General features: G+C 40.2%; 1 protein-coding gene across 7 annotated transcripts; it reads left to right on the top strand.

Moving 5' to 3' along the window:
* The first annotated feature begins 328 nt into the window (after positions 1–328).
* On the top strand, positions 329–86,918 carry ARHGEF28 (Rho guanine nucleotide exchange factor 28). 7 transcript variants are annotated; one of them, XM_039729870.1, is made up of 32 exons: positions 329–512; positions 1,773–1,953; positions 5,197–5,269; positions 9,114–9,160; positions 14,965–15,049; positions 30,912–31,042; positions 33,464–33,765; positions 36,860–37,004; positions 38,285–38,396; positions 42,903–42,942; positions 43,465–43,588; positions 44,950–45,082; positions 45,446–45,501; positions 47,601–47,652; positions 48,192–48,339; positions 48,441–48,562; positions 49,437–49,577; positions 50,043–50,293; positions 51,219–51,341; positions 51,733–51,850; positions 52,720–52,974; positions 53,828–53,904; positions 54,568–54,746; positions 55,411–55,502; positions 56,393–56,575; positions 59,181–59,315; positions 59,965–60,050; positions 63,309–63,347; positions 63,436–63,483; positions 65,272–65,751; positions 69,002–69,125; positions 85,791–86,918. In XM_039729870.1, the coding sequence occupies exons 1-32, from the start codon at positions 364–366 to the stop codon at positions 85,946–85,948; spliced, it is 4,389 nt and encodes a 1,462-aa protein (XP_039585804.1). In that variant the 5' UTR covers positions 329–363; the 3' UTR covers positions 85,949–86,918. The 7 variants fall into 7 exon arrangements, with proteins under 7 accessions (XP_039585804.1, XP_039585805.1, XP_039585803.1 ...); XM_039729873.1 differs by lacking the exon at positions 329–512 and adding an exon at positions 1,459–1,587 and having other exon boundaries at positions 69,002–69,302; XM_039729871.1 differs by lacking the exons at positions 14,965–15,049; positions 30,912–31,042 and having other exon boundaries at positions 69,002–69,302.
* The last annotated feature ends 57,261 nt before the right edge of the window (positions 86,919–144,179 follow it).

Here is a 144,179-nt window from a genome sequence, read left to right on the forward strand (position 1 = left end):
TTACTGGTGCTGAATGCTATATTACATACAAAAAAAAGAAAAATAATAATTAATTAACAGCTGGAATGATCTTAATTTCAGCTGTTTTCTTTTATGGAAGACATTAGATAGCATTTAGCTATTCTTTAGCTCTACATATGCAATTAAGTATGTAACTGCTGTTTTCAGTGAAAGACCTAACGTCTTCTGCCAAAACAATTTTGTAGGTCTGAACCTGAGTTATTTCTGCAGATGATAGATAATAAGTGTCTTTTGGTGCTTACCAGCAAGTAGAATGCTGGGGGTTGTTACTGATGATTTTGATCTGCTTGCTGTGTTTTTTTTTAAGGGCCTGAAAAAAGAGAAACTCTTCTCCACCTTGTGATGAAGCTGGGCTTGGTTAAGTTTTCCCTGCTCTTGGCAGCCCAGCCTGGAGGGTCATCAGCATTAGCATTACCTAATGGGGATGGAGCAACACAGTTAGATTTGGCTTTACAGAATGGACACTCCAAACTTGTTGAGATCTTTACAAAGTGTGTATAATGGTTTGCTCTTTTCTGTGGAAATGTCTTGTCATTTAAGGGATGTGGGGAGTACTGTTGTTTATCTGGAGAGAATTGCCTATTTTATGCTGGTTTCTGCTGATTTTTGTCAGTATTATGATTTTAAATGGCAAATTCACATTTACAATTGTAGAAAGCTTATTATTTGTGGCCTTCATTATATTTGAAGTAAATTAATAATCAGTTAAATGATAGAGGACCAGATGCACCATCAGGTACCTTTCTCAGCACTGTATCAGCTGCATCCTGATGCACTAAAAACAAGTGAAGACATTCCTTAAAATATATATAGAGAGATATTTATATATGAACAGAGCCATAGGACTTCTGACTTCCACAAAACCTCAGCAGACTTTGTGACCCCTCTAAAGCTCAAGTTTGAACAAACAAATAAGGGAGAATCAGCAACAAAGACGGTGCTGCAGTTATGATTCTGTTTTGCTGGAGATCTGCCACACTGACAAATTACTTAAAGGACACGTGCTTTGTGGCACCTTTCAGCTGTCTGGAGCTCAGTCTGTACAGTCCTGAGGAGCTGCATGGGTGTAAGTATGTGTCTGGGGATACCAAATGGTAAGCTTCAGACACCCCTTCTTACTCTTGGCTTTTCTTTGCAGATAGAAATACACAAGAATTGGGATACATTTTTATTTTGGTATGTGGTTCTTTGAGTTTTGGTTCTATGCAGCCTGTAGTTTATGTGAGACTTATCTGTACGTCAGCTTAAAAAAAAATACAGCATGGGTACAGCACGTTATGTTATGACTGCTATGTCCAAACAATACTGTATTCCCTTGAGATACTTTCTGTTTTTCACTCTTGTGGGATAACAAATCTGCTAGCTGCCAGTTGTGTCCTACTGCTATATATGGCAACATTGACAGGAAAAGGTAGTATTGCTCAGCAGTAAGGAGAAATATGTATTGTCACAGCTTGTTCACTCTGGCTTCCTTAAGTACTGAGTAACTGTCTAGAGGCAACGTTGTTTTTTCCCAGTTGATAGCTAGAAGCAGCTCTGTGTTGTTAGGGCTGAAAAGAGTCATTGGTACGTTTTTGTTTGCCCAGCTGTGTTTTCAGTGGATGTTTCAGGTTTTCTGCCTGGTTTTTGTGGCGGGTGTGTTGGGCCCTGACGGGTTGTGCTGAAGGCGAGCCGTAAGCTCACTGTGGCAGAGCTTTCATTCTCCCTGTGCAGAGAGCATCTGCTGTGGCTAAAAGAGTGTGTCATTTCAGCTTCCAGGGCAGTCAGTCGCTTGACGTTTCAAGAGCAGAGATCAGCGAGGGTGCCTGCATACAGTTTGTTCATTCATCTGGAGCTCTGGCACTGACATTCAGTCACACTGCACAGCGCTTGCTGGAGTCAGACATTAAGCTCTTCAGAAAATACTTCTGGGACAGACCTCTTCTTTACCAGGTACCACAGATTTTCTTCACGATTTCCAGCTGTAGACTTTTCAGGCTGGATTTGTTTTCATTGAGTAGCCTTTTAATTTAAGCTGCTATGTCACTGACCACCAGTGTAATTTCGTGGTTTCTGTTGCAGGTTTCTACTTTGTGTAGGTGTACCACATTGTATGTCTGAAGCTGGAGCATAAGAGGTGTTGAGAACTTTGTAAAAGCCTCTTTTGCCTCCCAAGTTGTTCTTTAATCATGGTAGACTCTAAAGGGAGTATCTTTCCCTGAAATCTCTGTGTCTTCAATTGCATTGCCATTGTATTCATGTTTGTACTTTGAAGTATATAATGTAATTCCATTCTTTTGGTAGTGTAATGCCTGGGAGCCTTTATCAAGAACCAGCCTTGGTCTATTATTTACAGCAGAAATACAGAGTACAGACTTTTGCCACAGAGCTTAGTTTAGTTTTTCTTATTTTAATGTAAAATGTCTGAAGCACCATTGTCATATCCTTCAGGACATCTCTTGATTCAATGAAATAAAGAGAATGCTTGAATGTATAAGTTCTTTAATAGCAATGCAGATGGTTACCTGTATTTTTAGATTGAGGCTGCACAGCATACATAAAACTAGTGAGCTAAAAACACACTAAAAGTTGGCTTTTTTCCTGGTCTTGAAATTAATATTTTCTTTTCCATTCTTAGCTTTGGGTTTCCTCATTTGTGCACTGATTTTTCATGTGTTGCCTTTATTTCATACTGCATTTTTTTAAACTTAGAAAATTATTTTTATGTTGTGTTTAATATAGAAACTTAAGGTGCAACATACTGTATAGTCCTTATGCATAATCTTACCTAACTACATTCTTGAGATTTTAATTTGTTTCAATACAAAAAAGTTACTCTCTGTAGTTTGCAGAATCCCTGCAATTTGTGTGTGGCTTTTCCATTAACAATAATGAACTCAAAAGGAAAACCAAGAATATAATCAAGAATGCATTGTTATTTATATGATTGCCTTTTTCTTGCACTCACAAAGTCCTTGCTTTTCATTCAGTCTTTGAAATGGAAAAAGAAAGTGTGGCATGTTAGGTATTCTCAAACACAAAGACTCTGAAAAGCTAGAAAATTCTGCACTTGATATTTTCAGGAAAAAGCCTACTGCCCTGGATTTGTTGGTTCCCCTTTTGCCATTCCTCTAGTTGCAGCAGTCTAGGTTCTGTTGTGGGGACCTTATTCCCCTCCTGCTCAGCATCAGTGTTGCAGCACTTTCAGTCAAGCAGGAATAGACCAGAATAATTGGGAAGATCACATCGTTTATTTAGTTAATTTCCTATACACAAGCTGTTGTTTTTAGACTATGTATTATATCCAAAAGGAAAGGTAAAATTAATTTTCCTTCTGTTGCAAACAAGAATTTTGAGTTCTTCAGTTGTATCCAAAGCACTGGGAGGCAATTATAAATTTTTGGTAGATATTAGAGATTTCACAGTACGTAGTCTTTTTAAAATAGAAGTAGAATTTACTGCTGTCCTGCAGTATTAATTTCATCTACAGAAGACTGAGGCTGTACCTCTGATATCTTGAGACTGTATAAATGACCACATTGCTACTTCATGCTTGAGTCAGAAAGCAATGAACTGAAGAAAGGGAGCTTTGTCTCAGTTATGGTGGCAGTAGTTTTGGATTTGTGTGAGATGATTGCCTCAGACAGCAGCACATCTATTCATGCAAGAAAAGCACGAATTTTTCCGAAGTATATTCTTCACTCTCTGCTGTGTCCGTTCTTTTAGTTCCTGTTCAATTCCTTAGAAGCCTGAGGAAGTAATGGAAAAGTTAAAACAAGCTGTCAGGAAGCTCAAGTCACTTGTATGGGAGCCATGCCTTCATCCAGCAGTACAAAAAGTGGGAACCCTGTGGCCACTCTAGGCAACGGAGATGGGGGAGATAGTTGAAATTGGTGAAAAAGAATGTGGGGTTGCTTAAATTCTGTGTGACCTTCTTGGGGCAGAGATTGCTATGTGGTAATGGTGTCCACCAGTGGGATGATGTTGTTGGTTCATTGTGCTCCTCCAGTGGAGACCTAGACAGCAGGAGGAGGTGATCCACAAGGCAGCCTGAGCTGCTGCAGGCAGCACAGCCACTGCAGGACAGAGGTCCTCTGTGAGACGAAGAGAGATCTGGGGACTGATGGACACATTTGAAATGTGTCAGAGTAATGAAAGAAACAGAAAGAGCAAGCCAGGATAATCATCCAAAATGACTAAGATAGTTTATGCTAATTTAAGTAATTTTTTTTGCCTGGTGGTGGACAGATTTAATAGTTTCCTGACTTTCTTTTGACTTTTTCTACCTGACAGGTGTTCAAGTGGGGAACTGCCAAACACAGCAAGAGATGAGCAGAGAAAAATACAACTTGCCCCACTGAGGTGGGGCTTCATGGCTTTCAAATTAGAAATTAGTTTGGCTGCAGTATTCAGTCCAGGGTCATCCCTGGCTTTTTCTTTTGTGTTCAGGTTACCATGTTTTTTCTCTGTTTGCAGCTCTTGGTAGTTGGCAAATACACAGGCAGTCTACTAGAGGGAAAGATTAGAAGCAAGCAGAGTAGTAGATGAAAGGACGCAAAAGAATCCATTCTTTCTTCCTCCCACTTTGTTTTTCATTTCAGAGAGTAATTTCTAAAATAGGAGACTGTATCCCAGCCCCCTCTTCCTTTTGAGCAGGAGTGATGTAGTTGGTGTGTATCTGAGTGAGGGAGCAGCCTGTCCAGGGGCTACAGACATGGGGAGTGGAGTGTCTCCTAGCTTCCAGACTGGACCTATCACATAGTTAGTGTTTAGTCCTAGTTTATTCTCTTTGTATTTCCTATCCATCAAAATTGTTTGCTTTACAGGGGCACTTTTAATGTAAACTAGAATTCTGAATGGGGCTGTTGTGTAAAGCTGTTGTGCTGCTTTTCTCATAGACAAGAAGGCTGTAAGCAGTGAAGTGCAAATGGTAAATATGTTCCTTCAGATCTTCCATGTATTGTAAGCAGGAGGTGATTTCTCTCTGTAGTTAAAATATTTTATTGGTTTTCCTCTTAAAGGATTGCTGTCAGTTTCCTCTGGAAGGTAGCCAATAAAATATTCTTTGTGGAATTTCTCTCAGTCATTTTAGTATTGCTCATAACATAAGTGATTGTCAGTCTTCAATATTGTTCTTGAGTTTTCAGATAAATGGGCATCAAATACAGTTACTGTAATTTTGATTTTTTTTTATAGAGTATTAATTCAAATGAAGTTGAGACAGTGGAAGGTCCAAAAATGCCCGGCGGTGCAATACACTCTATAGAAGGTACAGTGTTTTTATTCCATAATGTTGCAATCTTTCAAAGTGCTAGAAAGTTGGCACATTCATACAGTATTTATTTATTCAGAAAGATCATGTTTCATATGGTTTTAGAGACGTGTTAGTACAGAACAGTGGAATAGGCAAGTCATACATTACAAGAGTTTTATAAATCATGATACTCCCTACAGAGCATTGGTTTTCCAATGTCAGACTGCAACTGTTCACAAAATATTATGACATTTATAGTGACTGGAAAAGCCTTAACTGATTCAATTTTAGGAGCTAGAAAAATGTCAGGTGGTTCCAGAAGAGGGCGGTGTTTAACTGAATGAATTCTCCTGCAAATTCCAGTAAAGCCTAATAAGTTAATAAACATAGGAGCAAAGTAATGATTTGTACGGATAGTTCTGGGATCCAGCCTAAACTTCTTAATGTGGCAAAATCCTCATTTGTTTCCGTTAGATGTTCACTATTTTGGTGAGCAGTTTACCTCTGCAAGGATTGTGGGACCACGCTTGCGGGTGAGAATGGTCTTTCATTACCAAAATGCTTCCCTGTGTACGTCAGAGCAAGCATGTCTCAGAGCTGAAGAGAAAATCACAAAAAAGGATCATTCTTCAGCATCAGAAGTATGAGGCTTGGAGACTTATATGTGATTCTTAGGAATGAATCAAAACTTTTTATCAGTTGTCCATTTGTTTATGTGGCTGGCGTTGTATGTTTGGATAAAGCAGCAAGCTGCAAACTGAGAGCTCTGTGAGAGGCTCAGTCTTGCTCTTCAGCATCTGCTGGAGGCAACCTTACTTGAGGGCAGTAGAAATCTGAACACCTGCATGAACTGTGTACAGGACCAGGACCTGATGCAGGGAAAGAAAGGATGGGGACTAGTTTGAGGGGCATCAGCTTGTAACTTCAAGTGAATGGGTAAGATAGAGACACAGTCATGAATTTAAATGTGTGTGCTGCCATTGCTAGTGCTGAAAAAATACCTTTATACCCAGCTTTTCTGTTCGTCTTCAGGCAACAAATATTCTGCCATTAGAAGTTAAATTTGCAGAGAAATAATAAGCAGTTGTTAGCAGTTACAAGCTACATTTCTGTTATTGTAAATGCAAGTGAGAATTCATTACACAGGTTTTGTGAAGGACCTTGGTGATACAGTGTGAAAATGTGTTTACTCTGGGTGTTCACCTGAGTACTATACTCTGATCAGGGTGGTCTTTATGCTGCTCCTTGGGGATAGAAAGTGAATGGCCTTCATTGGCAGTACTATATGTGGCAGTCACTTGGCCACTGTGTCTTGTAGGTGATGATTACCTCCATATTTTTCACAAAAGCAGCTTTAACTTGGTCTGACTTGCACAAGCAGAATGCAAACATCAGTAGGTATTCATAGCCCAGAGAGAGAACGAGAGAGTCTCAGGACATCTACTCTCATTTTGGATTCTGGTAAGCAGCAGAGATTTTTAGCATAGGCACACCTAGCTATATGTGTTTTCAGTGGAAGCTGTATACTTTCATGCCTTCATGCATCAGAGTTACTTTGCACATGTTTTTTTAAAAAAATGAATTCATTTCAGCACCTGGAAAAGCAGGTTTGTAAGTATTGTAAGTACATTTTGTAAGTTTTCAGGACCAACACAAACAGATTGTAGTAAACGTGTTGCATGTTTTATGCTCTGTGATATCTACTTGTAGACATGAGAAGTCTGTAGCCACTGTTTGTACAGTGTTAGTCAAAAATGCTTTTTCATCTTCTGATATTTTAATATTTAATCGGTTACCATATGTCTGCAAGGCAGACTGTTTTCTAGCCACCAAGTAAAAAAAATTAAAAATCACTGAATAGTGGTTACTGGTGACTAGTGGCTTATTTTAAAATTTCCATTTGCCAGCATTCAGGAGATCAGAAGAACTTTGTTCCAGATTGAGTTAAAATTGTTGCTGCTGGAAGCAAAAATTATATGAAATTATTGTGGTTTTTTACTACATTCTGAGTTGCATTCACTGAACGCCTTTATAAACTGTCTACTAAGTTCGGGACTTTATTTTGGCACACTCATATCATGAAAGCATCCCACTCAGATTTTAAAACTGCTACCATTCCCAGAAGTAGTAGCTACTCACTCCTGAAGTCAAGATCAACAGGCCTTTAAAACCCCATGCTATCAGAACCCATGAGTTGTCAATGAGAGCAGGCTGGTATAGCCAACCTCCTCCATTTCTTGTGAAATGCCATCATATGAAAGCAGTGGGTCAGTGTAAGGTGGTGCTGCTAGCTTGATCTCCTATAGCAACTTAAATTCAAATATATGGAGTGATACATTATCCTGACAGGATGCAGAACAAAAAGTGAAATAGGTGGTATTTTAGCTAATTTTGTAGTTTGTGCTTTTCTTTCTCTTTTCTGACTTTGAAATTCTGTGTCCATGAGTTTACTGAACACTGTTACCTGGAAAATAAGCCAGTTGTTGCTACAGTATATATTGTCTAGAGAAAATGGCTTTTTATAACTCACAATTGTTAAACTGAATAATAATAATGACAAGTGCATTATTGTAAAAAAATCTTTTCATGGAAGCTTTAAAGGAGGTGTCTGTACTTACAGAAATAGTCTGTTCCTACTAGCTGAAAGGGGGTGTCTGGAATATTTAGTTTGACAGCACCAGGGCTTGTGTACTCTGTGGTTGTGCTGTATTAGAATGCTGCAGGAGTTTAATTAAAGAGGGTGGATTAATTAAAAAATGAATGAATGCTTGTGGTACTGATCAGCATGGACCCAGTCCTAACTCCTGCCAGAGTCCAGGGGCCCTGCTGAGATCAGGGACAACAGGTTGCAAGGGGCACATAACTGCATCCCAGAACTTCATGTCCAAGAGAACTGCTGGTCAGTTTGTGTGATTTAGGTGACGGGCAGCTGTCTTCGAATTGTTTTTCCTAAGATGTATGGATAGAACTATTTGGTTTTTTTTAAAATCTTGAGTGTATCCTTTGTTCAGTGCCAGTAAAGGTCCCCAAACTCCATATACAAGGCAACCTATGCTGCCTGCTGAAGCATACTTAGTTTAACTGTTTACTGGAGCTGGAGAAATATAGAGGCTATCTGAGAACAGATATGAACCTAGAACTGAAAGATTCAGTATAGAATGAAGCATATTTACCATGATGACTGTCTATATGATTTCAGTTTCATTTTATTTTAAAATATGTTTGCTAAACAATAATGTTACTGGAAGCATGAATGATGCTTGTGTTAATTTACATTCCTGTATCCAAATTATTCTTCTTTGCTGTTTCACAATAGTCCTTCAGGCAGCATTTGGGCAAAACTTGAAAAACGTGGGAGGTGGTTTTTTTTTGGTGTTGCTGTCTCCTTCTCCACTTTGGAGGAAATATAATCCCTTAGAAGAAAATATAAACCAAAACCCAAACAAACGAAAAAAAGAGTGACAGTGAAGTGATTTTTTTACTTTTTGGGTTAAAACCACAAAGTCTAATTTCAGAAAATGCATGACATCCCTGCAGAAGAAAAGCGGAGTTCAGCTGCTCTGTGGCATTGGTGTGAGGCATAGTCCTTGAGCTGTTGCTTTTCTGAGTGTGTGGGGGTTAATCAGCCCAAACATAATTGTGACAATAACATAGCACTTGTTGTGCATCCAGCTTGCATGCTGCCCACGGGATCACTGCTGCGGGGAGATGCATGGGCTGCCCATGTCCATTGTTCTGGCTTGCCTGCATGCTTCTTGTGTCCCCTTTCCTATCTGAAAAAGGAGAGGGACCAGCAGCAGAAAACAAAGCACACCCAGAATTTCCTTCTTATTAAAGGCAGCAGTCTTTGCTCTTGCAGGTCCTGTGAGCTTGGCTTCTGATGAGTTGTCCCAGGATGATATGAAGGTACAGATTTCTCTTTTTATCAATAGCTTTATTTAGACTAAGAAGCAGCAACCTCTGCATGCCTCTCTGAGCTAAGAAATAAATTCTAGCCTGCCAGGCAACACTTCCTGCTATTTCTATGCTGCAGGAATAGTTATGTGTGTAGATGATAATTATTTGAAAGAATCTGTTGTGTAGCTGTGGGTTGGAAAGCCGAGTTGCAGAAGCAAGCTCTGCTTTTGGACCAGAAAACTCCTGTATTTATGGTGAAGCTTAGTGCCTTTAGGGAGCTTGCAGCTGCTAGTTTGGAGTCAGCACCAGACCTACGTCTAGCATAAGTTTCATCCTTTAGACAGCATAGTTCATTACATCTGAGGAGTTAGTCTCTGAAGGAGACCTTGCAGGTAGCTGTGAGTCCTTAAAAGGATGTAAATGGGAATAATACTTGATGCAAAAAAATACTGCAAGTTCTCATTATCATCTACTTGGAGGTATCTAAACAGCTTTGGGGAGAGACCAAAATATGTGAGAAGTGTCATTACAACTGTATTTCTATCAGTTGTATTTGATCTCTAGTCTTATATTCTGCTTTTTATTTATATGTATTTGTTTACAAAACTGGAAAAATCTTTGTCTTGGTATTTATTAAAAACCTTTAAAACAGGAGCTTGATTAGTGGGTATGAAGCTAAAATAGTAATTTAGATTGAGAGAAACAAAATCTGGTCAAACCAGCTAAATCTGCGATATCAATACCAGTGATTACTGTTTGCTTTGGGTTCTTTTAATAATACTTAACTGCAGTGGAATATTCCTGAGCTGACATGTTAGGTAATTTTTATAAATCTGGCTTTAGGCTTTTTTTGTTTGGTTGCTTGGGGGTTTTAATTTTTATTGCCACCTGTGAGGAAGATTGACCATTTGTTTGGAACTCACATGTTGGTATTGTAATCTGTGACATTTCAGAAAGAAATCTGCAGTATACACACATTTTAGAGTCTATGCTAAAAGTGTCTGTAGGAGCAGAGTGTTGCAGCTCACAAGTCTTGCTGGGGGCAAAAGATTCTGGTCCCATACTGATTGTCTCTTGTTTTGATCTAGCAGAAAGTCTATAATGAATCTATAATGAATGAACTGATATGTGACATTTCTGCAGGTGTGAAGAGCTCAGACATTAGAAATATTTCTAATCTTAGAAAATATTTCTGTTTTCTCCATAGCACTGTATATTGGCTTGTCAGAGCAAAATTAAACATTGTAAGAGGCTGAAAATCGAAGTTGGCATGGGAAGTAATATAAGATTTGGTCTCTTTGATTATGGTTAGGATTTGAGTCTGTAGAGTTCATTTGCATATGCAGGTAGCATGCTGTATCAATTGCATTTATGAGAATGGCTAAAATGAAGTGGCTGCTGCTTGATAGTGTTTGAAATTAATTCTGAAAGCATATAGCACAGTTTGCAACTAAGCGTAAATACAGTACAGTGTTTGTCTTCAGAGATATAGCTCAATTTTTCTGTTTCTGGCCTTTCCGAGACTCTGGGGTTCCTTCTAAAGAAAATGAAGATCGTGTCTTGTTGGCCGTAGGTAAGAAAGAATTAAAAATTTTTATTTCCCAAGAGCTGCTGTTTTTGTCTTGTCAGGTACTCACAAGACAGTTTCTTTTAAAGAGGTGAAGAGTAACTTGCTGAAAGATCAGCCAGTTGTATCTGTGTCAAAGAGGGAACCTCTTTTGTCTCAGGCATACATAGATGGTGTATCAAACAGTACTGTGATTTTTTTTCAGTAATTTGTTAGGTGTTGTAGGAACAACCACCTTGAAAATAATATCTGATAGAGCAAACATATGTGACTGAAGCTATATATGTGACTGAAGGTGAAATAAAGTCTGTAGAAATGTTTAAATGACACAGTGAGTTGTGGGCCTGGTAAGATAATATAGCCAGCTGTGCTAGAAAGCACATTTAGAGACTGAAACTCCACTGGAAAGGTGTTTTGAAGCTTTGTGGAAAGCTACAAGAGCAATATACAAATGTGGGCTTGTGGAAAGCACAGCAAGTTGGAAAATATAATGTTTAACTAAGCTCTGCAAGTGGGAGCTTCTATGCCAGTCAGAGACTGCCAATCTGACATCACTGGCCTGTGGTCCAGTGCTGAACTCAGAAAGAGCAGCCCAAATGGAGGCATTCTGTATGCAGATTTTGGTGCTGCAAAGTGAAGATCCACTTTGTGTGTGCAGAAAGGAAGGGGATAGTTGTGCATACATAGGGGGGACATATGTTAGAGGGAAATAAGCTGACATAAACTCAGAGACAGTTCTAAGATAAGAAGCTGGCAGGTTATTTTATTACCTCTCAATAAATCAGCATCTAGTTATCTATTGTTATAGTTACTGTTATGCCAAATACCTGTATTTCAACTATTTGATGATGATTTTCTCACTGTCCCATACAGGGAATATGAGAGCATCAAGAGGTACTTGGGACTAGTAGCAAAAAGTCTAATATTCACAGTCATTCTAGCTTTAATGCTTTTGAGAATAGGACACTGTACCACTCTTTGCCTTGCTCAAAAATGCAAGGTATGTGCAATGTTAGTGCCCATGTGTTCAAATCTGTTTTGTCAAGCAAGACCAAAGTATTGGACTGTGTCTGAGTGTAGGAGTGTGTGGAGCCACTGGGGAGTGATTATGGTTTGTTAATATGAAAGCCACATTTGCTCTGGTCTTTGCTCCAGTTACACCATCTGGACAGAACATAAAGTATTTTAGAAGCTGACAAAGTATAAGTTCTCCACCCTGAAATGATAGCTGATATTTCTTTTTCTTACTCCTGAAATGCTTTTTCCTTCTAAGGCATCATTGGCACAGAATTGCTTGTGACAGCTGAAACAGAGGCCAGGCCCTCTGGCTTCAGACCTGCTCATTTTCTGATGCTTGGCTGGGCAGATGCATCAGATCCTGAGTCCTCTTGGAGGAACAAGCAAGTGACTTTGGCCGTGGTTCGTACTTTTAGGAGTGGTAGTGCAGATTTTTAGAGGAGCTAAGAGGGTAAAAAGAGTGGTGAATTTGAGTATGATTTGGACAAGTTTTAGGTGCTTAAATTTGATTTAAATAAATTTTCTTAGGCATCTTATTTGCATATAAAGTAAAATTATAATGTGTAGATATACATATATGTGTTCATACCTGTGTGTATGTGAAGTGTGTCCTGAGCACAGGATTATCATGTATTAAACTAAGAAGAATTCCTTGTTGTAACACCGATATGAGAAAGAAGCAATCCTCTATCGCCCCCTATATCTTAATTACTTTTGAGTACGTTTAAGAAGTTGACTTGTTTGTGTAAAAACTGCAGTGAAATCAGGTCTACTCATTTTAGAAGTCTCTATAACTGAGAGTTTGACTGCCCTGTGTAAGGACTGGAGCATGGACTTGCTGCTGGCCATACTGTAGGCTGTCCTTGCCCATCTCTGGGGTGTGCTCTCAAGCTGGCCAAAGAACTCATCACATAGACATCCAATAGGATTGTGCCATTGACCTCAGCAGGGCCTGAAAGGCTTCCAGTGACCAACGTGTGTGAGATCTGATGTGGCTGAATTGCAGGCTAGGGAATGAGTGGGCTGTTGGGTGTGCAATAAAAAGTGAAGTGGAAAGGCATGAAGAAGGATGGAAATTAGTGACAGACAGAAATTTTTAAGTTTACCGAAGCTGTGTTTACTGGTTTATTTAAATGTAAAAATCAGCATATGTTCTAACCTGACTCATTTAACCATATTGCTAAATATCATAGTTTTCTTAGCCTGAATTGTTTCAAACTATTCTGAAAACAAAAAAAAAAGTTTGCTTGGCAGTGCTGTTAAATGGCAGTGGTTTTGGCAGGAAAAGCACACAGTGGGGGATAAGAAGAGAAATTCAAATAGTGTCAGTGGGGGAGAGGGAAACAGCTAAAGAGAATTGAATGAAAAAGAATGAATAGAAACAAGCAAACTCCGGAATCTCACTAGTAGCTGGATGTGCAAATCAAAGAGTACTTGTAAGAGTGAGAATGTGAGTGCTCTTTGAATGGGGGTACAAAGTCCCCCACTTCTGTTTATCACTTCTTTTCCTGTGTGGTTCTTGCTTTAGAATCTCCACAAAAAATAAATGTTGTCATGGAATGGTTTTCATTGGAAGTGACCTTGGAAGTAGCAGTGGTACTGGAAGGGGTCTCCTGTTCCTGCTCTCTCTCAGACATCCCTTTCAAGCATGTTGATCATTATGGCTCTTTCTCCACAAAGTCTGGGAAATGACTTTGCAGAAGTGCATTCAACATTTGGTAGGATGCTAAAAGGGCACCAACTCTCCTTGATCCCTGTTTTCTTCATCTTTGGATTGGGACCTGGCTGCCTTAGGCACCAGGTCTAGTACCGAGTCTTGTAGTTTGGTTTTGAGAGTTTAATTATTTTTTGTGCAAAATGTTTCTCATCCTCCAGCATCTCTGAAGAGCCCCAAGGATATCAGTCCTGGGTGTGTGATGGGTCAATAAGAAGCCAAGAAGATGATGAGTTTTGGGTTTGCACTGTTTAAGAATGGAAGGAATAGGAGTAGGGCACAACAGGATGCTAGACCATGCTTAAAAGGAAGCTGTAGGGAGACACTCCAGTGCTAGTTGCTCCTGCTGGTGTTCTTTTCCTTTTTTCTGTGTCCTTTTGAAATTGTTAGAGATCTGTTTTATGTCTACAAGAGAAAAAACTGCTAAACAAAACCCAAAACCAACCAACCAATCCTCACTCCCCCATGGACTTTCTTCCTTTTTATCATTTGAGGTAAACATGCTGGAAATACTGAGAGAAAACCAATATCTGTTGAGAAGAATAAGAAAGAAATAAATGGAAAGCAACAAAAAAAGGATTTTCCCCCCTTTCAGCATTATGCATGTGTTTCATTGCCAGGCATTGTCATCCCCAGAATCAGCAGCCCTGTACATTTTGGGAAAAGTCTAGGAGGTGACAGCTGTATGCTGTTACTGCTGGGCATGTAACACTGTGAGCAGGGCACACTGTGAGTGGGATTTTAAACATTTTTAATTCCTTCCTGTTCTTCATAGCTGGTTGGGAAAGAAAATGTTCACAGGGCCATTTATAAAGTTGCAAAAGTTTCTCTTTTCATTAAGAAAAGTGACCCAAACACCCAGTTTTGCTTCGAAGGAAACACAGCTTTTCCCCCCCATCCCCCTAAACTTCAGGAAGGGATGATGATGATAATTTTTCAAAATAATTTCCATAATCTCCACATTACATTGCCAGCAACCTAGTGGTGTCTGTCTCTTCTATTCTGTTTGCTCTGCCAGTGATGAAAAACTCCTGGAAGCCATGTTTTGCCAGAGATAAAATTACTGATGCCACATTTTTGACAGTTCACTGTGTGACCAGGCAACTACAAAATATTTTTAGTAGAGTCTGCCCTTTGATTTTCATGGTTCCACAGAAATCCCCATTTAACCACAGATCAGTTTAAGGAACAAAACATAATTGCCATAATGATCTCCTTTTCTCTATTGCAGTGCTGAAATATGCAGAAAAATCTGATTTCAATGTTGCTGTTTTGTTCTTTTTATTGATTAGATTTCCTCACCATGGTGGGTAAGACTTCAAAGTGTTAATTATTTTTTTCTTTCAAGATAGAAAAGAGCATGGTCCTGCAGTCTGGAGTTCTACCTTTGTGCAGTTTTTGTTATGTCTGTAAAATTATTATATTTTGTATATTTTGTACTTACTGCGGTCATATATTTTCCTCCTTTTTTGTGTTGTGTGGTTTTTTTTTTTTTTTCTGTGATTTTCAGAGCAGAATCTTCGCATTTGGAAGTGTTTGGAGTCAAGAGTGAATGTTTTGACATTGGAACTACAGGAAATAATTTTATGGTTACTGATAGGTAAGAGTGAAAGTTAGTGTGTTAAGTGCTGCCTATTTGAGACAGTTACAGGAGTCCTCTGATTCAGGCTGTGCAGATCTTTTCTGTTTGCGGTCATTTTTATAGAATTCTGGCAGCTTTCCATCCTGTCTTTGCTTTATGTATGCTTTGAGAGAGGCGGAGTGATCCAGAATAGCATTTCTAGTCCAGGACCTGCAGACTTCTGCTTCAGTTTCTCTCCTTAACAGATTCTAACAAGACTTTGGGCATACCACTTACATTTTGCACTTCTCTCTGCAGCTTATTTTTTCCTGAAAGAAAGAGGACTGTAGAGAGCAAGGAGATAAAGAGGCACTACAATACTTGGATGATTTGAGATATGCAAATACTCAGACTAGTTATGCCAAAGAAGTCCACTTTGTGGTAAAGGAAGATTTAAACCCCCTATTTTTTAGTCAAAAGGTAGATGATTTGAAAGTTGCGGAGAGAAACAACAACTGAAGAAAATTGCACAGTTATCACTGCAGCTAATTATAGTGACAATTGCACTCTGGGATTTTGGGCTGCAACTTTGACCTCTTTGTGCTGCTTCTTCCACTTTGCAAAATCTTTGCACGGCTCCTTGCACTAGAGACGTACCTTGGGGTTGGTCTGTCACAGTGCTGCCAGCATCAACTTATAAACAACTTTTAAGCATGACAGCAACTTATTTCTGTAGAGAAAAAGATTCACATTTGTTTGGAGTGTCTATAAACAATGCAATATTGAAAACTGTAGAATAATTAAGAGCTGCAGAAGATACAGGAAGTCACAGTTTCCTGGGAAAATGTTCCACAGTTCAGGCTCACAGCCTGAACTGAGTTTAATTAAAAAGCTAGGGAGAAATCTGGAAGAAGCAGCATTAAGCATTGAAACAAGCTTGTTGCTTGGAGTTTCCTCCACTCTTGATTTTCTGAGGCATTATAATTCAAGTTAACGTCAAAAGGAAGAAAGGAAGAAAGAAAGAAAAATCAACAAGCTACAAGCATATGGTTTCTGGCTTCCCAGAAGTTGTTCTATTCCTCTGCCTAAAATCCCAAACAAATTTGCTCAACAAAATAACCCTCCACAAAGGCACTTTTTAAAAATTGGTGTTTAAATTACCTTTTTTTCGACCTACCTTCTGCCCAATTTCATTTCATGCTAAAATAAATGAGCAATCTGGGATGTATCTAATGTCATGTTATTCTGTAAAAGTGAATTATAACCCAGAAATATATTGTGAAGTGAACAGTTGTAGTCTTGAGAGTGCGCACAAGAAAAACTTTCTCACCTTTCTTCCTCCTCAAGAGACAGCCTTCTCTTGAAGTCTTCCCTGAAACATAAAAAATGGGATTTTTAGTGAGGTGGGTCTTTGGTGAATGTTTTAGCACCACAGTCTGCCAGTGTGAGTGTAGACTCAATAACCAATCATTGGCACAGCTTCAGTAGTAAGTGAAGTCCAAGTCAGACTTTGGTTTGCTTTCACATGCACGCTCCCTGTTCCTACTCTCACAGGCCTCCACGGAGCTGAAACAAGGAAGACTAATCCCTTAGTCCTCATGCTTTTTTTTGCAAATAATCTCTTATTTTCATCAGGGAGCTTTTCATCATGATACTGAACAGAAGTGACGAGCTTTCCGCCCACATTTGTTCTGTGTTTCCCAGCTAGTCTTTTGATCTGAATAGATACTGAACAAGGAGATCATTTAGGCAAATTATCTCTATATGTGCTTTGCTTACTGGTTGTTTCAAGAATCAGGGCATACTGACCACTGCCACATGAAACTAGTATTAATGAGCTTCTTATCCCAAACCGAGCTTGCTTGCTACCTTAGAGTGATCTTGGTGTTTTACAAAAAGGATAAAAAAGGAAATATCTGCCATCAGCCATGAACCAGACATCAGAAAGGTCTGGGCTGGAGGAATGCTGTGAAATTCTAACAGCATGTGAGTGAACTGCGCAACACAAAGAGTTTGAGACAAAACCCAAGATGATGCAGTGTGTGTGCCCATGGGCTCTTTGGAGCTATGTTGACTCAGTATTAGGCACAGGTCATGTTCTTTCCTTAAGTTTTGTAAAAATATTGAGCCCTTCTCTATCCCAGTCTGGTCAGTGTTTTCCAATGATCTTGGAGTACTAGTACAGTTTTTGCAAAGCTGTTTCTTTTAAATTTGTGGAGGTACATTGCTTTTTAGTTTACCAAAGAAACAAGCCTGAAGTACCACCACTTACAAACAGCTGCTTTTCAAAAGAGGTACCTATGGCTAAAACCTCTTTGTAGGAGAATGCATCATTCATTGAATATCACAAACATAATATTTTTATCACTTATAACAGTCTAATTCTTATTATAGGTGTTCTAAGGGTAGTTGTCACCCTACTTTCAAAGAAAGCGTTAAAAAAATATCCTCAACAATTAATTTAGTAATTCACATTACAATTAGAAATGTGTCTGCTAGGGAATAGTAAGGAAGTCAATAGAAATTTAGACAGCATGGTCTTCTCTCAGTCTGGATGGTTTGCTGCAACACAGTGATTCCATATGCCTTGTCTGGGAATGATAAAAAGACAGATCCATTTGGAAGTAAATGCAATTAAGGATAAAAACTCTTGGACTGGCAGTCCGGCTTAAAGCAATCCAGAAGTCAGTGTGCACAAATTGTCTCTGCTTTTCCTGCAGCCTACCTATGATTTCAGAGTGTTTCAGTAAACTTTGTGTGTCTTAGAACTGTGCTTTTGGAGATGGATAGGGTGCTCTGCTGCTCTCATCAGAGTGTCTGTGAAGGCAGCAGCTGTTCTGTGTTCTTTTCCAGGCTAGTGTCCAAAAACTGCACAAATAAGTAAATGAAGAATTGACCCAAATTTCTAGTACTGTATTATTATCTTATATTTTTCATTATTATTTCTGTTATCTGTCTACACAAGAGCTACAGAAGATCTGCTTGTTGCAGTAAGAGAGGTCCCAAACGTGAATAGGTTTTTTCATCAGCTGTTTGAATGGAAGAGTGAAGAACAGAGAAGGAGGGGGACATGTGAACAGGAGGTTGGTGGGCTGACGGTCAGGGCCATTTAATCTCCTGTCAGAATGTGGCTGGCTTTGAGTCACCCAGGACTGTGCTTTTCTGGGAGTGCAGATTCTGCTGCTTTAAACTTGTAGTGGGAGGAAGAGAGTCTGTGATGCTGAATGGTTATAACCCTCTACCCTGTGGCTTTATCAGGGTTGAAAGCATGGAAAACAAGCATAGACCTCATTAATGTGTATAAATTATGAAAGGGTGGGTGTCAAGAGGATGGGCCAGGCTCTTCTCAGAGGGACAGGCAAGAGGACAAGAGGCAGTGGGCAGAAACAGATGCAGAGGAAGTTCTACCTGAATTTGAGGAAGGACTTCTTTACTGTGTGGGTGACCATGCACTGGAACTCAGTGGAACTCAGATTGCCCGGTGTAGTCTCCCTCACTGCAGATACTCAAGAACCATCTGTGCTCAATCCTGTGCCGTGTGCTCTGGAATGACTCTGACTGAGCAGGGAGATTGGACCAGGTGACCATTGTGGTCCCTCCCATCCTGGGGTTCTGTAATTCTGTTTGCAAGGAATGCATGCAGTGCAAGAAACTGTGTGCTCTTCCTTCCCCTGCCCTTCCCATCTCTGATCCTCTCTGGATGGTACAGTGTGGGTAGGTTGCCACAGGGTGCTGGAGAGGGAGGGGGAGATGGGATCCACCAAATACTGCCATAACATTGGGTACTGATGATGGACAGGGACTGCCTGCTTGGACCATTTGAAATCCACTGCTGAACAGTTTAAATCCCAAACTGCTGTGTTACTTGTGGGAGACTTTTGCTTGCAAAATAAGAAAATAATGGGCCAGTTCCTTAAACAAAATGCCTGAATCTCCCATCAGAAACTTAGCAATAAGAAGGATCATAAGAACAGGTGAAGGAGGTTATCAACTAAGATCTCAAGGATCTGGACTTAGTCCTTTGTTCTTTAGTGGTTGGTTCATCAATGATATGGGAAAAGGAGAGGGAGGGAATAGTGATGTGGCAAAGGTTTTCTAACTATTCCTGCATAGACTTCTGTAAGAAAGAACCTGGTCTTTACTAGAGCAAAGAGAAATGGTAAAACTATGTCTGTGACAAGCTATTTTCAGGACCTATAAGGATGTTGATAGCCACAGTCTGCATAGCCATTGCATCATTGTCGTGGGCAAACAGAGTGTTACAGTTGGAGGTTGCTTGGTGCCTGGCAGCTGGTTGGTAGAGTGTTCCTTTTAGTTGCCTTTAATTCGTATTTGCTGAGTCTTTTTAAGTCTAATGTAGGGTAAAGCAGATACTTTGTGTAGGTACATTGTCTGATCCTCTCTGTGGGAAGATACGCTCTAATTAGTAAGAACAATGGAGTGAAGAAGGTAGGGAAGCAATGTGTGCCTGTGGATCACAGAGACCAGTGGTGAAGATCATGTAACCCTTTCTACTCCATTTTTTCTTGTCAGATGCTTTGATGTACTTTGGGAAAGGATTGCAGGCTCTGCTGGGCCTGGGACAGAATCAAGCTGGGGGAAATAAATTTCATTGCTGATACCAGGGGAGACTCTCCCCAGAGCAAAGTGAACAGGGTGTTTTTGGCAGAGCTTTTGTTCAGGTGGCTCTCATTCTACCTGTGTCCAAAAGTGACCTCTCCAGCTCTGTTTTTTGCGGTCGTTAACCACATTTCCCATCCTGTATATGTCCCTTCTACATCTGGGGAGGGGGTGGTGGCTCAGGGTTGTCCCCTTCTGCTCTGCCTGAGAGAGAGAACTGCCAGCTGTGGTTTAGCAGTGGTTGGGGACAGGCAGCCCACCCACTTAGTACCATAGTGCTGTTCACTGCGCGTGCGGAAATGCAACAGTGCTCTTACATGGAATCTGCGGATGTGGTGACATTCCTTTGCTTCCTTCCGTCTTGCCATGAACCACAGGAATGGTCTGACAAGAGACAATACACAGTACTATCTCTGAAAAACATTTAGATTTTATGAATGTATTTAGGTAAGCATTGGTTGAAAGAATTTCAGGCATTACATTATTTATCAAAAGTGTTAGCCTTAGATAATACACATAAACCCCCATAGTTGTTCTTTATCTTCCCATCTGTACCTTGGTGTATAATGAAAAACATTTTGTCAGTAGAAAGAGAGGTTAATATTTTCCAGCTAAAAGCACCTTTTATCTCATAAGTGGTCAGATCCCTGCAGTAGCTGCCTACAAATGCCACTACTTTGGAAGGAAGGAGTAGCAGGTGAAAAGTGGGTTGGATCACCCTACAAAGTGCAAGAAACAAAATATTTTTAGTCAAAGACTGCAGGGCAAAGCCCTTCTTTGTGGCAAAGAACAGCATGACATCTTTCATGGCTGCATAAAAGACTTTTACAAATAAGAAAAAAGACGCCTTTCACAAGGCCCAAACACAGCAAGTAATGTGAGTGATATTCTATTAACCCTTGAAAAGTAGGGGTTAAGGTTGAGAATTTATCTGCACTTTCAGACTGGCATTGACAAATTCCTGTGCAAGATCCTATTCAGGGGAGGTTGCAGTGTGCAGGTGAAAAGCCTAAGAACTTGGACAAAAAGGAGATGATAAACAGCAGGAGTGCATGATCAGGCAGAAATTTAGTTGTTGGATTCTCTGACAATTATGTAATAGGTCTGCTGTTGAAAAATTATTTAGCAATCTTAATTACTCGTTTGCGTTAGAATGTTAAATGAACATGTCTTGTTTAAGGAAGGGAGGACAGGCAATAGCTGAGCAATCAGTGCAAACATTTATGCAGTGTACAGAGGTCATTCAGGAAAGTAAATGTCTCGGCATGTAAAATATTTTAATGCCATTAAATACATTGGCTGCATTTCCTCATGGTGAGTGCTTTGCTCAGCTCTAGTCACCCCTCCCAAAACTAAACATAAATCCAGAAAGACCAATGAGAGTGAGTTCTTTTAGCTGAATCTGTAAGTGAAAAAAAGCCAGATTTACAGAAAATATTTGCAAATGGAGGTATCACAGAAGTAAGCAAATTTTACCATTTCTCATAAAAGAGAACAAAAGAATAATTGATGAAATTGAAAGGTGAGAAATTCTACAACAGCTCTCTACATTTAAACTGCCCTTTGTCCATGGAACACTGCCATTTGTGCTTGTCTGAAAAGAAAAATTTTATTCTGGTTGGTGTTAAATATATCCAATGACCCAGACAGGACACTTAGGTAGGGACACTTACTGTGTAGAGGGGAAATCATCTCTGTTGGAGCAGTTGGGAAGGCTTTCCTTGATAGGTCTGTCCTATCCATTTCTCAAACCGTGGTCATGGTGGGAGGCAGGCGAGTGCCCTGGGTGGTGTGCAGGTGGGAAGGACTGCGTCAGTGCCTGCGTTCCTGTACACCCAGGGGATTTATCAGTGCAATTTGAACCTGACATTCCAGAGAGTGGAGATATTTTGAAGTGGATGCTTAAAGCATGGATTTATATCCTCCCTGTATTTTCCATTGTCTGTTGTAATTCCCTGGGGCTGTTAATTATACATATAAATCAAACAAAGTCTCTGAGAGTGTCTAATATTTAAAGTGAAAGTCTAAGGCTTCCAGTGTCTGGGGTGAATTATTCTTTTCAGGCCTAACAAAGCTGGCAGAACTTCAGTTAAGGGAAGGGCAGAACAATGATGTGTTTCAACTGTGTTTTATGTAATTTGTCCACTTTATGAAGGGCTTGTATAATTATTTTATCCCTGAAAATATGATGGATATTTTTCTAATGGGTTTTGAATTAAATTTGGATTTGAATTGCATTATTTTCTTCAACAAATACATTGTTATCTCTGACTGAAATGTGGATCAAAGAATCACTTGAAACATAATACAGAAGTAGTGCTGCAGACCCTAGTAGCCTGAAAAATAATTGAAGTGAAGTAAGGAATGTTAACAAGCTCAAATGTCATCATCTTCCAAAACCTGACATTTAAGCTGATCCACATTCCCTCTCCTTCTTTATGTGGAATACAAAACCACATACATTGTGGGGTAACTAAAAGAAATGTTTGCTGGAGTTGGTTAAGAAACAGTGGACATGTTATTTTTGTATTAGCTCTTGTGTAGCCACATGTAAGCCTGTTTGAAAAAAAAATGTAGTTTGTGTAGGGTAAAGATGTTGGGGGAAGGGATAATGAGTTCCTACTGAATACTAATTGCCTATGAGTTGTTCAGGGAGACTGTATAAGAATGGAAGATTTGTTGTAAATTAGTCACTAGCTGTATTGTGCATTGCAGTGAGGTTAGACCAGAGCTGTAAAGGTGCCAGCTCTACAAAGTCCTGATGATTCACTGTCTAACTTGGTGACTGTGTGAAGGAGAAATTACTGTGCAGACTAAATATTATTGGAAAAAATGCTCCTCTAATGGCAGTGTAATCTTTCTTCATGACACTTAAGTTTTAAGCTCATTTGAGCTAGAAAGATGGGAGTGACAGATTTTGAGTGAGTTATCACTGCTTTTCCAGCTGCAACATCCCAAGGTTTGCCAAAATTATAAACGCTGAGAGGAGGGGTATTGCTCTGGAGTGATATAGAGCTCAGCAGATTGATTAGTCCTCATAGCTTGCTGTTCATCTTTGGCTTCCTTAGTTCCAGCATTTTGTTCCATCTCTTAATTTGAGATCTTCTAACCCCCACTTTTAACATGGAAACAAAGCTTTGCAATAGTTTATTTGCTTTTGAGAAGTATTTTCTCATTCCTTACCCGGCTCCTATTGTTTTCATTTGCATCAAAATGAAAAGGTGAGTTAATGATTCATTGGCACACAGTGACCTTTCAAATAGCTCTGGACCACGATGCAGCAGCTCAGCCCGAAGCTCTCATACTTCAACCTTCTTGTTTCTGCTTTAATATTTGCAGCCCAATCTGTCTACATGCCTGGACGCCTGAAGAGAGCAAACATTTACAGCTTCTCCCTCCCCTGTGTTTAGTGGGCAATTTGATCCTTCTTTGTCCATTCGTTTATTCCGCATTACTCTTAGGCTTGACTTGCTATTGAGAACAACAAAGTGCAGCTTTGGGAATCTGCTCTCTGTTTATTTAGCACAAAAATGGACTCAGACTCTGATTCACCTTTTAATTACTCTTGGCCTTCCTTACCTAAAATGAGGATTCGAAGAAGGGCATCCAAACCAGGTAGAAAAAGCTATCTTATTTTAAATGACTCTTGCTTTACAGCTCTGCCTCCTTTTCATTTTCTGCTTCTGTGAAGGTGGCTCTATAAACAGCTTGAGTGAGGTGGCTTTTTTTCTATCAAATGTGCATCTCACTGTTTTTAATGCCTTTTCAGATAATGGAGTTGGAATTTTTAAGTAAAAAGAAAATATTTTTTCTCCAGATTATGTACTGTTCTTTACAATTGTTTTTATTTCTTTACTCTCTTAAAGCTTTTTTTCCCCTTCTTGATGTATGGGTAGCTCCAGCTGAACAATTCAGACACCCTGGAGTTGCATGGGATGGCAGCAGCTGAAAAAGTTCTGCTGGTTGCAGTTATTTTCATTTAGGGAAAAATTGGTAATTCAATTATGCCTCAACAGCTAACAGGTTTTTTTTTGGTTTTTTTTTTGTTGGTTTTTTTTTTTAATTATGAGAAAAAGCATGCCAGAATGAAGAGGAAAATTAAGTAGGTCAGTTACTGTCTTTGCACAGTTAGACATTATCCTTCTTTGTGGAGAAATCTTTGGGAGGTAGGGATTATAAATGCTGTCAGTATGAGAAAGGGGGATTTCAAGGAAGCTCAAAGACACTGACGGGTAAGTTTAAGTAAGGAAAAATTATGACTGGAAGTTTTAATGAGGAAATAAAGATTTTTACTACATATAAAAGGAAAAGAATGAAGAAAATAATGGGAAAAAAAAAGATTTCTGCTTTTTTTCCTTTCATAGAATTGGGAGTTTTTTTGTGTTTCAGAAAGGGAAAAAACCCCAAATCTGGGAAGTAAGATGCATCAGTGTCATTAAATACAGTAAGCCAAGAGACTAATTTTTACACAGACTGAGACTTTGACCTAGTTTAGAGAGGAAAATGTGTACAGAATGCATGTTTTAATGTGCGAGGCACTTCCTCAACTTTTTCCTTCTCTTCATGAGGAAATCCAGTATTTCCCAACTGCATAGGAGTTTCTGCAGTGTGTATGAATGCACATGCAATTTGCAGAGATTAAATGAGTTTCAAGTTGCACAGTTGGAGTATGTGTTTACTCCATCTCAAAGAAGGACTCATTTTATCTGTAAATGCTGTAGGTGTGCACTTATCTTTCATTCACCTTTGTTTAGACAGATCTTTTTAAAATACTCATCCAGTTGTAAAGCACTGGATACAGATGTGGTGTTTGTATGTTACAGTATTGCACCTTATTTTCCATCCCTGTTAATAGTATACCAACACATGCAGCTTGTACACACAGCTGACCTTATATGTGGGGTTGTTGGAGAAAGAAGGTGCTTTTGGGTGCCTGTGCATATTTCAGTGGTAAAGTTCAAGGGTTCGTTTGTGCTTGGAGGATTGAAATCCTGTGTGTTGATGTGGTGGGAGAAGTGCCTTTGCAAGGGGAGAGGAGGCTCATGATCTAAGCTCATGATCTGTGTCTTTTTCTGCAAGTGTTTGAACATGACCAGTTGATCCTGGCATGCAGGTGTGGGGCACCTAGCTCATGGCTGCATTTCATTCCTGCAGGGATTCAGGTCTCAGTGAACAAGAGACTTGCAATGGCTGGCAGGAAAGAGTGCAGGGCTCTTCCAGCCACTCCACAAATCATGGAATCATGTATCTATGCTGGTGCTCCAGCTGTTCTGGACCATGAAATTTCAACTGCCACCCTTCCCCTCTGGAACATCAGGCTGTTGGTATCCTGACCTAGGGTTGCTCCTCTTGGGAGGCCAGGGAGCTGTGCAGACTGTCCCACTCTTTGGAATGGAAAGTCAAAGTTATCACACACCACTTCCCATCAGTGCTTTCACATTTCAAGGCTCAGAGTTTCATTGCTGCTCAGGAACCTTTCAGACTGCATGTGCAACCCCTGCCCTTCCCCTGAACTCCTGGAGTCTGTCAGGAGCCAAGTGCAGACTTCTCTCCTTTGGGACATGCATTGCAGATTGGCCCCTCCTGCTGAAGCTACTGGGCATGGAATATTTAAAGGGTAATTAGGCTATACAGAGAATGTGAACATGACTCTGTCTTAGTGATTGGACTAGGGAGAGGATCTAGGACTTTCTCCTTGTTACAAGACACAAAAGGTGTTTATTTTGTGATTTTATGTGAAATTGTCACCAGGCATAGTCTTTACTCTGCACAGTCCTACCTACTCAGAGACAGTGACTCTCTCAGCCTTTTTGTGAGCTTTAAAAACCTTCAAGGATGCTGAGAATATCTGTCTCTGATAAGTCTGTCCTACTGCACTGGGAGGTGGGAGTTACACACTGAGTCCACTTGTGCAGAGGTGTGAAGTGAAACCAAACATCCCATATAATATTTTTTTTTAATACTGTTCTATAAAATGAGACATCAACTTGTTTCTGTTTGCATATTCATTTGTGTAGTAGGTAAGGTGCCTTCTTCAGGGAGGGAGTCAGGACCATGAATCCCAAATTGAAAACAGATGCTTTCTTACAGCCCACATTTAGGTGAGCAAGACCGAAGTCAGATTGACAAGGGATTTTATGCTTAGTGCCTACTTTAGGACTACATCTTGAACCTATTGGCATTATTTTCCAGCATCTATATGCCTGATCCCCCTGTTTAGTATATAGGTAACACAGTACTTTAGTTTCCACTTTGCAGATTTGAGACAGTTCATCCGTGACAACAGCACTCCAAAGCTTACATAATTTACCCTCCATGTAGGCTTATTCTCGAGTACTTGCTTAATTTGGCTGTCAGGAGAAGTTGTGCTGTCTGAATGAAGGCCTAAGAAACTTCAATTAAGGGTGCAGTTCTCTCCCTGAAACTGATTGTATGGTTCATATCTGTAGATGTGCATGTCATTTCAGTTGGACACATGCTAGGAATTTCTTTCTAAAAATTCAGGTGACCTGTGTTTAGAGCAGTATATCTGCAGTCCTGCATGACCCATGCACTTAGCTGTCTGTATTTTTCACTGACTTTCAATTATACATTAACCTTGCTCAGATTGCTGGGGGTAAATGTGATGAGCTGTCTGAAACTGTTCATTGAATCTAGAGAAGGGAATTTGTAATTTCTTTCCTGGCTCTTGGCTTGGTCATGTTGATGTATTTAACTGCTCTTTTGCTGTGTGTTCTCCCATGAAACAAAAGTTGAGTTTTGATTTTTGTGAAAAAAGTCAGTGTTGTATTCTTGCTATTTTCCAACACAGGCCATTCAAGGCTATACATTTTCTTTCACCAACATGAAACATGTTTTTAATTGCTGCTATGATGATAATGTGTTTCTTTAAAGTTATAGTATTTGTATAAGCTTTGTGGCTGGCAAAATACACAGGCCTTGCTGTATTACTCTACAATATTAGAGAAGATGTAGAGAACTTGTGCCTAATTAGTCTTTGATCCAGGTCTTTTATTTTGCGCATGTTTGGAGATTATTCTTTCCAGCATGACATTTAAATAACACGTACATTTCTCTTGACTGTTTGTCAGGCAGATGGTCTTCTAAAGGAAGCATGTCTTTATTCTTTTTCAGTGATCACAGTGTAGAGCCAGAGGGTGTTCAGTTCTGGCAGAAGGATTAGCTTGTTGAGCTGTGCTTGCTAGGTTGTTTCAGTAGCAAAGGTAGTTCTCCTTTGTTCTATTCAGGTCATTCTTACTTTAGTAAGCATCTTGAAATCCATTTCCAATACTTTACAGAACCTAAACCCTTCTGGGAACAGCTTTTTTTTGCCACTTTGCTCTGGCAGTCCAGTCTTTTCACAAACTATGCTGAATTTTTGCATCTGCACTGTGAATAACATTTTTGAATGCCCAGGGGAGATTTTTGAGACATTTTATTTGAAAATGGATTTTGTTGATATTCTTCATCTTTGAGGCAAGTGCAGCCTTGCTGCATATTATTGCTGGTGCCCAGTACACTGAGCTGTTACCTGCTGCCATGTTAACCTGGAGGGAAAGGTCTGCTGATGGTCTCTGTAAGATCTAGAGCACTTGCAGCCAGCAAGGCAGGCCAGAGGCAGTTAGTGAAGCTGTAGGAATGCAGTGTGTGATTTGCACATTAGCAATGATTTTGTCACTTTTTAAACTATGTGGGCCTTTCCAGTGGAAATAAGTTACTAGCACAGTCAATGTGTAATTAATATTGCTCTCCCCCACATTCAGCAAGGCTTTAAACTTCTCATGTTACAAAGTTAGTTTGATGTTGTCATTTCTTCATGTTTGAAATTGAGGGGGCAAGGGAGCAGAGTGGGAGTAAAGAGGTACAATGGGATCATACTGCCATTGCACTCAATGATCTTGAAGGTCTTTTCCAACATACATAACTCTCTGATTCTATGAAGCCTGAAATAATTTGTTACCATTTAAAACCCCAATGAGTATTTATTTAGTCATCTCACATTTAACCACAGGCTAACTGGAGCATCTCCAGGAAAACATATGGCATTTAATGCGGGTAATTAATAAGGGTTTACAGACTGAAGATACTGCAGGTAACATATTGTGCTATTGCTTGTACTTGCAGCATCTTTCTCCAGAATTTGTTACTTAGGTTTATACTCTTGTACAGGATTTTAAAATAATGTAACATGTTATTAGAAAGGGGATTTGGTCTCTTTCTGGCTTGGGATGTTGCAGTCCACTAAGTGACTGTGAAGACCCCATGTGACATCCCACCCTGAAGGGGAAGAGATCACCCAAGATGTTCATAGATGTTCATGGTCAAAATGAATGGCAAAAGTCAGAAAGCCCACAAAAGCTTACAAAATTTTAGCAATAAATTTCAACGTGGCATGGAAATTGTTAATAAGGTAGTTCCTGATGTCCTCCTGTAAGCACACAGCAGTGGGTTTTTGGCAAAGAGGTGGGTTGAAAGGGAGGAGAGAGAGAGGGAGATGTACTAAAGAGGAGGAGAGAGAAAGAAAGGGAGATCACCAGTCCTGGCTTGAATGTCAATCCAGCTAGGGTCCAGAGTCCTGGGGCTCATGTACAGCCCAGCCTTTGAGGAGTATGTTTATTTAGATTGTTTTATCACACCTAGGAGCTAAGTTTCTTGCTTTCTATACAAAAGAGTTATCATTTGTATAGATAGCACAGTCCATTTTTCTAGATCTTTCTTGAAATGGGTAAGAGGGCTTTGGGAGTCTTGGATTGTCTTGACCCCTCCCCTACAGTCCATGCCTACTTCTCTACCTCCTTCCTGCACTCGAGCTCTATTGTGCTGTGCTTATCTCCAGGATCCAGAAGAAGGATATTTGTCTCCGAAAAGTGTTGCCTACCTCTTGAGCCACATCCCGTTCCTTCTCACAGCATGTCATTACAGACAGTCCTTGGCTGGCTCCGCAGCTGTCTGCCTATTGCTGTGTATTGGACATACACATCAGCCCCCTTATCTTTGAGGTTTCTGCACCCCGCCAGTTCGGACTATTGCAGAAGTCAAGAAACTGACTTCTTAGGCTCAGGTTTACACTGTGATGTGGGAATCCGTAATGCCTGAGCTGTTTTTTGGGGGTATGTGTTGAACCTTTGTCAGCCTAACACTGGAGATGTACACCCCCCTTGCCTGCTGTACCCAGTGGTTTATATACGAGAGGGAGAGCAGGCTGAGGAAGACATTAAGCATACAAGAAGCAATGGAGACTCTGACACATTTTTCCCTGGTTGTTGGTTTAAGACCAACCCTTGGAAAGCTTTATTTGCCACAAGAAAGTACTGTCAATTTTGCCAAATCACATTTCCATATGATGTGAGCTGTCAGAATTTGATGAGTTGCTGTAGAAAACAATGCTTTTATATTATTTATAAACAAAGGGTTTGGGATCTTGTCAGACATTAGGAATGGTTTGCAGCTTTAACAGTTCTCAATATGAGAGTCACTAAAATCATTAAAATTCTTGCATTGATGGAGAAACAAAATGACATGCATGAAGATGTTTTAATGGTATGAGATTCCACAGGGCCTTCCAGGACTCAAAACCAAATATTCATACTGTGCCATATCTAAATGGGAACTTCCACCTTTCTCTAAGTGTAGAGGTTACTGTTCTTAGGCTTTATGAAATGGAATCTTAAAATTAAATAAAAGCTGTAGTGTATCATTACAGATTTGGCAGTGGTCTGGGACTTCTGCACCAGACCTTAATAAGTGTTGTTTCTAATCCAGTTGCATTTTTTCATAATTTTCTTGCAATCTTATTTCTATAAGCATCTTGGATGGACTTTGAGCAAACTGATCTAATGAAAGATGTCCCTGGGCATGGCTAGGGGGCTGGACTAGATAACTTTTAAACTTCTCTTTTAACCCAAACCATGCTATCTGGCTCTGTGACCTTCCAAAAGCAGTTATGTTGCTATATGAATATAGTGTGAGGAAAGTCTTTAGTGGTATCTTTTTCTTTACACCTCTGTAGAAAATAAATTCCCGATGCAGCATAAAAAAAATTTTAAAAATAATGTTCAGTATTATTTTATTCAACAGACAAACTCAAATTAAATTTATTGTGTGGTTTGATTTTGGATATTTTATTGGATACAATAGTTTCCTCTATCACATCATTTTTATGCTCGTGTGTCTTCATTCACTTCCAATGGCAAATGCTGTACAGCATTTTAAGGAAAATTGCATTGTGTCTGTGATTTTTTTTTACATTGTTTTCACACAGTCTACAACTAGCCTGGTTTTGTGCTTTGTTAAATTTTGCTTGTTTTACATTCAGAAATAACCCAGCTCAAATGCGGGACTGGTACGTGCTCTTCAGTTTTACAGCCAGTTTTAAGAGAAGTGGGCTTGCAGGACAGAATTTTTGCTGCTCAAAGACATAAAATATTTTTTTTAAAGTCTGTAGTCATGAGCACACTTTTGAAAACTAAACTGGATTTCTGTTAATGATTTCTGGTGAAACTGTTCAAAAGCAGATCAGATGCAGTATTCATCCTAAACATCCTCTTCATGGATCAAGTCTTGCTTGATTGCTGTCACTCTGTAAAGGCAGTATTAGTGGTATTTTATTTATATCTATTTTGAAATTTTTTTTAGATTTTTTTTTGTTTGTTTGTTTGGTTTTGTTTTAAGAACATTAATCTGATTTCTTGGTTTTATTTATATCTATTTTGAAATTATTTTAGATTTTTTTTTGTTTGTTTGGTTTTGTTTTAAGAACATTAATCTGATTTCTTGGTCTAAGTTTAGTATTTATGTGGCTGCCAGTAGGTAGAATGCTTTAGAGAATCATTATTTGACTGCAATTGAACTGTATTTAATTTATTTAATGTATCAGATGTCAGGTATTTAATGCATAGGCAGAATCATGCATAATTCTTCCCAGCCCATAAATCTTGTCCAGTGTTCTTCTGCAACCACAAATCTCTGCGAAGTTCTACTTAGGTGGAAAATAGAAACTTTTGCTAACCAATACACAGGAACATTTATTTTTTATTTATGTGAATGATTCTGTGGTACCCTTGAGAGTCTTGTCAGCTGTAGGCTTCCTGAAAAATATAGCAAACACTGGGCACTTATGAAATGAGCACATTTTGCTGCGGTCACACAGATATTACTAAAATTGTAATGCTAAGATTTGGTTCTTAATGATTAACTTTGCCATTTTTATGGTAGTATATATACATGAGAAGGAAATGGTTTGAGATTTAATGGAAAATTTCCCATACTTTTTGTTTTCCAGAGCACAGACACTCTGCCCTTGATGTTCTTATGAAATTGAAGTCTGCCCCTACTTTCTTTGCTGCAACCAGACTTTCTCCTATGATGAGTGGAAGTGATGAAGTATATGCAAACTGCATGGTAGTAGACCAAGTATGCTTATATTTGAATTTCTGGCTAATTTTTCTTCATCTTCTGTTAATTTAGTTGCATAATAGTAGGATCTTTTCAATCTGTCAGCAGTGCTGTCAATTAATAAAATTTTAAATTAAAACCAGTAATATCTTACTCTTCTCAGCTGTATTTTGTAACCTTTATATGAGGTCTCTTCTAACAGATTCACTCAATTATAGGAGTTACTCTCCCTAGCCTGCAGGAAGTACTCTAAGGCAGGCTGTCTCTTCTGTGTGTTTGTGAACTAAACAGCATGTTCTTCTTTACAATATTACTCTTCACCTGCATTTTACATTTCTGAATTCTATGTACATTCACAGTACAGAAGCTCACAGTGAGGCTTACAGGCTCAACCAGAACAAGATATTGGTGAAAAGGTGAATTTGATGTCCTACAACTGTCACGAAACATTCTGATATTGGAGATCCTCACTAGAATTCCCATTTCTGATTTGTCACAAGCACTGGAGATGACCTAAAGTGACATTTTATATCACTGTGTTGCACCTGGAGTCTTAATTTCATGATCACACTCAGATACCATAATTTAGTATGAGGCATGAGTCTGACTAGCAACAACTTGTGTGTGGTGTCTGGGTCTAGCTAAAGAGATGCCAGATTCTGGTGGTGTGTAGCTATTTTTCAGTGGTGCTTTATGATGTTTAATTTATTTGTAACCTGCTTTGAGCTCTCCCTTGCCTGCAAATTGGAATATAGAAGTAAGAAATTATCAGATAATGTTAGAAGTCTGAGATTTTGCAAGTGTGATTTTCCCCCCCTTTTCTTTGCCTCCTGCCCACCCCTACCCCATTCCCTGAAACACTTCACCCACTGCATTGACTGCAGATCCAGTTCATGTGACATCTGAGATGGAAGTTAAAGTCAGAGGCTTTTCTGATTTCAAAATGCACTGAAGAGATGTATTATATATTACATACATATATATATAAAAGTGTGTGTATATATATATCTGTAGTATATATTACAGATGAATGTAAGAGATGAATGTGTGTAATAATGATGCATGAATGAGCAGCTGTCGGGGGACTACAAAGTGCAGTCTTTGAACCCTTGATTTGAACAATATCAAGGTTGGAAGGACAGAGCTGCAGAACTGCATCTCCATTACAGATGGAAATATTACCCAAGTGTATTGCTCAGGGAGCCTTCAGCTTGGGTTGCTAACCTTTGCTCACTATGTGGCCACATTCTACTTCTTAAAATTGCTGACTGGGGCCAAATCCTCCCTTAAGCACCACTTAGCAGGAGCCAGAGTGGCTGCTGGAGAAGGTCCCTCTGGTGCTGAGGAGGAACATTGCCCAGACAGGAATAACCTTTCAGGGAGGAACAGCTGCACAAGGCCTGGGAAAAGCATTTTACCTTCGTGCATGTCATCTGCATAGTGCAACAGAAGTATTTCCAGACTTGCATGTGCTGTATCTTTGAAAGTAAATGTGGGCTGCTGTAAAAATGCCAGCAGTTCTTCCTGTCCTTTACTAAAAGAAGCATAATTAAGGTGGGGATGAAAGCACATCTCAAGAGGAGCTGGAAAAGAGGAAGTGAGCAATCAGAAACACCAGGGCTCTGGAGATGCTTGCAATCCTTCCTTTGTTCTTGCTTTTATACAGGTGCTTTTTGGAGATTGAGTGTTTTAACTGGCAATGTGACTTTTCAATATTATTCAGTATCTAATTACATGACTGTTGCCTCTAGCTAAAAAACCAACAGTGAACTGTATTTTAGTATCTTCTGCACAGTCAACAGGGAATTATTTGTGACTAGAGTCTAAATTCTGATCCCTGTACCTGAGAAAATAGAATTTCCAAATCTGTTCCTGTCTTTGTGCAAAAGAAGAGGTGCTTCAGGCGTCAGGTTGCTTAATGGCAAAAAGTAAGAGTAATTTCCCTTCCTGCCCTTGAGAAACTCTGTTTCAGGTCATGTATATTTATCAAAAAGCTTAGGAAACTGGTGATGAAAAATTAAAAGTGCATGATGTGTAGGCTGATTTTTCCAAATTAAATTGCAGAATGTTTGAATTCTCTTCCATATGTGTCCCACAGTAATGTATTATGCATATTTTTTGCTCAACTTAAGGGTCGTATTTAATAAAATCTATAAATATTTGTATCAGTACATTTAATAAAAGGTATAAATATGAGTGAGAAATTCAGAAGACTTGGAAATACCAATTAATTGCTGCTCTAATTAGGGAAAAAAGTAATGCAGAGTCTAGAACTCCTTAGTCATATAAATTGCCTTAAATTCATGTGGTGTAGAAAGTAATAGGGAAAAAACCCACAAAACACATAGCCATAAATAAAATGGCAGACTTCTCAGGTCCTTGTTTCCTGACAATATATCTTGTTGTTGCTTCTTACCAGCACTCGTTTTTTACCTGCAGGCTGGAGACTTAAAGACTAACTACATTCATGGAGATGGTGTCAGCAGTGAAATTTGTCTGAACCCTGCCAACTCAATCCTGATGGATAAGAGCTCTTCATCTCCCTCCCTTGAGGAGAATGACCAATTTACATATCTCCCAAATGAAGAAAATCAAAGGCCAGTAAAAAAAGAAGAAAACACAGGATTAAGACATGCTATTTCACCTTCTCATCTGTATGTACCAGATTCATATCTTCCATTCAAGGCCCATGGATTTATTAAGGATCGGGGCCAGCTTTTTGCTGACATGAAAAGAAGAAGGTATGGAGTTTATTTGATGGTATGGCCAGAATAAGGATTATTTATTATCACCTTTTGTTTAAAAAATTAAGCAGAATCAGAAATAATAACTAATGTTATTGGGGTGAAATCTCTTTTTTTCTTCACTAATATTTATTGTCCTAATAATCTGTTTTCATAAAATAGCTGTGAAGACATTTTTAATGCATAAAAGTATCTTCTTACTAAATGAATATTGAATGCAAATGGATACTTTTATACCTTTATTTCTTGTATGAAATACTATTAACAAAAGAAAAAAAAGGATCAGCTCTTCACTGTCACTGCCATTGTGACATTTTTGACAGATAACAGAATTTTACTGTGTTTTTCCTCAGTTATATTTTCCATTAAGAAAATAGTCCAAAATCTGTTGAAGTTTCTAGGAATCTTTCAAGTCTTTAAATAGGCTTGTAGAAGGACCTTGTTACTCCTGGTTGCGTAGGTATTTATCTCAAAAGACACAGTGCAGAGTGTGGCTGCTGTTTATGACAGGTTCAGACTGTTTTCTTCTCCATTGCTGGTACACAAGGTTTGCTGCCATTTGTCTGAAGATCCTCCTCCAAATGTCTTCAGAAATGCAGAGAGCTCTGAAGACAGAACTATAATTTTGCTCATTTAACTTAGGTCTTTAACAACTAATTTAAAAATCAAACAATTTAACAATAAATTTTCTTGATGAAAAAGCTTTATTGCTTCTCTGAATAGATGACATTCCTTCTTATGCAGGAGGAAATCTGAATCTTGCTCCCACCTTTTGGAGAGTATTAGGACTAGTTGGAGGTAGAGCATCAGATCTATGTAAAAACAGTAAGGAAGAGAAGGGCCAGCCAATTGTTATTGAAAGTGGGCAATAAGATTTTCTCTACCTTAATTTTGAGTTTCTTATGCAACTATGAAGTCCCACTAGCAGGAATATTTAACACAGATAGTAAAATAAATGTCAGACAGAGTTTATCTTTTCACACTCCTTTTTTTGGTGTTTGTTGTTGTTGTTGTTTGAGGTGGTTTTTTTGTTTGCATATTTTCTTGCTAGCTATAGGGATATCACACCACAATCTTCCTGTGCCTCTAGTTAGAAACATTTTTATCCTATGTATTTTTAGATAACCCCACCCTTTTTAAGACCTTGGTTAGGTACCTGTATGAGAACTGTATATAAATATATACACCTGTATGAGAGTGTACATAAATTTTCAGAGACGTGATTTGTCTTAATATGTCATATGACTTATGTAATTGATGCAAATATTAGGCATAAAATAAGACTAGTAGTATGCAATTCTATTTTTAAACCAGCTTCATATGTCAGAGAAGTTCCCTAGAGAAGTTACCACAGTAAGTCATGGACACTTGTCTGTTGACATAGACATGTACTGCTTTTTCAATTTTAACGTGTGACCGTAACTGATAATGCATTTATATAAGTTGTTTCTGAGATATCATGTGGGCTATTATTTGGAAGTACTGCAAAATATTGTCCCCAGAATTGTAATAAGGAAGTAGTTTCAGACAGTAGCGATAGATTTGTGCTTTAAAAAAGTAGTGGTGTGTGAAGGAATTTTTGTGCTCTTATCCCTGGTAGGAACTCTGGCCATTTAGAAATACCACACTTTTTTGTTTGCTTTTTTTCTTGCTAGCTATAGGGATATCACGCCACAATCTTCCTGTGCCTCCAGTTAGAAACATTTTTATCCTATGTATTTTTAGATAACCCCACCCTTTTTAAGACCTTGGTTAGGTACCTGTATGAGAACTGTATATAAATATATACACCTGTATGAGAGTGTACACAAATTTTCAGAGACATGGGATTTGTCTTAATATGTCATATGACTTATGTAATTGATGCAAATATTAGGCATAAAATAAGACTAGTAGTATGCAATTCTATTTTTAAACCAGCTTCATATGTCAGAGAAGTTCCCTAGAGAAGTTACCACAGTAAGTCATGGACACTTGTCTGTTGACATAGACATGTACTGCTTTTTCAATTTTAACGTGTGACCGTAACTGATAATGCATTTATATAAGTTGTTTCTGAGATGTCATGTGAGCTATTATTTGGAAGTACTGCAAAATATTGTCCCCAGAATTGTAATAAGGAAGTAGTTTCAGACAGTAGCGATAGATTTGTGCTTTAAAAAAGTAGTGGTGTGTGAAGGAATTTTTGTGCTCTTATCCCTGGTAGGAACTCTGGCCATTTAGAAATACCACACATAATTTAAAGTTTTATGTTGTAAGGCTGGAATGCTATTGCAAGCAGTCAACCATTCCTTTCAGACACTCTGATGAAGAGACCATGAACTTGCTCTTGCAGGTAACAGGCCTCATCCTGGAAACTCTGATACTACTGAGCAACCTTAGTGCACTCTCCTGCTCAGGAACCCTTTTCAATAAAATAGTCTCTACATGTTTGACATATTGATTTAGCCAGAGATTTTTCAGTCTGCTTGTTGTTAGATGTTTTTAGATGTCTGCCTTTTGAACTGAACCTCATAAACTATCTCAAGACCCTCCTTAATCTCATCTTGGTGTTTTTCTCTTCCATCTTCTGTCATGAAGTCACAGATGTAGATAAAAATGTCTGTTAACAGCCATGTCGTTCGTATCTTCCAAATACACACATGCACATAATATCCATCTATACTCACATATACAGAAATCTGAGGTAGTTGTCTCAGTCCACTTATTGTCTCAGTTCTCCTTATGTTCTTTGAAATGAGACAGATTTATGCCTGGAACAAAAGATCTATTTTTTGGGAGATGCTGAACGTGTGCCTAAAACTCATGATCCAGGGGTGGCTGGCTGTGGTGGGAGTGTGTGTGATCGTGGGTGATGCAGATACCTGCACTGCAGATCCACAAGACTGTGTCAGGGGGTCCTGGACAGGGAAACTGGCTGCCTTGACCAGATCTGAGAGGCACCTCAGGGCAAGGTTTGCCTGACATAATCATGGTGGTTTGGGCTGTCATTAGTCAGAGGATTCAGCTGTATCTTTGTTTATTGCATTAAGGTTGAAGCAAATTGCTATAAGGAATTCAGGGAAGTTAAGGACTTTGTTGTCTTCTTCAGTTCAAGTCTCGATGACCTTGAAGTAGACAACGGAAGTGGTGGTGTGTCGGACAGATCCCGTATTCACTACCGTCCCCTCAGCTCTACAGAAGCCATGGCTTCTAGCAGAGATGGATTGGATCTACCTACCAGTCAGCAGTCCAAGGTATTTGACCCTGTCTTGGTTTGAATTGTTTTCCTTTTAATCAAATCATTGAAACTATGTGAGAAATGTCTGAATCTGAAGGGGAAAGATGAGTTCCTAGTTGGCAGTGCTAGTCTCTCAAAGGACCACTCGCATTGAGTGAAGCTGAAACTCCCTGGGTGTGACTGGGCTGGGCAGCTGCCATAGAAAGAGATTTGCCTCAGCTTTAAAAAAACACACCATCTATCAGAAGTGTTTCAAAGGAAATATTTCAGGTTCAGTGAATCAATATTTTTTAACCAAAATATATTTAGCGAGAAAATGTTTAACCAGCTCTAGTTATGTGAGAGAGTAATGTTTTGTAAAGTGTAAAACATTACTGCTGCCTGTTATAAAACAATTTCTACACTCAGGGAAATTCAGTTGGGGTGTCCATTGATTGATGTAAATCTCTTCATTATGGTTTTCTGAAGTATCCCGTCTACATTAATTTTCATTAGACCATGGGGCCATTTCTGAGATCTTCAGACATATACATAGAGTTATTTCTTGTTTGCAGAGATTCTTTATGATTTTTTAGATGCACTTGTTGCCACTTGTAGAACTTTATCTGACCTTCAGCAAATGATTTCATGAAGGGAGAAAAAGAGTTCAGCAAAAACATTAAATATGGTAGGGCTACTTTAAAAAACAATAAGGTGAGCACTTTACAGGAGTTTTAGGAATACTCTCTATTTAAGTGTAAATGACGTATCAAAAATTAGGGGGTTTCATTTCAGGTCTTATTTTTGAGATATTTGGTAACTGGAAAATGTTTTCAAATATTATAATGATAAAACAAGCAAAAACAACATAGAGAAAAAAAAAGAGGTCAACTCCTTTTTTTTTTGGAAACTCTGACATCAGTAGTTACTAAGGCATAGCCAAAGTCTCCTTGAAGTGTTCTTCAAGTATAAAGGTACAAGATTAATGCCTTCCTTGGTAAAAGAAGATAGCTCAGCCATCAGAAATGATGGCCAACAATACTGTGCGGATGTCACATGTTACCAAATTGGAGAAGAATGTAAGCTCTCTTTTATTCTCTTGGTCTAATTTGCACCCACAACTTATTTCCTGTAGCATACAAAAATTTATCATGGTGGAAGTATGACAGACTTCCTAAGAATTCACATGAAGTTGTTAAAAATTCAACTTGAAGCCAAGAAAATTTATGTGAGTGGTCAGTTGTTCCTGATTTATTTTGTTTCTGTTGCTGATGCATTTCAAAATGACAAGATTTCATTTGCTGCAATTTCTCATAGGAATGCACAGTGTTTGGGATTCGGTCACGCTCCTATTCCTACTCCTCATCCAAAGGTTTGGTAGGAAGACCTCGCATTCCTCGTGACTTTGCAGTTGGGGATTCAAATGGAGGTCAGTTCTCTGGCTTTGCATTATTCAACACCTGCCTGCTTCAGGCCCAGTCCTGATGATGTTACTTTACAGAGCTCACCAGTGTGTATGTTTAGTAGCCTTCAGGGCTAGTAGTAGCTACTAGATGGTAGCCCTACCATCATCCTGCAATTTTCCCCCATCTACAGCCCCATCACGCCCCCATCATGCCCATGATACAGCGACTGTCCTTGACAGGGCATACCAAAAGGAGAGAGCAATAGCCACAAAAACAAATGCAGACAAGGGCAGTAATCCTCTTACTGGAAGATCCTTACCCTAGCCTCCTGCTAAGTGTGTGACAGAGACCAGGAGGAAGCTCAGAATGACACAGAAGAGGCATCAAAGAGGACAGATGGTTCCAGCTTCCCACAGATCCTAAGCAATCTCTGAAACACAGGTGGGCTGTGGTATCTCTACAGACTGGGAAGCAAAGCCCACCCACTTCATCAAGCGGAGTCAGAGATGCCTCTGCAAGAAGCTTGTAATTTTTTATGACTTGCTTCTGTCATGCTTTATTTCCAGACACATAGTTTCATATTTAGAAGACAGCACACACTTTTCTCAGTGAGGGTATAGGTTATATTTAAAAACCATGCAAAGTGTGAGATACATACACTGCACTTTTCCTACAGCTCACATCACTTAAAAAGCACCTGCATTTCATTCGAACTCTGTATCAGTAAGCCTGTCCATTGCCATACTTACAGCTTGTTTCTCACTCCAATATACCTTCAGTTTTTCACTAGTCCAGGACAAGAGACAGGACATGTGAGCCACAATGAAAAAAATGGATTGGACACCTGGAGAAGTTTGGGATGCTGTATCATTGGAAATGTTCGAGGCCAGGTTGAATGGCCTTTGAGCAACCTCGTCTAATGGTGGCATCTCTACCTGTGGCAGAGGGGTTAGAAGTAGATAGAATAATGTAATTAAGGTTGGAAATTACTCCAATGCCTACCCATTCAATGAGATATTCTTTCTGATGCCCAACCTGAACCTCCCTTGGAGCAGTTTGAGCAGTTTGAGCAGTTCTCTTGTGCAGTCACTTGTTGACTTGGAGATCAGGCCGACTCCACCTGGCTGCACACTCATTTCAGGCAGTTGTAGAGGGTGAGAAGGTCATCTCTGAGCCTTCTTTTCTCCAGGCTAAACAGCCCCAGCTCCCTCAGCTGTTCCTCAAAGGGCTTACTCTCTAGACCCTTCACCAGCTCTGTTGCCTTTCTCTGGACATGCTCAAGCACTTCAGTGTCCTTGGAGTGAGGAGCCTAATATTCAATACAGGATTTGAGGTGTGGCCTCACCCATTCTGAGTGCAGGGGCACAATCCCTGCCCTGCTGGCCACACCATTGCTGTGCACACCATCCACCATCCAGGCCAGGATGCCATTGGCCTTCTTGGCCACCTGGACCCTGCTGGCTCATGTTCAGCTGCTGTCAGCAGCCCCCCCAGCTCCTTTTCCTGTGGCAGCTTTGCAGCCACTCTGCCCCAGCCTGTGGCACTGCCTGGGGTTGCTGTGACCCCAGGGCAGGACCCAGCACTGGCCTTGTTGAACCTCACACCACTGGCCTTGGCCCATGATCCAGCCTGTCCAGATCCCTCTGCAGAGCCTTCCTGCCCTCCAGCAGATCAGCACTCCCATCCAGCTTGTGACATCTGTGAACTGACTGGGGGTGCACTCGATGTCCACACAGAGATCAGCGTTAAAGATACTAAACACGATTAGCCTCAGTGCTGCCCTCTAAGGAACAGTGTTGCTGACAGACTCAAAACTGTATATAAGTCTGTTCACCACCACTTTCTGGGCCCAGCCATTGAGACAGTTTTTTATCCAGCAGAGTGCACCTGTCCAAGCCATGAACTGCCAGCTTCTTCAGGAGATGCTGGCTGGGTCTGATGCCCTGGCTGTCCTGTATGTTCCAGTCATCACACTCAATATACTCTGTTCCATAACCTTCCCCAGCACTGAGGTCACCAAGATCTGGCAGACAGGCTGTAGTTCCCCAGATCCTCCTTCTGACCTTTCTTGTAGGTGGGCACCACACCTGTAAATCTCCAGTTATCTGGGGTGTCCCTGGTTAACTAGAACTGATAAGTGATGCAGAGTGGCTTGGCAAGCTCTTCTGTCAGCTCCCTCAGTACTCCAATGATGTTTGAGATCCTTTCAAACCATAACCACTCTGATTCTTTGACATTCAATGTGAATGAAACATACAAAAAGTCTGAAAATGTTATCATTGACTTTGCAAGCATCTAACAACTTCAAAAACTGTTGTGAGGGTGAGAGATACAATGGCTGTGGGCTTCTTTTTTCCTAAGAAACTGAAATAAGCAGTGCAGCAAATAACTTCTTTGATGTTGCTCAAATTCACTGTATGATTTCATGTCACCTTGTAAGGAGGAGTAAATATTGCAGCCTGCAGCATGCAGATGTGCTGTATTTTTCTCCATCTCCTAAAGTATCTGTAAGCATTTATATTCAACACTTTAGGTGAGAAGTCTTTGAAAAAGACAAGGCAGAAGAAAAATCTAGGAGTATGTCACAGAATTGAAAGCTAGCAGAATAGTAAAGCCCTGTGTCAAAGTTAAAACAGAATTCTTTTGACATTGCAGCTAAGGGACTTTATTGGTGTCACAGCCCCTTAAGTTTCACCCAGACACCATTACTTGCTCTGACTTGGTATGGGCTTGGATCTGTTTCCTTTTCATACTTTCTCCCCTTCCTTCTGGGACAATCATTTTTGGACCTTTATATGTCTTGTGGAGAAAGTGAAAACCCATTCTTGTCCAGACTTTAGAAGCAGGGTGTTCTACGCCTGCACCACAGATGCGGTGTAATGCTGGGAAGGAGGGTTGTGGTCTGCTGAGCTTCCTGCTGGCACTTCCTTCCACCAGCATCTCCTGCATTGTGCCTCTTTTTGCCAGCATTTTGCAAGGACGGGAGCATTGAACACAGTGTTTGGCAGCTGGCAGGGGTGATTATTGTGTGAGGCAGGCATACTTGTGCTCACTTTGAGCAGTTGTATCTGGGTATGGGGCTAGCCGCGGAGCTTGGTCCAGGAAGCTGGCTCAGATAGTTCATCCTGATCACTGTGGACTGCAGCAGGATTATGTCTGGGCCTGTGCAGGAGTCTGTGCATGAAAAACCTCCCCCTTCACCTCTGCCTAGCTGCCAACACTTTGGACATCTTGCTTAGGGTTTAGCTATGCAAGAAGGAGGTGCATCTGCCCTTGCACATTGTAAAAAATTCTAAGCTAAAGCAGATGAATTCAGAATGACAACAGGATGTTTTTTTCCCACACAAAATATGAGAAAAAAGGAGGCAAAACACCATCCTTTTCTTGTGGAAACTTTAAAATATGCTCAGGTTTAAAACATACTACCTGCATTTATTTGAGAGAGTATTACCAGGCAGGCTTCAACAGTAAAGAATTTGTGCCTGCTCTGTAGATGGTGTGCTCATGCACAGTGGTTCATTCCTCCTCCAGCCCTTACACTCTCTAAGTCAGTGTCTCAGCTCCACAGTGCTGTTTTGCATGAGGCTGTCTTCATCTCCCATGGATACATGGCATTGGTTTCTTACAGAAGTGTCCTGTGGCACAGGTTATGCCTGACAACTAACTAAAATGCCCTTTTGTTTTGCTGCTTCTTTGGTAAATATTCTAGGTCTTGCTAACCTGATGTCTACATTTGTCTGAAGAGATGTGGATTCAGCAAAGGGTGTTTAAGCCTGTATCTAACTTCAAAGAAAGCATAGTCTGGTGCTTTGACTTAGGCAAGCAAGCACTTATCTTTCTGAACCATACCTGTGGCAGCTTTGCTAAAAACGTCTGCGAAAGGGAAGTGGCTTTTAATTTGAAAACGGTAGTGTTCTCTACAGTTTTGCTTTATTTTCTTCTAAAACAATCCAACTGAGTTGTTTATATTTTATTTTGCTTTTTAGAGAGCTTGTGAAAAGTATCTCCTTGGGTCATCTGTTTATAGGATCACAGAATTGTAGAAGATACAAATTTGTAGCACATTAAACATCCTAGGAAGTGCTTAGAGTAGTAGAAGGATTTATTTTTTTTGTTTATAAAGCTGCATAAGATATGTAACTGCAGATGTTAGAAGAATGTCATTAAGATATTTTATAGCAAATTATAAAAAAAGCAAAATGAAGGGAAAGTCATTCAAGTCTATGTTGTTAAGAAAAACAAAATAAATAATTTTTGCTATTCTTAAAAACAGACTGTTTGCAGAGACTGGCATTCAGTGATACCCTTCTCAGTTCTGTCAGAACCTGTCAACTAAAATCTTAGTAGGAACTGGTCTTAACCTAGAAGAAGCTTTTTCTAATGCATGTATGTATGTTTTTGCCTTCTTAATTTTCAAATGACATTGCAAACCCTTAATGGTCGGTTTATGGCTTGGTGGAGGTCGTGGGTTTCAAACAAGTCCGATGACCTTGCAGTCTGAGTGCCCTCTGGCTGTTTGTGTCTTGCAGAGCCAGCGTGCAGCCTTCCTGAGCAGTCCCGGGAGCAAAGGTAGGGTGTGTGCCACGGGGAGCCGGGAGCAGGTCTGTGCAAGAATGCCATCTAGGGAGCCGTGTGGGGAAGAGACCTTCCACGTGGGCTTTGAGCAGTGGGGTAGAGGCGCCTGGCTTCTGTGAACTCATGCCTAAACTGAGTGCCAAGCCCAGCCCAGCTTTACATCCTGCAGCGGGGATTTGCTGGAACGTGCAAAGTAGGGATGGGTTTCTGCCTGCTGCTGGGGCTCCTGTCCACTGTAGGAATGTCCAAGCCTCTGCAGTAAAAGCAGAGGAGCTTTTGATACCAGCTGTAATCTAGGCAAGCTTGTTACACATTACACATGCAAAGTCCATATTGGCATGTGTTACTTCTTTTTGTGTAGGGATAGCAATCTTTTTCATAATGTGTTAAACCCACAACAAAGCACGTAATTGTAAGTGTTAGGTGAAACAAGTACTGCCCAGATTCTGCTATATGTTAATTAAAGGAGTGTTACCACTGAAATGAGGAATATTTTTTCACCGGTTTCTGTTTTAGGATTCAGGAAGAGGGATGGAATAAGTATGTTGTACCCTCGAAAAATGAGTCTGAAAAATATAAAGTGAGTCGGACATTCAGTTTTCTGATGAACAGGATGACCAGCACACGGAATAAAGGCAAGGTAATTTGGGATTTATGTCCATAGTATTATGTATGATTATGTCACTGTAATTAAATGAATTATAGATGGAAGCTAATTTTTCGTGTAAAGATAAATTGTTTATTGAAAAACCACAAAAGTTGTAGGAATACTCTTTTCACTTTTCTTTTTTTAAATTTAAAACATATGCAAGTTACCCTGAAATGGCCTTTGTATTAAAAACCAGCTTTCCTTTGATATCATTAGTAATTCTGTTTGGTGATCTAGCCAATATTTAAAGGTATGAATTACTTTTAAGAAATATTTTCTTTGTTAAATAAATTTAAGAGAGATGGGCCTGTTCTTGGAATTGCTCTCAAAAAGTAATTGAGTATGTAAACTTCCACATTAGGATGTAATTAGTTGAATTTGCCTTATTTGAAGTCAATGGGAATTCTTGCATAAGTAAACGTGACATAGTGTTAAAGAGTTTGAGAATTGAGGCCTGCACAGTCAAACAGACCTACTATAGAAGATAGATTACAACATTGTAGTTTAATTGTAAGACACCTTAATTTTAGATTAATGGCATCAGTTAGCAGCTTGAAAGACAGGCTCGGCCTACAGGCTCTTTCTGGGTGGCCTTTTGACAGTTTGCAGGCTCCCTAGTATGCCCTCCTGTGCCCCAGGACATCCTAACTACATGGATGTGAAGGTGTTTGTCTGAGGCAGCACCTTCAAGAGTGTCAGAACCGACCATGAGCTTGTGAACATGTATGTCTGGTTGTGCAGCTTGTGTCTGTGTGCGCTCTTAAAGTATAAGAGTCAGTAACTATAAGCTATATGTATAGTCATGCCAACAAGGGTACTGGAAAAACAGGTAGAATTTATTAAATTTTTTACTACTCATTAAAAATAGGCTGTTTTTAATGCCTTCTAAGATCTAAAGATAACTTTTTAAAATTTGCTTAATTGCACCTCTGTGTGCAGAGGCATGAGCTGTACACATGTAGAGGCTATATACAGTGCACGGTGAATGAACAACACTTCTAAAATTTTGTTTCCTGACCCTCCCCTTTTTTTAGATTTCTAAATGTATTTCTGCCACTCTTCCTTGATAATGCTTCCAGGCCTAGCTGACAGTAAAAACAATGCCTATATAATTTTAGGGCTTCAGCAATATTGGGTGTAAGAGTACAGAATGCTGTTGCACGTCTTCCAGTACAAGGATTAAATATTCTAGAATAATTTGGTTTTATAAGGGAATATTTTATTGTTTTTAAGAGTGAATAAAATGAATTTAAATTTTTAAGATTGAATAAATATTTTTTATTTAATTTATTTAATTTATTTATTAATTTATTTAATTATGTATTTTCCTGCCTCTGTTTTTGGGGATGAAGGCAAAAAATAAAGATACCAAAGATAAGGAGAAACCAACCAGGCACAATTTTACAAATGGGACTTTCCCAGGAGTTATCCCATGCATGGTCTGTGAAAAGGCCCTCCTGGGGAAGGAGTCACTGCAGTGTTCTTGTAAGTAGCTGCTGACTTTTACTTGTGCATTTACAGTGCTCTGAATACTGTTCTGACATCCTAGTTCAGTGTGTTGTTTGAAACCTTGTCATCATTTGGATGTACCTGTTTTCTGTAATGAGCTGAGGTTGAAAAGGGAGAGGGAAGAAGTACAGCAGGTGACAGATTCAGAAAGAATGGTTGATCTCCTAGCCCTAGCACATTAGGCAGAAACTCTCTTCTAGCCTGTATCTGTATTCAAAGATCCTGAGGATCACTTTAATATGTGAACCTGAAAGAGGGAAAACTGAAGCCTCAGAGTACATTTTCTGCAGACTGGGACCCCGTTTGGTGCCAGGCTTTGAAACATACCTTCTCTTTCAGATTGCAGCGTGATTGTGCATAAAAGCTGCAAGGAGTGCGCTCCTGTGTGCACCAAGGTAACATCCGACACTGATCTTACTAGAGGATATTTGCTTTCCAAGGGGCTGGAAACAATGAAGGAAAAAAAGGAAATACACACAGGCTGCCCAGACTCAGTGTCTGTGTGTGAGGGGCTGTGAGGGTGCCAGAATGGCAATGGGAGCAACAGAGCTAACACTGTTTGCTCTGTGTGCTTGAATAACAATTTTTAGAAGGGGATCAAAAACGAGTTTCAAGAAGTATTTATGTTTTTGAAGGGTCACAAGCTCAGACTGTGAAATAGTGGGCCTGGAGGATTACAGAACAGATTGAAAAGAAAGGCTTCTCAAAATCTCAGAGAGAAAGAGCCCTTGTGTACTGGGGGGGTTCCATATGTTTGGAATAATGGAAAGCCGAGATGGAAGGGGCTCTGGCAGGTGACCTCATCTACCTCCTCACCCTTGGGCTGGCTCACTTCTAGGTAACAATTTGGGCAGATGTTTGTTTCACCCATTCTGGGAAATCTCTAGAGAGGAGACTCCACAGCTACCTGCCTAGGCAATTACTCCCAGCGTTCAGATGCTTCTGTTATAGGTAAAAATTGATCCAGCCAATTTAATAAAAATAGAATTTATTTTGCGACCGATATATAGTCCTGACAGCCCACAATCAAGGAACAGCACTGACCCTGGAGATCTGGGAGAACACAGATCCGGCCTCTATTGCACTGAATCCCCCACAATGCTGCTTGGCAGAGTCCGTTCTTATACCCTTTTTCTAGCCCACTCGGGAGTCTCTTTGTCTCCTTTCTGGGTTCTCCATATTCATATTGCTTCCATTCTCTGTCCTGTGCTGGACAAAATCCTGTTCCGATGTGTGTCCATTCTTTGGTTCCCGGAATCCCGCATTCAGATGTATGTCCCTGATGGCCCCGTTTATCTAAGATGAAAATCTTCATGGGCCATCATTGCTGGATGTTTTCCCGTTCTGCCAGTGAGAACGACCATCTCCTGGGCTAGGTTCACATCGTATGTTAATGACACACCTCCTCCTCAGCTGCCAGCTGCAGTTTTGTCACCCTGTGAAGCAACTCCCCTTTTCCCCTGCTAGTGTGATTTTAAGGTTTTTATATCTTAAACATATTTCATGCATTTATGTATATATTCTCTACCAGCTCGAATTACCATAATACATATAACACTTCTGAGCAGAGCAAAACAGCACTAGAGCTGAGGGATACGACCTTAACGGTTAAGAAGGAATGCATGCATGGTGAGGATATCTTAACAAAGGCTTAATATTGAAAACTAGATGTATAAGGCTACTGCCCTCAAGAAATAAAATGAGACTTGAAGAGAAATGTGCCACAATGATGCGGGTAATTTTTCACATTTGTGGAGCGTGTCTTTCTGGTGTAGCTGTGTTTTGCATCATGGTGGCTTTCAAGGAGAGCATGATTCCGTACTGATTCTTTAGCATAAACAAGCCTTAAACTGTAGATAAATCAAGTGGGTTTAATTTTGTTTATAATTTTCACATCATGGTCTTGCACTAATTTCTGGGAAACTTCAGGCATTGAGACTGCTGAACTGATGGCTTTGATTCCTGGGGATAGTGGGTTACTTGCAAGAGGACACGAGAGCCCTCAATTCATCTCAGCAAGAATGCAGTGCAGGAAATGTTCACTGACCCACCTGAAGTGAAATATATGCCCAAGTACAGCAGGCTTTTGGTACAGATTTTGCAAAAGTCCACTTTGGAAGGGGGAGCGGTTCTGCCTTTGGTACTCATGCTTCAGATAGTGTACTACCACAAATGCTTTGATCTTATTTGAGTATAAAGCCCTGAATGTGTACTTTTTGTACAACCTTTGCAGGCAATACTCATATAGAGAAAGTTGAATGTTGTAACTCAGTCTGCTTAGAAGAAATAGTTTCATATTGTAGTACAAATAGTATTCTACTTTGAATTTTATTATCTACCAATAACTAATAAAATTAGTTATTGGAAGGAATTAGTACCATAATTTAGGATCTCTTTCTTGTAGCACGTTGTGTGATGTTATATGTGAATGAGTTACAGACTTGACTGTTAAGTATATTATCACCTATGTGATTTAAAAAAATTCTTTTTTCAGAAAACCCAGGAGAAATACCATAATAAAAACAAGCTCCAAGTTGGTGTAACAAGTAAGTTAGGTATAAACCTAGCATTTCTAAGGTAGGCCTTGATTAAAAATCATGGGACTGACAGTATGAACTTTACCATGTAATTTCTCTATTTTTAATTTTTGTTTCAGTACCTGTAAGAAAGGGTGTGTGTCTCTAATTAATGAATTTTTTTTGAGAGATCAAAAAAATCTTCTTCTACAATGAGTGTGAATTTACTGTATTTTCAGTGAAAACAAAAAAAAAAGTAGTTAGTTCTGTCTATGTCATTTATCTTGTGCACAAGTATTTGCACGCCTATAGAGCATGTATGATTTATTTCCTTATCAAATTACAGCCACACTGGGGCTATTCCATATTGCCTACAGGCTTTTTTTATATTCTGTGAGAGAGCACTGTGGTCATGTACCTTGAGAAGTAGGCATTCCTGATGCCAGATGTGGGTCAATATGAACACCAGAGACCATTTCTCAGTGTAAGTGTGCCATTGATGACATACTCTGTCAAACAATGACAAACTCATTGTTTGTCAAAATGTTGTGTTGTGCTTTGCCTCACAGATTCCCTGCCTGGAGACATTTCACAGATGGTGCTGTCCTCAGTGCAACCTTCTTTCTCTGTGCCCATTGGACTGTCTCTTGGAAAGAGGGAAGCCTCACAACAGCCCCACCTCTTGTCCAAAAGTGTCCCCAGTGCCAGTTTGGAAAGGTAGAGGGGCAGTTACAGATGGACTATGCTAAATACATCCTTCAGGATTTCTAGGAAGATTTAAACCATGAATTTTTTTTTTTTTTTAATTTCTGCACTAGAAGAGCTACACAATTTTCTGGACAAGACTCTGAAACTAGCCCCTGGAAGTCCAAGTCACAGTCTGAAGAGATGTTACAAGCATTAGGGACCTTTTCTTCAATGGATGCTTTTATGATGGAAGGTGAGAATATTGCACGACGTTTCACCTTATAGCTAGTATTGGAAAATGAAAACCAGAAAAACTCCTTAGCTGATTTTGGAAGACACTTCATCTTCTCAAAGAAGAGCACTTGTTTTTGATAATTACTGTTGCATCCCTCTTTAAAATTATGAAATTAAACACGTTAGTCTTAAAAGAGAACTTTTCCTTTCTTCCTTGTAACTAACTCCTTGTAACTATTTTATAACTTTTGGAATATTTTAGTATGTTTTTACCATTTTAAAGTAACAGGGATAGATGTACTGGCATCCTTACAGAAACAGAACAGTAATACACTTTTCTTTTGCACTCATCCAGTAGACTCTGTTGACCATGTCCATTGCAAATTGTAAACCTGCAACACTTGTATTTCCTCAGTAGCCCAAATTCTTAACTGCTACTGGTGCTCTTACAATAGCTGCATAGCCTTGTGACGCAAATAGAAATAGATTTTTCCTGTAGCTAGGTGTGAGACTGAATTTGAAAGCTGAAGGGCTTTCACTCACATAGGATGGTGCACATACCACTCACTGAACATCTGCTCTTGGAAATATTGAATTTTATTTTTAAATTTTAAAATATTTCTTCAAGCAAAGAGATATAAAAAGGATTTGATTTGAGGAAATAAGAGTGTTTTTTATCTATTCTCGTCCCCTTCTCTCACAAAAGCAATTCAACACTGGTAATAATATTCACATCTGGCAAACTTTGCTGTATGGCAGTGTTTGCAGAAGTCTTACCTATAGTTCATCTCTGTGATGTGTTCCCCTTACTATATGAATAGATCTGCATGTGCCAAGGGACTTCCCTTACTCTTTATATGTGTGGTGTTAAAGAAATATAAATTTTGTCATAGATGATGTGGATTTGTCTCAGTGGACTGATCTCTGCACAGATGCAGAAGAGTTTGAGGCAGACTCCTGGAGTCTTGTTGTGGATCCAATGTTCTGTAGCAAGCAAGAAAAGGATGTCATCAAGCGGCAGGATGTCATATTTGGTCAGTATTTCAAAGCTGTGTGGAGGTTTAAATGCAATTTGGTGCATGAAATAGAGAGGGAACCTACATGGTTTGTGGCCACAAGAATGAATGCTTCAATTCAAAACAACAAGAAAGTTCAAAGAACATTTTTATCACAAAGTACAATGTCTCCTAAATTAAGGAAATTGATAGTAGTGGCTACCAGAGACATAACTAGCCTGTTCACAGAATAGTTGAAATTGGAAGGGGCCTCATCCAATCCTCAGCTCAAGCTGTTACAACCACAGCTTGTTCATTGGGATACAGAGAGAATTGTGTCAGAGCCAGATAAATTAAGTTTTCTGACTGACATAATCAATTAGGTTTGAGGCTCACACCGAAAAAGAATTATGACTGTGTATTTGATAGACTAAAGTCTGTCTTATAAGGTGTGCAAAATATTCAGGTGATTATTACACTATCCTTTTTTCTTTTATACCGCAGAGCTGATGCAAACAGAAGTACATCACATCCATACCCTGTTCATTATGTCTGAAATATTCAGGAAAGGGATGAAGGAAGAACTGCAGCTTGACCACACCATGGTGGACAGAATATTCCCCTGCTTAGATGAGCTACTGGAGGTGCACAGACAGTTCTTCTGCAGAATGAAGGACAGGCGGCAGGAATCATGCATGGCAGGGAGCGAGCGTAATTTTGTCATTAGCAGAATTGGAGACATCCTTGTGCAGCAGGTAGAAGCATCAGTTCTGTTGATCCTTTAAGTGCTCAGGGTTCCAAATTTAAACAATTTTTTTACTCCAAAACTTCTGTGGGCAAGAAGACAATTGTGGTTGCCTCAAGAATATTTAAAACCTGTCCTCCCTGATTATTTCAGAATGAAATAGCAATGTGAAAAAATATCATTATTGTCAGGTAACTGTGGTGAACTTGGGGTGGATTTCTCCCTATGTGGTATGAGTGACAAGAGAAGTGGTGAACTTGGTCATGTTTGCAGTAGAAGGCTGCTGTCATACTACGGACTGCAAAAAATGAAAGTAATGGATTCACTTTATCAGCTGAGGAGAGATGTGAAGAACTGATGATGGAAAGGAAACTACCTGTTAATTTCTTGTAGTAATCTAGCATCCCAGATAAGTTACATCGCAGGATACTGCTCAGTAGGGAAGGTGTGGTTGCAAGGTGTTTCCTGTGGCCAAAGGATGGCCAAACTGATGGCTTGACATTCACATCTCACTTCCTTGTGAAAGGGAGGTCCAGCTTTTCACCTTCTGTCAGTCTTTTTTCACTCCACTGAAATAAAGAGCTGAGGTGTTACCTTGTATAGAAGCAATGTGGAGATCAGACAAAAGTAAATGAACCTGAGAGGGTTGTGTTTGAAAAGAGGTGAAGAAAATGCTGTTCCAATGTTCTAGCTGTTAGTGGCAAGAGTTCAGTGGAGGTTGCTTGTGTTTTCTCCAGCCTGTGTTCCTCTTCTTGCTCCTAAAAACAGCTAGCCTATTTTCATTCTGTAGTGACAGGCCTTGTTAGTGAAATTCAGAGAACTTGATAAACCCTGTAATGTAAAAGTTCCCTATTCATCCAAAATTCACTAGTTAAAGGTACACACTTTCCTGACAGATAGAATGTTAAGCATAATTCACGTATTAATTTCTTCAGTTTTCAGAGGAAAATGCAACTAAAATGGAGAAAATATATGGAGAGTTTTGTAGCCATCAGAAAGAAGCTGTTAATCTCTTCAAAGAGCTGCAACAAAACAAGAAGTTCCAGAATTTTATTAAAGTAAGTTAATGTGGAATCATGAGCACTATTGACAAAATGCTCAGGAAAAAGGTACATAGCTATTACTTAGATTTAGGGTTGGGATTCTATTCTGCAACTCACTTTAAATGGCCAATAAAAATGGCAAAAGTTTTTTTTCCTTAACTAGTGAGCTGATAAATCACAGTTTTCTTTCAAATTTTAGAATGCTTTGGCATCCAATGTGTATTACACACGTGTTCCTGTTACAGTACGCCTCATCCCTCAGCACAGCAACTGTTCCTTGGGGATGGTTCCAATTACCCAGCATTTGTTTTAACTTATTCTAATGCTTTTAGATCATATTTCTTATTAGTCAATTGGTGGTTTAATATGCCTTTACTACCTAAGGTATATATTTACATCTGTGCAGCTGAGAAATAGCAACCTGTTGGCACGACGCCGAGGAATCCCTGAATGCATTTTGCTCGTCACCCAGCGAATCACCAAATACCCTGTTTTGGTTGAAAGGATATTGCAATACTCAAAAGGTAAATAAAAGCTAAAGTGTTGCTTCATGTCTGAAATCCTAGCACACTTCTGACGTAAGGAATTTGCACAGCTACAATATCACAAAAGATTAAATTCACTGCTCTGTTGAGATACAACCAGAGTAACATAAATACCTACTGTTCAGGCAAATGTCACCTGATGAGAGCTGTCTGGTCTATATAGGTCTTGTCAAAGGTGGGTTGTGAAGATTTCTGATATTCCAGCCAGGTAGGCCATAGAAGTCCAGAACAGCATACTTGTTTTAGGAAAAGACCTTGACTAAAGTATGTGAAACTAGCTCAGATACACATGTGTACCTTTCGAATTAGTTCTGAAGGAGCCTTTTCTAAGTAGGGCTAGAAAAACATTTTGTAAATTACTCTCTGTTTTTTCAGGCAAAGATTGAATGCCCTCTGGAACTTACTATACCTTTTTACAATTACTGTTAACTTAAAGATATTGTCCCTTAAATGAGAATTGTAGAAAGTTGCATATACAATGCAAATCCTTTGTACTTGCAATCCTGTTTCAAGGGTACTTTTTTAGCCATAAAAATAATATGCTATATGATTTACTTAGCCACTAATTTTTTTTTTTGAGTGTTAGCACCTCATAAATATTTCAGAAACTATCCAACATGTTGTTTTGGCTAATGAATAAATCTGAGGTATAGGTCATCTTTTAATAGGTGAGTCAAAGTTATATACCTCTAATAATTCTAGTAAAATGGTTGCAAGGTTCAACTTAAATTAACAAATTTATCAATTTAAAGTTTGCATGATGCTGATTGTTTCCAGAAAGCAAGAAATTATATCTTCTCTTGAACATGCTGACTAGTGTCATGTTGTTTATTTTTTGTTTCATACAGAAGGAACAGAAGAACATAGAGACTTGTGCAAGGCCCTTCGTCTAATTAAGGATATAATAGCAACAGTAGATTTGAAAGTGAATGAGTATGAGAAAAAGCAAAAGCTGTTGGAAATTCTCTGTAGAACTGAGAACAAAACATATACAAAACTGAAAAATGGCCATGTTTTTAGGAAGCAAGACTTGATGAGGAAAGAGAGGCTACTTCTTCATGAAGGTTTAGTGTATTGGAAGACAGCGACTGGTCGGTTCAAAGGTATTTCATCTAAGTAGTAAAGTCTTTTAACTCTTTACTTGCAAATAACATTTGAAGACTGGTTAAAGAGCAAAAATACTTTCTTGTGCTATATTGCAAATAAGAATGTCTGAGGTAATGGTATTGCCAATGTTCCACTAATTTCTGGATGATCATTTCCAGAAGCTGCCATGATTTGTGAGTAATCTGCGTAGGAACACAAGTTCTGCATTTCTTCTTCCAATCCCCTCCTTCTAGTATTTTGGTTTCAAATTTAAATTAATAACATAATGTTTTGACTTGTACATTTTTATTGTTTGCAGTACTTGCCACTGAGAATAGCTTATTAACAATTCAGTGGTAATGAGACATCCATAATAGAAAAGAAATTCTGAAGCCACCCTTGGCCAGAGCGCAATTTTTACATCCAAGCTCAGATTTTGATTTTTGGTAGTAATCATGTGTTAGGGGTTGGAGTTTTTTTAGACCCTACTAGTTTTTGCTGAACAACTTTATAAAGCTGTCTGTTGATCATTATTTTAGACATGCTTTTACCAGTGCAATACTGTGCTGTGAGCGTGTGTTACAGCACAGACAAAGCAGGGAAGTTGTATTGCCATTGGTGCAAGGATTTCTTCTTTCTCTGGGCCTGTGCTCCAGCATGGTGAACTTTCCTGGGAGATACAAAGCAGGGATGTGTGGGTGCTTCGTGGAGACCATGGGCTAATCCAGATATTTCCTGTTTAGTTTACTGTAGGATTCTATGACATGTTTCTTCATTGGGGCATCTCCCTTTATAAAGATAAAGTAATAATTTAACACTGATTGCACTAATCTTAATTAAAATCCAGTATTTTCCATTTCTCATTTTAAGACACCTTAGCTCTGCTTCTAACTGATGTACTACTGTTCTTACAAGAAAAGGATCAAAAATACATCTTTGCAGCTGTCGTGAGTATATTGTCAGATATTTTAACGCATATGTTGCACATTAATTTGTATATTTCTCAAAAATTAGGTCCTTATCCATCTCATTCGCTCATTCTCACATAATTTTTTTTTTTCCTAAAATCCTGGTATTGTGTGTCAGTATATAGAAAATTTAATTTGTTTTCAAAAGTAAATTTTTTTGTAGAAAAGGCTAAAATTAACAGAATTATATCCTTAATGCTGTGCTTTACATGGTTGTGAAGGTGGGAAGTAATGCAGGCTCTTTCAGTTGTCTAATATAAATTTTAATTTTTTTGTTCCATAGAACAAACAGAAGAACAATTTTTACTGAAAATATAGTAGTAAACACACATAAAAGACATGACAGATCATGGAAAAAAGTTCCCAACTATATAAATGTAAACATTATATGAATATTGTGTCTCAGTATCAGTGAGCCTCTGAGATTTTCTTTTCAGCACATATCTAGTGCTTGATTTGTTCATTGACAGTGTAACATATTTTAAAGAATAGTTTAAAAGGATGTCTGATTACTCAAACTGTCAGTAGTCTGACTATATCAGGACTAGTGTTAGTCCAATGAATTGAAAAATCATGTTCTTCCTAGAGTGTGTTTTATAAGAAAGTAATTTATTATGCATGTGCTTTGACTATTTCCTCCAGGACCAGAAGCCTTCAGTTATCTCCCTTCAGAAGCTCATAGTAAGAGAAGTAGCTAATGAAGAAAGGGGGATGTTTCTGATCAGTGCTTCATCTGTGGGGCCTGAGATGTATGAGGTTCATACCAGCTCCAAAGAAGAACGTAACAACTGGATGAGGCATATTCAAGAGGCAGTGGAAAGGTAGGGGAAAAGGCGTTTGGTTTTCATGCTGGTAGTCCAAAGCAGATGGGAGGTTGGTTGGATATTCACAGTAGCATGTTCTTTGTTCTGCATTGTTCTGGGTCCATCTGTAAATTTGGGTTTTCCTCTGACCTCCAGGTGCCAAAACATCTTCATCACTCCTGCCATACTTCCCATATTCCTCCTGGTTTCCCACTGAATCAGACCCTTTCTGTTCCTCATTAGACATCCTTACCAACCATTGTACCAGCCTTCCCTCACCTTTGCCTTTGGCACTGGCTGCCTTCCAGGGTCCTGCAGGTGTCCATACAACCATTTGAGGAGATCATAATAACATGTCTGTTATCTTGGTGTCAGCTCATTAAGAATGGTAGGGAAAACATTGCTTCTGATGGGGCCAAGCTTATGCTTGGGACAGCTTATGCTTGGTGTGCACCAGCCACTCTCGCTGCACAGTGCAGCCTTACCAGAGTAATAAGGAGTCCTTCAGTCTGCTTGATGTCCACTTACTGCTTCTTAAAGAAGCAGACAAATGGCATGCTTCTGGATTGTTGCAAAAGGTGCTGGTCTTGTGTTCTGTTTATTGTGAACATAACATTGTATTGAAGATGAATATATGATGTGCAGATTTTGCTTTATCCACCTTTGTCTTTTATCTTTGAAGTTGTCCAGAGGAAGAAGAAGTAAAAATGAATGAATCTGATGAGGACAGACGTATTGCTGAGGCCAAGGCATACAGAATTCAGAAATATCAAGGTGTGGTACCTTTTCTGTCACTCTGAGAGCTCCAGCATCCTCAGAACACAGGATGAATTAGTAATGCACTCATGGTGGCTGATATATTCAAAGTGGCTCAACAGGCAGAGTCACAGCAGAGACAGATGAGGTGGTCTGATGGTATAACGTGAGTGTAGTAAAAGAGAAGCATGTTTTTTCCAAAGACTTTAATGGTTTTGCTACATTTCTATAACTGAAAAATAAAAATAAAAATTGACGTTTTCAAAACAAATACTGATTTTCACAGATTAGCATCAAGATCAGGTAGTTCTGAATTTGTGAAAATACCTTGAATCTTCAAAATTGTGTGGCTTTTTGTTTGTTTATAGAACTTTGTCCTTTGCAGCTATTATTTTTATTGGCAAATATAAGGATAAATTCTGCTTCCTTGGTGCCCCCATGCCTAACTCCCACATCTTTATACTGCTGTGAGGAGAGAAATTGTGGCCATGTCTGTCCTATTGAGAGCCACAGGGAAAGGCATTCTCTGCTGAAAGTAGGTGTTCTCTGAGGTTGAGGCCCTGAGTTACTAGCACACATGAGCCAAGTGCTTTCCCAGGGGGTAGAACTAACACGTTGTTATAAAAAAACAGCAGTAATGAGGGCCAGAGAGAGCAGCCAAAGCCACCTCATCAGGGTAAGGTTTTTATCCTAGACTCTGCCAGGGTGTATGCTAGCTTTCATTTGGATAGACTACGGGATGAACTTGGATGAATTTGGGTCCTGGCCACTTAAAAGAATCTTAACTTGAATTAGCACTTTCTACATGGCATAAAGATTAAAAAGGTGAATGGGGAGCATGCTTTCCCTGCAGGATAAAAAATGATAATACAGTTTTCAATTTTGCACTGTTCAATTTTGGTTGACAGAATCACTGAATAAGCAGGACCAGCAAATCTGCAGTTATTTAGAAGAAAAGCTGTGTATCTATGCAGAACTAGCAGATATGTGTGGGTTTGAAGATGTCCATGTAGAACCTCACCTACTTATCAAACCAGATTCCAGAGAAACTCCACAGGCTGCTTCACTGCTGGCAGCAGCACTCAGAGAAGGTGAGTTTGCATGGGAAGAAGGGATTGGTGGCTCTTCATGTGGGCAGATATTTTAAGGTGACCAAGTGCAGACATGTGGCCTTGTGTTCAAATTCTATCAAATCTCAAGAAGTGGCAGTGTCAAAAATTCCAAAGGGCGTAGAAGAAAAAATCTGTTGATTTTTGTCAGATACAGGAGATGGTACCTGCCTGATGGTATCCAGATTGGAAAATATCTGGATATTTTGGATATGTTTAGGGCATAGCATCAAATATAAGCAGGCAGAGGCGTGGTGTTAGGTTGTTAGCTGTCCTCACAGTACAGCTCTGTAAAGCACAGCAGGGGAGAAGCGTGTATGCAGTATGATATTGCACCTGGTCCCCAGCCTTCACCTACCTTGGCTGATTTTGATGTCACTTCAGAATCCTGTAGGATTACATACAGAGCAAATCAAATTTCTACCAAGAAACACCTAGCGCAATTGCTGTAGAAGCCCTGTTTTTTCTGCCTGCTATCTAACAGGACATTGTTAGATGCACCATCTACAGTACTGTGTCCTGCAAAGGAAGGAAAGGAATGGTATATGTAGGTACCTTCCCTAGCTGGATCTTCAACAAAACTTCTCCTAAACTCAGTGCAAGGGAGCCCTGGTAAATTGAGTCCTGATTTTAGCATTACCTAAGTTGAGAACTGTGTGCTACTAACAACATTTCAACCTATAAAGCGGTGGAGCTTAGTCTTCATCATCATTATGAAGTCAAAGAGCATTTTATTGATAAAATTTATTAAATTTGTGTAGGGTACAGTAAGTCAGTGATAAAACAGAAAATATTTGAAATGGTAGCCTATACTTACTACACACCTTATTCTGCCCACTTCTGTATTTTTCACTTTCTCTCATGTTGTTGATGTTGATGATGTCTTTGATTTTGGAACTCTACAACACTCTGTGTAAGCTTACAGTTGTTCAAATTGTAGACAATTCGTGGGGATCTTTTTCCAGGATGGAAATACTAAGTTCCTGAGCTAATAGCAGACTCTAGGGGAATAAAGCATTGCTCACAGTAGAGAAAGACAGAATTATATAGTGCTTAAGCAAATTAGATGTACACAAATCCATGAGATGAGATAGGATAAATCCAAGGCTGCTCAGCAAGCTGGCCAATGTCACTGTGAGGCTGTTTTGTCTCAACTTTGAAAGTCACAGTCATCAGGAGAGGTTCCTGATGACTTGAAGAAAGCAAGCCTCACACTCCAAGAAGGAATATTTACAGAACTAAAAAACAGTCAGTCTCTCCAGCATTTCTGAGATAATCCTCCTGGAAGGCATTTCCAAGAATCTGAAAGACAGGAAGATGATGTGGAACAACTGTCACAGATTAATTAGGGCAAGTTTGCCTGACAAGTTTTATGGCGAGAGAAGGGTGCATGTTGGTTACCTTGACTCTCTCAGACCTTCAACACTGTTTGCACTGGCTGTAGTATTACATCTGAATCGATGTAAACTGCTTAAATGGGTGGAAGACAGGCCAGACTGCTGGGCTGAAGAGGTTATATGACATCCAGTTGGTATCATGTTATAGGGAATTCTCTTAGCGGGTGTATCCTGAGACTGGTAGTGTTCAACATATTTATTAATGCAGTTAACCTCAGGACTGAGTACATTCTTAACAAGCCCATGACTGTCATGGTGAGGAGTGGTGCATTCACTGGGCTGAAGAGACCTCTACAGATTGGGAAAATGGTAAGAGGAACGCTTAGACATTTGACAAAGATAAATGCAAAAGTGCTGCGTCTCAGGTGATGTAATCCTGTGTGTTGGTACAGACTGGACACTGATGAGGTAGAAAATACCTTTGTGGAAGTGGACCTGGGAGTCCTACTCGAGAGCAGGTTGACCATGAGGCAGAAGTTGCTCTTGTGGCAAAGATGGCCAACTGCTTCCTGTGCTGCTGCAGTAGGAGGGGAGTTGCCAGCAAGTTGAGGGAGGTGATTCTTCCTCTACTTAACCTTGGTGAGTCCTGTCTGGGCTGCCATGATGAATGCTGCACCTTCTCTGGCCAAGAGAGACATTGACAAAGTAGAACAAATCCAGTGAAAGGCACCAGAATGACTAGAGGGCTGGAGGACATGATGTCTGAAGGCAAACTGAGGTAGCTGGCTTCGTGGGATCTCATTACTGTCCACAGCAGTAATGAGAGTGTAATGGGGGGATATAGAGAAGCAGTGTAATTGGAGGATATAGAGAAGCTGGATTTTTCAGAGGCCCATGACAATAAAAGAACACATGGACAAGAGACAATAGTCCTGTGGTGAAACCCAGGCAATTCCAATTAACTAAAATTAAAAATTAAATGCCATGAGAATGTTAGAACAGGTTTGCTCAGGGAGACTTTGAAGTTTCTGTCTTTGGAGGTGTTAAAGGCTTGTTGTGCAAAGCTCTGAGCAACACAATTTAGACTGACCAGTTTTAGTGAAATGCAGGATTGGGTGACCTCTGGAAGTCCCTTACAAGTTAAATTATTCCATGGTCAATCATTTCTATGTCATTGAGGAACTTGGTGCATTCATGCACTAAGGAGCTATTTAAGGGGTGTCTGTAATTCTGCATGTTTTCCTCTTCAGCTGAAAGTCTCCACATTGCTGTAACAACATCACAAGTGAGTGATGAAACAGACAGATCACCAGAGGAAAGTACTGAGGAATTAAGTGGGAAGCATAGATTCACTACCAACGAAATACTGGAATCTGCTCTGGGTGGTGAGTAAAATTTGGTGCTTTTACATCTTTAGAGTGCTAAAATAATTGATACCAGATTGTTTTGTTTTTTGTTTTTTTTTTTTTTTTTGGAAAGCCTATACGGTCTAGAACAGAATCAATAGAAAGTAATGTACTAAAAGTTGTCTTTGGGCAAATTCTCAGGTAGTGTAAATTGTTACATAACTTTGTTGAAAGTACACTTTCTTGTCATTGTTGTTCAGCTCTGCACAAGTCTATCTTGCACTATGTGCCATTTCTCTTGTTGTCAGGAGGCTTGGAAACTGGGATTGATATTCCAATAATTTCGGCTGCAAAGGGTAGCATTAATTTCTCACAACAAAATTGTGAATAAAGTTGTCTAAAAAACATTGCTACAGAGCATTTTAGTGTTATGGTTACACTTATCTCCAAACTTTCATAAATGAAATAGTGCTAATTTGTAAGGTAGGAAAACTGGGCTGAGCCACATGTGCCATCATGGCTTGCAAATTTGTTTTTCCCCAGCCTAGGATCCCTTATGTAACTACAAACCATAAAAATCACTTTCTCATAGATCTGAGATGCTGTAAAAAAACATGCTCTTTGTTTTTCTAGTCAATATATGCTTTGACACCTTTCTTATGCATTTTCTTGGGGCTTTATCTGTTAGATGCAGAAAGAAAAGAAATTGAAGAATCACCAGAAATTGATCTCAGTGTTGAAAAGGAAATGGCAGGTGCCGATCTTGAGGATAAGGTATTGTAAGTTTTTCTTCCTGCTTTGCACATGGCAGTCTGGGCACTGTGCCTGTACATACTATTCAAATTTTTATGGGGATTTTCACTCAGATCCAAGTAATTCAGTCTAATAGAGGTCACAGCAATTAATAATAAAATTTTTAAAAGCAGTCGTAAACAATCCAAGCACAGAATGATTTTTCTGCAAGGCTTAAGATCAGTGAGTTGTAATAACAGGCAGTGTTTTCAAACCATTTGTATGGGCTATTCCTGTTCACAGGATGATAAAAGTCTCCTGCAGTGACAGAGTCCTCAGCTAATGCAAGGAACACTTGTGCATTTGGAAGAGCTTCATCCTGAGAACAAGCACATAAGATAGGATGGATGTTTTTACACCAGCTTGCTTCAGAATTTGAATCAAAACAAAATGGAGCAATTAGAGAATAGAAGAACAAGTGCCTATTTTACAAAGTCCTGTAGCTGATGAGCAAATCTGGGGAGAAAAGCAGAATCAAAAATCAGTTCTGGATAAGACTAGGAATGACAAATTTTATGTAGCAGCAGAGTGTTGGAGTAAGTAACATGAATTACTGTGTGAAAATAAAGTGAACCATAATAGTGTAGATCTTAGGTGGAGAATAATAATCACAAAAGGAATAAAGGGGAGAGACAAGAATGTAAGATACAGACTTTGAAATGGAAAGAAAACTTTGCTCAAAAGTTTAGCGTTAACATACTGTCTTTGCATCAGGTCTGAAAGAGGGCTTGTGTGCCTAAAACCTTGTGTTTGTTTGTTTTCTATATTGAGAATACTCTTGCTAATACACTAATCTCTCTAAAACCTCACCTTATGCTTAGCACTAGATCATCTTAGTTATCAGACTGCTGATAGAAGGGAGCAGGAGGAAGAATGTGAATGGAAAAAAATAGTCTGAAAACAAAAGACCACGTAGGAGAGCAGGTGAAGAGGAATAGAACCTAGAAAAGGTAGAGGGGCTCAGATATGGCCCACTAAAAATTGCAGTAGTTCTACATGAAAACTTTGCCTTGGGGTTAAAGAGAAGGAGAAGCTGGGCTTTTTTCAGAGGTGCACAGCAAAAGGATGAGTGTCCAGGATTACAAGTTGCAGCAAGGGAAATTCTGAGTGTATATAAGGAAAAAAATTAAGTGCAAGGATGATCAAGGAGCAGTGTTTGTCCAAAGAGGTTGTGGGGGTCTCTACCATTGGAGGTTTCCTGGATTTGACTGGGGAAGGCTTTCAGCAACCTCCTGTAACTTTGAAGCTATGCCTATTCATAAAGCTGGAGAGACCTCCAACTCTTCCACCCTAAGCCATTTTCCTGTTATTTATGGCCTATTGTTTGGGCAAGGCATGTACCATATCTTCTGATACCGTGTCACAATCAGACTTACCAGGAGGTGGCAGAATGAGCAAAGAAAAGAGGCAAGGCAAGGGCTTTCCAGGGAGGTGGGTGTGAAGTCCCAGGGTTGGGGGGGTGACAGCTCGGGACACAGCCCAGCTAGCTTGGGAAAACAGAAGCAGGACACGGGGGCAAGAGGTCCCAGCTTGGAGGTTACATGCTGACTATTTACTGGAAGGAAGAGCATTGTCCCTGCAACATGAAGGATCCCCAGTGGGCAGCTGTGAGAAGTGATTCTCATCTTGTGTCCCCTGCTCCTGCCTTTTAAGTGTATCTCTGCAGGCATTGTTCAAAGCACAGTGCAGCCTGCCCTGGAATCTGACCGTCCTCATCCAAGGTGATCAGGAACAGTGGCAGAGAGGCGGTGGCGGCCTTCAGCACAGTTAAACTCCTGAAATTACAGCTTCACTCCTAGCTGGACTTGCAGGGCATGTGCCAGCTCAGCTAAACCTGCCTCAGCCTCATGTCTTAGCACTCAAGTGGTGCTGCAGTGAGGGGCCATAGGCACTGGGACTGGCCACTTGCAACTCCTTGGTCAAGCCAATGCCACACAAACCTTCCCCCTGTGCACATCCGTTTTCAATTAAAAAGGACTTAGAAACCTGAAAGAAACCCTGTTCTTGTCCAATGTGCAGGCTCTCCCTTGTACACTCTTCCTCACGCTTCCAGCATTATCTCCTTTCCCTCCCTCCTGGCCCTATGCTGCCTCCCTACCTTTTCCTTTGCTAAGGAAACCATTCTTGTGCTGCACAAAGACATCTGCACAAAATCCTCTACTTTCACAGGAGAGCTGAGCTTTTCTATGGCTTGGAGATACAGTGAGGAGGAGGAGGTGAAGATGTGGAGGGGGAGTGGAAGGAAATACTGAAGAGATATAATGAGAGAAAGAGTAGTGGAGGAAATTATGCAGCTGGTACTCCCTTTGCCCCATGGGTGTCTGTGTTGGGTTGTGTTTAGGGGGCTGGTCTTTCTCATTTTCATTTTCAGTTATTGCATCTAAATGTAGCAGATGCTTTGCTCTCTGTGGTGGAAAATGAGACTCAGTGGAGAACTTAAGAGAATCAGAGAGAAAACAAATATTCCCCAAACTCTCCTCAGCTTCTTTGGGAAAAAAAAAAAAAGAAAGAAAAATCATACAGGAAGTCTTTTCAGCGTAGTCTCAGAAGGGATTATATTTGAAGCAGTTCTCACCATTTCATCTTATCTTTCTCAGAGGAGCTGTTCTTCATGCTGAAGGGATTATGGGTAGCTTCACCCCATAAATTTAGAGAGCTTCTTAGGAAAAGGGAGCAGCATGGAAAGTGTGAGGCAGCTGTGCCTTGCTGCAGAGGACAGTAGTGACCATGCTGGTGCCTTTTGTAGCATGTACTGGGCACAGCATCTTACAGGGCACCTAAGGCATTTTTGTGATCCAATAACATGACTTCTTGCTAGTTTCTTAGTACATTTTTATCTCTATTTTTGAAAAGTCTTATGCTTTGTCCTACTATAAGTAATCTTAACCCACTGTACTGTATAGAAACTATACAGAAATCTGGTTACTGTATTTCAAAACTCTCAAGTAAACAAAGAATGAATTGAAATGTCTTTTCTATGTAACATTACTCACAAGGGATTAAAATTGTGGATGAACAGTTGTGTTCAGAATCTCTAGTAATTTCCATGGAAACTCCATTATTGATGTATTATTAGTCTTCACAGATTGTTGCTTCTGTCTTTTTTAATATACCCACATAAAGGGTTGACTCAGTACACATTTTCTAGCCACATGTGCCCACTAGTTTAAAAAAAATTACCTTGATGATACAACTTTAAAATTGAAAACAACTTTTTAAAGCTACATGTGTTTATTTTAGGGAGGAAGTATGAATTTTTCAGAATCTACAGGGACAGAGGTGAGTTAATTTAAACTTCAGACAGAATGTAGTAATTATGTAATTAACAGTGGTCAAACCTTTGAAATACTTCTCTTTTATTTTCTAGATTGTACAAGCAATCCAGAACTTAACCCGTCTCTTATACAGCATGCAGGTGACTACTCCACTACTAACTTCAGAGAGTAATTAATTTGTCCTAATAATTTGCTTTTAAAGTGTTGTTTTCATGTTGTCCTACTTTTAGACATTATGTTAATTTATCCTGATCTCTTCTGACTGTTGCATAAGTTGTCATGGAATATGGTTTTATTCTACATCAGTGGTAGGTTTCTTTTAAGAACTGAATAATACTAATCTGCTTGGAGATCCGTCCCTCCTCCCAAAAGAGGATGTTTGTACAGTCCAAAAACCTAGCAGGAAAGTAAGATGATGGCTCCACTTGAACTGATGTCATTCCACATACAGAATTCTGAAATTATAGTTCAAAGAATTGAAAAAATTTTGTATTTTGATTGGACTGTTCTCCTGGCTAGTAGTAAGCAGTAACTTGACCAGGTAGCTCAGGTAGCAAACTCAGCCCATTTTAGATGCTTAAATGTCACTTACTTTGGGCCTGCCTTTATGCACTTAGTACACTTACTGTAGGGCCTTAGTATGAAGTATTTGCCTCTTTTATGCTGAGCTTGAATGTCTTATCTCTTCTTATTTAGCTGCACTTTTATAATTCTATTTTTAAACGTTTCATTTCAGTATACTTAATTTTTAGACCCTATTTACCTTAGCATATTTCATAATAATCCTGGAAACCTTGGGCTTAGAAGTTAAGTGTATTGAAACAATACAAAAGAAAAATAAAAATCCTGTAATTCAGGGAAAAGTTTTTGAGTAATTGAAAAACAAATAGGGACAGTAAAGTAAGGTTTAGGATCATGTCTTAACTGCTCAGACCATGAATGGGCAGTCAGGTGCCGAGAAACAAGCAGAGGATCTTGTCCTGTTTACAAGTCACTGGAACTGACCCAACACTGGAGGAAGAGCCAAGGAAAGTGCAGATGGCACATTGCACAAAGCCAAAAACTTTCTGGGGTGGACAGCACAGGGCAGCAGGGCTACGTGAGCTCTCTGGGAATGTCTCCTGAAATAGATTCCCATGTCAGCTCTTGAACATAGCGCAGTAAGTGCCTCAGCAGATCTAGGGTTTTCTTGCTTTCCTTTCTTCTTAGTCCCAGCTATTTGTTTTTGTGTTATTGGAGGATGTCACAGCCTTTGCTACAAACAATGTCACAACATCCTTGTGGGGGATGGAATATAGAATTCTCGACTGTAAAATAGGAGCATCAAACCTGAAACCATTACTATACTGCAGGTTTATGCTTGCACTGACACCTTGGTCAGGTGCGTGTAGTGGTACAGTCCTGGTGACATGGCTGTGTTGGCAGGTGCCTGTAGGACTGGTGTTAGTTGGCCCACAGTGTTGCATGTTACCAAGGAGAGACTTAAACCCAGAGTGAACTCACTGGGAAACAATATAGTTTTATGTGTGGAAGTCACAGCTGTGTTAGGAATACTTGCGTGAGTATAGCATTCCCAATGCCTTATTGCCCTCTTCAACCATGAAATATCATTTTTCCTGTGTGTCTTTACATCCTCTGACAGAACAGGACCCCAGCTGTAATTGAAGTGCATATGCACAGCTGTAACATAAACATGTGTAATCATACTAAGTATAAACCAGAAGCTTTGTTAAAAGTGCTCAAAAGAATTGTTTTATTTTAGAAATACCTTTATGTAAAGGCATTATCACAGAATTTTATCTATTTGCTTGAGGAACCACCTCCCCAAAAAGTTCAAGCATTTTTATGTAATGATTCTATGCAAAAACACAGAAATGGATTAACGCTGATATTTAAACATTTGTGTCTGACTTTGTCGTGGTGTCTAGGCAGCACTGGCTATCCAGGACAGCCACAAAGAGATCCATAGGTTACTCCTGCAGGAGAATGAGAAGACCAGTCGGAGCCATGGTTCTCGGCTAAACCTCGTTTTGGAGCAAGAGAAATATCAGAATCTGGAAAAACCAAGGGTGGAACTGGCCAACATACAGAGAATGAAGCAGCAGTTTCAGCAAGAGCAGCAGCGGTGGCTGCGCGAATGTGAGCAGCGGCAGCGGGAGCAGGAGGCGAGGGCGGGCCGGCTGGAGCAGCGGGAGCGGGAGTGCCGCTCCGAGGAAGAGCTGCTGGAGCAGAGCTGGCAGAGACTGGCGCTGCAGCTGCAGGAGTACCAGCAGAGTCTGGAGAGGCTCCAGGAGGGGCAAAAAATGGTGGAGGGAGAAAGAGAGAATGTGAAAATGCAGAAGAAACTCGTGTGGCACTGGAAGCATGGTCAGCAAAACAGCCTGTTTTCACACACAGGGGACTACGAGGTTTGTGCTTCCCATTGTAATTATGCCTCCTAGAGACCTGCCTTGGCGAATAGGCCAGGATGTCTGGGTTTTGTTGGTTCTTAAAGTAATGAGTGAGCATGTGGGAAGCTGAGATTCAGGCATATCCAAGCATTTTTTCTTTGAATGTCATGAAGTTTAGGCAGGGAAATTGCAAAGTCCTGTCCCTGGGAAGGAGCAAACCCATGCATGGGTAGATGCTGGTGATCACCTACTGGAAATCAGCTTGACTCTCTACAGCTACCTGAAAGGAGGTTGTAGCAAGATGGGAGTCAGCCTCTTTTCCCTGGCAACTAGTGTGAGGACATGAGGAAATGGCCTCGAGCTGTGACAGGGAAGGTTTGGTTTGGACATTGGGAAGAATATCTTTGCTGAAAGGGTGGTCAGACATTGAAACAGGCTGCCTAGGGAGGTGGTAGAGTCACCGTCCCTGAAAGTGTTCAAAAAGTGACTGGACATGGTAGCTAGTGGTATGATTTAATTGATGGTGATTTAATTGACGGTGGTGTGTTGGGTCAAAGGTTGGACTTAATAATCTCGGAGATCTTTTTCAGCCTTTATGATTCTATGACTCTGTAAAGAGGACTTGGGAGTCCTGGTACAGAACCTGAGCAAACAACATGCCCTTCTGCAAAGGCGGCACATAGTCTCCAGGGCTGCACTGAGTAAAGTTTTGCTAGTAGGCCAAATGAGAGAATCCTTCCTCTCTGCTCTGGACACACCTGGAGTCTGGCTCCCCCAGTGCAAGAAAGGCATAGAGCTGTGGGGTGGAGAGGAGGTAGAGACAGGAGGATGGATGTCTGGTGAAGTGCCTGTTTGAGAGGCAGCAACATCTCTCCAGTAAGGAAGGCTGAGATTGTTCAACCCTGGAGAAGAAATGATTCCTATTAATGGGGGTTCCTTTTAATGTATAAAAACATCTAAATGGAGGTTCTAAAGGAGATGGAGCCAGGTTCTTTTCAGTGGCAGAACCAGAGGCAATGGGCACAAACAAAAATACTGAAGATTCATTCTGAACGCCAGAAAACTATTTTTTTCTTGTTGGGGTGATGGAGCCCTGGAACAGGTTGCCCAGCGAGGTTGTGGAGTCTCTGTCATTGGAGATAATCAAAAGCCACCTGGACATCGACCTTGGCAACTGTCTCTATGTGGCCCCGATTTGGCATGGGGGTTAGACCACATGTCTCCTAGAGGTCCTTTTCAACCTCAACTATTCTGTGATTTTAAGCTAGATACCTACAAAATCCAAACTTAGGCAGATGTTCATTAAATTGAGAAGACAGAAATTGTAAATACAAGAATCTGTGTTTCATTCTGCTTTGCTACTGTAAGATACATTGTGTCTCTGCATATTGTAGAAAAATTTAATTATTGTAATGATTAAGCATATAGAGCACTTAATGAAGTTTTTGATTGCTGTTCTTTTTCCTGGACCACTACCTCCAGGAAGGAAAAGGTGCACCTTCAGGAGTAACAAACATCAGGGTCTTGTGAACCCCACATATCAGACCCTGCTGTCCTGTTCCCTGAAACAACCAGCCCCCTAGGGGAAGAGGTTGGTGTGTGGCTCCATCCCTGACAGTATAAATCCTTGGAGATGCTTATTATTTGGGGGTGCAATTAAAAGTAGCCTCGAAGCTGCTTAAGTGTTTAACAATAAAATGATTAAGTTTTTGTTGAGGGTGAAGGACACAGTCTGCCTCTGAACTCAGCTGTCTGGATGCTCACCTGCCAGGTAGGTCCTCATCTCTAATACCTGCTTCGTGGTTGTGGTCTTGATTTCCATAACTGTTCTCTAAAGCACCTGAAAATCAAAACATTTTGTCTGTCTTTTCCACATGTGGAAAGCTCACTGACCCAGACAGCTTCTTTTTCCCCTCAGGTTCTCATTTTCACAAGAAAATCTGTAGAGGCTTTCTTCAAGCCATCACCTCCATAGTTTTTCCGCTGGCAACTCAACCATAACCATTTGGCATCTAGGATATTGCCTGCCTGAGGGGTTAAAGGATTGGTCTTTGACCTCTCCCTTTTCATCCAGCTTTTGTGAACACAGTGTGAACATGACTTACCCGTATACACTTGCTAGCCCAAACAACGAAGACACTAGCATAGCATGTGCTGCAGTTTTGACTTGTTTGGCAGTGCTTAAGAAGTGGATGATAAATCCAAAAGTGAAGTTTCCCATCAGCTTTAAGGAATGTGACCTCTGAAATCCTTCTAGGAGGGGAAATTGAAGGATAATAGTCTGATACAGGGATGTCTGGATTGCACAGAGAGGCAAAATAATTCAGTGCTGAGTGTCAGAAAGTAGTAGTTTTTGTAATCTAATATTTCATTCATAAGTCTACTTGTATTTTTTTTTAAGTAGACTACATGGCTTTGAATCCATCCAGACCTTAAGATTGTCTTTCTCCTGTGTTTCCACTACCTACTCTGTGCAGCAGTGGAACAGGTTGAGTGATTGTCAGTCAGCTGGTATTCTCCTCCCAATGTTTTGGTATTACACACAGCCTAGATAATTTTGTGTGACCAAACAATGCAATAACTCACTCTAATACTCCTGTGTTTTTCTGTGAGATTGGCCTTAATAAACACCTGCAGACAAAGAGTCTGCAGGAGCTGCATTTTCTGCCCTTGGGAGCCATGGCTTGCTTGCTAAAGCTGTTTGCCATCTCCAGTCTGACTGCTGCAACCCTGTTCTCTGTGATTGCCTGTCTATGTGAGGTACAGTGTTATTTTTGGATTGCATAGTACACAGATTTATGTATGAGAAGTGGCATGTTGAGCCATGAGGAAAAATATTAACCCACTGGAATTAGTCAGCAGAGCTCAATGCATCCCAGATAGTGGTCCTTTTTTATCTCTTACTTTGCAGTTATTACTTCTTTCAAGGTGAGCTAAGACCAGATCTGCTAGTTTATTGCTGTTTATTCCTGAATGCACATAAAATTTAATGTGTTTTGAGGTTAACCTCTGGCAGATTAGATGACTATTTGCTATGAATCTCCATTTGTCTGGCAGTTAATTTTCTGCATCCTGGTATAGGGATTCTTCAGGACAATGCTTAAATTCATACACTTTTACATAGTGAGAAGCAGGGAGTTGGACTCCATGATTCTTATGAGTCCTTTCCAACTTGACATACTCTGTGATTCTCTGGTTCTGTTACTTGACAAAGGTGAAAATAAAATTCTCTGCTTTGTTTTTTTGCTATTTTTTTCCCTTTCTGCAGATAATGGGACATAATCAATTGGACAGCTTACATGGTGAAAATGCATTCTACTTCAATGAAGCTCTAGTGTGCGTGTCTCTAAGAAGAATCAACAGATCAAATTCTTCTCTCGTTTACAAGGACGGTGTGTATGGGATGAATATCTCAAATTCTGATGTAGCAGGGACTAGTGAAAATCAGGTGGACATCAAAACAGACACTTCTTGTCAGCCAGCATTAACTAGTGTACTGTGGAAATCCACTAGTCCTTACCAGCAGATGTCTTTTTCCTGCAAAAGCAACAAGGATTCCTTTAATAATGGTAATTAATACTTTATTTAATTATGAAGTAGTGCAGGCAGTTTGTCCCCTCTCTGGCTGAACAGTCCTAGGAACAAAGACAGCTTGGTAGTAGTGGAAGCAGGACATTTTGATAAAACAGTTGCATGTTTCTTTGCAACATTTTTGATGATAGGTGAGAAAATCAGCAGAACAGAAAATTACTGAAAAAACCCGCAAAAATCCTTTTTGTGTCTGCATAGTAGTAATGTTTTTCTCTCATTCTTTTCCCAAGGCTTTTGACCTATTTTTTGCGAGCAGAAGTCACTCTTCTTCAAGTGCATTTTATTGATTGTTTCAGAACATATGTGCATTACTTGATGATTTCTGGTTAGAATAGCTCTTGATTTCCTGTCTTAGAATAATAATCAGTGTTCAAACACCCTGTTCTTGCTTCACTGAGGAATGAAAATATCTTGAAAGATCTGTGGACAGACAATGGTATCACTTCCAAAGAATAATATAATCTTTGAAATGAGTTGAACTCTTACTGCATTATCTTTCTTTGTTCTTGCATTTTACCAGTACCCCCAAAGATACCTAGGCTGCATGGCAGTTACTGATGGTGGCTACCAAAATTAGTGGAAGAGGCTGCCTATCTGAGCACTGCATGCACTGAAAATTTCTTGAAGGTCTTAAAAACCTATGAGAAACTCTAAATTATCTGGGGTTTATTTCTCATTTTGGACAATATTAGTTTTGATCTAACTTCTTTCATTAGTGTGAGTTGTAGACGAGGATGTAAAAACGCAACAGCTAAAAGTCTTGGGGACCAACGGTGTAAGAGATTAAATGATCTGGTGGGATTTTCTCCACAGTTGTGAAATTCAGGAGACGTGGCATGTCAATGCTGCAGCAGTGCCTGAGCTGCTTTTTGTGCAGTTGGCAGTGCAGAATAGCTTCTGTTCTCACACCAGCTTCTTGCAGGTCAGGTCACAGCAAAGACCAGTGGGCAGCAGAATTAGGAATTGAAAACATACACAAGTACAACGGTTAATTGTCTTACATCAGTGATTAAGGAACTTGCTCCTTAGTACTCCTTGTAATGAATTAAACAGACATCCAGTACAGCCTTACTAGTCTTTGGTATGTGCCAAAACAGCAAGTTATAACCAAAGGTAGGGCAGGCTAGTCACATCACTACAATCAGCAAACCAAGCTGATTAGTAAAAGAGATTAACATTTCTAAAAATGCCTAAGTAAGTAGCCTGGTGAAACTCGTTCTAGTTTGGCTGCAGTTGTCATTTTAGTTAGTGCAAATTTGAAAAGGAACACATATGCGGGTTTAAACCTCTCAAAAGTGGCTTAGCTTGCACTGGCAAACATACAGATAGAAACTAACCAGGATACTTTTCTGTTGAGCCCACATGAGAGCATCTTTTTTAATTAAACTGGCTTGTACCAGTTAAATTGCACTGATTCTAAGATAAGCTGCTGGAGCGTCAGTGTCTCAAGACACAATGGACCAGTTTTGTGTTCTGCTGCTGTCAGTGCACACTGTGTAGACATCATTATCTTGCCCTTGGTAACAGGGCACCAAGGCAGTCCCAGAACTCTTGGGGACAAGCTCTGGCTCCAGAGCCCACCCAAGAGGCCAGAGTAAGTCTCTCCGACCAAGTTGTGTAGGCAAAATGTGCAGTTACTGCCTGGGTGGTGCCATAAGACACCTTATGCAAAGAAGTGAAACAAATCCTTGCAGCATTCTGATGGTTCAGATGATGTTGTGAACCCTACCACTGCATTGCTGGAGCAGGCACGGCTGGAAGCCTCCCCCCAGAGAAATGTGACATCACATTCCATGGTTGCATTTGTGATTGAGAAGGTGACAAGAATTTTATGCTCTGATAATGCAGTGCATGAGTCTGCATGATTCAGACTTGCTTCTGTCAGGACCACTGTTCAGAGAAGGACTGGGGAATGAGAAGAGTGCTGAATTTCCCCAAGGGCCTCTGCACATGGAAATTATGCAAATCACTTGTTCCTAAGCAATGTCAATCAAATAGAACAATACAAACATTTCATACTAGGAAACTGATTTTCTTTTTCTTGAGTATTTTGCTCATGTTTTCTAGCCCAGAGAGTTTAGCAGAGTTTCAGAAAATCTCCATTCTTTGCCTCTGCTTTCTGACATCTCTGCAGGATATAGTCAGTTCCTATCACTTTGAAGGAAAACCAACTTAAATACAGTGAGGGAAAGAACTTAAAAGTTAGCTGAAATCTTCAATGTTTTCATGTGGATGAATGTTTCATGGTATTTTCATGCATTTCCATGCATTTTCCAGCTAGCTTTGTGTATAAGGTCTCATAATAAGCTTTAAAAACACATTCTTAAATAACTGGTCAACATAGAACTAAGAAACAAATGCTGAGTATAGTTTACTGCATATGTGCCACATACATACATAGCCAGATCTAACATATAGTTAAAGTTTTGTGTGTACAGAAAATAAATCTCTTGTGTTTGATTAACCTTCACAGAATTTTAGGCATTTTGTAAGAAGTCTGCCCTGTCAAAAAAACCCGCTTAAATTATTTAAAGAGAAGCACCATCTAAACTCGTTTCCAAGGAGTTAATCGCACTGCATTCTACCATATGTTAAATACTATTCAATTAAGCTTCATATATATACAGAAATGGAAACAGCTACATTACTGTAGTGCATAATTTTCCATTCATATTTCTTAAGGTAAGACATAGGTCTCTTCCCATAACTAACATCATGATTATATATCATTGTTCTATGTGTATGGGAGGGAACTTCAGTAAAGACCTTCAGGCAAGTTCCCACTGAACTGAAACTGGCATAAGTAACCTCGCTAGAAAAGGTGTGTCAGTCAACAGGAGGAAAATATGATTGAAAGAAAAATGTGTTAATGCTTTACAGTAATGGTTATGAAATTAACTGCATGAAAGAAGCAAGTACTTTGGCTAATTAGGAAGGAGGGGAAGTATAGGTTTTGTGTCAGACTAGACTGAGAATTGAATAAATTAGTCTTGCATTTAATTGACATGTCAAGTTAACTAGCCTGAGGATTTACCTATGGATTCATCTCTTTGATTTCAGGAATCAGTGCAGTTTTAATTCTTTTAAGCTTTGAAGTGAACAGCATTGTTTGTTGCTGCTACCTTAACTTCATTTATTCAGACATTGTAGCTGTAGAAATAGAATCGAAAAGTGATTGATCTGGAAAACTGCTGAAACATGAATGTGGGAAGGTTTTATCTCATACATTTAGTATGAAAGTTAAAAACATAGTTTAAATCTTTGTAGGGAATATGGGAAAACCTGTGATTTTCATAAACAGCCAAATGCAAACCCAAGGAGCAAAAAGAGGTCTCTATTTCACTAATGTAATTTAAATATTTTTTAAAGGAGAGAAATTTGTACATATATGAATATAAGCAAATTAGATAGTTTGATTTTGGAAAAATAATTTATTTATAGTGGCTTTCATCAAAGTAAGTAGTTTCTAGAAATGTAGAATATTTAATTTGTAACAGAAAAAACCAAAGATTCCAGAAACAATGTGTAGTATCCTATAACTCCATATAGTTGATATGAAATTTCCTTCCTGTTCCCTCAGGCAGATTATCCTAATGGTGATTACTCTGTTTAACCTGTTCTTAAAACTGTATATCAGATTAATTTGCTTTGGTTTCCCATTGTTAGTTTAGATGGCATTTAGAACAGTCCATTTTTTGTCTGTGCTGGTTTCAGCTGGGGTAAGAGTGAATTTTCTTCTCAGTGGCTGGCATGGGGCTGTGTTTTGGGTTTGTGCTGATCACAGAGTTGGTAACACAGAGATGTTTTTGTTATTGCTGGGCAGGGCTTGCACAGAGCCAAGGCCTTTTCTGCTTTTGGTACAGCCACAGTGGGGAGGGGACTGGGGGTGCTTGGCAGGCTGGGAGGAGACACAGCCAGGACAGTGACCCAAACTGACCAGAGGGATATTCCAGACCATGTGGCACCAAATTCAGTGCATAAAGTGGGGGAAAGAAGCAGGAAAGGGGAACATTTGTGGTCATGTCATTTGTCTTCCCAAGTAAGCATTTCGCATGATGGGGCCTGGCTCCTCCTGGAGATGGCTGAACACCTGCCAGCACATGGGAAGCACTGAATTAACTCCTTGGTTTGTTTTGCTTGTGTGCACAGCCTTTGCTTTCCCTATTAAACTGTCTTTTTCTTAGCCCATCAGTTATCCTGCTTTTACTCTTCTGATTCTCTCCCCAGTTCTTTTGGTAAGAGAGGGGCGTGTGGGGTTTGGTTTCTGGCTGGGGTTAAATCACCACTCAGGCTACCTTAGCTAACCTAAGTTGTGGCCTAATGACATTGCATAAAAGTATCTGCTCTGTGTTTGCATCAGGGAAGTTGATAACAATAGGCCTGGCTCTTTTATCATATTTGTGTTAAGGTGAATTTGTTGCAGTCAGGAGAGATATACAATGTAAAGCTGATGCAAGTGTGATGAAAATAGGTGAAATATACTTTGCACTACACTGTTAAGAAGCCATCTGAGGTGGTACAGTCTCTTTGTCCATGCTTCCAACTCAACACTGGATTTTGGAAAGAAGCAAATCCCAGTAACTCAGGGCCTTATTCAGATAGCATAGCTGCTGCTGCCAGTGCTGGAGCTGGCCAATGGGATACCATGATGAGGACTTAGTTGAGTAAGATTACTTTCACCACTTGGAACTTGGTAAATAATGATTAGCAACACCCCCAAAAAAGTCACCACAGTTCTGCATATGAAATCATTGTGAGTTAATTTTTATATTGCTGTTGCTGAAAGAACTCCGAGTACATCTCATTTTTCTAAGCTGGAATGTAACTGTGTCCCATACAACATACCCTTCAAAACAGCATCCTTTGGAGTCAGTGACAGGCCAGCCCCTTACCACCTGCAGAATTGCATGTGAAGACATGTTTCAACCTATTTTTTTTCTGATATGTATAATAATATTTTTAATAGTGCAATTTTTTTTTTCACTGTCCCATAGTGACCAAATTCTTTCTGATTTTCTTTCACGTAGAAAGGGGGAAAGAGGGAAATTTTTAAGAAGTAGAAGATGATATGACCCATGGAGCTCCCAGTTTGTCAGGGAGCCTCCTGAGCAGGTGTGATATTTTGAGCTACTTTAAATTTTTTTGTCTTTTTTAATTGAGTAGATGCCACATTGAGAACAATTCTAAATTGATTTTTCTGTGTTCAACATATCCCTAATAAGTGTGAATGGCTACACAGGTGAGCACAGGACTCATTCAGTGCTCAATGTAAGTTATAATGAGAATAAAATTAAATGGAAATATATAAGAATACAAAGTTGAGGAACATCAGCACCAGTATCTTCCAAGTTCAAAATCTCATTGATTTATTAGAACAATTAAGCTGTTACTTTTGACTCTGCAACAGATAACAGCAAATTTGCCTCTTTTCCATAGCACAAAACACTGGTTTTCATGCTCTGCTGGAAGATTTCCTTGTTTCTGAGATACTTGGAGGAAATGAATCAGAGAGGAAGTATTTCTTTTTCCTCTTGGGAATAATGGTGCCATTTGTTTAAAGCAAATGGCAAAAGGGATTAAATCACATGGTAGTGTGATACCAACGTGAAAAATATGTCATTATATGTCACGTGCAATTAGTATAATTGCACTTGCTTCTTTTCAATTCTGTAGCAGTCAGATTTTGTTGTTCTGTTACTGATTTTCTCATTTCAAAAGACTTTTCTCATTTCTGAAAATAACCACAGTAGATGTGGCACTATAACATAACCCTTTAATTAAGGCAGCTAATGATATTCTGGTTTTATTTTGTACATTAATGTAAGTAATAGTTATCCCGTGTAATGCTTGTCTGATTTTATTCTTTCTATTATCTTTTCCGTTACAGTTCATTCATTTGTGAAGGGAAGTTTAAAATAGTGCACATCTTTAAGGTTATGAATGGAGTAAAAAAGATTGCCTGAACCTGTCTTTTGAGGCGCCACTGGTGTTGGTGTAAATCTACACACCATATTCAGGCTTTCATTAACTGCAGACTTACTAAACAGCAACAGGAATATGGCTGAATCTTTCTCATTTTTCTCATACTTTATGGTTTCACAAACTTCAGTGTGGTTTGTGGAGTCCGTGGAATTAGTGGTGTCAATGAAATTGGAATTTTGTGGATGATCCCCCTAATATGCAGATTTATTCTTTACATAGATTGTGTTTTTTTTCCAGTAGGTAGATGTTTCAGTGAAGTAGAGGGATGAAAGGAGAACATATTAAAGGAGAAAATAATGGGCAGAGGGTTTTTAGCTAGACAACCGGTTTATAGTGAGCTGGATCCTGAGCTCCAGCTCAGGGATGTGCAGAGGTGTGACTTGGATAGCAAGTCTGCAGGGAAAGAGATGATCTTTCAGGAGAAGGGCCGCAAAACAACAGTGTTGCTGGTTGTTCGATGTTAAGAAGATTCCTTGGGAGGTCTTTGTTTTCCTTGGAAAAAGCTCTCTGTGGGTGGAGACCTGGCTGCTGTGCCCTGCTTTAGTACATTAAGATATTTTGTATGTATTTTGTAATGAAGTTAGAGCCTGAAATAGATGCACTAATGTAAATAAATAATTCATTCTAATAGCTGAAAGAAGCTGTTTATGGATGATCAAATTTTGCAAGATACTGAGTATGCAAACACACCCTGTAAAACCATGTAGCTGAATCACCAAGTGTATCTGTCTGGCTTATTTTGAAAAGTACAATCTCATTTTAATTATTTAGTATAATACTTTACATATTCCAAGAAATGGCCTGTAGCATGTTGTACAAAAATAATGAAGTGTTAGTAATACGAAACCTCCTCAGCGTCATCTGCTGTTAAATATTTATTAAGACACTGGGGAAGATTGTCTGTCTTGTGCTGGTGTTCATCACAGGAGCACCCAACTGCCTTCCAATAAATTTCATTGGCTGTCACCAAACTGGTAGAGGAGATTTCATGGAGTATATTGTTCCCCTTTGCCAGATGCTGTAGGAAACTTCTTTTGGGTGTAAATTTTTAATGGGGAAGTAGAGAGGAGGAGCCTTGGTGCTGGTATGGAAGTTGCTTATAGTTTAATCAAATAGGAAGATTTCCAGGAGTCACCTACTGAGATTCCTTGACTATTCCTTGGAAGTTTGATCTAGAACTGGGACATAAATGATAAAAAATAGATATTATTTTTCTGTATTTGTTTAGGGTTTGTTGTAGAAGAATCAAACCCATGTAGTTTAAAAGGCATTAAATATATTCCATTATAAAGAATATATGAGGGGCAGGGAAAGCAGGCAAGGGTGATTTTTTTCCCCTCTTTATTAATAGAAATTGAAAATAAAATGATAATTGTTGCTGATAGAAAAACTGCAGGGAAGCTGTCTTCTGGGCAGAGCAATTGAAGCACAGTGCCACTGGGGAGGAGATGAAGGTCTAAGGAAGGCTCCTGCATTAAACACAGGCTGAAGTGAAAATAAATACAGGCAGGTGTTTCAAAACCTGTAGTAAAGGCGAGGTAAAAGGAGGAGGTGATGAATTCGGGCTTAAGGGTATGACCAGTGTTACTCTTACAAGGGAGAAGTGGGAGCAGAAGTGAGGACAGTGGATCCAAGTGCTCTCCATGCACTCAAGGGGTGGACACACATGCTTATATGATAATTGTGGGGTTTTATGGCTTTGATGTACAATTTTTACCTCTTATGCAGACTGTTTTCACAGCAGTTACATGTTCACAGAGGTTTTAGCAAACAGTTAAAAAGGGTATTCATTTAAAAATATTCAATCACTCTGAAAATTCTATGCTTACAATGCAAAATATGGGGAATGTACAACTTTTCCAGTTTTTTCTTGATTTTTTTCAAGGACTACAAGAAGAAAACATGAGCACATCTACTTCCTGCCAAAAAGGAATAAAAATGGCTGTGCTAATACTCAATATGCAATAAAAAAATAGTGACTATTTCCCTCAGTTTTGACCTTGGGAGAGAACAAGTATTTCTGTGACTATAGATAAGAGGCTTCTCTCAGATGCTCACACATGTAGTCGTGCTTGTATTTTTTCCTGTATTAATCAACAACAGCAGCTTCTATTAAAGGGTAAGATTAGCATGTAATTGATTTGAAACAGGTGCTTTGCCTGATTTTTTTCTTCTGCAGCAATTCTATATATTGACTTAGTGCTCTTCTGCTGGTCTCTTTGAGTTTTGATCGTGTCAGCTTTTATGAGTAAGAAGTGGTGGATCTGGTCTGTTGTTGGGAAATTACCCTATAAAACCAAAGTGCTTAGGAGGAGACTTGAGTGTTTTATAAATTACCTCACTCTTTTAGCTTTTGTAACAGAGCTGTGCCCTTCTGCTACTCAAGAAAATGTTTGCCAAAGTCCAGAGCACACTTCTTTATGTTGCACCTGAAAGAGTGACCAAACGCTGGGGACTAAATTGCTTTTTTGCCGAGGTCTTTGATTTTATGTTTATTTGAAAGTCGAAAAAAACCCCAACAAAACAACCCGCAACCAAAGAGCGTCCATAAAATATGAGGCAGAGTTAATCAACACTCTAACATCTGTCTGTGGTAACAGCTCAGAAGAGGAGTTTTGATGTGTAAATGTCCCCTTTTGTTTCAAAGGGAATGACTTCATGTTCCAGAGACTGCTTTTTCGGGGTTAATGCTAGCTGTTTCTCTTTATTCAGGAGGGAAGGAGATAAAGCCTCACTGCAGTGTTTTGTCTTCAGGGTGCAAATTGGGACAGTGGGTGAGGGAAGTGTGGGGGTGTGCTGGCAGGCAGCAAAAAGGGGAGCTGGTTCGTTGTCCCTCGAGTCCTTGGTAGTGCTGTCTGTGTCTGTAACTTCATGGCGTTTCTGTTTCTTCACTAAACATTCCAAGCAGGAGCGTTCCCTACCGATGGCAGCTTGTTTTGACTTCGGCCGGCCGGCCAAACGACTTAAGCAGATGATAGGCTGGGAGGAAATGGTCGCTGAGTGTACACCCACACGGGACATCTGAAGAAGGAGGCGGCGGGGGTTTCAGAGCTCCCCCAGCACGCTGTCGGAGGGCAGGCGAGCAGCCCTGCCCCGCAGGGATGCTCTGCGTGGGTGTGCTGCTGCTGCCCTGCGGCGGCGGCTGGCCATGCTCCTTATGATCCTCTGTAGGAAGAGTGTTCTTGGGGTTTTACGGTGCTTTCCTCTTGATCATTTGAGTGCAGCTGTGTTTAATGAGCTGGAAGAGAAGTAGGTCAATAAAACATGTGTTCGTTGTTAGCAGAATACCTGTTGGACCACGTGTTTGTCTGTAATTGACCAGCTAAAGCTTCAAAGCTTAGTACAAAGACAGTTTAATAGGGAATTCATACTTAAATAAATTAATAATAAGCAGAAGCAGACAGCTGTCAGGCAGCCTGCCCTCGCAAGATGAGACTGTGGGTATTTAATGCACAGACAAATTGTGATTTTGAGTCAGACCTATTTTTAAGTCTCTCTTATTGATATGCATTAAAAAAACAGCATGCCAAAAATAGCTTAGAACCCATGTGCTTCAAAAACCAATACAACTGATAGCATAGCCGTGTAACTTGGTTAAATTTTTAATCAGCCTAATCAATTTTAATCAGCATGCTATGAATTTGATGTCACAGTGACACTATCAGTATTTGAGCTGGAGTTAGTTTTAAAACACTTTCTTTAGTAAACACCAGTGTTAGAAACAGTATGTTCACTGGCCCTTAATAAAAGAAAAATGACTGCATCATCACATTACTCCAAAACCTGGAGTATGAGTTGGAACTTTATGATAAATGCCATTTTGGTGGAATAAATATGTATTTTGTGCTTCTTGTGCCAAGAATTAGGTCCAAATTGTCTAGACGAACCTTCTCTGAAGACTTATGAGGCAAAATCTGAAAACGGACCTGCATTGTTTTACCTAAGCCAGCAACTACACCAAGAAATGAATAGAAACATGCAGAATAATGGCGATCTCAGTAATTTTACCATGATCAAAAATGCAGCATACACATGTAGAGTAGAGTTGTGCTGCAGACCTTATTCATCATAGACTTTGAATTCTCTCTGTTCTCTGTCTTGTAACAAAAAATGCACCAAAAGCTGCTAAGACTAATTAATGTAGGATATCTTCTGAAATAATTCCTCTTCTGCTTTTTGTGTAAAAGTCTTGCTCATGAAGGTGCTTGTTTGCTTAAGAAATACAGCAGCTAGTTTTTCACAGGGTTGGGCTGGTCAAAAGTAAATAACAGCATTACAATTCCCAGACCAATTTTCTTGCCTTATTCAGTCAGCTGGAAAATGGATTAGGCTCCTCTTTCCTTGGTAGCTTTAGGGTCAAAATATTTTTTCCCAGTGTTTTTTGAGGCCCAAGACTAAATTCAGTTCCTACTGTGAAATCAGCTTTATTGAGTTGTGAAGGGCCTGGTTTGTTGATGGGATGTGGGATCTCAACTGCCAGTGAAACTGCTGGGAGTTGTCCTCAAATCATCGAGGCTAACACGAAACTTTTCTATAGCAAGTGTTCTTCAGTAGCAGCAGTATCCTGGTTGTTCCAGGGTAAAGCCCTGGCGTTCCAGGTACTGCGCATACACTGCATAGTGTTCCCTTTCTTCCACCAACTTTAAACAACTGAACTTGCAGTGTGGAAAATCCATTGCAATTTGGGAAAGTCTTAGTAGGCATTAAAAAAAGCAGTCAAAATTGGTCATGGTGAGGAAAGGGAGAGAAAGGCTGAGGTGCTTGGAGTTCCCGGGGGAATTGGCTGTCTGTTGCTAATGAATCTGCATGGAAACCCCTGGGAGCATCATTAGAGACAAAGAGCTGCTGTGGGATTTGCCAGTGGGTTTTTCAGTGGATCCCATGGGAGTTAGGCTGCCATTTGCTGTTGAACTGTGGTGGCAAATGAGAGCCTGTTGTTACCCTTGAATTCCTTTGAATATCCCAGACCCGGTAGACTTAGCACTGGTTGTTAGGTGTCTGCTTTTGCTTTGCATTATGCATGAGTGCCAGTGTGGGGATTAAATAGAGCAGCTCTGCCATTTCAAATAGCTGTGGTCTGAAGCTGATGTGTCAGCTGTCAGTCCAAATGAACTTGGTACCAGTTGTTATAAATACATGTAAAACCGAAACCTAACTCGATTTATTATTTCAGAAGGTTAGTACTTTTGCGTCTCTTCAACGTATTTGTTGCTAAAAGTGGCATATATCACACTTCATTTAATGCAGTTTTATTATGCAATTTTATTTTGTAAAGAGGGTCAATGTGACAAATCTCGGAGAGTCACAGCAAGGTAATTGTCTGCAAAATCCATGTGGTGTGTTCTTTCTACCCTCCTCGCCACTTTTTTTTTCCCCCCCACTTTTCTGTTCCCTCCCCTCCCCCCTTTTTTTTTCCCCACTAAAAAAGTATCCAGCCTGGCCTGACCTCAAACCTAACCCAGCTTTGAGGGGGAGTTTGAATCCGAGGTCTTCTGAGATCCCTTCCAATTTGAATTATCCTGTGATACTGTGAAAGCAGGGTCAGAGCTGAAGGAGGAACACTAAAGGCTTTCTGTTCAAAACACAGAGACTTGAGAGGTGTTTTTTGTTTGGAGTGTTTCTTAGTGCCCTGGTTCTCCTGTCCTTTCCACAATCTTCACTGTGTGCAGTCTAGCCTTAACATCAAGTGCTCTGATCCTGGGAGAGAGAGAGGAGGGGTGAAGGGGGCGAAGGAGAAAATCTGTGGCATTTATTTGATGTGGAAGTGCTTACATCCTATGACAACAGACAGGAGGTGAGAATCAGTGTGACTAATGAGTTGTTTACTTGGCTTTTGTATCCCCTGCCCCCCCAGGTACACGGGCTGTGTTTGTTTTTTACACTATTGATTTCAGATTCCTGCAAATACCATTCCTTTGTCCTTCACCTTGTCAGCAGTTTGTGAGATACTACTAATCCTCTCTCTTAATGCTGTGGAAAAGATAAGGTAGTTAAGATGCAGAATGCTACCTGTTTTTTCTTTCCTTTCCTGTAAAACAGTACCATGTTTTCAGTCAGGAGCTGTCGTTTATCAGAGTTTGGACCCAGACACTGTTTGGAAAACTGAGGTCCCCTTATAAACTCCTTTGAGAACTGATCCCACATACAACAGGCCTGCCGTCTGCCATTGTTTTCATATTGAGGTGGTCTAAAAAAGTATGGAAAGAGTGCCTCTCCGCAGTTTCCTGATGCTTGTCCTCATGGTACCAGGCCTAAACCAAGGAAAATGGGGGAAAAAAACCTGCATTTGTTTTTTAGTGTTGAATTTGAGAGTGTCTGTGTGAATGAGACAATTTGTGATTGGATTGTTAGAAACAGCCTTTAACTCCTTTTGCAAAAATTAGTGGGGAAGGCTGCTGGGAATGCCTGGGGTTTCTTTATTCAATGAAATGGTCTTAGCTGAGATTAAAAGGAGTAAAAGCTGTACTTTAGGAGTATTTAATACTGAGGTATGGCACAGGCTACAAGTCCCAAAAAGGCTGAAGTGCTGTCACAGATCACCTAATATTTGGTCACCAACCTCAAGCACACCCTTTTTTGCCTTTTGACCAGCCCAACTTTGAAAGAGTGGATTTCTCTGGTCTGCTGTTCACTTTAACCTGGGTTATCCGTGATGCAGCTGTGGATCTGGCTTGTTCTTAAGAAAAGACTTACTTGAAATATTGCAGAAGAAATATATTTTATGTAAGTGAGAAACAGGTAAAGGGGGTTTCAGTTTGCACAGAAATTCTGGTGACCACGGTACAGAGAGATGCTCACAGCTCTTGCCTGGTGCAAAAGTGGGAGGGAGCAGAAAGCTGTGTCAAGAGTAGACTGTGGAAGGATCTGAGCTACAGCTCATTTTTGTTAAAGCTTTGGAAATAGTCAGGGAGTATTTTCTGCATTTATCTTGTGATGAAAGAAAAACAGTGTAAATGAGCAAGTGGATGGCTATGGCCAGGCAGAGCCCTTTTGTTTGTCCTCTCTGTGAGGGCTGGGAGCACGGCAGCAGGCAGAGCCCAGCCGGGCAGCAAGGCTGTGGGCAGGGGCTGTGCCCCAGCTTTTTCTGGGTGCTGGTGATGTGGGTGCTGGTCTGGTGGGCGCGCTGTTGAGCCAAACACAGCCTGCCGGAGAGAGCTGTAGCTTGGAGGAGAGCAGAAAAAAGGGTAAGTAAATGCTGAATTGAAACAAAGGGGATAACACAGCACTCATTTTATGGCTGATTTTGACAGGTGAATTACAATCACATTGAAGGAAGCTCATAAAAGCCCAATGGTCTGTATTTGCTTGACTCATGATCCACAGTGAATTCTGATGTTTGCCTCAGTGCAGCAGAGACTGGGCCTGGAGAGAGACTGGGGAGTTCCCATGGGTTTCCCAGCTGCTAGGGGATCATGGGAGAGAGAGCTTCTTGGGTGTCACTTTCTGACAGCCCCTTTGTCTTGCTGTCTGCACAAATAATCAGTTTGTTTTCCTTTTTTATTTTTATTAAACATCCTCAGCTCTCAGAGTTCCTTAGTAGACATCAGCTGATGTTTTCAAGTCTGGTTTCATAAGTTTCCTCCTTGTTTTGGGAAAGCATTTCAAGAAGAAGATTTCTCCTACCTTTCTCCTGCTTGGTGATGAGGGCAACTCAGTTTCCCCATGCTATGGAGAGCTCAGGGGAGGCTGAGCTGCTGTTGGCTGCTGTTACTGTTCTGCATTACAACAACCAAGGCTGACTGGCAGTTCAGTCCACTTTTCTCAGTCTCCCTTCACCTGAAACTGTTGTTACCATTTCTAGCACTTCTTCCACACTTCACATGCATCCACCCTCGGGGCACATCATGCTGCTGCCCGTGATACCAGCTGGTCTGCTGGCTCAGCTGCTTCCAGCATGGCACTGGGCAGAGCGACAGCAGCCACCCTCCCTGATGGCAGGCTGCGTGTGCTGGCCTTGGGGACACATTGTGCTTTTATTAGGCAGAGTCTGTGTTGAGTGCCACCTGAAGTGCATCCAAAACCAGCCCCTTCCCTCCTCAGTTAGATTAAGCACAGCCTTTCCAGCCTGAAGCCACTTGGCGCCCCAGCAGCAGCTGTGCTCTTACCTCCTGGGTGCTCTCCTGCTGTTCAGGTTTCCCAGATGCAATATATTTAGGAAAAAATAAATAAAAAAGAAGCTGAACTAGTGATAAATCATTTATTTTGATAGTGACAGGATCTGATTTGTTTTTCCAGAATGCTGAAGAGTTTCCACTGCTCAGCTGTGCTGCTTGTAGTTGTAACAGTTAATGAGAAATGGTTTGGAAACAGCTACTGTTTTAATTGCTGAAGCAATTACTGTTTAGTTTTGATGGTGAAAAATAATTGCATGTAAGGTGTTTCTTTTCTGTGTATTTTCAAATTTGTAATTAGGCTTCTCAAATTATGTACTTCTTAAACTTTGGAAACAGATCTTTCAAATAAGTGTTTACTCCCTGGTATTCTTATGTACTTAACTTGGGTAATGTGAATAGACTCACAGGACTTAAAAGAAATACTAATGTAGGTAAAATTACATGAAAATGTAAGTGTTTAGAAATTGAGGAGCTTCTGCTAGTAGGGCTCTTTTTAAAAAATAAACATACCAAATGCATCCAGTTTTCATGAAGATGGGCAGACATATTTTTGCTTTCTCCTGTGGGCTGCAAATTGCAATCTTTTTCTAATATAACCATCAAAAAGAAATAAGTGCAGACATCATCTTCAAAAAATCAGGCCTTTTTGACTAAGTTAGGGAGTCAAGACTTTCTGTGTTATATATTGCAAATAACTCACAATCAAGACTTTTTCTGGATTTTCATCAAGACTGAAACTTAATCCAGTATAAAACAGTGAAAGAAAGACAATGGAAACTAATTTTTGTAACGTTCTGTGTCATCCCACTAAGCTCATGTATAAATACCTTGCTCCTGCCATTGACTCTGCATACTTGGGAGCAAGAATAAGATGCATGTGGTTTGTGCTGGATGCTGCAGCCCCAAAGCCTGTTTGCTCCCCCCAGCTGTGAGAGTATCAAAGAGGAGAAGATGCTGAAGGCAGCGGCTGTGATATGATGTGTTCCCACATGCCCACTGTATAATCATCCCACACTGCTCCACACACCCATGCCAGGGAGCAGCCAGAGAGCCTAGGCTTTTCAGGGTGCCAGGAAGCTTGTTTTACCTTGAGCTCCTGCCTCAGTGAACAAGACTGATGAAAGTCACATATATTTGGGGAATGCCAAATGTGGGCATGTCCCATTATGAATTGCCACCAGTTAAGTGACATGGTGTGTAAAAACGCAAATAGATCCTTCATAGCAGATTTCCATTGCACATACACGTGAGAAGTAGGGACCAGAGCACGCGTGAAATGTCTCTTCAGCTCTGCATGAGTGATCAAGGCTCAAAGAACCCCAGTTCTTGGTTTGCATCCTTCTGGCATTACCATGCTCTACAAGGGGTTCAAAGCTGCCTTTCTTTCTACAGAGTCCTTTTCTGAGAGGGAAGAATGAAAATTTAAACCTCCTGATGTAATAGAAGAGTTGGTCAGGCTAAGATTACGGTGAAAAGTATTGCAGCATATCCATAGATATTTTTATCGGATATTTTTCATTGCTGTGCGTGAGGATATACGTTCTTTGTTACGCAGCTTGTTTTTATAGTAAGATTGCTTTGAAGAAATACAGATGTAGGAAAGCTAACTACTGAGATGCAGGTCCTGAGGGCCCAAACTGCTACAAAATGCTGACTAGGGATAAAACCCAAGTGTAGTTGTGTTGTTTTGGTTTATAAAGCTATCATCATAGCAGTGTTCGTTGTGGAATGCTGGAAAACAAGTACCTGATTCTCTGCATTTGTGGGAGAAAATTTGAAAGATAACAAGATCCTTGTGAAATCATGTTCTAGTGTTTGGATGCAAGTGTTTCTCTCCATGTCACACCAAAAAGATCAAGACAGAACAGAGTAGGTAGTTTGTGCCAATAAACACAGGTAGACTTGGTAGAAAAAGCTGAATGCAAATGCCAGCCATGTAGACTTTTAACTTTGCTCACTTAATTCTTTTGCATCCATAAAAGGAAGGCTTACAAATAAAATTCTGTGTAATGATGAAAACTATATTAATCTTACAACTGTATTATTACTAACAAAGGTGCTGATTATATACTGTATGTTTCCCTCCTTCTAGCTCAATTCTAACCTTGCTTATGTCTTTCCATTATTGTGTGTCTGTTTAGTAAAGTATGGCTACGCATTTATAATTATTATTATTGCTTGAATAGATTTCACTAACTTTGGGTAAGGTACATCTCACCAGGCTGTAGTACAATTTTTTCTAGAGTACTGCTTTCCTTTCCAGACAGATGCAGCAAACTAGAAAATGATGCTAATGAAAAAGTCAGAATTTGACCTTTTTGATGACATGGGAATGGCAGAAAAATGCATTGTCCTTCTCTTGTGTTACAGATCTGAACACATCACACACCCAAGGTTCCGAGACAAATGTTCCAAACCAAGGATCCATCCAGTCACAGGTAGATGAACTGCTGCTGGACAACCAGACTGAGAGCCTGCAGGATGCAGAAAGTGGAGCCAGAGTAGAGGAAAAGATTGTTTACCTCTGATAACTTGTTTCCTAATCTCAGTAGCACTTTGGAAAGATAACTGTGTTTGCTTTTCTAAATTTCTGTAGTCATTCTCTGTATGACTATCTGGCTTTAAGGGTAGTATTTAATAGTAAATGCAAAATTTTCCCCTTGATAAATATAGCAAGTAAGTTATTTTGAAGCCTTTGTTGTATAATCTTTCATTTATGGCATGATTTCAAATGCTTTGCAAGAAGCAATGAGTAGCAGGGGAGACATAACATTTTGAAATTGTAGAGGTGCCACCAAGGACTATGAAAGCTAGTGTTGATTTTTGCAAGTCCTCTTCTTACAAGGATGAGCTAAGAGAGATGGGTCTGCTACTTGAGATTCCAGAGTGTGTATCAGTACAGCTGTGATATAACATGAGAAGACAGCAATGTAACAATGATGGCTCGAGTTTTTGCTGAAATGTGCTATATACCCTTAGCTGTTGGGTCATTTTCCTTATCTTCTAGCTCAGGAACTGCTCAGAAGGGGATATTTTTTTATGTCTGAGCATAATTGCAAATTTGTGTTTTTTCATGTCCCAAAGCTTATTAACCTTTTGATACTACTGCCAATTTCTGTGCCGAGATGCACTAAATCAGTTATTGTATTATAACTGTTCCTCATTTCAGTAAGTGTCCTTACACATTAAAATTTACCAGATGAAACCATCTCACTGGTCAAAAGAAAAGCAAGGGGATAAATGGTAGGCTTCAGTTAACTGAACTCTTCTGAAACTCCACTGCTTTCCTGTGTAGAAATCAGATAGCTTTCTGCTTTCAGATTTATGGGATTCTCTGTGCTAGGCAGTAAGAAACCTGTTTTGTGCCTTTTTGTCTTTCTGAAAAATTTGTACACTTCTGTCAAACTAAATAAATGTTCTGTGCATTTCTACAAAACTATAATTTTGATTTGTTGTGAGATCCTCCAGAGAAATAAAAAAACAGGAAGAAAAAGTGTCCAGGCCTTGTTTGCACTGAGCTCTGTTGCAGATGTGTGTTGCTGATCCAACATAGCTAAAGCTGTGTATTTCAGCTGGCAAAACCAAGGATGTGCCTATCACCACTTAGCATGGCTGATGGCATTGGCAGAGGTGCAGCAGAAATGCAGCTGCTGAATGCTCCTGCCCAGCTGCCTCACATCTGCCCAGCTCCAGGAGCAGGATGGCTCCCGCCCATTTGACTGGGTCAGACCCAGGTGCCAGTGGTTTTCATTTTACCCTAAGCCCTGTGTTGTATGACATCTTTTGCAGGACAGAGTTTTAGATGTGTGCATTTGTCAGCAAGGGTTTCCTGACTGAGAAGGATTCTCTTCAAGGGACTGGGGTGCTTCAGGGAATACCTGAAAGCAGAGTTTTCTGAGCTGCATCTGACTGGACTCCAGAGTAGTTGTTCACTTGGTATCTTGGGCAAACACCTGGCATGATGAGCAGGACATGATTCTCAGCTGTATTAACTGATGTGCAAATGCCATCAGGAAAAGACTGGGCCTGCAGATGTGGTTTCCTGTGTCTACGTTCAGCTCTCAAGACGCCTGCTAACCTGACAGCACTTTAAAAATATGTCACTTTGTAAGAGGAAAAAAAACCGAAAACCAAGCTCTTTTAGAATTTCTAGAATTGTTTTATCTTCTTTACTTTTAATAATTAGATTAAAATGTGGATCCAACTCTCTTAAGGGCCCTGCAGTAGGGACAGAGAGTCAGCAATGAATTGCGATAGAAATAGAGAGTTAGCAATGAATTCAGGGTTGCCACTTGAACAGCTTTGTGGCAAATTTCTGAGTAACCAGACTAATTTCTTGGGATGCTGTATACCCCAGGATATGTGCCTTGCCCAGAGACCCATGGGAAATTGAGAAAAAATGAGCAGTTTTCTCCAGTTACTCTCTCTGCGTTTTATTATGCCTTGGCTGAAACATCTGGTATTGGTTACTGTCAAATCCAAACTGCTGGATGGATTGCTGCTGTCCCAGTTTGGTGTGGGAATTCCCACACAAGCATATTGCCACCGAGAGAGGAAGACATGATACTGCTTCTCTCATCAGTTTTAATTGAGGGGCTAGGAGCTGAAATGTGGCTGGCGCAGACTTCAGCTGTTCTGCAAATTCTTTAAGTCCCTTAAAATCAGGCAGCATCTTATTTTGCTCACCTGTGTTTACAGTAAAACTTCTGGCATTTCAGAAAGGCAAAGGCAGGAAACAGATGGCCTCTAGATTTAGGTATTTTAATTGTAGAAAATGTTTAAAGTATAGGCCAGTATGGTCTTGGCAGGTGCTCTTTATAACAAGATGTATTATGCACCCCTGAACTCCGTCCATTATTTAGGCATTTCTTAATACATAGCAGAATTTAAACACAGCCCCAGTGAGACTCAGCTATTTTAGCAGTCTGTGTTTTCAGTTATCACCAGGCATATATTAATGCTGGGTAGTCTTTTTTAATTGGAAAAATATATTAGAAATTCTCTTCACCTTTTTTATATTATTTTGAAGCTGGCTTACCTGCAAAGCCTGTTGTTTTTCACTCATCCCATATATTGTGTTTTCTTTTTGCTATGCTTCTTAAAGCATCTTGCCTCTGAAAACTCTGAATCTAATTTAATTATTCATTTCAGTGCTTAAATTAAGGGAACAATTGCACTACAAATATCCATGGCACCAGGATGAGGTTTGTTTGTTTTTTCTTAATTTAATTTTTTTCTCAATCTTCTAACAAAGAAGGCCTTTCTTTGCTGTAATGCCTTGACTTTTCCAGCATTTTCTCCCTAATGTTGTATGCTAGTAAAGTTGTCATATCAAGCAACTTTAAAAGACTTTTAAGAGAAACTTGCAATAAATCTTTTCTTCAGTAAGTCTACAGTAATGGTAGAGAAGAAATTAACGAAGAGCTTAAGCTTAGAGTGTGCTGGATCCAGACCCTTGGATTTGTGCATTCGGTCATTTGTAGAATGAGGCCAAAAGGGAGCAAATTCTTCACTTGTATGCTGTTTGAGTATTAAGGTAAACAGCACACTTAAATGCATTTTTAAAAGATTTTTCACAAAGGTCATAGATGTTATTTTTAAATTACTCAATTAAATACAGATTAGGCTATCAGCAAAACTCCCCAAGTTTGTTTACTGAAATGATTGAAAAAAAAAAACCGTGTTGATGTACCATGTAAGGAACACAAACCATTTTACTTGGAGAGGGCTGTTAGCAGCATTAATTTATATGTCACCCACTTAGTTCAAAAAAGTCAGTAAGATTTTTTGCTGCATCTTAATCAAGTAAGTGCCAATTTTGTAATGTGCCATATTGCTGCTAAAAACATTTTTGCAGTGTGATAGTGTTCATTCAAAGAAAAAGACATCGTGCTTTGGTAAATAACATGTGTAACTTGCTCAGGCTGTATTTTGAAAGCAATGGAGAGTTGCAGATGAGGCAGTTTTCCTTGTGCATTTGATGACAAAATGGGGAAATAGTGTGCCTATTGATGACTAATGGGGAATGGTGTTTGGATAACTTCTAATGAATGTTCTGTTTGACAAGAATTCCATCCCCAAATCCTTCCCCTCCAAAACCTTCACTGTGCCCAGTTTATACTACAGAAGTAGAAACAGCACAGGATGTCTGCTTTTACAGAATTGTGGACCTGCAGTTGATTTCTTCCATTTTTCCAAGGCAAATGGATACATTTGTTGTTTTCTCATCCCTAGTAAAGACTGGTATGTAGAAGCACTGCAAAAGTAGCTATGAGTATTCTTGATAATCTTAGTCATAAGGACAGCTACATGTTAACCTCCAAAAAGATTTTTCTGAACTGCTGCAAAATAGTGAGATAAGTCTGTGAGGATGGCCTGAATTCAATGGCTTGAATTTTGCATAAATGCTCCCTTTGGCAGGCTGATGTCAAAGAGTGTTTCATTTCTTCAGTATAAAGGAAAACCCTCAAAGGATATCCTTTGAGGCATTATTCTAAAGTAAGGCTGGCATTATTCTAAAGTGTTGGCATCAATCCAGCCCTTTGCTCTGAAAAAGTGCATCAGACAATAATCTACTAGACTTCTGTGAGGAGCTCATCAAAGGCTACACGAGGAGCTCATCAAAGGCTTCCACATTGTGGAAGAACTTGCAAGGGTGTGAAAAGATCCAGGTATCTCAGCTGGAAATGTCAGTGTTTTTCCCTGACATGCAGAGCAGAGCTGGAAGCAGCTCTATGCAGACTGGTAGTTGGCTCACAAATTCCCAGAGAGCTGTTTCTTATTCCATGGATCATCTCTGGTGAAGTTTCTTCCTCATCTCCTCACTCCATCTCAGGCCCAGATCAGGATGTTGCCACTTCTTACATGGAAAGGTTCTGCTAGAGGGAGGTCAGCAGCACCCACCAAATTCTGAGTTTGAGTCTTGAAATATCCTGGTTGGAGAAGAGGAGAAGAGAAAAGAAACACAGAAAAGTTGCTCTGGGTGTAGAAAAGGCAGGAAGAGTGTCCACACTAATTAGATGTCTCTAAGCTCCTTCATGGAACAAGCTTTTTTATTCAGAGAAAAAACCCTCGATTTATCACACTATTGATTCCAGTGCCAGAGAGAGCAGGTACCCTATATGTTCAAAAAGGACAGTGAAGCATGTAAGTTCAAATGAAGAATTTCTCCCGTGGAGGCTTAACAGACTCAAGGGAAATTTCTTATCAGATTTCTTTAAAACTGCCAAGCCATACTACAAGAGCTATGCAGAGGCATGAACCTTCCACTCATCCAGGTTACCACTGCTAATAACAAAGACTGACATGGGTAAAGAATTGTATGAACTGAAGACAGCTTGTGAAGATCAATGAGCCCTGGCCTTCCCATGCAAGTGAACAAACAGGATGTCTGCATTCCCTGTGTCTAGCTCATTGAAGATGCTTAGGCCAAGCTGTGAAGCCTCTTGTCCTCCTTTTAAGTAGTACAAAAAACGTGAGGAATTGGTGTTGCTCCTGATTAAAGTAAGTAATGTCTCATTTGAAATGAAAACTGTCCCCATTTCCTACATGCACACAGCTGTCCTAGCATTGTTGAACAAATGCTAAAAACAAGCCATTATAGGTCAATTCCAGATACAAAGCAGCCAAGTGGACAAAAACAACTTTATTAGCACTGACTGAGCATCTCCTGCTTTCAGTCAGTGAAGGCTAACTATCCTTATCCTCTGGGGTTTCTTTCCAGTTTTTAATTAAGGAGCAAGTTTTCACAGTGTCATACTCAAATTGTCAGTGAGAAGAAAAACATTAAGAGTGAAAGCTACAAGGATATTCCTCTGGATGCCCCTAAGAGAAATGCTGGATGCTGAGGGAAAGGTTCCAGCTCTGGGGTTTGTACATGGGTATCATCAGTTCAGTGGTCCTGGCAGCTTGGTAGTCAGGAAAACCTGGCTGTGGGACCAAGCCACTGAAGTGGTGACTGGTGTCACTGAAGCTGATGCCTGGGAGCATGGCTGCATGTTCAATCCTGCTGTGCCACATAGCAGAGTGGTGGGGCCCTGGGGTAACCTGTGCATCCCTCAGGTCACCTCCCTGCCTGACTCCCATCCCTTCAGTGCCTATCTTAAGCTGAATGGTTGCATGCAGGTTGTGAGAGATGCCTTGCAGCTTTGGGAAAACTCTCTTGGCATATAAAATAAATGCTGAGCACTGAAAGATATTTCACACAAAGTAATTATTGACAGGAGGTAGGATGCATCTGCTGTTTTACTGGGAGTCACCATTTGCACAACTGAAGTTCAATTTCTAATCCTGACTCCAGCTGTTCTCATTTAATTTACAGCATAATTCTTCAAAGGGATCAGGATAACAACTTTCAAGGACAACATATGGACCCACTAAAAGGCAAAGAAGTTTAGTTTATTGATAAATGGTTGGTTACTTCTGCTTCTCCTACAAGCAGGACTTTTGGAGTCACATGAACTAAAAACTCCATGAAATGGCATACTTCCAACATATTTCTGAAGGACACTGATCATGTCTAACAGCATGGTTTACAGACAGCAAATTCAAAATATTATTCTTTCTGGGAAATTTGAAATTCAAAGCACCTAGAATATTGAAATTCACCAGAACGCAGTCCCTCCATCTATAATTTTAGTTAAATGGAAGTCAACTATGATCACCACTTAATTTCACAATTGCCTTCTGATAAGCAGAAACATTTCCCTAAACACTGCTCAGATGATTCCAACCTATTATTTCTGCCACTACAATCAACAGTTCTGGGGTAATTATGGAGATGGATCTGAACATAAAAGAGATGTCAGATATTTGGAACAGGCAAACCTGGATCCAAGCTTGACAGACTCAGACAGAATGCTTCACTTCCACATAAAGTTAGATTATGAACTGTCAGACAAAGTGATAGGGACTCAAATATAAGTGACTGTATAAATAAGCAGCAGTAGAAATCAATAGTGGAAACTGCTTCTTTTGTACAGCATTCAGGGAGTCACTGACAAAAACACCTGTATAGGTATTCTGTGAAATTACACTACTATAACAGTGATGTCTTATTATTTGATTAAGGATTTTGTTAATGTGTATTTAGTGTATAATTAAACTATTGGGTAGCTCTAGTGATGAAAGTAAAGCTGAATAAGATGGACCGGGGTACAAAATTTTATGGCCAGGTAGCAGGAAGTATTTTCATGGATTGAGAACCCACAGTAGGCAGAGAAGGAGAATGAGATTACATTGTCTGATCTCCTGGAGATAGTCTTGCCTTTTTCTGTCTACTGCTGTGTCACAATTGCATCCCCAACACAAAATCAGGGTGCTCTGGGCCCTTTGCAGCAAGTGTCTGGCCTGGGTTTGTCTCCCCAGGGGCAGAGATGTTAGGGTGTGGGGAGCCCACAGATGCGCCCCATTCTGGTGAGGATGGCTTCCCCATGCTGCCAGCAGCCCCTCTATGCTGAAAGAGGAATTTTACTCTGTATTGCAGAGAAATACACTACACGTATCACACACTCAGCCTGTCATATATTTGGTGATCTCTTTCATGTTGCCATGTAATAAAAGGCAATTGACAAGGACATTAAGTACTGCCTTCTAAAACGCAACATCTATGAAAATTCAAAATGTGTTCAAATTTTTGTGAAATAACAAGGGTCAAGTATGGTTATAATAATTAACAACATGTGTGTTGTTTAATCTTCAAAGCAAGCTTTACCTTTAGACATCCATAATTTACTCAGTAAATATTGTTCCTCTCACTTCAAAAGGAAGCAATAATTAGATTATGCCTCGACTCAGATTAACATTTAATTTGTGCATAGTTTCAGACCAACATAGTTGTCTGCATACAATAGCAAAATAATTGTTTTTAACTCTGTATGCTGCCAGTGTTTAAAGTTGTAATTTAATACCTAGAGGAAAGATATGGCAGAGTAAGAGATGCAAACACTCAGAGGTTTTAAGAATCAAGATTCCCTCCATCCACCTGTCCCTCCATGCACTGTCACAGACTAAAGTTGCCTGCTTCTGACTCCTTCCCATCCACTGTTTTATCAAAATTCCTACTTGAGTCAATTTTCAGGGGTTTTTTTTGGAGGTTTTTGCTGCGTGTTTTTATGGTTGGTTGGGTGTTGTTTTTGGTTTTGGTTAGGCTTTTTTAAGTGGGAATTTTGGGGCTTTATTTTTAATGTCCTGCTCTAGCCCCACCAAGGGAGCCTAGCCTATAGGCACAGGAGTTCTGTGCTGGCCCCTTCCTACAGCTGTCCCTGAGGAGCGGGCTAGCTGGGCATGTGCAAAGTGGAAAACAGCTGAGATAGCAGTCCTTCCTGCTTGGAGGCTGGCCTGAGAGGATTCATCTAAACAGCCTCCCAGTGCTGTGCTGGCTATGGTAAAAGATGGCTGGAGGGCAATGGTTTGCAACTGACCTTTGGCCATCAGGGCTTCCTTCCCTAGGTGGGGCTGAGACAAAATTTTAATTCCTGGCAGGGAGTCCTGGCACCGTCATGGTGGAGAAATCCAATCCAGTGTCTCCTTCAATATAGCTGGGTACAAAAGAAAACAGAGAATGGCGCCCATTGCCCACAAAATAACTGAAATAAGCAGCTTTTCCATTAGCTGAAACAACCTCTCTTACTCCAGCCTCTATTAGCATCTAAATGATGGGGATCACACCTTGCCAAAACATGTATTTGGAGCCTAAGCTGACAAGATAAGAGAACTACTGAGATAAGAAATACACCAAAGAAATTCTTATTTGCTACAAATATTTTCATAATCACCTTTATGACATGAGCTGCAGATGCAGCACTGCAAAACATTCCTATCTATTTTATGAAGCTTGAATTTTTTTTAAAACGTAAAAAAGTGGTAATGGACTTCTTTCTAGGCTTTGAAAAAGAGCGTGTCTGCTTTAATGTGACTTAGCTCGAATGCTATTATACATTTTAATGAGGTAATGTATGAGGAGGGGTCAAGTAGAGCAAGGACTCATTCTGTTCACATCAGCACTGACACTACTTTGCTGGCACAGGAGTAGTTCTGCAGCCACAATTTGAATAAAATATGGAATGTAAAGTGCTGTATTGAATATTCCAAATCAGGGTAGTCTGTTGAGCATTGTTGCCATGGGGACTGTGTGAAGGTTGGATTAATTAAGGCCTGAGCAGATGCTCTGGAGTATGTGGTGTCATTTGTGCTTTCTGCTTGTAATTAACATGCATGTGTGCAGGGTGAGAAACAGGGGAAGAGTGAGATACCCATCTTAATTTGTGTGTGACAGCTTCTCAGGTAATATGAATTATTGTTATATGAAAAGTGATTCCTCTACACATACTAAAAATGCAGATTAAAAAAGAAATAAAAAAGGGATAACCAAAATCAGCATCTAGCTGAGTCACTATGTTTACTATGAGAATGCCAGAATCAATGATACAAACTTCCCTCCTTGTTAGTACAAGATTTAGGAATTCAAAAGAGCCACCTCATCTCTGAAATAGATAAAGATTAAAGAGTATCTTTTAATGTTATCATATAAAGTTAAAAGTTATGATAGCCTTGAGGGGTATTTTTATGCATACAGCATACACAATTTTATGCATACAAAGAGAAAGGGGATAGTTTATTCTAGGAGTGTGTATGTAAAGTTAGATCTCCTTTCTGGTTTTCAGAAGTCTGTTTGAGCTGCTGAGCTCAAAGGAAGCAGTGAAATAAAATTTCAAATCACTTTCCCTAGGCTCAATAAACATTTGCTGTTGTCGTAGCAGGGTTTGAAACCTTTAAGACAATGTTAAATCTTTTCTGCTTTGCCTGATGATGGGAGTGCTTCATGCGCATGCCCTGAGCTTCACAGGGAATGTTTTTGGGGTATAAGGGATCACACACAGGAGCAACACCTTCCAGAGAGGGTGGTGGCCACCTGCTCTTCCATGGCCACTCCTGTTCTCTCTCTACCTTTCCCAATTTTTCAAAGCCTCATTCAAAAACAAGAGAGAGGAAAAAAATTGTAACTCATCCCATGAAAAAATGTTATATGAAGTTTTTCTTTGGAGTTTTAGAAGTGGGAATACATTACCTCAGAGGAGCCAGAGTTGCCGTGTGACTGCCTGGTGGCACTGGAATCACAGCTGCTAGAAAAAGAAATGCAAAAAGTGCTCACAGGGTTTCCTATGAGTACTCAATTGAAAAGAAATCACCTCTCAAAACTGCACACATTCCTGCAGTGAAAGAAAAGTCATCACAGTGCTTCCAAGTGAAATTTTGCAGAAGCCCAACAGCTCCCTGTTTTAGGACAAGTTTTCGGCCTTTCATGATTAGAAGATGGGTTCCTATCGTCCCTAGTAGTAAGAAAAAATTAGGCATTTTCATCTAAATATGTAGAGGGCTAAAGCAAGAACATTAACTTGCTGAGTACTATTAAATGAAATATTTCTATAGGACGGTTTTCATCCTGGGTCCTGTTTTTAAAAATAATTTTCTATGCACTCTTGCCAAATTTTGTACCTGAGCCTGCTGCTTATATAGCAATCAGGGTTTTTCAATCCTTTTTTGTTTTTAATAAAGTTATTTGTGGTGTAAAACTCTCTGAATTGACTATGTGACTGTGGAATGTAAAGTGATGGATGTTTTTCTCCAGATTGTGAGAAAGAAGAGTCAAGCTAATGAAAGCTGAAGCATGTTTCTTTCCCAGGTGCTCAATACTCTCTCTCTCTCTAATTTGTCTGCTAAATCGGCTGCATTTTCCTCTCATTTCTTAATGTTTAAGGTTTGTCTTATATGCTGTCTTGGGAAATGTGGCTTGCTTAGGGTTATGGAAGTAATTAGAAAATGTTGGTCTGGATTTATTTCTGTTTTTCTCTTTTTGCTAATGTGAGGCTTGCTTGTTCTTGCTTTGATTTAGATTTTTTTTTTGTTCAGAAAGAAAAATATAGTCTAATTCACAATGTGAAAAAATAAATGTTTGAGTGAAAGCTGAAAAATCCACAGAAATCACTGGATGCTTTTGACCAAATGAACATGCTTAAATTAAACATAGACACCCTTTTAAATAGAAAGGACTGGAACAGACTGGAGGTATTGATTCAGTTACTGTGTCACTAGGAAAGTAAGAAGATAAATGAATCATCTAGGAAGACTATCCCCAGATTTGTGATGAAATCCAAGTAAATTTACACTTGAACCTTGAACCAAATGAAATCTGTACTCTCTCTATAAGCACACGTAGAATTGTCTCTATAGACACATAGGACAGTTTCATAAAGACTGTACTTTCTTACTCCAGGCTTTCCTTATGTGGATAGTTTCTGAGCATGTATATTTAGTTACCACCTACTTGATTTCAGTGACAATTCAGGTATTTTCTCTGTTTTAGGTAAATGTCAAAATAAAATTTTGCCCTTGTCCCTGCTCCTTGGCTCTAGGGTTTTGTATGTTGTTGGCTGATCTTACGGATACTTGCCAAGTGTCTTGTAAAGAACTATTTTCCCCTTCCATTAGTAATACACAGTGGGATGCTGTTATGTTTTTATAATATTTTCAGGAAAGCCTTCCTCAAGTTCATTATTAGATCACCTTCACGTACTATTCTTCCTTCCTGGCCTTCAGATTAGTCTGTATTTTCCCTGAGGTCCTTATTTGTCTGTCTTCCTGAATCAAACTGTAACTGCATGATAAGTCTTGAAATTATCTGTATCTGAAGGTCCTTAGAATATACCTACACCAATCAACACCTTTAAAAGGATTAGAAGCCTTCAGCTAGGTATAACTCAGATAGCTGGGAAACCAGACAAATTGTAGCTGTGACAACCTGAGGAGGCCTATGTGCCTTGGCAGGGAGGATGAGCTGCAGTGAGTGCCATGCAGCTCTATCTGCAGTGTTTGTGGTAGCCTAGCTAAACTGGCTGAAATAGAGCTTGGGTACTGGCAAGGCATTTTGCATCTTACGTGTAAAAAAAGCCCGGGGATGTCTTAGGAATTGTTTGGTGCTAAAACTGTTACATAGGGTAAGAATTCATGTTCTGTATTTATGCCTTAATTTCCTTCCCTGGCACCTATTACTAAATTTATGACTGGCCTTATTTATCAAGACTTTTGACATGACTTCTCATGTTACTCCTAAAATCAAAATGGATGGGGTGTTTGTCAATAAAGAAAAATTCAAAGCCTTGCATCTGTGCTGGAATAATGCTGAACAGCAGCAGAAATATGAGAGATCCAGATCCAAGGGACCTGAAAACCCAGAAATGGAGTGGTGGGCCCCAGTGGAGCAGCCAGTAGGTCACACAAAGTAATTATTTTTCTCCATTTAATAATTCTGATGCCATTTTAAGATACTATGTCCAGCTAGGGGACCCAGCACAATGTAGTTATTGGAAAGTGGAGCTCAGGAGTCCAGAGAAGGATACAGTGGGTGCCATTCAAGAAGAGTCTAAGGCAACCCCAATGGCTTGGGCCATGGACGACAGACCTCGACTGGGATCTTAGTGCTGTATTCATCTGCCCAAGGGGGAATAGAGAGGAGGGGGAGATAGATTTCTCTCAGAGTTGCCCAGTGGAAGGACAGGGAGGCAGCAGATGGGAATAGCAGCAGGGGGAATTCCTACTGCATTCAAAAGACAGACTTCACCAAGGTGTAGAGCACATGCTGAAACAGCTTGCACAGAGATGCAGTGCCGTTCCTATGCCTAGATATTTTCAAAATGTCTGTAGCCAAGATCCTAGGTAGCAGGATTTAACCTGGAGTTAGCCATACTTTGAGAAAGAGATTGGATCAACTGCTTCTAGAGAACTCTTTCCACTAAGATTACTCTCTGATTTTGTGGGAACTGCTATTAAATTTAATCTGTCCCATCCCATGTACAATCATATCAAAGCTTTATTGTCTGTATTGCTCCATTACAGCCTTAAGGTTCCATTTTGGGCTTTTACCACCTCCCTACTACTGATTCTGATTTAGAAGCCATTTAACATACATTTACTACTGTGAACACATAAGTCTTTACTCTCATTTCAAATTACATCCTCTGCAATTACACAGAATTATTTTTTTAATCAATACAATTCTAGTGGTTACCATTCTTTACCCTGGATTTTATTATGCACTCCCTGGTCTCTGAATGGGACAATATGTATCTGTGTTACCTTAAATATAATGTCAAAATGGAGATTTGCTTATCTGGATGATTTGTTCTGTTTCACCTTCTATTTTGCCAATCTTCTGAGGGCAGTAGATTCAGGAGGTGGACTGGAATATTTTCTCTTAACATATCATTTTTGGACTCAAGAACACAGGCGTTGGCTTCACATGCTATATAGAAATAATACCTAAGGCAACCAAGGATCTGTAACATGATAAACATCAGTCTACATTGTTTCACTGAACAAAATCTTAGCTAACATAGATTTTGTTGCTGAAAATCTGTGATCTTAATAGGTATTTTTGCATACCAGCTTTGAGTATATACTCAAGCAATTTGTGTCCCTTTTTTATAATTTAAATTCTACTAATTATTTTCAAAACAGAGTGTTGAATTTCAATTCCTTTCACTTGCACCAACATGTACTTTGAGGTTATGTGGGGTTTTCTTTAAACTTTTAAAGAAATCTAATGAAACAAAGGGGAGGAGTCACACTGGCTTTAATGAGCACAGCACAAATACCTCTGTGAACTTTTGTCAGCCAGATACAGTGTTGTCCCCTTATTTACCAGGGACAGAAGCAGTAGTGGTGCAAAAGCCATTGCCAGACCACACACATCACCCATAGGGGTGACAAACACAGCACAGGAATTTGGTTCTGCTTCCATTGACCTTGAAGGGGGAGCCTGGGACTGCTGGCTGCAGCCACAGCTCAGGGGTGAGTTTCTGCCTCCCAGGAGCATTCTGGCTCCCATGTGGAGCTGCCAGAAGGGGATGAAATCATGTGATTTAATGACCAGCTGGCCAGTGTGTGAGGAATTAATTTTTCAAGGAGGTTAAAGAATTTGGCCACTTCTGCTGAGGCCATTTCCGAAAGACAGGTCTTGACAGCTGGACCTAGCACCAGTAAAAGGAATGTCTGATCCCTCATGTTGAGCATGGGGAGAAAATTTTCAGACTCCTCCTGCCACAGTGTGCACCTTCTACACTGAGGCTTGGCACATAGCATTAGGAGATGCTGCTGAGCTCAGGGCATGTAAGCAAAGACTCCACCATTTGGGTACTGCGCTGTTCTTAGCTGATGGCTTAAGGATAGGCTTTAGGAATGGATGCAAGAAATTAGCAAATCATAGCAAAGAGGAGATGATGAGCTGTTTGACAGACAGTGAGCAATTAGCCACCGTTTTTTGAAAATCAAATCACCTCTACTATTCTTTGGTATGAAGAGTAGGATGTCAGCCCTGCAGTGATCTGAGATGATGTATTATTTGGCATTTTCAATATGTTTTTTCTCATTAATCATGAAAGTTAGGTTTTTTTTCCCACCTTGTTAAAGGAAAGAGCAAAGGCTAATGGGGGTATGTCTGGCATCTGCCACATCTGAGGATGATGTACCCATTTGTTCAGTTTCTTAAATGTTACCACTTCTTTTGATATTCTGTTATCAGTGTCTTTCCCTGGGTGTCTTTCCCTTTTGACAGCCAGGAAAAATTATTTGGAAAACAAAAGCAGTTACAAACTCTAAAGATTCCTGGGGATCCGGCCAAGGTAACTGCATGCTTCTCCCCTTGAAGCCCAAGTGGGCTAAGATGTGAGAAAGAGAGAAAATGGGCACTGGTTTTGTGCTGGTGTATCAATCGTTAGAGGGAAATATGGGACATCATGCTTCCTGTCTTTCTGTGGTCACTGGGAGTCAGGAGGGGTAGGGTTTGCCTCATTCCTGACTCATGCCTTGCATGACCCTTCTCTCGCCAGTTCTAGTTTTCTGTGGGAAATAGGATGTATGATTAATCCTCCCTTGGCTTGAAGGTTGCAGACCTGGGTGTCTTGCTGCAAAAGCAAACTTTATGCAACTGCAGGAGCAAGGGAAACTAATTTTCACTTTATGCTTGAAAGTTGAAGAGGAGCTGATTTACTAAAGCAAATAGTGACAAAGTTTTCAGCACCCATGACTTACCTCAAAGTTCTGGTCCTATTCATCACAGAGCAATGTGATGCATAGCAACACTTCCTAGCACAGAGCCACTGGGAGGCTGTGAATGCTGTAAATGCAAGGGTCTGGGGAAGCTTTAATGAAGTTCTTGGGGCCATCGAAGGGCTAGCAGACAGGAAATCTTCTACATGGATTTCCCAAGACTTTCCTCTCTGCCTGATCACAGACTAGCTCTTTACATGCCAGACTAGCAATTTTTTAGGAAGCACAGAGGTAAGGTACACTCAGGGAAACAATTAATTCAAAGTCCTGCAGGTGTGTCCTTTCACACAAACAGGTGCATTTTACTAATAGAGAGGGAATACATATAAACAAACAGACAAAAAAAATTAGAAAAAACCCACAGCTGACAGTAAACATCTTGTACTTCCACTAGCTGCAAGGGTTTTAACTTGCTATTTGCATAAGAAAGCTGATAGTTCTACCTACAAGCATTCTTCCTTCTGCTGATTCAAATCAGCATTGTATTGGTCAGCTGGACCTGCTGACAAAGGAGGTATGAAAACACAGGTGTATTGCTTTCTCTCTCTCTCTCTGGCTCTCTCTGCTCCCTTCTCTTTTCCTCTCCACCTCTGTATTTGCTTGTCTGACCATATATCACTGTGCAGATATGGGACCAGTCTTGATTTATACTGGTGTAAACCTGTAACTCTGTCTTTGACCTCCATGAGTTCGTGCCCATCTACATCTCTGGAGAGTGACACATTAGTTGCAATAATTTCGCACTTCTCAAGCTACCTCCTGTCAGCTCTTATGGGAGACGTGAAATAACAGACTAGTGTCTGTGCTGAAATTCTTTCCCTCCATAGGTTATCCCTCGGTGAATGTATCTCAGGCTGCAGAAAAAAAAAAAAAGGAAAGAGAAAAAAAAGAAAGAAAAATTGTTTCTGTTTTAGCAGTTTTTAGTTTTGTTGCCTTTGAACATTCTCTGGAAACGAATACCTTTCTTCTTTATTTTCCTCTGGAGGCTTTCAGGATATCTGCTTTCAGGCAGTTTAATGAGAAAAAATCCCTTGTTGACAATGTTTAAGGAATGTGATTAATTGTGATTAATTGCTTGATTTGAGAGTTGCAGCATGCCTCCATCTAAGACCTAGAAGAGCAGGAATAAGGGGCAGGAGTGTGCTTTTGCAGCAGTGTATCTGTTCCTTGGTGCAAAATATGCCCACACATCCCCTCCTACACATCCCAAAGCTATAAAATGTGATGCTGCAAACAGAAAATTATTGCCGTATTTGGTCCATCCCCACATCTTTTTCTTGCAGATTTGCCACCTGGATTTGCCACCTGGACGTTTCTGTGCCTTGAAGACTCGGAGCTGTGCCTGCATACTGAATGTCCAGGGGAGGATGTGCCAGGTGTGTTGCAGCAGCCTTGCTACAGGGAAGTGAACAACAGCTTAAAAATCCTGTATTCATGGAGAATAGATGGGTCCTTGGTTCTCCCAACTGTGCTGAAAAGCAGCAGGGCAGGCTCAGGTCACAGCCTCTACATTTGCATGGCTTAAAAGATAAACTGAGTAAGCTCATGGTCCAGGATCACCAGGATGTGAGGCTATGGTTCTGCTTGGGGCTGAGACCAGCTGGCTCTGGGATCATTCCAATTTCTTAAAGCAGACCCTGGCACACTCCTACAAACAAGTGCCATGGAAGGAAAGAAGGCTAGCCCCCATCACCAGGTCTCTTTAGAGACTAAAAAATCCTGGAAAATACTAACAGTAATTTGATGGCCTTCAGGACATCACCTTCAGGGCATCACTTCTGGTACTCTTGCTTTCCTGATACGTGGTATTCCTGGTACTCCTGAGATAGAGGAGACCCTTAGAAAGGGTCCTTTATATTTCAGAGGCCTGTTTCCTCCAGGAGTCAACTTCTCTCTGTCCATACAAAGATTTTCCACCAACAGAAGCTGAGTCAAAAGTTCTGGGTCTATCAGCAGGGTTTGAACCTCTGACCTGTCTGCTTAGGGCAAGGATGCATGCCCTGTACCTCAGCATTTTCTTTCCACACCTGTGAGCACTTTTAAAATTAATTTATCAGTTTTCCCCCTCTTGTGACAGCATGGCAAAATGGCTTAGTGTTTGAATTTGATTGATTGTCTAGAAAATGAAGGGACAGTTATGATTCTTCTGGCCTAAAAGAGACTGTCAGCAGAAATGTTGTCACGCATTTCCATGGGGAGCTAGTCTTTGCCTTTGCCTGAAAGGAAGTGATCAAGCTTTGAGCTGGGTCTCTGAGGTCCTGGTTTTGCAAGTTGGTTTCCAGCCCCTCAAACCAGGCCAGATTTTTTTCCTCCTGAGGAAGTGTTCTTGTCTGTGCTACTTTGCAGCTGGAACTGAATTACAGCATTACTTTCCAAACAAGAACTCCCAAAGAACATGTATAGATTGAGAAAATGGTAATTCCTTCTTGAAAAATTTGAGAGAGACACAGTTAGGGGAAAAAGTCTCTTCTAGTTTTCTGCACAATTTTAAATCATCATAAGGGACCAAGACATGAGTCCTTACCTCTAACATAACTATGTTTACTTTTCTTAGGGACAGTCTGAAGTAATTTATTTCTTTTCACCACATGTATTATGCTCAAGGGAAAATAAAAAAGCAAGAAACAAGTCTGAAAATATTCACTGGTTTTCACATTTGATTACTGGATGCACAACATAATATGGTTCTTAAAATGATGATTGACCAATTTGGATTGAGGAAATAGGTTGGAAAAAGAGCTTCTGAAAGGGTAACATTTTCTCTCTTGCCATTGCTGGCACTTATTGACATGGAAACAAGAACTGTTATGAGGTAAATACAAAGGCTGACATCTGACATGAAGAAAACAGGGTGAAAAAACTCCAAACACTGGGTGTGAGGGAAAGGTGTGTCTAGCACTGTTTGTCTCTGTTGTGCTGGATTAACTCACCCTAGTGTCTATTGCTTGTATTTTAAAATTAGAAATAATATTTCAAAAATGCTACTGGAGCAGGCAGGAAGATTTTCAGAGACAGGCATAGATTTTGCTTCATTCATGGGACATTCATTAGCACTTAGGCATGCAGTAATTCTTAGTTATTAATACATGATTCATTCTTCTGGTTGTATCATGCAGTGTTATTTACGCTTTTGGGTAGAGTAAACTCTGACTGCAAAACATGGAGAGGTTTTACATTCATTCTTTACTTTCATTGCATATGGATTGCAGAAAGCTCAGAAATCACATTCATGAATATATATACGTAAAAATATATATATGTATTATTTCTGTATTAATTATATCTCCTGTAAGTACTATGGCATGCTTATAAAGCTTTGATTACTCATCCCAACCCAAGCTGAGAAACTGCTGATCCCCACAAAAATAAAAAGGGAAGACTTTGAAGTCTTCCAACATTGGCTTGTCATGGAGTAAATGAACTTGAAAGAGAAATGTCAGCCCTTACTTCTGATATAGTAAAGAGCTGACAAGTTCCTACAAATTTTTACTCCCAGATGACATCACTTACTCTCCAGCAACTTGCAGCTTGTCTAGCACTGCAAGGTAAATATAGCCATGCCACATAGTGCTTATCACCTCAGAAAATGTCTTCATGTCATCCCATTCTGAATCCAGGGTATCAACAAGCTGCATAGCAGATGGCGTATGAACCTGCAAGAGCAGATCTACAACCAGTGGGCACTGGCATATCTCCCATGTAGTGGAGACAGAAGTTATGCTGATTTACACACTTTGAGATTCTAGCCCAAGGTAATGGCATCTTAATTTCTGATTTTAATAGGAGCAGGCACTGGTATTGGGAATGAGGCTTCCTTCCACTAGAGAAAAGCACAGCTGGAACACAAAGTTGAAGGAAGAGTAGCATTAAAATACTGCCACAACAGCAATGGTTAGGTTTAAACACTGTGCACACCTTTAATGTTCCTATGAGCCAAGTTTCTGATGTGTAAGTGCATTTTCTGTCTGATGCCAAGAAAACAGATGTGAGAGTTATTTCCTAGTAGCCAAAGGCATTGTCACACGACTAATTCAGCATCTTCCAAAACTGGGTGCCTGCCTAGGCATGTGATGGAAAGATGGGAGGAAATTGCCTGGCTATGTGGATTCCTTGTGGTAAGACAAATTTAGCTCAGTGAAGCCCATGACTAACAAATACCAAGCACTCAACTTTTCAAACTATAGAATTGCAACACCCTGAAACCTGTTGATAAGCTTTCACAAAGCTTGGAATTTTTGGATGAAAGCAGAGCATTATAAGTTTCAGAAAGAGAATTTCATGGTGGCAAATAAGTGTGTGCCTTAGATGTTCTATTTTGGAATTAAGCCACAGCAAAATCCATTTGAGAGAGCGTGTTCTGTGATTGTAACTGGTTTAAGAAGTAATGTTAAAAAACAGCCACTCTCTGCAGGTTATTCTCTGTTTTGTAACTGCCATGGAACTCATATGAAAGAATTTGATGGTACCACCTTCTGGCATGGAGCTGTAGGAGTAGGTCATTCTCAGAACAAACCACTTCATAGACCATTAAACTAAAGTTTTTTTCATTTTAAGAAAATATCTCAACATTAATGATGGAACTAGAACAGCCTCCTCTGATTACCTTGTAATTTGTCATTCTCTAATTAGCAGTGAGGTACATCCTGCTGCTTCATCAACTCTCTGCAGCACTCTATATAGCTCTGTTGTTGGCTGTCTTCTTGTTTCTCTGCACCTCTTATCTCCTAGCATGCCTGGCCAGGAATAAAAATTTAACCCTGCCAGCTCTGCAGTGTTTCCTGAGCCATATCTGTGCTGCAGAATCACCTCCTTCAGTCCAAGCCAAAATTTTGACTAGAGCTCTTTAAAACTGTACATGATTCTGCTCCACAGTGTACTCTTGTCTCTCTGCAGCCAGCACTTATTAAAATGTCTTTTGTCTCTTGTTTTTATATTTGGATTGCCAGGTTTTTGTCATAGAGTTTGTGTGTGCTAGCTGTGTCCACCACATGGTTCTTGTTTGAGGATTGCAACTTAAAGTGCTACAATATTCACAGATGACAAATAACCATAGAGTAATATTAAGTTTGCAATTGAAGAGTGTATATCTAATCTGTGAGTCAAACTCATAGTGAGAAATTTGTTGGTCTACATTCAGGTAAAATGCAAGGTATTTTTCTGAAACTTATTCCCAAAAAGTCTAGCCTGTGGAGAGGCTTATATTATGCCCACAGGCATATGTTTAAAAATAGTTCACCTTAATGCAAGGAAAAGTTAAAAGCTTTCCCTTTACTTATTTTTATTCTGATTTTTAATTGTTGTTCTTGCTTTTCCATTTTTTTAAAATTCCCATTCAATAAAAATGAAATATATATTCACAAATCAAAAATTCACCCAATATGGAATTTTTTTTAATTTCCATTCAATAAAAATGAAATATATATTCACAAATCAAAAATTCACCCAATATGGTCTGAAAAATCACACTTTTAAAAAGCTCCTGGTTTCATAAAAAATCCATTTAAATAGCTGATAAAAACATTGCAGTGGCACAAATTATTTTCCAATAGATTAAATTCAAGTCCCTGTAGTAACATGGTTTGTTCAGCTAGCTGTAGATCTGCCTGTGGTGGAGAACCCTGGTATAATTTTCTTTATTTATTTACCTTTTATTTATATGAGATAGGTTGTGTAAGTCCCACACAGGAGGCAAATGAAAAAGACAAGCCAAGAAATCCCACCCATGTCTTGAGTCTATGATCTTTTATGAAAAAATAAAGTTAATATGCCAACACTTCTGTGGGCATTTGGGGGGCCCCATTGTAAGGCTGGTGGATCCTGACAGGTGTAACGAGATTTTTACACCAATGTTGTATTTTGCACTTCCTGAACAACCTGCACTGACACACAAGCTGGACTGGGTCTTCACCAGGACAAAGGTGGTGGCATGAGCTATTACCTAAAGGAGATGAAGGGCTTGGGGACGGTGTTTTACCAAAACTGGGGTGAGGTGGCCTTCATGTTGCCTGAAGGAAAGGAGAAAATAAAAAATTATCAACGTGAAGAGAAAAAGAGACAACTCTGAGGAGCACAGGGGAAGCTAAGGACATAGAGGAAGCTAGGGACATAGGCAGATATGGGCTTGGTGATAAAACATGGCTCTGGCTGTCCTTCTGAGCTGGAGAAGACAGGCCCTTGTGGAGTTCCAGGGATCTTGGAGGAGAGCATAGCTGGTTTGGGAGATTTTTCACTTAAGAGACATACTGTTTTTTGTAATGATATCTGACTTCAAGCATTTTATTTCATAAGCAAATGTAACAGTATATTTACACAGTCTCTGGAAAGGCTATCCCAGGGATCTTGGAGGAGAGCATAGCTGCTTTGGGAGATTTTTCACTTAAGAGATATACTGTTTTTTGTAATGGTATCTGACTTCAAGCGTTTTATTTCATAAGCAAATGTAACAGTATATTTACACAGTCTCTGGAAAGGCTATTTATATCTGCATGTCTGCTTCCTTCTCTCTATCCAAGCCCACACAAAGGCATTTTTTAGGACAGAAGATTCAACCTGTTGAAAGCTCAGATGAGCTTATGCTCTGAGATGGGCTTATGCATCTGAGAAACTGAGAATAGGAATCTGAGTGTTGGGCAGGGGTTGTATACCAGAGGCCCCAGGTTAAAATGAAGGTTCTTAGACATGACTGGACTCAGCATCTATCAGACCTCCTGGGAAACAGGGATTAGATCTCATAGTACCTAGGTGATGAGCAGTAAGGACATTTGGACAGATGCCATCACAGGTGGATCATTACGTGCAAAGCTGAGTTATTACTGATCTCATTGATAAAAGTGGCTACTTCAGGAGCATATACAACACCCCATTTAAAATTCCCCATTTTAATAAACATATTGGTACTTGAAAGAAATTGTAGCTGCTTATGTTTTTGCCCTGCCACACCATTGTGTGCCTGACGCTAGATTAATAGGCATGAGTCTAGTAGGCACTTGCCAAGAAACAGACTGCCCCTGGAACTGCAGAAGCTGTCCTCAATAATTTTTTGCAAGAAGGAGACCAAAAAGCAAAGCTCATCACAGGAGAGAAGTGAATGCTGTGCTAATATCCTCCACGACTCCCTTCCTGCCTTCCTGTTGGTGCCATGTCCTCAGAGCTGCCAGCAAGAAGGAGACCAAAAAGCAAAACTCATCACAGGAGAGAAGTGAATTCTGTGCTAATATCCTCCATGACTCCCTTCCTGCCTTCCTGTTGGTGCCATGTCCTCAGAGCTGCCACACCAGTGCAGATCCTCTGCAAAGGATTGTAAGCTGGTCTTGCATGTCCCCAGGAGGTCATAGCCCATACCATTCTCAGAGCCCTGGCAAGTGAGACAGCTCTTCTGTAAAATAGCCAGACAGGTTGGGTAGTTTAGTTTCTATTCTTTTAAGCCCCTTTTAAAATATGTTGTTGGGTGACAGAACAGTAACTCACATTTGTTGTAACCCTGATGTTTTAAAGGCATGAGCAGGACTTAGGAGAGACAATGCCATGAGGCTATCTGTAGAAGACTTTGAAGTGAATAATAATTTTCATTAAACACAGAGTTCACATCCCACCAGTTTTACCACTGTTTCAATACTGAAAAATAATAGATTCATTAGCAAGTCTGTTAGTGTAACCAGTGGCATTTGTTATATCTTGGTCCAAAGACATGCCATTGTTCTTCAAGAAAATGCCTTTAATTTTGGATGAAAACTTTGAGGTTTCTTGCAGTGCCCTTGTTTAGGTAGGATATTTTTTCATGCAGTATGTTTCATAATTTCTGCTCTCATTCATCATTTTTCAAATCTTCCCTCATCAAATTACCACAGCTTTAGGGGTCCTGAAGAAATTAGTATAATCACTCACTGTAATTAAATATTTCATATTTTATGAGACACTGCATGCAATATTCTGCATGGAGATATCATATAAAACCTGCCATATCTTTATGTATCTCTCACACACCTGATTGAATCAGTAAGTGCAAAGATTTATTTCTCTCACATCTTTTGTGTTGTAGAGATGATGTATTGTATTGAGTCAGGGAGGATTTGTCATAGAAATTGGCAGCTGTCATGAATGGCCTCACCTGCATCAGAACATGAGGCAAAGGGAGACAACGTGAAGTCATGTTTTATAGACAATAGCCTGCTTTTCTTAAGATGGAGAGATAAAAAAAGAGTGAGTAGAGGCCCACAAAAACACAGAGCTGTGTTGTGCGTTTTGGTACAACCAGTAGTCCTCACTTGAAATTTTGAAGATCTCTAAAATTTCTTCCTTTATCCAGTACTTGATCATCCAGGCTAAACAATTAAAATTGTCCATATAAGTCTCAGAAAACTGTCGAGAGTTAGGAGTTTGGCATTAAATTATATTGCTGGGAGGATTTTGGTGGTCTCAGCTTTCAAAAGCTGAAGTGTCATTAGTGAATTTATGGGGTACTGTGGAAGGAAATTTTCATTATTGCAACTTAAATTACTGAGAAGCCTGAAAGAACTAGTTCAGAAATAAACTAAGAGCCCACAACCATCAACTCATAAAATAAGGAGAGAGTGATGCTAGCTATAAATGCCTCATCTCCTGTGTTGGTCCTGAAGGACCTGCCTGGGAGTTCCTAGGAAGTGACGCTCTTGCTCCAGAGGGAATGAGGCCCTTCCCCACATTTATTTATCACTTTGGATGTTTTCTTTGTTTTCCAGATCTAGTTTTCTTTATCTCCTGAGTGTAAAATAAAAAAGGAGAAACAATGTGAGAGCCACATGAAATGTATTACTTGAAACCATGATCCCCAGCGGGAGAGGAAACCATGCAAGCAGACCTGTAATGGAGAGGAAAGCAAAAGAAAATGTAATAGGTTGCAACAGAGCAGGAAGTTCAATGACATCAACAACAGGAGGGAAAAAAAAGAAAAGAAGAAAAAAAGAAAAAATAATCAGAACTGTAAAATTTGGAATGAAAGCAAAGAAGCAACATGAAATATTTGTTCCAGAAAAGGAGAAAAAAAAAGGAAAGAACAACAATAAAGGAGATATATTAGAAGCTACCTTAAACATAGTGTTTATAATCTATACCCCCACACAAGTTTGCTCAGGACCTTTATTTTGTGACATCAGCACATTAAGCTCCGGATATTGCCTCGGAAACCTGAGCTAGGGCTGTGTACTCTGGCAACTGTGTCCACATCATTGCTCCTGAAGTCCTGAAGTCCAGGCTGCACAGTGAGATGGCTAGTATCCTCCTCTTTGTGCCTTGCCAGAGTTCCCAGCCCTTCTTCGCAGCAGGGGAAACAGTCATAATTTAATTACAGCATGCTGTTTGAATTACAGGTTGCCATTGTTGTTAACAAGCTGCGTTCCCATGGTACTACAAAGTGTAATCCTGATGACAAGGCTGGCTTTACCCAGGAATACCCTTGGCCTGTTTTGGGATTATGGGTACGTTTTGCCGTCTTCTTAGCAGGATACATGTTATGATTGTGCTATATATAAAATACTGGGACTATAGAAATGTCTTTGTGTGGATGCATATATATACACATATATGAATACATGAAGTGTTATATTTTTTGCCTTCTTGATGCTTAATGCAGATTGCCTGTATGAATGGAACGCATTATTGTTTTTGACTTGGTAGCTCTCTCAGTAATACTCAGGAGACACCACACAGATATTGGACATTTCCCACATATTGGGAATCTCAGCAGCCATCAGATCATCATACTAGTCTCCTGCAGTTGTGATCCATTCTGCTGTCTGTGCTAGTGCTGGCTGGAGATGTTATGCCTCAGCACTGATGTCAATGAGTGCCTCCACACCTATGTAAAGCAGGGAACAGAGATAATTACTTCCACCACTCACTCCTTCACAGGTTTTTCACCCAGAGAAAGCAGTTTTGTCTTTCCTAGGTAAGAAATCCCATTTCCAATGTCAGGCCCATAATCAGACAGGAAAAAAAAAGATTGGTCATTTCAAGCTGGGCATGCACCTGCCAATGTCACTGCCAGCAAATCTGCTGTAGGCAAAGACAGAGGCTGGGAAAGTTAATGGCTCAGCAGGTACTGATAAAATCCTAATTTTAACAGATCATATTTTTTCAAGCATTTGAAAAATACGTTGTGGTCAGATGTCTTGTTGTGAGAGGGTTTTAATAAAACCTACATCTTTACGTCTTTGCCTTATTATTTGCTAATCAAGCTGAGATCCAAGTTGTCACCTGCTTGTTTCTGTACGATAAGCACCTAAACACACAGTGCACTAGAAACCTGAGCTGCCTTATAGAACAGCCCTGTATAAAGCTTTCTAGAAGAATTCAGGGCCAACAATGGTGAGGCTGTACAAATGATACGATAAACTGATGGGTACCTTTTCCTTTTTGTATCACAACACACACAGACAAGCAACCATGCTAAAGCACATTATTAAGATTGTTCTGTCAATAACTCAAAAGCACAAATGCCAGAATGAAGATTGCCTGTGTGTTCTTATTTCTGTTGCTCTTTTACCTTACACAGCATGCACAATTTTGAAATATCCTGTATTAATTTTCCCATATGCCTATGCCTCATTAAATGCACAGTGCAGATGAGTCCCCTTAGTGAGCAATTATTCAGTGTTTTATTCCAGCCTTGCTATTTAATATGAGGTTTTACACCTTATTTATTACTCATCCCTATAAATCCTGCTGCAAAAATGAAGTTGCTAACTTTTTTATAGGCTTTTCTGTGGTACGTACAATTATGAAGCCTGAATGTTTTGCAAATAATGAATATATTCTCCCACTAGTTCTGTAAGACAATACTAAGAGTTATCTTCATCTCAGAGTGGTCAATTTGAAGTACAGAATTAGTAGAATCAGAACTATGCCCTAAGTTTAGAGAATTAGTTTTGAGTATATGGACTACTAGACAATCTACTACAGACTTTCTGTGTCATTATTGGAACAACGTGTGTTTCATCCTTGAGGGTGAAATGTGCAAACTGGATACTGTTGGAAAAAACATATTGTTATCATGTACCTGAGGTTTGTACTATGTTGTAGTTGATGCCCAGATGGTCAAAACAGCATTCCTTACAGTCCACTGCTTTTTGCATTAGGTTTTTTAATTTTTTTTTATTTGGTCCCCTTAAAAGATTAATTTTAAAATTTGTTGCAGCCAATAGAGGATGAACAGTCAACAATTCCAGCTTAATACTTAGATCATGAGCCACTTACCCCACCTCCACTTTTTCCCCATACTGAAATTCCAGTCTCTCTTTTTGACGTCCTCATGCTGACTCCGTCTTTTATCAGTCTACAAGTATTACTGCAGCCTAAAAATGCAGCCAAGAAATGTAGCTTCTTACCCAAGGTTAAAAGGCAGGATTGGTGTGAGAAAAAATATTTACCAGCTTTCCACTAAGACATTTAGGCTGTAATTTAAAGAAAGATGTCTAAGTATCAGAAAAATATGCAGTATCCTTTTATCCATAGCATGAAAGGCTCTTTTAAGAGACAGATGAGTGAGATTCCAGATGAGCAAGCATTTCTGTGGTGTCCCCAAGATCTGGGGTATCTTTTATTACTGTGGGCACTAGTTCTTTTCTCCTGCCTCAGCCAAAACAGGTTCCTTGGTCTTATCGGGTCCCTTCTATCCCAGGCAAGATGAGGGCAGGAGCTAAAGTACGTGCATCTTGGTAGAGATTGTCTTTTTTTGCTTGTGTCTACTGATCAGGGTTCTGAGTCCATGGTCACGGCAGGGAGAATGAGAACTTTGTTCCCCCACTGGATTTTGTCAGTCAGCCACTGAAGATGTATGGACACGGGACCCAAGAGTCTGCAAGTGTGCACACACCATGATGTGTGCAAGACAGTTTTTGCTTAAGTAGTCTTCGGAATTTCACAATAAATAAATAAATAAATAAAATTAAGGCCTCCATTTGGTAGCGGTGATTTTTATCCACTTACAAACCAGACAAATTTGGGAACACTTTCCCAAGAAGGTAGATGTGTAGGAAGAAAACAATCTTATTCAACTTGACAAATCTTCCCTAAAGATTACATCTCGGTAGCCCATAGCAAAGGGCTCAGAAAGACTTTTTTAACAAATACAAAGATATCATCCCTAGTGCCATGGTTTAAATCCAGCTACCAACCAAGCCCCACACTCACTCCCCCACCATTAGGACTGGGTAGAGAACTGAAAGGGTAAAAGCTCGGAAACTAATGGGTAGAGAAAAAGACAGTTTAATTGGGAAAGCAAAGTCCACACACACAAACAAAGAAAAAAAAATTAATTCACTCCTTCCCATGAGCAAGAAGGTGTTCAGCCAAGAGAGCAGGGTCCCATCACAGATGATGGTGATTTGGGAAGCAAACATCATTGCTCCAAATGTCCCCACCGTTACTCCTCCTCCCCATTTTATACACTGAGAATGATGTCACATGGTCTGGAATATCCCTTTAGTTAGTTGGGTCACTGTCCTGGCTGTGTCTCCTCCCAACCTGCCAAGCACCCCCATTCCCCTCCCCAGTGTGGCTGTACCAAAAGCAGAAAAGGCCTTGGCTCTGTGCAAGCCCTGCCCAGCAATAACAAAAACATCTCTGTGTTACCAACTCTGTGTTCAGCACATATCCAAAACACCGCCCCACACTAGCAAATGAGAACAAAACTCATTCTACCCCAGCTGAAATGAACACATCTAGTCATGTAATTTTAAGTGCCTGTACTACAGCTTTCTGCAACTTGTACAACTGCAGAAACCATTATTGCAGAAACCTGATGCAAACATCTGGCATGCATAAATGTTAATCCAGGCAGTCAATTTTTGGTGTACAAGGAATTGAAAAGAGGGTCTTGCAATGTAAAGTGTCTGGTAATCTTAACAATGGGTGGAGTTACCAACCATATCTGTAATATTAAATTTCATTGCTTCAAAGCAAGTTGCAAGTGCTCTGTGTCCTTGCTGTATGTCTTGTCCTGCTGTTACACAAATTTCTCATGTTGTTACAGTAAGAGCTCTCATTCTCGACATGATCAAGACACTCATATGAAGATATACACTGTATGTAATTTTTGGGGTGTAGTTTATCCAGAGGGGTTCACCAGCTGTGTAGTGGATCACAGTTCCATGTGTACAGTAGGAAACACATGTGTGTGTGTATGCAGATTCATGTGAGCAGGTGTGCAAGCACGCTGATGATGCTTACCCCATGAGTGGTTTCATTCCAGGGCTATGACTGTGTCTTGGCATTTGACAATGGGTTTCAGAGCAGAGGGTTTCACCCTGCTGTTCCACTCCCCAGTAAATACATGCCCCTTGCTGCTCAGGACAGTTTCTTTGCAGTACCCCCATACACCAAAGGTGGGAGAATGGCTTTGGGGTTCAGAAATTTCCCCCAAGCAAAGAGCCATGATGTTGCCAAGGCAGCAGTGCACAGTATGTGTCAGAGCCTGTCTTTACATCGGCTACAATTCAGAAAGTGCAGAGAGAATTTCCAAGGTAAAGTGGCAATGGGACGACATTTGGGCATCAAAGACATTGCATCAGAGATAGAGAAACGTGGAAATCCCTTCTGTGAGCTGCAGCAAAGTAAGGCACAACAGCAGCATTGTTCAAAGTGGTGCAGTATCACTGCCAAGCTGACAGTAGCTGGGAGGTGCCTGGGGAGGCTGAGCAGCCCTGGGCAGGCAGAGCATCACCGTGTGCTCAAGTCCCTGCAAGGTGGTGGTGCCCCAGGCTTTCAGGCACGTGGTAAAAACCATCCCAAAGTATGATCCCACCTTTAAACAAAGAACTCACCGAGAGCCAAGTGGCAGTAGTATTCATGCAGGAAGGGAGATGTTCAATAATTTCTTCACAGAGGTATGAACCTTTGTTCTCCACTCCTCAGGAGACTGTCCCAGCTGGTATTCTCACCCTAGGAAAGCCAGTGATGCTTTCCTCTCCCCTGTGCCTGGTGCAGCTGCAAGGAACACCAAGCCTCTCCTGGTGAGCAAGAGAGAGGTTGAATGCTAAGGATTCAGGGAAGGAAATATCCCAGCCTCTACTGCTAACACTGCCTCTGTGTTTCATCAATGTTTGATCAATGCAAAATGCAGAAATAATGCAATTTTTACATATTTTATGCTTATTTAACTACAACCCTAAATGCTTTACTGGGATTTCTGTCTGACTCCTATTGAAGATTCTGACCAAGTAATGAATGTGAAAGAAGTCTTTGACAATACCCTCTAAAGGACTTTTTAAGATAATTTTTATTTTTTCTGCAAGCAAACTAAATCATGGGACTTTGTTCCCAGAACAGTGACTATAAAAATAGCCTAACCCTCTTCCTCTATAAACTGATAGCAAATGAGAAAAATAATTGCTTTAAAGTAGATTTTTTATAAAGCATCTACTTGGGATGGCCTGAAATGAAAAGGAATTGCTTTATCTAATCTTGCCAGGAAAAGCATTTCAGCACAGAGGAGTATGAAAGTGAATACTTGACCTTCCTTGGAGGCCAGTTTCCATATGGGGTCAGGCAGAAAGACAGAACCTGATGATAGCTGATGATAAATCCAGGATAAAACACGGAGGCTGACTGAGAGTTCAGTCTTTGTGGTTTATGCTTGAGCCTTATCACCGCTGAAAGAAAATTGAAGTGATTATATAGTACTTTGAACTTAATGGAAAGAAGAAAGATAGTGAATGGTTGATTACATCTCTTCTTGAAGTCCTTCAAGTACAGGCCACTGCCCATTAAACTGTTGCCAAGGCAGCTTTAGCTGGCAGCTAGATAGCTCAGGGTCCTCTCTCTAGCCTTCCCTAGTAAAGATTAACTATATCATCTCACTTGCCTTCATCCTCAGAGCCAGTCAGAGCAAAAAGTGCTGCAGGAGATTTCTGCTCTTCTCTGTTTCCTTCAGCTGGGATCCAATGTAGGCTGCAATTAAAAGAGTGGGAATCCTGGGCTCCGATGGGGATGGGACAACCTGATTCACAGGAACATAAGAACAAAGCTTCCTACATTTCTATAAAACAAGTTGCAAGATGTAACTCCCCAAGAGTTCCGCAAGGTTCTGATGTTTTTCAAGAGACTCTCACACAGTGTTAAGACCTGACTCATGACTGGGAATGTTCATGCTTGGCAGGTTGCAGCATGCAAGGAATTGCCAGAGACGTGTGTGTTGGTTACCCTGAGGTGCTGCAGGAAGGTGTTTTCCCGGGACCTGATGTGAAGACATTTTTAGGAACAAAGGTGGCAAAGTGTTAGCCACTACCAACAATAAAATAACTTGCTACACAAGTTATACTGCTGCACTAATTCAGACATGACAGATTATGAACTTGTCTATGATGGAATTTTGAGAGTCATAATGAAACTGTAGTAGAGTGGACAGATAGCAGAAAGAGAATAAGTGACGGTAGTGACATTGTGACCGTGATTAAATCACTGCACTTTCCTCCCCAGGGTCACCATGCAGGGCCACCTTAATGCCTAATAATGGTACCTGTTGTCAGCATTAAGGTTGGCACTGAAGATGCTGCGGACAGTGGTTTCCAGTTTCCTCCATGGTTCTGCAGGAGTGTTGTAGGTCACCACAGAAAAATGCTGTCCTGGGAGAAAATAAAACTGAAGTTTGAGCTAGAGTCCACATCACTAAGAGTAAAAGTGCCCAGGATCCAAATGATAGTGAATAGAATTACTTTGTGCTGATGCAGGCAGAGCACTAGTGCTGAAAGTGATGTACAGACAGGTATCAGAGCTTATCATGAGTGGCAACAGCAAAGATTTAAGCCTGTCAGTCAGAGACAGCAAGTGTTAATGCATCCACTTTCACACAAGAAATTCAGAAGTACTGTTGATCTTGCTAGCATTGGGTTGTCCTGTTTGTGAAAGACTTGATCTGAAGCTGATCTACCAGCCAGCAAGCTGATCTACCAACAGCCTCCTGTTTCAAAAGAAGGGGAAAAAGACACTTGTACTACATTTCATTATGAAAAGAAGTAAAGTCAGGAATCTAGTGAAAATTTTATTGTTCTTCCACTGCAGAAATACATTGAAAACTGGGAGATTGCTGACCTGCATATAAATGAACTCCCAGTTTAGTCACAGGAAGCAGGCACTTTAATGTAATTCAGCTAACCAGGAAGAAACATATAAAGCAAAATTCCTCTTCATTCAGAAACAGAAAAAATTCTTCCAAGTGGTCCATTTTTTGTCTGTTCCCACTTATAGTGACATAGGTGGGAGTTTGTTTGGTGGAATAGAAAGAGTGCCTGGGAACAGTTTAGGTACAATATAACACTATTTTTGAAGGGACTGTGGTACCATTTGCTTTGCATGTTTACAGTGTGGTTAGGTTGTGTTATATTTCTTAGTTTCAGCATATGAAAACAGCTTACCCTTACCTCAGAGCAACACCACCAATACCTCACAGTCATAGTCCCCCCAAAAATTTCAGCTTCTTCTTCTGCCCTCCATGCCCTCACTTTCCTGGTCCTCCCTTCTCAGCTCCTTGTTACACCTCCCCAGCAGAAATCTGGGGGGCTTGGTGTTCAGGAGAACACCAAGCTGGCTGATGGAGGAATTGGTAACCCTAAAACACACCTTTACTGAAGAAATTAATCTTCTCCTCTAAGTAGTTACTGATTTTATCAGAACAAGGAACTAAAAGTTTCTGTCTCTTTGTGGGATGTGATTTCAGTGGGCAATGAATGGAAAAGCTCTCAGAGAAAACATGGTCCAAGAAAAAGTAGTAAAATCAAACTTTCGTAGGACACAGGAGAAATAATGATAAAACTAACCAGTTTTCAAGCTCTTCAGTTGTGACCTGTTTTATGCAGGTATACATTCTGGTTTTTAGGTATTAAAAGAAGGCAGTTGTTTTAAAAAGATAGAAAAGGAATGTATATGCATGTGTATACATAAGCACATATGAAAAAAAGGTAGAATAACTTCAAAACAGAATTTAGACAGTGAAGTCAAAGAGCAAGATTTCTTAAGGCAAACTCAAACCTAAGTCCTACTTAGGACATTTTCTGGACTTTATGGAAAAAATGATGCAAGCCTATTCAAGTGCTCTAACTCAGTAACGAACTAAACATGGCTCACAGACCCTGACATGCCTGATGGGATTTTACTACTCCTCCTCATAAAATACTCCAAATAGAAGCTAAAAGTCACAGCACTAAGACCATGACTCATTTCTCATTATGAGATTCTTAGTTTTACAGTCACATTTGCACTTCCAGAGAATGTCCACCTATCTTGACTCCTGGAATTCTGTACTTACCATCTCTTCTAAAAAAAAATTAAAAAAAAAAATCGGGTGTTTGTGAAACTGCCATGGCCCTGGGCCCCATTGAGTTAAGCAATGTGTCATAAATACCAGAGGTATCTCAGGGTGTTGTTCTTGTAGCAAGAGCTTCACCTTGGCACAAGGGTCATAGGAGGCATAAGAACTCTGTAGCTTAAAACAACCCTCCTAAGGGTAAAGAGTTGAAGAAGGAAAGGTAAAAGACACTTTGTTCTGTAATGGCACCTTTGCAGTGCTGTGCACTTCTGTGCCCACACAGAAAAGACTGTAACTAATCTCTTCCCATCCTGGTTGTTGGGTCAGACTCCCACAGTGTGCAGCCTCTGAAGGTAGTACAAGAATTTCTACCTTAAACGAACCAAAGGCTTTGATATTGTTTTTCCCCTGTGAATTGTTCTGAGGTGAGTTTTTTCAATCAAACTCTGTACTCAAAAGCTTTCTACTGCCTTGGAAAATACTCTCCAGTGCAGCCATGCTTCTGAGATATTCCAGCACGTCCCACTGTTGTGGCAGCCTGCGGGTGCCTTGCACCAGACATGTGTAGGCAGTGGATGCATGTGCTGAAGATTTTTGGAGTGCAGGGGTCCTACGCACCCAAATGGTTGGTTTTTGCTGCACCGATCTCCAGGGCTCCAGCATTTGTGCTCTGTGTGACACATACCAGGGCAGCCACGGCTCTCCTCTGGATGCACAGTAGGTGGAATGGCACCATAATGTTCCCTCTTAACATTTTCCTTGTTAACGTACTTCAGCTTCTTCTAAACCATGTTTGTACCCAATAAACTCAGAATTATTTGGCTTTACAGAGTTAGCTCTGCTTAAGTATTTGTTTCTTTATATTTGACTTATTCCTCGATCTACAGGACTCCTCTTTCTGCTGAGCCTTATTACACAAGTGCAAACAGGAAAATGAGTAGGTGTATGGTAAGTGAACTCCTGCATCAAACTGGAATTTGTAATTACTTTGTCATTTCCTAATGGGAGTATAATGAAAAGTGAAGCATTAAAGTAAATGAAAAAAAGCAGGATAAGAAATCAAGCCCTGAAACAGGAATGATAATTCTTAAATGCATGTTGTCAGCTGTAAAATAATAACAATTATTTGTGACTTTGTGGTCTTGCTACATGTTGATGATAAACACATCTCACAGAGAGGGAGATAAATCGGACAAAATAATTTCTGCAGTGGGCCCTCTGATTCTTGAGATTTCCTGGGATCTGAAAACTCTCTTTTTCACTCCTAATGGTAGCTGTTTACTTTTATTTTTTTTCTGTTTTAAAGGTTGAAGGGTTGAAAGGAACATCTGAACTACTTGGCACTCATAATACATATGTCCCATTGGCTTAATCTGGTCACAAAGCTTACAAGCTCCACCAGCTACGCCAGGAGAGCTTGTAAATTTTCTGTTAAATAAAGAGATTTGGTTTGTTGAACATGCAAAAATTTATCCTCTTTGCCAATGGAGCAATTAATCTCTTTGATCCACAGCTGTTTGGCCTGAAATCTCTCACAAGCAAGCTGATCTTCATTCTCTATCCTGCCTTTTGCCAGGTGCAATCCCCAAAAGCATCTGAACTCTGGAGGAGCCCAAGTTCCTGTGACTGGGGTCTTTGTGTGTGAAGGTGCACGTGGTGGGATTTGTCCCACCTCGGTGTTAGCTGTCAGATATGGGGTGTGTCATCCCCGCTGGCTTTCCAGCTCTGCCTGTAACCAGCAGGGATACCTGTGAAGTCGGCTGGCTGGTCTCAGTGTGGGACACTGATCCTGTTCTACCCAGAGTGCTGAACCACCGGTCTCCTTTCACTGGCCATGGAGACACCTGGGGAACTAGCTCCAACTTGATGCCCAGTGGTAATCAGGTGTGATGAATTTCACCCAAAGGACGAAGCCAAATGAGGGACAGATTAAATGGACAAATGGGCATCCATTTCAACATCCATGAGTGTATGGGATTCACCACCTCTGTGTCTTTACTTGTAAGTCCTTTGAGGATGTGATCCAAGACCCACATCATCATGTGATTCTGTGCACCAGAGCACATATATTTCCATTCCAGGTCTTCTATCACATGTTTATAACACAGGTCACATGACAGATTGTAATACTGTCTCCAGGAAAGGTCTAAGTGTTCCTTTTACTTAACTATTTCAGTTTCTTCATTGACTAAGGCTCTTTCCTCTGCCTATATATCTTCTCAGACAACCCCTTTCAATAAGCTCATTTTCTCTGGGTTTCTTCCTCCACAGTCTCACAAAGATTCAGTTTTCAGATGCTAAGTGACATGACTTGAACAAAAAACTATCTCTGTGTCCCAGATTCACCTACAGTTTATGGGTTAGGGCTCTCATGAAATGTTCTAATAGAGCTTTTCAGCCCTCCTCACCCTTTGCCAGGATGATTACTTTAGAAATTAATCTATGGTATAAAAAACTCACTGGGATCTCCCTCCTCATGTTCTTTGAATAGAAAAGCACATCCTTGGATCTAGCCTTCAATGTAGGATTCATATCCCCTACAGACAGGCCTCTGTCACCTGTACCCAGTGGGTTGTTTTGGTTTCCTAAATCCAGATATGATGGCAGATTTGATTTCAAACCAACCTCTCTGGACCAGATACCTTTCCACACACCTTTCCAGACCAGACCAGGCACCCTTCCAGGGTGTGATAGGTGAGGAAGTCCAAACAATGTAGAGAACAGGAGGTACCTTACCAAAGACAGAGGCAGACACCACCAAATGTACACATTCCCTCAGGTCACTACTGCTACAGAGATTTCTGAGGAAACTAAGACTAGAAGATAAGGACTAATCCATAGGAAGACATAAAAACAAGGATAGCTGTTTTATGAACCCAAAATGAACATTGGGGCTATACATTCAACTAAGTCATCAGTATTTTAAATCACATTAGAGCCCTTGGTTTTGTAAACAAATTAAACTCTCTTTGCACAGAGTAAAATTTTTCATCTTACCTCTGGTGTATGAATTTCTTTCTCCAGGATATGAGTTTTTGGCCTTGTTCTTGATATTCCAATTAATATGTTGCACAAGACTTTGAACACTTTCCTATGTCTACTGGAAGTTCTTCCCTAACAATGTCTATGAAGACATTTGCATTTTGTATCACCCTGGGCTCTTATAGTTACTCCTGTAAGTGAGTAAAATCACCCTTTCTTTCTCCTCTTTCACTTCTCCAAATTCTTGGAGACATATAGTAGAAAATCCCCAGACTACTGCAGAAACCCTCTTGTTAGATGTTAAAGACAATGTCTTGAAATGAGTGTTACACTTCACACTACCACTATTTTTCTAGATCTGTAGGTTATCTGTTTCTACTTCTACCATGTTCAGATGTCTTTCTGTGCCATGCTGTCTCCTACAAATGTCTAAAAGGTAAATTTCATTAACACACACCTACTCCTTCAACCAAAGGTCTTTATGGAGACACCTGTGAAAAGATTCTGGCTCCCAGAAAAAGCTGCAAGTTGTCCTTTAACACAACAGCATGCTATCTGCTTTCAGAGCCATTTCTGACTCTCTTGCTACAGTTTGTGTTTTTCCTTTTTGTCTTTTTCATCTAGAGATTTCCCATATCACAAGTGCTTCTCAGGTGTTTGTACAGCTTAACTTTGCTGCAATTACCTTTCTTAAAGCAATCGACAGCACTCTTGCAAGCAGAAGGTTTAGGCTGGCCTGGTATCCTCCAGCTGGCAGGCACAGGTTGTTGTCCTTTCTTTTATTTTTCATTAATCATCACACAATTAATTATTTATTTCACTTAAAATCCTCCATGTACTCTTGCATGCTATTACAATCAAGCCAACAGGCCTTTAGATGCAAGTTCACTTTCTTAATTATGGTTACTATATTTACTGTTCTCAAGTCATGTGGATCCCTCTCCTGCACAGCTTGACAAAATTACACAGACTGGCTGCCAGGGCCTGTAGTGAAGGATCTGCTCCCTAGTGGCTAAGCATATCCAGCTCTCAGAGTTTTCTATGTCCCCTGAGAAAGTATTTTAAATTTCCTGACAATCATCCCATATCTGTTTTCCTTTTCTCCAGATTTTAACGTTCTTACAGAAAACTGAAGCTGAGCTTCACTTAATGTTTTCACACACCTATGCCAGCATTAATCCTCTCTGGATAAAAACATCACTTCTTTTCTTGTCTAAAGTCTCTTTACTGCAAATAACTATATAGCTAAATAACTTTTATGATTTCCTTTTATTATTACTATTTAATTTCCTCTGCAAACTTCTAACTTGGTTTGACTTTTGGCAACGTTTACTTCAGCCCTGTACTTCCTGGCCTCCGAAACCAAGTTTTCTTTGCTGATTAACTGTGCTGGACTTTCTAAGGATCCATTTTGGTCTTTAGACCCTTTCTGCAAGTTTTCCTTCTTTTCTTCTGAAGTGAATTCCACAGAGTTGCTTGCAGCTTTTATTGAATATAAATTATAGATCTCCTTTAGCTGAAATACCTTACAACTCTTTGGACTCCCTGGACTCACTAATCAGTTCACTTTCTGAAAACTGTTCTTTCAGAACTGGAAATCTGACTTGTTTTCATATATGCTTCCATTTCATTTAAAAGCTTGGCTAATGGCTCAGTTTAGCTCTGAAATTATTGTTAGTCTTTCCACTGGCTCTAGAAACTTGGATCTATCCTGTTTAAATGTTCTCCAGGGCTGAGGGTGTAAACACAATGTTATGGGCCATGGTTTCAGCTGGTTTAAATTGCTAAAGCTCTGCTGGACTCTGGCCAGTCAAGAGGCGTCTCTCTTGTCTAAGAAGCTGAAGTTTTCATCAAAGTATTTTGGAAGCAACTGCAGTCTCTTCAATTACTAGAAAAGGCATATTTTTGCCATCTTTCCACAGAAGAAACTGCAATAAGATCTGTGTTTTCACACCATTTATACTAGTCTCCAAATTAATTTACTATACCTGTCACAATGTATTATTAATGCCTTCCATGTGCATTACCTCATTTGAGGGCCTCATATTGTTGCATGCAGCAAATGGCAGGAAAAACCAAGGTGGTACCTACTGGTACAATGTGTACAAATGTACAAACCTTTGGATTGATTAAATTTTGCACGCCTATACTCTCCCAGTCCTCCTACTTGAAGTAATTGCAACTTATAGTTCAGACAGCTGCAGCAGTAGTGAGACTGGGAGACAAGTGCCAATCCACAAAATCTCCAGTGTGCTGAATAGAGCAGGCTACAAAGGGCCAGAGGCTAGTTATCATACCAAAGTTTGACTAAGTGGAGCATACTGGGTTGGACAGCAAGATTACACAGTCTATGAGTGTGAGACCCTTATTGCATCCTCCCCGCCACGACACTCCACCGTATCTCTATCACCAGGTGTGTCTGAAGACATGCCAGAGGAAAGGAGGGAGAGAAGCCAAAGGGACCATAACACAAGTGAAGTGCGCCAGTTACCTCTGAAGACACTTTGCATCCTAGGGCAAAACAATACACTTCTGTAAGGTTAAAGGTGAAGTTTTTTTCATGCAAGGTCATAATAATAACAAATGTGCAATGGCTTTCTGCCACTCACCACCCAACATTAATAATTTCCTGATAGCATGCTGTTTCTCATTCAGTAATAATAGAGCATTAGCTGGCTCTAAATAGTTGCTTACACTTGACATACTTTGAAATATTTGCATGCGGCTCCTCTGTATTTGGATTTAAACAAAGGGAGGTATGAACTGCAGAACTCAGCTTGTCCTTTCTTTTCTGCATCTCCCAATTTATATCTACTCTGCAACCTTACCAACCTTACCAAGGGCTGCTCGATTCATTGCAGCCATCAGGCTAAGAAAGAAAGCATGGTCTCAGGGATTACCGGCCTGGCACAGGAACAGAAGCCAGCTGAAAAACCAGCCACTTCATTTTTGCAGGTAGAGACTACTGAGGAAATTAAAAAACCCCAGCCATCCTTCTATTTTTAACTCTCTGATTGACACTGTGCTCATTTCAGATTGATTACCAGCCCTACTGCTGAGCGCTCTGCAGATGGAGAAGGGAGTGCTGTAGGACAGAGGAGGGAGCTGGGGGCAGAAATGCAGACAGGAAAACAAAGGCAAAGATGAGTCCCTCAAAGGCAGGGGCATTCCTTTCAGTGATGGATGCCTGCTCAGACTCTATATGCTTCACTGTCATCAGAGATGAAGAGAGACTGAGCTGAAGAGAAATAATAGAGCTTACAAATGTGTCCATTTCCAAATTGTTCTTTTTTTGAGGAATACAGTTCCATTTTAGGCTAGTGCCACCTAAACCACTTGCACCGCTCCAACACGAAGCTCAACATTCAGTGGTCACGTCCACCTTTTAGCACATGCAGTCTCTCTTGGGCACTGGTCACACACAGTTTTCTCAACATTGAAATCCTCAAATTAGAGAGAAGTCATCAAAACTGAAACACTCCTTGACACAGCATAGTTTATACTGAACTAATTTCTGATATTGGTTTTAGATTATTATTAACCTTAAAGAGTCCACGAATAGAAAACTTCACCATCTCTTTCTGTCTTATGTGCAAAACATTGTTTCCTCTTTGGAGGTAAAATCCTAGATACATGCACAGTAAGGCAAAACAGGTCATTGTAGTTTATATTTAGACATAGCAGTTGATAGGGTTGGTTGTTTTGGGGGTTGTTGGGAGGGGATTTTTTTGTGTTTTTGTTTAATTTTGTTTAGTCTGGTTTTAGTGATTGCACACATGCATGTATAATAAATTTTAGCCTGCTGACATAGCCTTACTTTCCTCAGTTGCCTCCTACAGGCTCTGCAGAGATAAACCATACATTCCTTGGGGTTTCTGGGGTCCTTAATCTAAATAAAATACTCACTGTACTGTGCAGCCACACAGAGATGAAGCTTCAGTACACTGTGGTTCTGGATGAAATGCAGCAGTAGCAGCAATGCAGAAATCTGAATTTTAACCCCTTTTCATGAGTAAAACACTGTGAAAAAATGAATAAAATTATATCATTAGGATTTATCCTAGATAATTTGGGAGACTGGGAAAGTCTGACAAAATGGAAATTAATTGCTTAATGTGTTTGTTTTAAGATCTTGGTACGAGGTATGTAGGGGACTGTTAGTGTTTAAAAGGTGAAAATGGGAATTTAAAATTCTAATAGATACTCCTACACTTGTGTTGATCTGGTGTGTCTTCACTGCTATGCCTTGTAATCTGCATAATCTTAATGTATGTAATATTTATACATATTCTGTATATGCCTGGAGTTTAGCCTGATATTTTCTGCCAGGCAGTTTAATCCATTTTGGAAAAACCAGCAGAATACACTGCAGTTAGTACTGTGCTGGCTGTTCCCCACCAACTATCATGCATTTTCTTCCTGCTCTTCAGCCAGAACAAATATATCAATTCTTCATTTTCCCACACTGGTGCCAGCTGCAGTGCCAGAGAAACATGCAGCTCCCAAGTACAGCAAATGAGCAAATGTGTCTCTCAGGCTTACCAAATGATGCCTGGACAGTACTGCCCTCAAAGCTACAAGCTTTGGGAAGAAGTGAGACCATGGAGGCTTGAGCACTTTTGGCAGTGGCGAGTGGAGAATGCATCAAATCCTGGCTAGAGCACTCCTGTCATCTTCCGTCCAGATGGAATGTTACAATTGTCCTTTCTCCTCAAACAATTGCTTATGTTTTGGGAAGACATGAAAATGTTGGTATGCTCTCATGTGGTCAGCAAACAGCCTTCCTTATTTTACAGTTCCCACTCAGAAGTAGCTCTTAGAAGGGAAACAAGTCACTGTGGTGTAAGGCAGGGTGTGAGCTGGCAGTGCATCAGCTGTGCTGCAGAAACACAGCGTGCTCCTGTCTGTAGACCCTCACCCTAAGGAACAGGGTGATTTTCTTTCTTTGCATTATGATGTGGGGTCTGGAGGGCTGCCTGCAAGTTTATCTAGTCATGATGGCAGTTTGAAGCCTCACAATCCATCTCTGATGCCCTTTATTGTCCTGTTCCTATAGCTTGCTGTGATGCTCTCATGCTGCTTTTTACACGGATGGTATTGGTGCAAATTTTATGGTGGAAATTTCCAGCTATCAGGCTTGATCTTGACTGTTGTCTCAAACTGATATTCCAATGCCTCATTTTAGTCAACATCCATTGCTAGAGGTTTTTTTAAAAGAAAAAAGCCAAATAATTTGATGCAGAAATTCACTGATTTGTAGAATAAATTACCACATTAAGATTTGGCTAGCTCTTTTATGTCATTCTTCTTCATGAGGAAAGGTATTATGACTCTGCAAAATTTCCTATCTGCCTACTCCCAGTGTGGAACACAACATCTGAACACAGTAACAAACAAACTTTCCTATCTATCTCCTTCATGGCCTTGTGTTTATTCATAGGTCTGAGGTAAAGAGAGGAGGAGGCAGACAGAGAACTGCGGAGCTTATATGTTCATAAATCCATGGGACCAGATGCGATCCATCCCAGGGTGATGAGGGAGCTGGCAGATGAGCTTGTGAACCCACTCTGCATCATTTACCAACAGTCCTGGCTCACTGGTGAGGTTCCAGAGATCTGGAAGCTAGCCAAAGTGATGCCCATTCACAAAAAGGGTAGGAAGGAGGATCCTGGTAATTATAGGCCTATAGGTTAGCCTGACCTCTGTACCAGGTCCTTACCTTATGGAGCAGTTTATAGTGAGTGTCATCACTCACACAGAATTTACAGCATGGCCAGGGTATCAGACCTATCCAGCATGGCTTTAGGACGGGTAGGTCGTGTTTGACCACCTGGTCTCCTTTTATGACCAGGTGATCTGCCTGGTGGATGCTGGAAACGCTGTTGATGCTGAATATTTGGACTTCAGCAAGGCCTTTGATCTTTTACAGAAAGAGTGATAAAGTATGGCAATGGTCTGCCTGGGGAGGTGGTGGCATCACCATTCCTGGATGTGTTTAAAAAAAGACTAGATGTGGCACTCGGTGCCATGCTTTAGTAGAGATGTTAGGGCATAGGTTGGACTCGATGATCTTGCGAGTCTCTTCCAGCCTAGTGGTTCTGTGGTTCTGTGAAAAGCTTTCCCTTGGAAAATATTGGCTCTTTCATGAGATCAATTTCTTTCAACATGTTAAACAATGTACCCAGAAAGGAAATTGTGCATCTTTCCATTATTTTTATTTTGCTACTATTTTTTTCTGCTCCTGAAGGACCCCTGTGGAACCCCATTAGTGACAGGTCACCAGTCTTACGTCACACCATTCACTGCAACCCTTTGTGTCCAATCCACCAGCTGTTTACCCACCATACATGAAGTATCCAGAAGGATCCTGTGAGAGATAGTATCGAAAGTTTTACTGACATCCAAATATATTACATCAGCTGAGTTCCCTTGATCAGCTTGGTGGATTATCCAGTCATAAAATGAAATCAGATTCAACAAGCAGGACTTTTCCCTCATGAAGCTGTGCTGGCTGTGACTGATGACTTGCTCTTCAGGTATTTTTCAATAATAAAAAAAACAGAATAATCTTCTCCATACTTGTACCAGTCACTGAAGTGAGACTGACAGGCCCGAAATTTCAGGGTGACCCCTCTCAAAAATTGGTACAGCATTTACCAGCTTCCAGTTCACTTAGATCTCTCCATATTCTCAAGAACATTCAAAATTTATTGAGAGAGACCGTGTGATGACATCAGCCAGCTTTTTGTGTATTCTAAGATGAATCCTATCAAGATTAATATATTAGTGATTATTAACCCCTCCTTAGGCTGTTATCACTCTCCAGGTTAACCACTAGAAACTGAGCTCACTGCATTGAGACAAGGTCTAAAATCTGACATCGTGGTTAAATGTGATTTGGCCTGACTGGTTAATCCCACTTGTGTTGATGGAAGATCAGACACTGGAAAATGAAGGATTCACATGCACTCATTGCTGTTAACAAATCCTCAGTGTGATGCCAGCTATGAAAGGAGTAGAAGAACTCTGTACTGGAGTGATTATTACTCTCCCAGACTAATATGTGTTACTGCCTGAGAGCAGTTTACACTCATGGAGCAGAACAAGGATCTCACTCCCGTGCAAATTGTGTCTGCTTTGAAGTCAAGGAAATTCCATTAGCAGTGAACAAGTGTGAGATCACAATCAAACACCAAAGAGTTGTGATCTTCCTGCTGCTAAGAGGCAAGCACAGAGACTGCATTTTTCAGAGCTTGCTACTGTGTGAGCTGACTTTTGCTTTGCATAATTATAATTGACTACAGCCATACCCAGGGAAGGGAGTGGTGATGTTCAATGCAGGCACACACAGACAAAAGCCAAGGGCAGACGCCTGCAGAATATTGATAACAGAATAATGCTGGTTGGCAGAGGAGTGGATGTATAGCAGCAAATCTCTGAATCTCATTCACATGCACTTTGAAGACCATTGGCACAGCTGGCTATGGAAATTAAAATAATTATAACTCCATGGTTTCTGTCTCTTTCCTTCTGGGTTTTTCTTTCAGACCAAACACTGCACATGTGCCAAAATACCAACATCAAGTAAAGAAGTGCAAGGATGAAGACAAGGTCACCTTTTCATATTTTTTTCCATATGTGTATTGTGAGAGGAAAACATGCTGTTGCACGACAGTGTATGAGGGAGGATCAAAGTCGTGATAGCAAAGCCCAAGATTTAGCATGGAAAGATCAGGCGCAGTGCAAAACATGCTGTTGCATGACAGTGTATGAGGATCAAAGTTGTGATAGCAAAGCCCAAGATTTAGCATGGAAAGATCAGGCGCAGTGCTGTCTGAACAGCCTGTTCAAAACCAACAGCTTTAGGATTGTCAGAAGCCATACAAATCACTGAGTTGGTAAGTCTGAATTCTCTGCCACCCTGTACAGAGAGCTCTGGGCTGGTGTGCCACCTTTATGCCCTATGTGGGAGGTGGAAGTATTTAAAGTCAAGCAAACATATTTTTTGGACATTTTATAACTCAGCTCCAGGGAGTCTTGGTTCCTGATTGCTCTTCTCTTGCATTAGCCCTCCCATCAAATGTCACAGCTGGGAAATTTGAAGGAGAATTTAATTCTATCTGTCCATATTTTTTTCTCATTTCTTTTCCCCAGAAACTCAAGAAAATGAAATGCTGGGCTCCTCTCCCTTTTCAGATTACCAGAGCCAATACAAACATCAGATAATGTCTTCCTCATCTGGAGCTCCTCTGTCTTGGCAGAGTTGTGGCTGCTTGCTGATGTTCTCCTGCAGGGAGGGACCTCTTTGTTTGTGTGTTGCTGGTAATACTTGGTAATGGCAATGGTTAAAAGCACTTTGTACACCTCATTTTTAACTCACAAGAAATAATATTTCTGTTGACAGGGGCAGTGACAATATATTAGATTATCCTCTAGATTGTCCTAATAGTCTCTGGGGCTCTAAAATGGCATGTTTTGAGAATCATCCAAACATAAAGAGCTTTTATTTTCCTCGGCTTTGTTAGGGAACAGAGACTGTCCTTCAGGCTGACACATCCGCTTCAGGAATTAAGAATGGGGATATTTTTATTATTCCAGTAATGTGATGCAAAATCAAGGTAATCCAGCTAAAAGATACCTTTTATTTTCCTCAGCTTTGTTGGGGAACAGACACTGTTCTTCAGGCTGACACATCCACTTCAGGAATTAAGAATGGGGATCTTTTTTATTATTCCAGTAATGTGATGCAAAATCAAGGTAATCCAGCTAAAATCAGCTCTTTTTTTAAACCCTGAATTACAGTCTAGAGATCCTTATGTTTTCTTACTGCTACACAAAAGCAGTCACTCTGACACCCAAGCCTAGCATCCCACTAGGGTGTGTGTGCCACTTCTCCTTCTGGTTCAACGCTGGAGTGGCTGAGGAAGTAATAGAATTATAGAATCAAAGAGTGATTTGTGTTGGAAAAGACCTTAAAGATCATCTCCTTCTAACACTCTCCCACACCTCCCACTAGACCAGGTTGCCCAGAGCCCCATCCAACCTGGTCTTGAACACTTACAGGAATGGGCATCCAAGATTTCTCTGGGCAACGCCTTCAGTGCCTCACTACCCTCTCAATAAAAAGTTTCTTTCAAACAGATTATCTAAAATAATTTCCACTTGTTTTATCAATGCCTGCCCTTGTAAAAAGTTCTACAGCTCTCTTGAAGTGCTAGAAGGTAAAGTCATCCTAAATCTTTCTGTTCTCCGGGCTGAGCAACCTCAACTGTCTCAGCTCGTCCTCCTAGCAGAGATGTCCTATCCCTCTGATCATCATAACTGTCCTCTTGACTCACTTCAATAAATCCATGTCCTTCTTATGTTGAAGACCCAAGAGCTGGATGCAGCCCTGCAGGTGGGGTCTCAGCAGAGCAGAGCAGAGGGGCAGAATCCCCTCCCTGGCCCTGCTGCCCACCCTGCTCTGGATGCAGCCCAGCACACGTGTGGCTCTCTGGGCTGGGAGTGCCCATGGCTGGGTCATGATGAGTTTCTTGTCAACGAGCAGGTCCAAGCCTTTCTCCACAAGTCTGCTCTCAGTCCAGTCTCCATTGAATATATATTTGTGTTTGGGATTTCCCCTACACATTTGAAGGACCTTTCACTTGGTTCCTAGCACCTGCCAAGGCTGGCAGCTAACATCCAATATCCTGCAGCTGTGAATAGTCATGAGGCTTCTGCCCTCACTGTTTTGAATCTTCCATAGCCTGTGAGAAATGGTGGGTTTCCTTCCTAACAGTAGAAGTACTGAAGGGGCTGTAGGATGGTAACAACCGTGTATGGTATGAAAAACAAGACTATTAAACACTCCTGTCATTGTGCATGTCAGCATGGCTTTGAAATGGGTGATACTGCAGAGTGGGGCATGTGACCCAAGACCCATGATGATCATCAAAGGACAGGCACTGACCACTCTGCTGCTGCCCACTCTGCTGCAGAGGAAAGGACAGCCATGGACGTCAGTCCTGGAGAAAAAGCTGATGGCACACTGCTAAGGACCTGCTTTTACTCACTGGTCAAAAGCTTCATTTCATAGAAAACCAATAAGAAACTAAGAGCCCATATTGAAAGAGGAATTGAACTAAAATGATGGGTTGTATTAAAGTTGGCACTGACTTGCAGAGTTTATCGAGAGCGGGGGATCAAAGGGATTGGCTGTAATATTGTCACATTTTCTGAAGCATAGCACTGTGTAAATTATTGAAGGAGGAAATATTGACTTGTTCCTGCTGTCACTATCCTAAAATATTAGGCCAGTGAGTGTGCTTTCATTGCAATTGATGATCCCTCAAATGAAGATCAAAATGTGATTAAAAAAAATTCCAACAACAAATCAGAGGACAGTGAAATCTAGCTGCCTGAGAGGCAGCTAGAGTCTCTTTGCACCCATGTCCCCACCTGAAGTCAGGCAAACACCACAATCTCACTGTGACTCCTAGACAGGAATATTCATCTGCAGAATTCAGCTTTCATTATGCAAGATTTTTCTATTTTCTTCATTGCACACAGGATTGCCACCCTCCTGCATGCAGCCTCAATTGCAAGAGGAGAGTTTCAGAGTGTCCTGCTTCTTCCAATTCATCATTTTATATGGAAGTTCATGGGGTATCTCACACTATTTTTTTTTTGGGTTTTTTTTTTGTTTTGTTTTGTTTTGTTTTTTTTTTTTTTTTTTTTTTTGTTTTGATCTGTGATGAGTCTTTCTAGCTGCTAGGAGCAACAATGACCACAATGCTGGCACTTTTACAAATGGGATGATGTTGGAAAAATAAAATCCACTACCCAAACTATTTTCAGTGAAATAGATTTCTTTCTAGAATTAAAACACAGATGCTAAGATGCTCTGCAGAAATGCAGATAAAGATGGGATTTTAATGATATCCACTATGGTTTGCTGTGATAATGAACTCTGGTTCCCAGTGGCTCAGAAACAATGAAGGCTGGGGGCAGCCTTGACAGTAATGAGCATAAGATGGTGGAGTGCAGTATTGGAGGAAGAGGTGAGCAAGATTACAACCATGGATTTCAGGGGAGCTAACTTCATGCCCCTTAAGGGTCTTCTTTGAGGAATCCCAAGGGAATAGACCCCCTTCAGGCAAGAGTGGTCTAAGAGCATTGGTCAAAATTCCAGAACCACTTCCTCTTGGCCCAAGAACAATGTATCCCAATGAGAAAGAAATCAGGGCAAGAAACCCCCATGTGTGAATAAAGAACTCCTCTCGTTACTCAAATATAAGCAAGAAATACACAGGAGGTGGAAGAGTGGTCAGGCCACTTGGAATGAATGTAGACAGATGATCAGAGTAAGCAGAAATTAGAAAGGCTAAGGCCCATCTGGAATTAAAACTGGTCAAGGATGTCAAGGATAAAAAAAAGGCTTTTTCAAATTCATCAATAACAAAAGGAAAACGATGGGCCCATTAGTAAAAGGAGAGGGGACCCTGGTAACAGAGAACACAGAGGAGACACAAGTTATTGAAAAACTTCTGTGCATCCATCTTTACTGACAAGACTAGGCCTCAGTATTCTCTGACACAGGCGACCAGGGTAAAAAGTAATGTTGGAAGGAAGACACCTTGGCCAAGGAGGATTAGGTTAGAAGCCATCCAGGCAAACCTGACATTCACAAATCCATGGGTCCTGAGTGGATGCATCCGTGAGTGCTCAGAGAGCTGGTGGACACCACTGCAAGGCTCCTCATGATCATCTTTAAAAGGTCATGGAGATCAGGAGAGGCACTGAGGACTGGAAGAAAGCAAACAGAACTGTAGCGCAGAACTATTTAACTTGTTAATTCATTACTTGTAAGAAGAGACATGTGTCTCCATTTGCAGTAAATGCACTGAGCACACAAAGCTGAGACATCTGGAAAACACACATGGATAAACAAGTAGCAGCTTTGCCATTTTAGGACAGTGTTTGGACTAATTCAGTGAGGTCATCACATCCTTGTGGTACTGGAAGTGACAATATTTCCATCTGGGCTGAGGGGAGATAGGGTCATGAGAAGCAATGGCTCCTAAATTACAGTGACATTTCCCTATCCCCAACATCAGGTGATTTTTTCACTATTTAAAAGCCAAATTACAGGTCAGCACTCCATAGTAATGCTTCAGGTACATGAAGAAGTGAGACATGGGTGTGTTTTTCTTTGTTCTATTAATAAACACTGAATAGCTTTGAATTATACATTTCCTCATATTGTGAGCAACACCGTGAAGAAGCTATGCTGCTGGCCAACCCTATACATCAAAGGGAAGGTGTGTTACCTTAATTAGCAGGTAAAACAGACAGCAGGTGACGAGATGCTGCCTGCTTTGAAGATAATGACTGAAAATCGTATCTCTGTGTCAAGCCAACACCCTTCACTTTACCTCCTCATGACTCTGGTTGAGATGACAAAAGGGAAGGGTAGGAGAATTCTGCTCTGACATCTAATGCAAAGAACACCCCATCCTTCTGCCTCAGGAAGATGAGGAGGATGCTGTGTGGTTAGAATAGAAACTACATTGAAGCAAGTTCACCTGTCCTCCCTTGGGCTTTGGATTGCTCTGAAGGCATATGTTTGTTTACCCAAGAAGGAGAAACACTGAGCACTTTTATGTTTCGTGACAGGAGGTTATCCTGCCCTTTCTTATGAATACAGAGCTTAACTGAGAGGCAGCTTTGATCAATTATACCCACAGGGAGAGATTTTAAAAATAGCTGAACAAAGTAGACCCTCTATACACAATTTTCCAAAAAATTAGGCATGATAATGAATAATGAACATCATTGTCAGAATTAGCCACTGATTTCAAAAGAAATAATTATTGCTAAAAAGTGATTTAACCCTGGAAATCCCATACCTATTTACATCAGATTTAATTTATTTCACTGACAAAAAATGCAATAAAATTTCTTCCTACTCTTTGTAGCATTCTGTAAGACTTATACCAGCAGGTAGGAACTGCACCTTTCAAATAAGTTCACACACAGATGAACTATCATAATTCCTAAGATGAACACAGTCTGATGATTAGTAGAAGTTATCTTCAAAGGGTAAGTGAGGAAAAGGATTCTCTTGAGCCGCTGAGCAGCATTTTTAATGGAGTTGAGCTTAACTGCTCAAAATTTCTTTGAAAAACAACCCTTTATATTTTTTTAGATTCTAGTTATACTTTGCAGAATAAATAAAAAATGAAGGTCTTGAGATTTGTGTTTTTCGGCATAGTTTGCTCTGTATTATGGAGTTGTGCTGCAGAGTTATTAGAATCTGTTATTGTGCGGAAATTTTATGTGGGTATGGTAACCCTTTCCAGTTGCCCACAAGGCCTGTTAAGGATCTGATTCAGTTGTGAGGACAGGATAAAGTGAACTGTCTTATACTTGGTACTTGTGTTGTCACTGTAAGAGCTAGGTAAACATGTGAGAAAATATTCTGGTATGTTTTTATAGAACATTTAACAGAAGAGAGTTACTATGTCTATTTTAAAAACGGATCCTACAGACAACATCCAGTGAACTACTGAAAATATTTTCTTCATAGACCCTCAGATCACACATGCAGGCTTCTCTTGGTAATGTTTCCGTGAGCTCTGGTGTAGAGGTCAGGTTTTGAATGCATAGCATTAATTTACTTCCATGGTCTCTGCAGTGCAGCTAAATCTGCATCAGGGCTTGAAATGAGTGATATAAGTGATCACAATGTAACAAATCCTGTTGGAAAATTTAAACAAACATTTTCTGAGATGAGAAATGTATATTTATTTTGCTTTTTACTTTCCATAACAAATTTGTAATGATTTGTTAATGCTGTTTATTTTAACTGCTGACTGAGTCTGTGAGATTGAAATATTCTTTGCAAGCCTGGAATAGTGAGAGCAGCAGTACAAACCTAAATCCTGACAATGTGCAATAGTTTGTTTGATTTATACAAGCTTTATGCCATTTACAGTGTAGGTGCAAAGACAAAGCTTGCTCCATGGTAATTGAAGATACTTTTGATTTATAGTGGATCTATATGATCAGGCTAGAGGTGGTTGCATAAAAAGTTACTGTGTAATTCATAATGAAACAGAACAGAGTTTAATGTTTCAAATGCATGCTGAAAAGTCATAGATTATTAAGAAATTTAATGTCCATGTAATTGTGATTGTTACCTGACTGAGATGTCCTAAAAGACAATCTTCACTGACAGTTTGCTAGTCACTTGATGGATTATTACAACTGAAAAGAAAAGAAAAATAATGATAAACAAGAACTAGTGGTTCTTTTTGTAAATCAGGTCTACAAAAGGACTTGCTCTGTCTGGTACTACCAACCTACCTGAAAATGAGAATATGTGCTAGTCACCTTCATACAGCAGGTTTGGTTTCAGTTTCAGTGAAATATTTCTTATAGTTCTTATACAAAGCCAGCCCAGGAGAGCTGCATATGACTGCTGTACCTGATGGCAGTCCTCCAAGGACACTTTTACAATCAGATATATTTTCAAATTAACCCAAACAAAGAAATAAGGCAATTTGCCACTACTATGCAAGGTCTTTTTTGAAAAAAATGGAGCAGATGCCACCTTAATTTCTGAGCTTTATTGATTGCTTTATAAAATACACTTTTCTTTTTAAAATACACTTTGAGTTGGCCTGCTGACCCTGGGAATTCAAACCTCATTATTCCAGTTTAAACAATTGCCACTGTATGGACAGTTAACAAAGCTAAATCCTGTCCCAGCTGAACACCAGATTCCCTGGGGAATTCAATCAAGCTACTTTATTCTGGTCTTTTTAAAAGTCAGGTCAAATAGCTGTTTGAATTGTAATGATCTCCATGTGAATTCTGGTTTTGATAGCAAGTGCTGGTACCTCCGCTTCCAGACAGACTTATTAATTGGATATCTTCTGCCATATGCACTGTGTTGCTGCTGCTGCTGCTGCTGTGCTGCTGTTTTTTTACTCACATCTGAACCTTTAATTGTGTAAATAAGATAAATGAGGGAGCCATGAGCCCTGCTATCTTGAGGTACCAACTACCAAGTCTTCTGCTACACTTAGTAGATGTATTAAGAGTTAGGATAAGTTGTTAAAAGGTACTATCCACTTCTATATACATGTCCTCATTCTGGACCAGATCAGTGGGAGTGGGCAGGACCAAGGTTTTGTGTTATTTGATACCATCTTACATCCCTGCCAGGGGCAGGGAAAGGGACCCTTTCTCTCTCCAAGAAGAAAGGATATTCCTTCTTGGTCAGGGGGAAAGCAGGCACAGGGTCTGTCCACTATTGTTTCATTGTCCTGGGCTTGGTGAGCATTTTGCATGTAAATCATCCTCTCCTTGTATCCTTTTGTTATTTAGTATTGTTCCTGCTACTATTTCTTATCTTATTGCTGCTTCTTGTAAATTGTTCCTACCACAACACATGATCTTTGCCTTTTGTGCTTCCATCTAGAGGGGAGGAGAAGTGAGTGCCAGCACAGTTGCACTGGAAGCACTAAATTGGGGAATAACCTTCCTAAACCACAACCACCCAGAAAGCTGCAGTTTGGAAAGAATCAGTTGGACTTCTTGATTAATTTCATCTGCATTTCCCCTAGGCATGCTGTTAAGAATGATGTTACTGAAGGATCCCAGTATTGCTGTAGCAGTCCTTAAGAGCTTCTCAGCAGACTGAATGCGTAAGAAAGCATTTAATTATTACTGATTTTTTTTGTTTGTTTGTTTTAATTCTTTGGGTTTTATACCACTTTCAGCCACCCAGCAAATGATGGAAGGTAAGGAGCAAGCAGTCATTCAGAGTCTGACAGTTTTCACTCAGTAGGTCAACCTTACAACCTTGAAAACAGTAGTAATATATTAAGCTGTTATGGCTGCTCCCACTTCCAGCATGGTTAAATTTTGTTCACTTTTTAAAAATTATCTCGCTGTCTATCACAGTATTTATTCTAGCAGTTGTCACCCTGGTAATGTTCTTCTAGACTGGAATCTAATCTTCCTCAGTCAAGGACAATGGCTGCCTTTTTTAACTCAAAACCTCTGGAAATTAACTACAATTCAGACATATAGCAGTATAATTTCTTTTTGAATGGTAGAAATATATACACTTTTCTCTTTTTGATTTTTCATTGAACTTTATCTAATTTTCTTCTGGAATAATTATTCTGATACTTCTCCAAAGGAGTACTTTCTCTAGGTCTATTTTGCCTGAGTTTTACCCCAAATCTTTAAAAACAATGGCAGTACATCTTTGCTTTAATTAAGTGGTTGCTTATATGCTTCACTGAACAGCATGCTAAATGAATTGATCATCGTTGAAGTTCTGTTGGAGTAAAAGGTCTGAACTTTCCTTCAGGCAGATTTTGTAGCAGTAGAACCAGCAAGACAGCTGTGTATCCCAAAGGTACCACTCATCAGAAACTGGCACCTAAAGATTTCGGTATTGGTCCTTATTGTGCAGGGGACATTTATGCCAGTGCGGTGTTTGCTGCATTTGCCTGCTTGTTAGGAAGAATTCAGAGCATTCAGTGGTTACCTGAAACAGCTGTGTCCAGCTGCATGCCAAGGTTAGTAAAGCACTAACTTTACTCATAAGGAAATGCCTCTTTTGAGGAACAGTGTTACCATTTTCCTTGACGTTCCAGAGAAAACCTCTAGACAATGACCTAAAGATTTACACTGAGACCACTGAGAGTGTTGATAATAAATTTATCTAGGAATGCGTATGCTGAGTGTTTTCCTAACTCACTGTTCTGCTATACCTTACTTGGAGTGAATTCAGTGTAAATCAAGAAATGTGGAGACAGAGGGTAAAATATATTGTAGTGCTCTCTTGTTTCATTTACAGTGATCTCACACATGTTTAGCTTGCTGAAAGGCCATAAAAACAAAAGTTCCATACAGAAGCATATCTTGAAGGGCTTTCTGAGCCTGAGCTAGTGTCTGTTAAATGCTATTTCTGCCATCAGGTTACCTCAACACTGGCACTGTAAGGGCTCAAGTGCTAGAGTCCCATCACCTGGAGCAGCACAGTCAAACCCAGTTTTCCTGTGGTGGTCAGCAGGCAGTGGTTGATGCCTGACCATTCCATCAGCTGACTCACACACACCTTCCCTTTCAGCCCTGGTAGTGGCACATGATTGTGTTCAAAAAGCTCAGATGTCCCTGATTCCCTGCAAAAAGTGACCTAAACATGGGGAGGTTCAAAGCCTCAGGTTTTCGGCTGTGTCCACTGCATACTCTGCATGCCCCTGTTTCCACCTACCAAAGACCTGTAGCTCAGAATTCAGGAGTGGCAGGAGTGTCGTGCATCCTGCCAGCCGTCTTTGGTACAATGTGTCTTGTCTCTTCAGGGTTTTACAAAAGTGTCCTACTATGCTTGTGCTACTATGAAAAAGAGGAAGGAAAAGAGAAAGTGTGAAAGAAAAAAAAGGAAAAAGAGAAAAATAAAAAAGAAAAAAAAAAGAAAACAAGGAAAATAAAAAGAAAACAAGGAAAAGAAAAAGGAAAAGAAAAAGAAAAAGGAAAAGGAAAAGAAAAAGAAAAAGAATGTAATGGAGAATTGAGTAGTCTCCTGTCTTATTACCAGTGTAATAAAAAATGTATTTTTGGCTTCCAAGTCATTCGGTTTGGGAGCAGTAGGATAGTCTGAACAGTCATTTTAGCAGTCATGGATTCCTGCCTTGAAGATTTTGTTCAAATTGAAGCGACTCACTTCTCACCCAATCGTCTGTGCTGCATTATAGTGGCAGATGGAGAGAGGAAAATCTGGATTTTTTTGCTTTCAAGGAACCACAAAAGTTAATGAGGTAATGTTGATTGTTCTGCGGCTGTAACTGAAGGAGGTCTCTGCACAGCACGTACATTGCTTCCTCTTTCTCTTGTGAGTGAATAGAACAGTGCATGAAAGAAATGCAGCTGAATCATTATGTTAGAGTGTGATAAATCAGATGTCAGAAATTATGTAGTGGGTTAGGAGTAAGGATAAATTTTATTTATTCCTGTTGGAATAGGAGTAGCATTGTAGAGTGCTTCTTGAGTTCCAAAAAATGGCTCTAGTTTCAAGAAAAAAAGAGTAATCTAAAATCTTACATTAGTACATTTTAGATATTCTTAGAAGTATTTAAAACATCATCTCATAGTATCAGTGATATAAAATCCAGTTCTTTGCTCACTTACCACTCAGAGCAATTTATCTATGCAGTAGATAGCCAAACACAGGAGTAAATGTTATTTTTTGACAAAAATCCTCACTTAAGTAACTATTTTGCTGTCACTGCTGTTTACCATGGATCTGTGAGCTGCAGGTCTTGACCTTTTCTAAAGATCCAAAGAAGTTTGTGCTATGGTACATAATTAAGACTGATGGTTATGGTCAAAGTAACATTTCCTTATAAATTTCATCATTTTCTGATCTCTTTGGAGGCATGGTGTTTTACAATGGATGAAGTGTTCACCGTTAATAAGCATTTTCTTTGTTGTTTCCTCGAGAGCCATTCACCAGATTAACAAAACAACAGTGAGGAGCTAATAAGGGTCCTCTCAGCTCGACTTGAGAGGAGGACGTGCTAATGCCCCCAGGCAAAATGCCATTGAAACCAAAATGTCAGGACTGGTCACAAAGACTTTGACCTGTAATTGCGTCCAGAGAATTCAAAAGCGTGAGAGTTTCCAGGGGAGGAGAAGGGAGCAGTTTTGCCAGGCCATTCACCGCCTGCAATTAGGGACAGACCTTTTACAGGGCGAGCCGGCCCCCACCAGATCCTGATGGCTCTTCGTGGGAGCTTCTGAAAAGCCTCCCTTCAAACGCTTTGGCGAGGACAGATTGAAGGCAAATTTTGGAGACTTAAGGCGTGAGTGCCATTCTCACGTGTGTCTGCAATGCCCCCCTCCAAGCTCCCCGGGGGAACACCGGCAAACCAAATTAAGGATGAGAATGGAGTAGCTCCTTCCCCTCTGTGGGCAACCGCAAAGAATAATGGCTCGATGTGTTTTGGTTTCCTCAGTTCTAAAGGTTGTACCGCATTTCTTATCACCCGGGGATTTAAACCCTGAGGGTTAAGAGCAACGGTTCCCACGGAATAAACACTGACTGGAATTTGCATCCAAAATTCAAACCAAGTTGAACATTAGTAACATTTTAGCACACATTAGGCTATCGATCCTTTTTTTTTTTCTATATGAAATACTTTAATCATGAAAGTACAGCCAATTCCACCATAAAATACGTCACTCCAGCAATATGGCAGCTGATGTTAGAAAAAAGAGGCATAAACACTAGGTCGGGAACAGGTTTGAGGTAGAAACTGGTGTTCAGTTACAGTTTAGCCTGATCACTTCTGCTTGCACTACAGGTACCCTTCAAAATTACTACAAGGAAATATAACCTTTTGGCCACTTTTTGTCAAAGCTGACGTGTCCAAAAGTTGTCTTCACTAGCCCCATGCAGAGATAATGGTCCAATATAAATCTCAAGAACAGACACCTAACAGAGTACTTCTGGCAAATAAAGAAACTTAATCCAAGCAGGTCTATATTAGCCACTGTTCCTTTCAACAATTAAGTTCCTACTTAAATTTTTAAGGCTCTGTGTCCTTTATCTATCTTTAAAATTACAGGTAGTACAGTTGCATTAAACTGAATTTCTCCTAATTTTATTTTATTTTCCTTTCTAGATGGACTCATGCTGCTTTTGTTGAAGGAGAATTGAGTTGTTAACACTCCAGATTTTCTTCTGGTTTTCCTCTTTCTATGTTTTGCAGCTCTGAAAAATACCTTGTGGATGGTGTCATTCATTGTGCTGCTTGCTGTCATCGACCTTGTCACGTCTAGCCTCCCAGCAGCCAGACCTGGTTGGGACACACTTTTGTCCCATTACCGGGATTTTTTTATGGTATGCAAGGCTGGAGGCTTGTCATGTCTAGCCTCCCAGCAGCCACCCTGGTTGGGACACACTTTTGTCCCATTACCGGGATTTTTTTATGGTGTGCAAGGCTGGAGCAATTACAGTTCACTCAACAGCAGATTATTAAAGGAAGAGACATTACAAATACAAATCAGTTTGTGGGATTCCTCATCTCATGTAATGGTTCCAAGACATGCCCTGAAAAATGTTGCTGTCTCTTGAACTAACAGATAAGGCAGGCAAACACAGGCAAGCACTTTCTCACTGGCTTTCAAGATTTTGGACAGTGTGGTATCTATTCTTCATTCACAGATTTGTTGATCAGAGTTGCGTCTCAGTAGCTACAGCTGGGTATTTATAATTACAGTCTACATCTTCACAGTCTGCTAAAAAGAGGGATAGAAATGAATTATGTATGTATTAATATGAAAAGGTTACAGACATTCCTGTGTACAGGGTATTACAAAATTGCTTCAGAAATAGTTCAAGGATTTGCATTTAACCATACATGCCCTGGTTTGCAACAAAATTCATTATGTGGCTGTGAATTGTGAGGAAATAAAATGTTGAATCTTGGTGAGGATACACACTGCAAAGCAAAGCCAAAAATAAGAAGTAGTCTTGTACTTTCCAGTTCTGGCTTGGGAAGTAGTACACCTGGTCATGCTCCAGCATGCTGCAGCACAGTCCATATGCAGAAGTCCCAACAATGAAAATGTTTGCATTAAGCCTCATATTCATAAATATTCTCAGTGCTAACCCAAACTTGGATGCAGGTTGCATTTTCCCTTTAGATTATTTCCAGTATAAAAAAGCTTTGGAAATTTTTAACCCCATCTTAACCCCCTCCAGTCCCTGCCTCTGACACACACAAATGACTTGCTTAGGATTTGCCAATAAGTAAAATGGAGCATATTTTCTGCAGCATGCCAGATGGTGAAGACCAGACATGCAGGACGTTCCTAATTAAAGCTTTAAACCTAGGGATGAGAAATGGCAGGTGCAGTCTGGGGGGGTGCTCAGATAGTGGACACACAGGCAAACTGCCTATGGACCTCTTTGAGAACACCCTCACACCCATCCTCAGGGAACTCATAATGACAAGAGGCAGTTAATTTAAAGCTAATTGAGAAAATATCCAACCTTCCCACAATGAGAAAAGGTGCCAGACCTCAGCTGGCATTTGCACCCTAACTGGAAGAAAATGGCCATTGTGGGGCTGCAAAAGCTGCCACTTTATTCTCACCCAAGGCACACAAAGCAACCAAACCCTTGAACCTTTACGGTTTCAGCAGTAATTCAGCCCATAAATAAAAACTGCTGAGAGGGAGCACTCATGTCTAGAAATAGAAAATGAAGCCTGTAGCTTCATAAAGGTTGTTTCTTCAACAGTAGGAGTTCACAGAGTTGAGGAGTAAATGCAGTGCTCTGCATGGATGCCCCCAGGACCGGCTGGTGCCAGCCCTGCTGTAGGCAGGAGGGACCTCTGGAGCCATTATCTAGGTTATTACAATTCCCTCATCTGCTGAAAGTGTTGAGTTTTATCCGGGCCCTGTTGCCTTCTGACACCTCTCCTAACTTTTCTATGACATATAGTGATGTATCAAGTGTTTCTGCTTCTACTGTTTGACGTTTGAGTGAAGTAGACAAGGAGAAAAACTTGCACTATCTTATAACACACAACCACCATTTAATCCCACAAACCCAATGTCAGCCTCTCTAGTGCAAAGCCAGTTCCTACACTGGATATAGCCACAAGTGGCTGTAAGGCAGGAGATGCCTGCAGAAAGCACACTCTGTATAGCCATAATCACTTGGCTGGTTTCAGCTGCACAGACATTCTTCACATCTGCTGATTTGCCTGGATGCAGAGCAGGTAGATAGTTGTTGATAGGTCTTGACCTGCGTCACTGACATCCAAGGTAGCTCTTAATACAATGAATGAGTTTGGTCTTATTCTTCTACAGCACTGCACTCTTAGGGGCCAGAAGGACCTTCCACCCTCAGTATCCCACTAGGGTCCAGTTTACGTCTTCAGTTTTTACCACTTAAATCACCAGAAATTCAAGCTTTCCATGGAAGTACAGCTGGGACAAGTGGCAGTAATCAAAGGGCAAACAGTTCAGAGACTGGTGCCAAAGCCTTACCAAAATAAAGTGGGATATTGTGCTCCAGCACAGCTCATTGAGAAGGCTGTTTAGAGGCATCACAGTGCTGGTATCATAGCCTAGCTGAGGATCCCATATAAACACACTATGTCCTTTCCATGTCTTTGGTCTGCCAGTGAGTCTGTTTCCTTGCTGGCCTCATCTCAGTTGTGCCCAAAATCATGTACTATTTGCCACAGTTTTGAAAAAAACTTTCAGATTTACTTGAATAAAGTGTTCTTAAGAGACAGATTCTTAAAAGAATATCTGTATTGTGATGAGTCACTAGTTTCACAGTCACATACCCAAATACCAATTTGCCTAAATGCCTCAACTTTCAAAGAGATGTTGCCCATTGATTCCCAAATATATGGGTAAAATGTGAGGAGATTTCTGTCACAATTTAGGAAGGGATGGCAAAAGCTAAGCTATATCTCTGCCTCATGTTATGGACCAGTTGCAGCTGGTGGACCATGGGTGTGTTTGAGCTACATCTATGACACTTTCTGTAACAGAGAAATGGCTCTCTGTAAGTGTTTCAAGAGATTCCCACCTTTTCCTGCCTCTGGCAGCTCATTCTGATCCCAAATAACATTTAACCTCACACCTTGCTGGGCCAATCATACAGTGATACTACAATCAATGCCAGGTCAGGAATTCAGGCTGAACCACAGTCCTCTTTTTGTTTGTTTGCTTTGGAAAACACAATATGGAGCAACAATTTTTCTCTTTCTGACTCTTAGGCTAGTCCCACCTACTGCACACAGATAAAAGAATTAGAATTTACTTGGGCTCCATCTGCTTATATTGGCTACAGAAACAACCCTCTGCTTCCACTGAAGTTATGGTCTGGACACCAAGTGTTTTATGAACTGTGAGGAGTAATCTAAGAAGTAGGTGAATATACTCTCATCCTCATTTTCCCCACACTGATTCTTTGGATAGTGCTTATAGAATTATGGGTGTCCTATAAATACTTATTACTGCAGCATAAACGCACCATAAACAATGCAATAGCAAATGGTAACATTTATGAAATTGAGTGAGAGAAAGGGACTTCATTCCTTTCTAAAAGTTTAATTTCTTAGAAGTTTGGAAATCCTTAAGAACATGATGGAGAGGATTTGCAATGTGAGTAGATTCATAAAATTCCTATTCTAACAGAGTAAATTAGCCATGAAAGCAGTATCACAGAACTCAAAAAGCCTTTCTCATCAGAGAGCTGGAGAAATGAACAGCAAACTAATCTGCAGGGTGCAGAAAGTGTGAGATTAGTTTGGCAGAACAGGAAGATTTAATTAAAGACATATACAAACCAAATTGTCAAGCATGTTTTA

The sequence above is a fragment of the Passer montanus genome, unplaced genomic scaffold, assembly GCF_014805655.1.
Source record: "Passer montanus isolate IOZ18808 unplaced genomic scaffold, ASM1480565v1 scaffold7, whole genome shotgun sequence".
Classification (NCBI taxonomy): Eukaryota; Metazoa; Chordata; class Aves; order Passeriformes; family Passeridae; genus Passer; species Passer montanus.

Bases quoted from the DNA above. Each gene is read 5' to 3' on its own strand.
- ARHGEF28 (XM_039729869.1), top strand. From the start codon at position 364: ATGAAGCTGGGCTTGGTTAAGTTTTCCCTGCTCTTGGCAGCCCAGCCT. The intron at 42,943-43,464 runs GTAGGGTGTGTG...TTTCTGTTTTAG, and splicing joins GAGCAGTCCCGGGAGCAAAG to GATTCAGGAAGAGGGATGGA. The intron at 47,653-48,191 runs GTAAGTTAGGTA...TTTGCCTCACAG, and splicing joins GCTCCAAGTTGGTGTAACAA to ATTCCCTGCCTGGAGACATT.